General features: G+C 52.2%; 8 protein-coding genes, 1 long non-coding RNA gene and 2 pseudogenes across 30 annotated transcripts in view; 6 read left to right on the top strand and 5 right to left on the bottom strand.

The window, feature by feature from the left end:
• The window catches only part of TM4SF5 (transmembrane 4 L six family member 5), an 11,530-nt gene extending 1,868 nt beyond the window's left edge, over positions 1-9,662 (top strand). Inside the window, exons 2-5 of one of the 2 annotated variants that reach the window (XM_003277874.4) lie at positions 7,251-7,331; positions 8,951-9,087; positions 9,292-9,475; positions 9,552-9,662. In XM_003277874.4, the coding sequence (XP_003277922.1) occupies positions 7,251-7,331; positions 8,951-9,087; positions 9,292-9,475; positions 9,552-9,566 (417 nt within the window). In that variant the 3' untranslated portion in view covers positions 9,567-9,662. Of the gene's footprint in view, positions 1-7,250; positions 7,332-8,950; positions 9,088-9,291 lie in introns of both variants that reach the window. The other variant, XM_030799978.1, reaches the window with a different exon arrangement.
• A 2,098-nt stretch (positions 9,663-11,760) lies between these two features.
• VMO1 (vitelline membrane outer layer 1 homolog) lies at positions 11,761-13,547 on the bottom strand. 3 transcript variants are annotated; one of them, XM_003277870.3, is made up of 3 exons: positions 12,640-13,547; positions 12,419-12,534; positions 11,761-12,140 (listed from the first exon to the last, which is right to left on the bottom strand). In XM_003277870.3, exons 1-3 carry the CDS (start codon positions 12,832-12,834, stop codon positions 11,843-11,845), a joined length of 609 nt encoding a protein of 202 aa, XP_003277918.1. In that variant the 5' UTR covers positions 12,835-13,547; the 3' UTR covers positions 11,761-11,842. The 3 variants fall into 3 exon arrangements, with proteins under 3 accessions (XP_003277918.1, XP_003277919.1, XP_003277921.1); XM_003277871.3 differs by having other exon boundaries at positions 12,439-12,534; positions 12,640-12,880; XM_003277873.2 differs by lacking the exon at positions 12,419-12,534.
• Positions 13,548-14,260: 713 nt separating this feature from the next.
• GLTPD2 (glycolipid transfer protein domain containing 2) lies at positions 14,261-17,678 on the top strand. The gene is made up of 4 exons (XM_003277866.3): positions 14,261-15,584; positions 15,693-15,757; positions 15,979-16,145; positions 16,227-17,678. Exons 1-4 carry the CDS (start codon positions 15,479-15,481, stop codon positions 16,762-16,764), a joined length of 876 nt encoding a protein of 291 aa, XP_003277914.1. The 5' UTR covers positions 14,261-15,478; the 3' UTR covers positions 16,765-17,678.
• Positions 17,679-22,630: 4,952 nt separating this feature from the next.
• PSMB6 (proteasome 20S subunit beta 6) lies at positions 22,631-24,983 on the top strand. Of its 4 annotated transcripts, none has more exons than XM_030799975.1 (6): positions 22,631-22,778; positions 23,210-23,277; positions 23,918-24,049; positions 24,162-24,291; positions 24,489-24,633; positions 24,760-24,983. In XM_030799975.1, exons 1-6 carry the CDS (start codon positions 22,677-22,679, stop codon positions 24,900-24,902), a joined length of 720 nt encoding a protein of 239 aa, XP_030655835.1. In that variant the 5' UTR covers positions 22,631-22,676; the 3' UTR covers positions 24,903-24,983. The 4 variants fall into 4 exon arrangements, with proteins under 4 accessions (XP_030655835.1, XP_004091591.1, XP_030655834.1 ...); XM_004091543.2 differs by having other exon boundaries at positions 24,740-24,804; XM_030799974.1 differs by having other exon boundaries at positions 22,643-22,778; positions 23,918-24,052; positions 24,760-24,977.
• A 2,623-nt stretch (positions 24,984-27,606) lies between these two features.
• Positions 27,607-28,784, bottom strand: LOC115831522. Its single transcript, XR_004027016.1, has 2 exons — positions 28,701-28,784; positions 27,607-27,903 (listed from the first exon to the last, which is right to left on the bottom strand). It is a non-coding gene; the product is annotated as an uncharacterized LOC115831522 (long non-coding RNA).
• Positions 28,785-31,356: 2,572 nt separating this feature from the next.
• LOC115831521 lies at positions 31,357-31,858 on the bottom strand (annotated as a pseudogene). The gene has a single exon (XR_004027015.1). The product of XR_004027015.1 is annotated as a 60S ribosomal protein L27 pseudogene (transcript).
• A 2,574-nt stretch (positions 31,859-34,432) lies between these two features.
• On the top strand, positions 34,433-50,626 carry PLD2 (phospholipase D2). 2 transcript variants are annotated; one of them, XM_003277865.4, is made up of 25 exons: positions 34,433-34,546; positions 35,099-35,208; positions 35,311-35,441; positions 35,601-35,743; positions 36,427-36,532; positions 36,625-36,690; positions 36,822-36,880; positions 37,020-37,112; positions 37,206-37,358; positions 38,131-38,280; positions 42,049-42,132; positions 42,263-42,341; positions 43,088-43,198; positions 43,376-43,546; positions 44,220-44,346; positions 44,534-44,652; positions 44,743-44,856; positions 45,593-45,697; positions 45,901-45,989; positions 46,098-46,211; positions 46,379-46,428; positions 46,703-46,837; positions 47,048-47,201; positions 48,977-49,091; positions 49,830-50,626. In XM_003277865.4, the coding sequence occupies exons 2-25, from the start codon at positions 35,100-35,102 to the stop codon at positions 50,052-50,054; spliced, it is 2,802 nt and encodes a 933-aa protein (XP_003277913.3). In that variant the 5' UTR covers positions 34,433-34,546; position 35,099; the 3' UTR covers positions 50,055-50,626. The 2 variants fall into 2 exon arrangements, with proteins under 2 accessions (XP_003277913.3, XP_030655940.1); XM_030800080.1 differs by lacking the exon at positions 45,593-45,697.
• Positions 50,627-59,795: 9,169 nt separating this feature from the next.
• MINK1 (misshapen like kinase 1) lies at positions 59,796-123,599 on the top strand. Of its 13 annotated transcripts, none has more exons than XM_030799560.1 (34): positions 59,796-60,098; positions 104,129-104,194; positions 106,494-106,550; positions 106,642-106,767; positions 109,890-110,000; positions 110,443-110,533; positions 111,014-111,144; positions 111,441-111,495; positions 111,650-111,728; positions 111,981-112,147; positions 112,642-112,711; positions 113,112-113,322; positions 115,210-115,326; positions 115,789-115,875; positions 116,084-116,302; positions 116,518-116,691; positions 117,017-117,277; positions 117,710-117,795; positions 117,961-118,071; positions 118,215-118,327; positions 118,541-118,629; positions 118,824-118,847; positions 118,972-119,135; positions 119,504-119,609; positions 119,690-119,827; positions 120,041-120,149; positions 120,581-120,748; positions 120,856-120,999; positions 121,212-121,346; positions 121,541-121,641; positions 121,731-121,880; positions 121,967-122,126; positions 122,213-122,352; positions 122,737-123,599. In XM_030799560.1, the coding sequence occupies exons 1-34, from the start codon at positions 60,042-60,044 to the stop codon at positions 122,818-122,820; spliced, it is 4,101 nt and encodes a 1,366-aa protein (XP_030655420.1). In that variant the 5' UTR covers positions 59,796-60,041; the 3' UTR covers positions 122,821-123,599. The 13 variants fall into 13 exon arrangements, with proteins under 13 accessions (XP_030655420.1, XP_030655419.1, XP_030655418.1 ...); XM_030799559.1 differs by having other exon boundaries at positions 111,981-112,156; positions 119,507-119,609; XM_030799558.1 differs by having other exon boundaries at positions 111,981-112,156.
• LOC105738599 lies at positions 83,849-84,495 on the bottom strand (annotated as a pseudogene).
• Positions 123,600-123,839: 240 nt separating the features above from the next.
• On the bottom strand, positions 123,840-128,796 carry CHRNE (cholinergic receptor nicotinic epsilon subunit). The gene is made up of 12 exons (XM_030799800.1): positions 128,746-128,796; positions 128,568-128,678; positions 128,170-128,328; positions 127,999-128,043; positions 127,766-127,875; positions 127,481-127,636; positions 127,082-127,182; positions 126,575-126,775; positions 126,378-126,492; positions 125,028-125,142; positions 124,567-124,944; positions 123,840-124,457 (listed from the first exon to the last, which is right to left on the bottom strand). Exons 1-12 carry the CDS (start codon positions 128,794-128,796, stop codon positions 124,302-124,304), a joined length of 1,698 nt encoding a protein of 565 aa, XP_030655660.1. The 3' UTR covers positions 123,840-124,301.
• Positions 124,978-126,392, top strand: C19H17orf107 (chromosome 19 C17orf107 homolog). 2 transcript variants are annotated; one of them, XM_030799557.1, is made up of 4 exons: positions 124,978-125,392; positions 125,500-125,709; positions 125,799-126,068; positions 126,149-126,392. In XM_030799557.1, the coding sequence occupies exons 1-4, from the start codon at positions 125,327-125,329 to the stop codon at positions 126,245-126,247; spliced, it is 645 nt and encodes a 214-aa protein (XP_030655417.1). In that variant the 5' UTR covers positions 124,978-125,326; the 3' UTR covers positions 126,248-126,392. The 2 variants fall into 2 exon arrangements, with proteins under 2 accessions (XP_030655417.1, XP_003277924.2); XM_003277876.4 differs by having other exon boundaries at positions 125,799-126,392.
• Positions 128,797-136,138: the final 7,342 nt, after the last annotated feature.

The following is a 136,138-nucleotide window of genomic DNA, read 5'->3' as shown; positions in this document are numbered from 1 at the left end:
TCCTCTCAGGCTGACACACTTAGCCATTGTCACGGGGTGCTCCCTCTCCAACCTAAATCACCCCTGTCTCCCCACACTCCTCTGCCCCATCTAACCAGCTCGCTTCAGCGGAGCTCCCTGAGGCTGCCTTCCCCAAATACGCACTCACAGCTGCCTTCCTTCCACCTCTGTGCCCAGAGTCACTCTCAAGAAGCACCACCCGGCTGGGCGTGGTGGCTCATGCCTGTAATCCCAGCACTTTGGGAGTTCGAGGCGGGTCAATCACCTGAGGTCAGGAGTTCAAGACCAGCCTGGCCAACGTGGTGAAACCCCATCTCTACTTAAAGAAATAGACAAAAATTAGCCAGGCATAGTGGCGGGCACCTGTAATCCCAGCTACTCGGGAGACTGAGGCAGGAGAACCCAGGAGGCAGAGGTTGCAGTGAGCCGAGATTGCGCCGTTGCGCTCCAGCCTGGGCGACAGAGCAAGACTCCATCTCATAGATAAATAAATAAATAAGCACTGCTCTATATCACAGGGACACAGACAGGTTCCTGCTCTCCCTGAAGCTTGTGTTCCCTTTGGTAAGGCCACCAGTCTCACAGAAGTAAGGCTGGAAGTCCCACGAGAGCAGGCACTGCCTGCTTTGTTGGCCGCTATGTACCCAGTGCTAGACCAGCACCTTGCACTTAACAGACATCCAATTAACAGTCCCGGAATGGCAGTATGCCTGTAGTCCTAGTGTGGGCCCAGAAATGAAAGACTGCAGTGAGCTATGACCACGCCACTGCACTCCAGCCTGGGCAACAGAGCGAGACCCTGTCTCAAAAAAATAAAAAATAAAAAAGTCATCGAATGAAGTATAGAACTAGGCAAGGCAATTTCAGATAGAAGTAGGTACCATCGGCCGGGCGCGGTGGCTCATGCCTGTAATCCCAGCACTTTGGGAGGCTGAGGCGGGCGGATCACCTGAGGTCAGGAGTTCACGACCAGCCTGACCAACATGCAGAAACCCCGTCTCTACTAAAAATACAAAAATTAGCCAGGCATGATGGCACATGCCTGTAATCCCAGCTACTCAGGAAGCTGAGGCAGGAGAATTGCTTGAACCCGAGAGGCGGAGGTTGCAGTGAACCAAGATTGCACCATTATACTCCAGCCTGGGCAACAAGAGTGAAACTCTGTCTCAAAAGTAAAAAATAAAAATAAAATGAAATGGTGCTGGCATGAAGAGCCCCTAGGCAAAGCAGATGCCACTTTTTATAGGATTTTCAGGGAAGGGCTCTATGAGGTGGTGTCTGAACTGAGACCCAAATGACAAGAAGAAGGTGCGAGTGTTGCAGACACTGGGGGCGGAAGTACGAAGCCTAAGGTGGGAACAAGCTCCACACTTCTGAGGATCAGACAGGTGGCCGGTGAGGTGAGATGTAAAGAGATGGGGTCTGAGGAGGGCAGAGGCTAGGCCCGGAACACCCTGAAAAGCCACAGTGGAGTCATCTGAATTTTATTAACAGAAAACTGTTGAAGGACTTTTTTTAATTTTTTTTTTTGAGATGGAGTCTCGCTCTGTCGCCCAGGTTGGAGTGCAGTGGTGCGATCTCGGCTCACTACAAGCTCCACCTCTTGGGTTCACGCCATTCTCCTGCCTCAGCCTCCCGAGTAGCTGGGACTACAGGCGCCCGCCACCACGCACGGCGAATTTTTTTTTTTTTTTTTTTTTTTTTGTATTTTTAGTAGAGACGGGGTTTCACTGTGTTAGCCAGGATGGTCTCGATCTCCTGACCTCATGATCTGCCTGCTTCGGCCTCCCAAAGTGCTGGGATTACAGGCGTGAGCCACCGCGCCCGGCCCTATTGAAGGACTTTTGGCACTTTTTTTTTGCAGTTTTAAACTTTTTATTAAGTCATACAGGCAACTACCCAGTTCCTTAGTACACAGCTCAATAAACTTTTACAAAGTGAGCCTATCTGAGCCCAGGTCAAGAAACAGATCATCACCAGAAGCCCAGGCATGCCTCTCACCACACACGGAACCCCAGAATCACTCACCAACAAGCGTAACCACTATTCTGTCTTCTAACCCTATAGACGAGTTTGGCTTATTTTGCACTTTACACAAATGGAATCATAGAGTATGTGTCTGGCTTTTTTTTGAGACGGAGTTGTTGCCCAGGCTGGAGTGCAGTGGCGCTATCTCAGCTCACCGCAACCTCCGCCTCCCAGGTTCAAGTGATTCTCATGCCTCAGCCTCCAGAGGGATTACAGGCATGCACCACCATGCTTGGCTAATTTTTGTACTTTTAGTAGAGACGGGGTTTCGCCATATTGGTCGGGCTGGTCTCCAACTCCCGATGTCAGGTGATCCACCAGCCTCGGCCTCCCCAAGTGTTGGGATTACAAGCGTGAGCCACTGCTCCCGGCCTGTGTCCGGCTTCTTTAGCTCCATATTACGTTTGTGAGAGCCACCCATATTATTAGGTGTAGCTGTAGTTTTCTTTTTTTCTTATACATTCTATTATGTGACTATACCTCATTTATACATTCTACTGTTTTGTTTTGTTTTTTTGCTTTTTTGCTTTTTTGTTTTTTTTGAAACAGAGTCTCGCTCTGTCACCCAGGCTGGAGTACAATGGCGCCATCTCGGCTCACTGCAACCTCTGCCTCCCAGGTTCACATGATTCTCCTGCCTCAGCTGGGATTACTCCTGAGTAGCTGGGATTACTGGCATGTGCCACCGTGCCCGGTTAATTTTTGTATTTTTAGTAGAGACGGGGTTTCGCGATGTTGATCAGGCTGGTTTTGAACTCCCAAACTTAGATGATCCGCCTGTCTCGGCCTCCCAGAGTACTGGGATTACAGGCATAAGCCACTGTGCCCGGCCCATTCTACTGTCGAAGGAGATTTGGATCGTTCCCAGTTTGGTTTTTTTGCAAATAATGCTGCTATAAACATTCTTGTAGATGTATTTAGGTACAAAGACGTGTGCATTTCTATTGGATAAAAACCTAGCAGTAAAACTGCTGATTCTTAAGACATGCAAATATTCAGTGCTAATAGATATTGCCAGTTTTCTGTAGTTCTTATGCCAATTTCATTCCCACTGGCAGTGTGAGAGGTCTGGTTGCTCCACACACCCCTGGAATGAGGAAGACTCCTTTGACCACTGTGTGGAGAACGGGTAGTAGAAGTTCTGCAATAGATACAGAAAAAGACCAAACTGAGCTGAGCGTGGGGCCTCACGCCTGTAATCCCAGCACTTTTGGAGGCTGAGGCCGGCGGATCATAAGGTCAGGAGTTCGAGACCAGCCTGACCAACATGGCGAAACCCTTTCTCTACTAAAAATACAAAGTTAGCAGGGCGTAGTGGTGCATGCCTGTAATCCCAGCCACTCGGCAGGCTGAGGCAGGAGAATCGCCTGAACCCGGGAGGCAGAGGTTGCAGTGAGCCGAGATCATGCCACTGCACTCCAGCCTGGGTGACAGAGCGAGACTCCATCTCAAAAAAAAAAAAAGAAAAAGAAAAACAAAAGACCAAACTGAGGTCACGGAAGACATCCAGGAGAGATGAGAGTGGCTTGGACTAGGCCACTGGCTATGGAGATGGAGAAATATGAGCCGATTCAGGCTATAAACACAGTGTTTTCTTCTTCATTTATGATGACACTTTTCTTTTCACTGAGACAAAAAGATGGCGAAGAATGAGACAGAAGCACATACTACAAAGGGAAGCAAACACTTTAATCAAAAGAGTAAAAATCTCAAATAGGGCCAGGTGTGGTGGCCCATGCCTGTAAAATCCCAGCACTTTGGGAGGTGGAGGCAGGAGAATCGCTTGAGTCCTGGCATTCAAGACCAGCCTGGGCAACATAGTGAGACTCTATCTCAAGGAAAATTTAAAAATTAGCTGGGTCTGGCCAGGTGCGGTGGCTCACGCCTGTAATCCCAGCACTTCGGGAGGCCAAAGCAGGCTCATCACCTGAGGTCGGGAGTTTGAGACCAGCCTGACCAACATGGAGAAACCTTGTCTCTACTAAAAATACAAAGTTAGCAGGGCGTGGTGGTGGATGCCTGTAATCCCAGCTACTCGGGAGGCTGAGGCAGGAGAATCACCTGAACACGGGAGGCGGAGGTTACAGCGAGCCAAGATCGCGCCATTGCACTCCAGCCTGAGCAACAAGAGCAAAACTTTGTCTCAAAAAAAAAAAAAATTTAGCTGAGTGTGGTGGTACAAGCCTGTAATCCCAGCTACTATAAGGCTAAAGTGGGAGGATCACTTGAGCCCAGGAGGTCGAGGCTGCAGTGAGCCATGATCATGCCACTGCACTCCAGTCTGGGCAACAATGTGAGACCCTCTCTCAAACAAAAGCAAAAACCTCAGCCAAGTAGATCATTCAAAATTGGTAAATCCAAAAGGCAATTCTAGATGTGTTTGGATCCACAAGCCTCCAGTAAGTGACCTAACCAGGGAGGCTAAGCAAAGGTGTCAGCATGAGTCCTGGCCCTGCCATGAGACAGGAAGAGGAGAGAGCAGGTGTTTCTCTGAGGTTGCTGGGGATGATATAATAGAACTGAAACTCTCAGCCGTTTCCCTGGAGAAGCACAAAATGCTGCCTTGGGTGGTATGTGCCAGATAAGACACATGAGGAGCCAGGCACAGTGGCTCATGCCTGTAATCCCAGCAATTTGGGAGGATGAAGCAGGAGGATTGCTTGAGCCCAGGAGTTCGAGACCAGCTAGGAAACATAGTAAGACATCAACTCTACAAAAAAATTAGCCAGGCAGGTTGTTGCGCACCTGTAGACCCCGCTACTCAGGAAGCCGAGGTGAGAAGATCATTTGAGCCCAGGAGGCTGAGGATGCAGGGAGCCATGACTGCACCACTGTATTCCAGCCTGGGTGACAGAGTAAGATCCTGTCTCAAAAAGCAAACACACACATACATGAAAGCAAAAAGCAAGACAGCTGTGGAATTCCAGAGATAGGAGACAGGCAAAGAACCTGACCTGGTGCAACAAAGATAAAGATAACGGAGCCAGATGAGGAGCCTCGAATGCCTCACAAGAGTTAGACATTCAAGTTACAAGTCTTGGCCGGGCACGGTGGCTTACGCCTGTAATCCCAGCACTTTGGGAGGCCAAGGTGGGCGGATCACGAGGTCAGGAAATCGAGACCATCCTGGCCAACATGGTGAAACCCCGTCTCTACTAAAATACAAAAAATTAGCCCGGCGTGGTGGCATGTGCCTGTAGTCCCAGCTACTCAGGAGGCTGAGGCAGGAGAATCGCTTGAACCTGGGAGGTGGAGGTTGCAGTGAGCCGAGATCACGCCACTGCACTCCAGCCTGGTGACAGAGTGAGACTCCGTCTCAAAAAAAAAAAAAAAAAAAAAGAGTTCAGTCTTGACAGGCTTCTCTGTGAAGAGACCCTAAAGGATTGGAGCAGAGAAAAGACCAGTTGAAAGCTGTGTTTAGGCCAGGTGCAGTGACCTACACCTGTAATCCCAGCAATTTGGGAGGCCAGGGCAGGAGGAGCCCAGGAGTTCAAGACCAGCCTGAGCAAATAGCAAGACCCCATGTCTACAAATTTTTTTTTTAATTAGCTGGGTATGATGGCGCATGCCTGTGATACCAGCTACTCAGGAGGCTGAGGCAGGAAGATCACTTGAGCCCAGGAGGTCAAGGCTAAAGGCAGCCATGATCAAGCCACTGCATTCCAGCCTGGGTGGCAGAGTGAGACCCTGTTTCAAAAAGAAAGAAGGAAGGAAGGAAGGAAGGAAGGAAGGAAGGAAGGAAGGAAGGAAGGAAGGAAGGAAAGAAAGGAAGGGAGAGAGAGAGAGAGAGAAAGAAAGAAAGAAGAAGGAGGAGGAGTAGGAGGAAGGAAGGAAGGAAAGAAAGAAAGAAAGAAAAAAAGAAAGAAAGAAAAGAAAGAAAGAAAGAAGCCATGTTTAATCTGATAGAGGATAGAGTGTAGGGTGGCATGGGGCAAGAGCAATGGGAGTGTAATAGGGAGGCTGAGAACATCCTCATGGGAGGTGATTAGGGATTCAATGTGGGGAAGAACTCACAGATTCAGGAGCCACTTAGGGAAAAGTTGAGAAAATTTGATGTCTTTCTGGATGCAAAATTAAAGATTTCCAGCCTGGGTGACCTAGTAGATGTTATTTTTTCCACTGATGGAGACAAGAAAGTCAAAGGGAGATGAATTTGAGGAATATTGTGAGATGAGCGTGAGGCTGGTTGAATTTGAGCTAAAACCAAGACATTCAAGTGAACATAGGATCTGGAGGCATCAGTTTTGGAGGCAACTTCCGGCAGAGTGAAGAGCTGATTCCCTGAAAGGGGTTGGGCATTGTTAGGAAAGCCACAGGGAGAAAAAAAGAACAAGGGTTGAATCTTGGAAAAATGCTACACTCCATATCAGACCATCCACTAGCCCTCTTCCACACTCTGCCGTAATCCCAATTCACCAGACACTCCAACACCACTATCCCTTCCTGCTGCTGAGGGAACTTATAAATATTGAGTTACTCTGAGCTAGTCTTTTTTTTTTTTTTTTTGAAGTGGAGTTTCACTCTTATTGCCCAGGTTGGAATACAATGGCACGATCTCAGCTCACCACAACCTCCACCTCCCAGGTTCAAGTAATTCTCCTGCCTCAGCCTCCCGAGTAGCTGGGATTATAGGCATGTGCCACCACACCCGGCTAATTTTGTATTTTTAGCAGAGATAGGGTTTCTCCTTGTTGGTCAGGCTGGTCTCGAACTCCCGACCTCTGGTAATCCACCCGCCTCGGCCTCTCAACGTGTTGGGATTTCAGGCTTGAACCACCGCACCCGACCTCTGAGCCAGTCTTAACACCTAGTCAGCTTGTTCTCCCATTAAATCCTGAGGACAGACCTGTGAGGTAGGTCTTCCAGACCCATTTTACACAGGCAAAACTGAGACCCTGAGAGATGAATCAATTCATAGCATGTGAAGTAGTCTCCCTGGTTTCCTTTCAGTAGGGCACCTACTATGTGCCAAGATTGGGGAAAATAATGATATTGGGCCCTACCCTCCAGAGGCCACAATCTGGATAGAGATAAGGTAGGCACGTAAATAAGGCTAAAGTAAGGTGAAGCCCAGCAGCTCCAGGAGAAGTAGAGATAAGGTCTTCTACAGTCCAAAGGGCTGAAGGCATCACAGGCAGCTTCCTGAAGGAGGTAGGCACTGATGCAAGTCAGGCCTAGAGGATCTGGGGGGACATGCTATAACAATGACTCTCGTCCCACAGGTACTGTGTCCAGGAATTGCAGCCGTTCGGGCAGGGGGCAAGGGCTGCTGTGGTGCTGGGTGCTGTGGAAACCGCTGCAGGGTAAGATCCAGATTAAGAAGGAATTCAGGGCTGGGGGTGGTGTCTCATGCCTGTAATCCCAACACTTCAGCAGGCTGAGGTGGGAGTATGGCTTGAGCCAGGAGTTCTAGACCAGCCTAGGAAACATGGTGAGATCCCTATCTCTACTAACAACACAAAAATTAGCCGGGCGTGGTGGCGAGCACCTGCAATCTCGGCTACTCGGGAGGCTGAGGTGGGAGGGCCGCTTGAGCCCAGGAGGTCGAGGCTGCAGTAAGCAGTGATTTAAAAAAAAAAAAGGAGAGAAAAGATACAGAAATTAGCCAGGAGTGGTGGCGGGTGCCTATAATCCCAGCTACTCAGGAGGCTGAGGCAGGAAAATCACTTGAACCCGGGAGGCAGAGGTTGCAGTGGGCCGAGATCACACCATTATACTCCAGCCTGGGCAACAAGAGTGAAACTCTGTCTCAAAAAAAAAAAAAAAAGAAAAGAAAAGATACAGAAATTAGCCAGGTGTGGTGGCAGGCGCCTGTAATCCCAGCTACTCGGGAGGCTGAGGCAGGAGATTGTGGTGAGCCAAGGTCGTGCCATTGCATTCCAGCCTGGGCAACAAGAGCAAAACTCCGCCTCAAAAAAAAATGTATTTTTATTTTATTTTATATTTATTTATTTATTTTAGACAGAGTCTTGGTCTCTCACCCAGGCTGGAGTGCAGTGGCACGATCTTGGCACACTGCAGCTTCTGCCTCCCTAGTTCAAGCCATTCTTGTTCTTCCAGCCTCCCGAGTAGCTGGGATTACAGGCGCCTGCCACCACACCCAGCTAATTTTTATATTTTTAGTAGAGACGGGGTTTCACTGTTGGCCAGACTGGTCTGAAACTCCTGGCCTGAGGCGATCTGCCCCCTTTGGCCTCCCAAAGTGCTGGGATTACAGGTGTGAGACATCGTGCCCAGCCTCGAGTCAGGTTTAAAATAAATTTCCCTTCAAACCCCGGGCTTGCAGTTAGGCTAACCCGAAAGCCAGCGGCCGCCGAGGTTCACTGGGGTTGTAGGTCCCCCCTCTCCCCCTCAGCCGCCTACCCCTCAGGATCATTGAGATCTGAGATTTGTGGGTGCCAGGGAGAGGTGGGGTGGAGCCTGGGAGTCTGCAGAGGAGCTTGTGTAGCTAGGAATTCTATAGAGGGTGCTGTGGTTCTTCGAGGACAGGTGCAGAAACCAAGTCCGAATTTCTATTTTGTTTTTTTTTTTTTGAGACGGAGTCTCGCTCTGTCGCCCAGGCTGGAGTGCAGTGGCGCGATCTCGGCTCACTGCAACCTCCGCCTCCCGTGTTCAAGCTATTCTCCTGCCTCAGCCTCGGGCATGTGCCACCACGCCCGGCTAATTTTTGTATTTTCAGTAAAGACAAGGTTTCTCCATGTTGGCCAGGCTGGTCTTGAACTCTCGACCTCAGGAGATCCGCCTGGCTCAGCCTCCCAAAGTTCTGGGATTACAGGCGTGAGCCACCGCGCCCGGCATTAAAAAAATACATTTTAACAACCCGACTGGAGCAGATTTCGATAATGCGTGGGTGCTGGCGCTGAGCGTCGTCACCCACAGGTGGGGAGATTGGGCCTTACCTCCCCTTCCACACCATAACCAGATGCTGCGCTCGGTCTTCTCCTCGGCGTTCGGGGTGCTTGGTGCCATCTACTGCCTCTCGGTGTCTGGAGCTGGGCTCCGAAATGGACCCAGATGCTTAATGAACGGCAAGTGGGGCTACCACTTCGAAGACACGGCGTAAGGTTTTGCCTGTATTCGTGTCCTCCATTCTCTGCCTCTTCCCTCCCGCCCTTCCCCCGTGGACTGGGACACCTGGGCAGGACTCGACTGCCTCCACGTGGGCTACCTGGGCCTTTGCAAATCCCCTGGGACGTATTCTTGGGGGCGGGGGTGGCGCACATGCAGCCTGCCTTCTCCCACGTGACCTTACCCCTCCCCCAGGGGAGCTTACTTGCTCAACCGCACTCTGTGGTATCGGTGCGAGGCGCCCCCTCGCGTGGTCCCCTGGAATGTGACGCTCTTCTCGCTGCTGGTGGCCGCCTCCTGCCTGGAGATGGTACTGTGTGGCATCCAGCTGGTGAACGCGACCATTGGTGTCTTCTGTGGCGACTGCAGGAAAAAACAGGTGAAATGGCGTGCAGTGGAGTTGTAGAGGGAACCTGCCTGGTCCTGGCTGCGTTCTCACCTTCTCTTTTTTGCAGGACACCCCTCACTGAGGCTCCACTGACCTCCGGGTTACACCTGCTCCTTCCTGGACGCCTGCCTGGCTCGCTCACTCCATTGCTCGCTAGAATAAACTGGTTTGAGCTCTCTTCTCTGTCTCAGATTGTGCCTTCTGTAAGGAGGAGTGTGCGAGAGGCTACAGATACATCTGGCCTTTGGGGCCCCTGCACCCCACTTGTACTTTCTTAACAAATAGATACTGAGCTATTTGGTTGTGCTGGAAATAACGACGGTAAACAAGACAGACAAGTTTTATTCTCTCAAAGAACTTGGCATTCCAAGGGTGGAAGATAGGCAATTTTTAAAATAAGCAAAAAATTATTTCAATAGGTAATAAGCACTTTTTTTGTTTTGTTTTGTTTTGTTTTGTTTTTTGACAGGGTCTCACTGTCACTCAGGCTGGAAGGCAGTGGCACGATCTCAGCTCACTGCATCCTCCACCTCCTGGACTCAAGCAATCCTCCCGTCTCAGCCTCCCAAGTAGCTGGGACCATAGGCATATGCCACCCTGCCTTGCTAATTTTTTTGTATTTTTTGTAGAGACGAGGTTTTGCCATGTTGCCCAGGCTGGTCTCGAACTCCTGAGCAAAAGTAATCCTCCCACTTCAGCCTCCCAAAGTATTGGGATTACAGGCATGAGCCACTGTGTGCGGCCAATAAGCACTTTTTAAAAGCATTGGTAATGGGATTGGTATTGACTTATGGAGAAGACTCTCTTTTATGATAGGGAAAATTTGAGAAAATGAAATTTGAGCTAAGATCAGGAGAGCTTGCTAACCATCTGGATATTTGGGGGATTATAGGCAGAGAGAACAGCAAGGACAAAGATCCTCAACAGGGATCAGTTTTGTAGGAGAAAATAATGAAAACTATAGAAAAGACACTGTAACCTCTTAAGCTCTAGAAAATGGAACTGTGGAACTGTAAAGCCATTGTGGCCTTGTCACCTTCTAATTTGGTAGAATTTTTTTTTGTTTTTTTTGAGACAGGGTCTCACTTTGTCCCTCAGGCTGGAGTGCAGTGGCACGATCTCGGCTCATTGCAGCCTCCACCTCCTGGGCTAAAGCGATCCTCCTGCCTCTGCCTCCTGAGTAGCTGGGACTACAGGCGCACACCACCATACCCCTGCTAATTTTTGTACTTTTTGTAGAGAGGGGATTTCACCATGTTGCCCAGGCTGGTCTCCAACTCCTGAGCTTAAACAATCCACCCACCTCAGCCTCCCAGAGTACTGAGATTACAGCTGTGAGCCACCACATCTGGCCATAATTTGGTAGAATTTTCTTAATCTTAGGTCACTGGTTCAGAAAGGAGACAACCTGGGCACCTAATGGGGGCAGGGTGTCTGCAGACTCTCTCAGAAAGCCAGACTTCCTGGCCCGGCATGACGGTGCAAGCCTGTAATCCCAACACTTTGGAAGGCTGAAGCCAGTGGATGACTTGAGGTCAGGAGTTTGAGACTAGCTTGGCCAACATGGGGAAACCCCATCTCTACTAAAAATACAAAATTTAGCCGGGCATGGTGGTGGGTACCTATAGTCCCAGCTACTCAGGAGGCTGAGGCAGAAGAATCGCTTGAACCCAGGAGGTGGAAGTTGCACAAGGAGCCAAGATCATACCACTGCACTCCAGCCTCAGCACAGAGTGAGACGCCTAAAAAAAAAAAAAAAAAAAAAAAAGCCAGACTTCCATCACTTGTCTGAAAATTACGTGTTTAAGTGCGTTTTTCTCCAGTCCATAACTTTTCAGCAATCTACCACGGATCCCTGAGACCAAATCCAAACGTATGCCTCGCCCAGTGCTAGGTTAGGAGGGGAAAAGGAGACTCAGTTCCCCATCCCTTAAACAGGCGAGACCAGCCGGGCGCGGTGGCTCACGTCTGTAATCCCAGCACTTTGGGAGGCTGAGGTGGGCGGATCATGAGGTCAGGAGATCGAGACCATCCTGGCTAACACGGTGAAACGCCGTCTCTACTAAAAATACAGAAAAAAATTCGCCAGGCGTGGTGGCGGGCGCCTGTAGTCCCAGCTACTCGGGAGGCTGAGGCAGGAGAATGGCGTGAACCCGGGAGGCGGAGCTTGCAGTGAGCCGAGATCGCGCCACTGCACTCCAGCCTGGGGGACAGAGCCAGACTCCGTCTCAAATAAATAAATAAATTAATTAATTAATTAAATAAACAGGCGAGACCAAAGTCAACTCAGAGAAGCTTTAATAGCAAGAGGTGGGACTAGGCTCCTGGCCCGGGAGAGAGCGGCGGCGGCGGCGCCTTTCAACTGCGGCAGCAGAATAAGCGCGCGTCGTTCAGCGCAGTGTCATCGCCGAGGCCTCTAGGTCCCTGGATCTTGGTCTGCAGGCCGCACGCGCCCTTGGGGCAACGGTCACTCCAGTCTCCAAAGTCTCCCCAGCTCAGCCCAGGCCCCTGCAGTTCCTCGCCGTCTGAACAGCGGAAGCGCATGTTGTTCGCTGCTGTGTTGTCACCGGGGGTCGTGGGTGCCTCCACGCGAAGCGAGAAAGCCACTAGGTAGGCGCCGCCGCGACACCACAGCGGCTCACTCCATTCGCCCCAGCTGCAAGGCAAAGGGAGATGCGTTGCCTCTGCCGGCGCCACCATTCACCAAGCCCTTGAGACTTTCCAAGCCAAGTGCTGTGTATATGACCTGATGGGCTGGGTGCTCCCTGACCTCCGCCAAGGAGCGGAGTGGGGGTCTTCCATCCACCCCTCGCCCCCCCGGTCTATACTGCCCCGTAGCTCTGGAGGAGCCAGCCTGCCTGTCGCGACGGAGTATGTAATAGAGGGTAAGGGACATACCATCACCCCAAGGGATCCTCGACCCCTGTGCCCCACCTTCCAGACTGGGACTCTACCACGTGCGTATTGCCTGGGACGTTCCCGCGCGCGCAGTGCAGCCTGATCCCATTCAGTGCAGTGTCGTCGCCAGGAATGCCTTGGGGAGGCTCCACCTGGGTATCGAGGAGAGGAGCAAGGGCGAGCCACGGAATTATCATCCTTGGCTTTATGGTCCCACGCATCTCCGCCCTCTCCAGGACCTACGCCTGAGCCCCAACCTTGAGCGAGAACCCGCTGGCGAAGAACCCGTCAGGACACATCTCGGGCCAGGCCCAGTCGCCCCAGGGACCCCCGTTGGTCACTTCGATGACCGCCGAGTAGCCGTTCCGGCCATCTGCCTGTGCACATGTGAAACGAGTCGCCCGCAGAAGCAGCAGCAGCTGCAGCAGCTTGGCTCCTGCGCCCCGCTCCATCCTGCAGCGTCTGTGAATCAGGCCTCCTAAGCAGATTTATATCAGTTTGGCCCCTGTGAGGGCTCCGATTGCGGAAGGGCCTCCCAGATTAAGTGAAACCCAAAACTAATCCACTCCCAGAACCCTATTTCCTGCTCCCGGAGGCAGAGGCTCCCAGAGCTAGGGGAGGAGGGGCAGTGAGAGAGGGCGAATTAAAATAACCATCACCTACTGAATATTTACTATAGGCTACGAATTATGGTTAGCGCTTTGCAGTATTTTATTTAACCCTCACAACAATTTTTAGGAGGTGAGAATTATCCTTCCTATTTTGTAGATGAGGGAACTGGCTCAAAAATGGCAAGCAACTTGCCTTAGGTTTATAGCCAAGCAAGCTGGGAAACATTCCAGCAGTGAGAGCAGAGACAGAGCGGAGACCAGGGCAAGGGATGGAAGTGACCTCCCGGGAGTCCCACCAGTGACAGGATGGGGCAAGAGCAACCCAGAGACCTCCAGGATGTGAGGGGACATCAGACTGAGGATAGGACAAGAATCCTCGAACTGGAGAAACTGAGAAAACTGTCAGCTCAGAAGTCTCCTCCTCCTCTGAGAGGTCTTCTGAGCGATCAGGGCACTAACACCTTGAGAATCCGGGACACTCCTCCCTACCTTAGAAGAAGATATACACAAACAAAAATAATTCTTTTTTATTTTATTTTATTTTTCAGTCAAAGTCTCCCTCTGTCGCCCAGTGGCAGCATCGCAGTGGCGCGATCTCGGCTCACTGCTACCTCCACCTCCTGGGTTCAAGCGATTCTCCTGCCTCAGCCTCCTGAGTAGCTGGGACTACAGGCACGTGCCAAGACGCCACCCAGCTAATTTTTGTATTTTTAGTAAAGACGGGGTTTCACCATGTTGGCCAGGATGGTCTCTATCTCTTGACCTTGTGATCCGCCTGCCTCGGCCTCCCAAAGTGCTGGGATTACAGGCGTAAGCCACCGCGCCCGGTCCAACAGGAATAATTCTAAGAAGTTTGGGGACAGGAGACTAAGAACCCCTAAGAAAACATCATGCTGTTTCCTCCATTGCTTTCTGTATCCTTATATCCTTTCCTGGAATGCCTTTCCCCCTGTGACCACCAGATGGACTCCTAATTTGCAAAACAAAAAGCGAGAAAACCTGGCTAAGTATGTTTTTTGTTTGTTTGTTTGTTTGTTCGTTTGTTTGTTTTGAGACTAAGTCTCACTCTGTTGCCCAGGTTGGAGTGCAGCGACGCCATCTAGGCTCACTGCAACCTCTGCCTCCGGGGTTCAAGCGATTCTCTTCCCTCAACCTCCCAAGTAGCTGGGATTACAGGCGTTTGCCACCACGCCCCGCTAATTTGTATATTTTTAGTACAGACGGGGTGTTGCCATGTTAGCCAGGCTGACCTCAGGTGATCCGCCCACCTCGGCCTCCCAAAGTGCTGGGATTACAGGCGTGAGCCACCGTGCCTGGCCTAAAAATGCCTGGTTAAATTTGTTAGGGGCCACAACCCCTGATTTACCTGCCCCTCATACACACTCCTTTGTTTATTCAATACCTATGTAGCAATAATATGTTTTGGCTTAAGCAATATTCCACGTGCTGTAAGCAAGAATAACAAGGCCCCTGTCATCAGAGCTCATATTCCAGTGGGGGAGACAGAGGATAAATTATCCCCCAGTGGACCTTGAGCTCTGTGAAGGCACTTTTGTATTCTCGAAGCCTAGTACGTGCGGAAGTACTTAATAAAAGTGGGTGCAATGAATGATTGAAGAGCCAATCTGGAGTTTTGAAAATTAAACCACAAAAATGCAAAAGGATAAAGCCTGACGTATGTATATGATTGCAAGAGGTCATGTATCCAGGTCAAGACAAAGTCCCCTGGGGATAAGATAGAGAATTTAGAAGTGGGTGTTCCCAGCTGGGCGCGGTGGCTTACGCCTGTAATCCCAGCACTTTGGGAGGCCGAGTCGGGCGGATCACAAGGTCAGGAGTTCGAGACCAGCCTGGCCAGTATGGTGAAACCCTGTCTCTACTAAAAATATAAAAATTAGCCGGCACTTTCCAGCCTGGGCGACAGAGCGAGACTTTGTCTCAAAAAAAAAAAAAGAGAGAGAGAAAGAAGCGGGTGTTCCCTGGATCCCAGAGGCGTGCAATGCTTGAACTTAATAAGATTTATAGGGCAATTGTGGTCAGCTTTTCCATTTAGTGTTTTCACATACATTATCGTTTAATCCTCACATGAGGCTTGCAAAGTACCTATTATTATCCTCAATTTATAGTGGAGGGAACCCAAGCCCAGAGTGAATTTAGGGCCCACACCACTGCTCAGCAGGGGAGCTGTTCTGGCCCCTGCCTCTCTTCCCAATACTCAAGAGTGCCTCTTACTACAGCTGGCCCTACAGGGAAAGGAAATGCACTGATCTGTCACGGCTGTCGAATCCCCCAAATTCCCTTCACCCGGTTCCTCGCACCCAGGGTAGCTGCCCTTTGGGGCGAAGAGCACAGGGGAAGGGGCCTTAGTAGGTTAATTATTAACCCTTTGCGCCTCAGGGCACCACGGGCTTCTGTCCCCTCCTGGAGGCGGAGGGACACGGACTGGCTAGGCGCTGGTGAGGGGGCGGCGGTCCCAGCAGCAGGCATGGGAGTGGCGGTGCGGCCCCCAGCCCTGCGGCACTGGTTCAGCCACTCAATTCCTCTCGCTATCTTCGCGCTGCTGCTGCTTTATCTCAGTGCTCGGAGCCTAGGTGAGCTGCCCCTTCCCCTACCTGCTCCGGGAGGAAGCCCGGAGTCCAGGCCCTCACGACTCAAGCCTCTTTCTCGAGCCCTCACCGCTCCGCTTCTCCTCTCCCCAGGCGCCCGCTCGGGCTGCGGACCCAGGGCACAGCCCTGCGTTCCAGGGGGAACTGCGCCCTTCCAGGTACGCTAGGCGCAGGGTTGGGCGCGGGCGCTCCAGGAGGGACCAGAACAGGGGGACGTGGAGCCAGGCTGAGGGTCCGGCAAAGGGCGAGTCCTCCCCCTGGTCTCCCCTATCCCGTCCGAAGCTGAGCGCACAGCAGAAGAGCCATCAGCTAAACCTTCGGAACAATTTCTTCAGGGCGGAATCTGCTTCCACCTCTTCCCATCGTGTCTCCCGACCAGGTCCGGCAGGAGTCGGGACCCCTGGAGGCCCCGGAGAGGAAACAGCCTCCGTGTCTGGGCCCTCGGGGGATGCTGGGCCGCATGATGAGGCCGTTCCACGCCAGTCTGAAACCCGAAGGGGATGTGGGGCTGTCGCCGTACCTGGCGGGATGGAGGGCACTCGTCCAGTGAGTGGCCTCCCGCCCCCCAGCCGGTCCCCGCCTCCTTGGCGGCTCCATCGCCATTCTCTCAAATCGTCTCGCCTGCAGGTTCCTGACTCCCCTCGGCTCCGTCTTCGCCTTCGCCACTAGGGAGGCCTTCACCAAGGTGACAGCCCTGGAGGCTCGGGTGCACGGCCCGGACGCGGAGCACTACTGGTCGCTGGCGGCCATGGCGGCCTGGGAGCAGAGGGCGGGACTGCTGGAGCAGCCGGGGGCGGCTCCCCGGGACCCGGCCCGGAGCTCGGGCTCTCGCACGCTGCTCCTGCTGCACCGCGCGCTGCGCTGGTCCCAGCTCTGCCTCCACCGGGTGGCGACCGGCACGCTGGGAGGCCCGGACGCGGGCGTGCAGTGCAGCGACGCCTACCGTGCGGCCCTGGGCCCGCATCAGCCCTGGCTGGTCCGTCAGACCGCCCGCCTCGCCTTCCTCGCCTTCCCGGGTCGCCGCCGCCTGCTGGAGCTGGCGTGTCCCGGAGCCACCGAGGCGGAGGCGCGGGCCGCGCTGGTCCGGGCCGCCGGCACCCTGGAGGATGTCTACAACCGCACCCAGAGCCTGCTGGCCGAGCGCGGCCTGCTCCAGCTGGCCTAAGACGGCGGCTGCGGGGACCAACGGGAACGGAGCGGACCGCCCGGGGTGGGACCGCGCAGCCCGGGGTCAGTCCTGCAGCCTGCGCCGCGGCCGCCTCCGTATCCCGCCTCTTCCGTGACGTCGCCGCGGCGAGGGCCAGCCCCGTCAGGGAATGGCGTTGAGCTCCCTCTGTCCGCAGTCTCGGAAAGACGGGAGGAGCTGTGAGGAATAAAAAGCAGTATTTGGTAGCGTCGACGTAGGGCGTTTTGTGTGATGACGACAGGCGCTTAAGGGAAATAAAAAACGAATGTGAGAAGATGTGTCATCTGTGTTCTCGGCAGCCGAGAGACTCACGCTCCCCTGGCCTATCGCGGTCACTCCCGTGGCTTCAGTTGCCAACCACACGCTGAGTCTCCAGCCCAGACTTGGCCCTGAGCTTCACCCCTGTGCAGCCAAGTATACAGCAAGCATCCTGCACACTCCACAGACGCTGCAAATGCAACACGTCCAACACAGGTCCCACCACCATCCCCCTAAGAACTGCACCTCCTCCTGCGTTCCCTGTCTCTGTGAATAAATGGCACCCTCACCCTTCAGCTACCCAAGCGCATGTGCGTCATGCCTCACACGAAGCAGGTGCTCAGCTCCATAATGTATGTTTATTAAATGACTCCACGGCCACTCCCACAATGAACATGAAAGACCTTGCCATTTCATACACTGATAACGCCCAAATCACAACTTCAATCCACTTTCTCCTGGACTCCAGAATCCTACATGTACGATTGCCTATTCAGTATCTCCACTTGGATGTCAACTAGGCATAGCAAACCTACCACGGCCAACACTAAGCTCCAATACGCCCTCCCCACGAAAATTCTCCCTTCATAGTCTTTGCTGGCTCGGTGAATGACACTTCCATTCTTCCAGGTCCTCAGACCAAAAACCTCATCATCCAGACCCTTCTGGGTTTTTTTGTTTTGGTTTGGTTGTGTTTTTTTGTTTTTGTTTTTTTGTTTTTTTGTTTTTTTTTTTTGAGACAGAGTTTCGCTCTTGTTACCCAGGCTGGAGTGCAATGGCGCGATCTTGGCTCACCACAACCTCCACCTCCCGGGTTCAAGCAATTCTCCTGCCTCAGTCTCCCAAGTAGCTGGGATTACAGGCATGCGCCACCATGCCAGGCTACTTTTTGTATTTTTAGTAGAGACAGGATGTCTCCGTGTTGGTCAGGCTGGTCTTGAATTCCCGACCTCCGGTTATCCGCCCGCCTCGGCCTCCCAAAGTGCAGGGATGACAGGCGTGAGGCACTGCGCTCAGCCCCAGCCTTTCTGTTTCTCTTTCATCACATCAGCATCTAATCTGTGAAAATCTGAGCAGTGCCCTCTTTCTCCACTCCTAGTACATTTGACTATGAAGGGAGAATATATTCTAGATTACTGCAATAGCCTTCTCATTGTTTCTCTGTCCGTCCTTTCCCTCCCTGTAATGTATTTTATTTTTGTGCCCCCTCTCCCACCCTCCTATAATGTATTTTATTTTATTTTATTTATTCATTTACTTATTTTGAGATGGAGTTTCACTATTGTCACTGAGGCTGGAGTGCAGTGGCACAATCTCGGCTCACTGCAACCTCCACCTCCCAAGTTCAAGGGATTCTCCTGCCTCAGCCTCCTGAGTAGCTGGAATTACAGGCGTCCACCACCACTCCCGGCTACTTTTTGTATTTTTAGTAGAGACAGGGTTTCGCCATGTTGGCCAGGCTGGTCTCGAACTCCTGACCTCAGGTGATCCACCCACCTTGGCCTTCCAAAGGCATGGTGGCTCAAGTCTGTAATCCCTCATCCCAGCACTTTGGGAGGCCTAGGCAGGTGGATCACTCAAAGTCAGGAGTTCATGACCAGCCTGGCCAACATGATTAAACTCTCTCTCTACTAAATATACAAAAATTAGCCTGATATGCCTGTAGTCCCAGCTCCTCGGGAGGCTGAGGCAGGAGAATCACTTGAACTCGGGAGGCAGAAGTTTCAGTAAACCTAGATCGTGCCACCACACTCCAGCCTGGGCAACAGAGCAAGAGTCCTTCTCAAAAAAAAAAAAAGGGCCGGGTGCGGTGGCTCACGCCTCTAATCCCAGCACTTTGGGAGGCCGAGGTGGGCGGATCACGAGGTCAGGAGATCGAGACCATCCTGGCTAACAGGTGAAACCCCGTCTCTACTAAAAATACAGAAAAATTAGCCAGGCGTGGTGGCGGGTGCCTGTAGTCCCAGCTACTTGGGAGGCTGAGGCAGGAGAATGGCGTGAACCTGGGAGGCGGAGCTTGCAGTGAGCCGAGATTGCACCACTGCACTCCAGCCTGGGCGACAGAGCGAGACTCCGTCTCAAAAAAAAAAAAAGGAATACATCATTGCTTCAACATATGAAAATAAATGCAATATACCATATTAATAAAGGAAAAAATGCAAAATTATCTCAATAAACTCAGAAAAGCAGTTTTAAAATCCAACATTCTGTCATAATAAAAAAAAAAATCATTGGCCAGGCGCAGTGGCTCACACCTGTAATCCCAGCACTTTGGGAGGCCGAGGTGGCTGGATCACCTGAGGTCAGAAGTTCAAGACCAGCCTAGCCAACGTGGCAAAACCCCATCTCTACTAAGAATACAAAAATTAGCTGGGTGTGGTGGCCCACACCTGTAATCCCAGCTACTCGGGAAGCTGAGGAAAGAGAATTGCTTGAACCTGGGAGGTGGAGGTTGCAGTGAACCGAGATCACACCACTGCATTCCAGCCTGTGTGATGGGAGTGAGACTCCATCTCAAATAAATAAATAAATAACAATCGACAGTCGGGCGCGGTGGCTTACGCCTGTAATCCCAGCACTTTAGGAGGCCAAGGCGAGTGGATCACCTGAAGTCAAGAGTTCGAGACCAGCCTGACCAACATGGTGAAACCCCATCTCTACTAAAAATACAAAAATTAGCCGGGCATGGTGGCGTGTGCCTGTAATCCCAACACTTTGGGAGGAGAATCACTGGAACCCAGGAGGCAGAGGCTGCAGTGAGCCGAAATTGTGCCACTGCACTCCAGCCTGGGCAACAGAGCAAGACTCTGTCTCAAAAAAAAAAAAAAAAGAAAACCAATCAACAAACTAGGAATAGAAGGGAACTTCCTCTGCCTAGGCATCCGTGAAAAACCCAGGGCTAACAGCACTCTCAGTGATGAAAGACTTTTCCCTAAGCTTTCCTCTAAGCTTTTTGCCTAAAAGGAGAAACAAGACAAAGATGTCTGCTTTTGCCAATCTACTCAAGTACTGAAGTAACTAGCCAGAGCAACTGGGCAAGGTAATGAAATAAAAGTCATCCAGATTGGAAAGGAAGAGATAAAATTATCTCTATTTGCAGATGATATGATGGTTTATATAGAAAAATCCTAAAGAATATAGACACAAACTATTAGAACTAATAAATGGCCAGGCACGGTGGCTCACGCCTGTAATCCCAACACTTTGGGAGGCTGAGGCGGGTGGATCACGAGGTCAGGAGTTCGAGACCAGCCTGACCAATATGGTGAAACTCCATCTCTACTACAAATACAAAAATTAGCCGGGCATGGTGGCATGCACAGGAGAACTGCTTGAACCCGGGAGATGGAGGTTGCAGTGAGCTGAGATCGCGCCACTGCACTCCAGCCTGGGCAACAGAGCAAGACTCCATCTCAAAAAAAAAAAAGAAAGAAAGAAGACCTGAATAAATGAAAAAAAAAAAAAAACACCATGTTATGAAAAGAAGACTTGTTAAGATGGCAATACTCCACAAATTGAAATTGATTAAGTACAATCCCTAACAAAATTCCAACAGACTTTTCTGCAGAAATGGACAAGCTAATCCTAAAATTTATATGGAGATGCAAGGGATCCAAAAAAGCCAAAATAATCTTGAAAAGGAGGAAAAAGTTGGAGGATTCACATTTCCTGGATCTAGAAATTACTACATTCAGAAACTGGATAATGGTTATAGTTGTGCCAGGCGCGGTGGCTCATGCCTGTAATCCCAGCACTTTGGGAGGCTGAGGCAGGTGGATCACGAGGTCAGGAGTTTGAGACCAGCCCGGCCAACATGGCGAAACCTCATCTCTACTAAAAATATAAAAATTACCCGGGCATGGTGGCAGGCTCCTGTAATCCCAGCTACTCGGGAGGCTGAGGCAGGAGAATCGCTTGAACCCAGGAGGCAGAGGCTGCAGTGAGCCGAGATCGCACCACTGCACTCCAGCCTGGACGACAAGAGTAAGACTCCATCTCAAAAAAATAAATACATAGTAAATAAATAAATAAATGGTTATAGTTGTACAACATTGTGAATGTACTAAATGACACTCAATTGTACACTGTAAAATAATTTTGTTATGTGAATTTTACCTCAATTTTGAAAAACGTACTACAGGCCGGGCACAGTGGCTCGCTCCTGTAATCCCAGCACTTTGGGAGGCCGAGGCGGACAGATCACAAGGTCAGGAGTTTGAGACCAGCCTGGCCAACATGGTGAAACCCCATTTCTACTAAAATTACAAAAATTAGCCTGGCATGGTGGCACGTGCCTGTAATCCCAGCTACTCGGGAGGCTGAAGGAAGAGAACTGCTGGAACCCGGGAGGCAGAAGCTGCAGGGAGCTGAGATCACATCAGTATAAAAAGACAAATAGAGCTGGGTTCAGTGGCACATACCTGAAGTCCCAGCTACTTGAGAGGCTGAGGCAGGAGGATCACTGGAGCCCAGGAGTTCAAGGCTGATATAGTGCACCATGATCGCATCTGCACTCCAGCCTGGGAAACACCGCAAGACAAACCCACCCCCCACACACACAGCCCACCCTCCTCTCAAAAAAAAAAAGTAAGCCCCAAAAATATATTAAACAAAAGACATATCCCAATTTTAGAATGTGCAAAGAACTTGAATAAACATTGCATCAAAAAAGACATACAAATGGCCAATTATCTCATGGAAATATGCTCAGCATCACTAATGATTAGAAAAATACCAATGAAAACCACAGGGTACCATTTCACACCCCCTAGAATGGCTATAACTAAAATAATGCACAATAACAAGTGTTGGTGAGGATGTGGAGAAATTGGAACCCTCATACATGGCTTGTAGGGATGTAAAATGGTGCAGTTTCTGTGGAAAACAGTTTGTCAGTTGCTCAAAATGTTAAACATACAGTTATCATAGAACTCATAAATTCCTCTGCCAGCATATACTCCTAAGTATGTAACTAAAAGAAATGAAAACATGGTGTGGTCACTTTAGCCCAAAGACTCTTCGGTTTATTTTGTGGGCCCTTTGGACTGTAACTCTGTAAGATCGGTACGGCGCAAGCCACTAGGACGGTTTTTTGTTTTGTTTTGTTTTTGTTTCTGTTGAGACAGAGTCTTGCCCTGTCGCTCAGGCTGGAGTGCAGTGGCGTGATCTCGGCTCACTGCAACCTCCGCCTCCCGGGCTCAAGCGATTCTCCTGCCTCAGCCTCCCCAGGAGCCGGGATTACAGGCACGCCCCACCACGCCCGGCTAATTTTTGTATTTTTTAGTACAGACGGAGTTTCACCATGTTGGCCAGGCTGGTCTTGAACTGCTAACCTCATGATCCGCCCGCCTCAGCCTCCCAAAGTGCCGAACGGTTTTTTGTTTTGTTTTGTTTTGTTTTTTGTTTTGTTTTGTTTTTTTTTTTTGCAGACTTTCTTTTGTTTGTTCCTTGCCACGCTGCCATCAAGTGCTCACTGTCGCAAAAGAACCGTCCCCATGCAGTACTGTACTTTTCTTTTCCCTTCTGCCGTCAACCTCGCAGTAGCTTCGCTCCCAGAAGGCCTCAAAGCGCGACCAAAGAGCGTGACAGAGCGCTTTACGACAGTTGCTTTGAGTCAGTACCGGAGGAGAAAGATGGCGGCTACCTTACTAGCTGCTCGAGGAGCCGGGCCGGCACCGGCTTGGGGGCCGGAGGCCTTCACTCCAGATTGGGAAAGCCGAGAAGTCTCCACTGGGGTGAGGAAGGAGTCAGGGTTCATAGGATGTGCACAAGGCCTGACAGTATGGGAAGATAAAGGCTGAGTGGTGTTGAGAGATCTGGCAGGGGTGGAGGGGAGGTGGAATGTGTTGTGCTCCAGGAATGGGGAGAGGTACCCCGAGGATGGTGGAGTGGTGCGGTAGCTTCGTAGTGGGAGGTGGAGGGTGGGCTGAAGTTTGAAATTCTGAAATCCTGCGAGGCTAGTGAAGATCTTGGGCTTAAGTACGGGATGAGTCTTTTGAGATTTGAGGGTTGACATTCTGGTATTCTGCCGGGTGCTGAGGCCCCTATAAGATTTGAAAATGGTTCAGCGACGCACAGCTTTTGTATTTTGGGAACTAGGTAGAGAGATCATTGAGGTTTGTGTATGCTGGAGAATGTAGACTTACTCCTTTTTCCCTTTTCCCAGACCACTATCATGGCCGTGCAATTTGACGGGGGCGTGGTTCTGGGGGCGGACTCCAGAACAACCACTGGGTGAGTTCAGGACAGATTTGTGAAAGGTCTTCCTGTCTTCCTTTTCCTTTCCTGCCTGCCAGCCCACCCTGCCTGCCTCCACAGACCACTGTGGGAAGAGAGGTTTCTTCTCTCTCTGGAGATAAAGATTTGTCCCAACTTTTATTACTTTCAGTTCCCCTCACTCGTTAGTGGAATCCTTACAAAAGTCTTTTCTCCAGCCCGCTTCAGTTTGGATGAGAATAAGCAATACTGGAGGCCAGGCACGGTGCCTCACGCCTGTAATCCCAGCACTTTGGGAGGCCGAGGCGGGTGGATCACCTGAGGTCAAGAGTTCGAGACCAGCCTGGCCAACATGGCGAAACCCGTCTCTACTAAAAAATACAAAAACTAGCCGTGCGTGGCGGCGCGCGCCTGCAGTCCCAGCTACTTGGGAGGCTAGGGCTAAAGAATCGCTTGGACCCAGGAGGTGGATGTTGCAGTGAGCACAGATTGCGTCACTGCACTCCAGCCCGGGCAACAGAGCGAGACTGCATCTCAAAGAAAAAGGAAAGAAAGGCAATACTGGACATCGTATCCCTGAGCCCTGAGAGAGTTGGTCGTGATGGGATGGAGGGGAAGACAGGTGGGCTCCTTTCCTCACTGTTCTGCCATCCTGCAGGTCCTACATCGCCAATCGAGTGACTGACAAGCTGACACCTATTCACGACCACATTTTCTGCTGTCGCTCAGGCTCAGCTGCTGATACCCAGGCAGTAGCTGATGCTGTCACTTACCAGCTCGGTTTCCACAGGTGGTTGTGGGCAGGGGAGGGGCAAGTATCTGAAGGGAGTTGGAAGCTGAGGAGCTAAATAGCCTGACTTCTAGGTCTTGAAACTTTCTCTGTGACTTCCCTGACCCTCTAGCATTGAACTGAATGAGCCTCCACTGGTCCACACAGCAGCCAGCCTCTTTAAGGAGATGTGTTACCGATACCGGGAAGACCTGATGGCGGGAATCATCATCGCAGGCTGGGACCCTCAAGAAGGAGGGCAGGTCAGATCCCCACCCGACCAGAGCACACTTGAGCCAGGCCTTTTATCCTCTCCCCAGCCATTTTCTTTTTCTTTCCAGTGTCTGCCTCACTTATTCTTACTATTAACATGCCTCAGACCAATAGCAGAATGGACAGGTGAATGTACATGTGTTGGAGGGAAGATACGACTGGTAACTCTTCTCATTCGATCTGGCAGGTGTACTCAGTGCCTATGGGGGGTATGATGGTAAGGCAGTCCTTTGCCATTGGAGGCTCCGGGAGCTCCTACATCTATGGCTATGTTGATGCTACCTACCGGGAAGGCATGACCAAGGAAGAGTGTCTGCAATTCACTGCCAATGGTGAGAGCTTAGGCTTCTGGGCCTATGAGCTTCAACCCCAACTACCCAAGCCAGGCCAGCATTCCTCATTCCTTGCAGTGATCCCAGCATCTGAATCTGAACCCAGCTTTCTCCTTTTATCCACAGCTCTCGCTTTGGCCATGGAGCGGGATGGCTCCAGTGGGGGAGTGATCCGCCTGGCAGCCATTGCAGAGTCAGGGGTAGAGCGGCAAGTACTTTTGGGAGACCAGATACCCAAATTCGCCATTGCCACTTTACCACCCCCCTGAATCCTGGGATTCTAGTATGCAATAAGGGATACCCCGTACCGATGCAAAATTTAATAAAGTTTGTCACAGAGAATCTTTGTACTTTGGGGTTCTTTTTTTTTTCGACTTCAAGCCTGAATTTGTCTGGCCCATTCCTATTTGTAAAAACCATTGCACTGAACTCAAAGCAAGTTGGAGAGGAGATGAAAGGAGTTCATGAATGCTTTATTCCCCAGTAAGCTTTTACATGGCTGGTTTTCAAACCTGTTCTCCAAACCACCTTCCCCCAAACTTCCTTTCCCCCACCATATCCAGGTCCTTGAACCACCGGATTGTGGTTGGTATTGGGGGTACCAGCAACACCCACACCGTGTTCAAGCCCAAATTCTAACTAAAACTGGAGTCACCTTCCTTCAGCCTGCTTCCTACCAGTCATCATGGGTGACTACTGCCCCTAAGGCCACAAAGATCAGCCTCCTCCTGCCCAGCCTCATGGTCCCCTCTCTCCACACTTAACCTCTGTTACCTCACCTTGTGGTCAGCAGTAGCACTGTGACTTCCTTGGCTTTTGGGAGAAAGGCGGGCCTTGTCTGCAAATGGAATTTAAGATGAATGTTGAGTGGGAGAACACAGCCACCGGGATTGCTTTTGGCCAGCTCTGGAAGCCACCATTCCCATGGTAGGGGGTGTGATCAGCCCCTTGGATGAGAGGCTGAAAATGGACTCTGGCCCCTCCGAAGCTGTCCCCACTCAAGCCAGGGACATAAAGGAGCTCGATAGCTGGGACTACAGGTGTGTGTCACCTCACCTCAGGCTAATTTTATTATTATGTATTTTTTAGAGATAGAGTCTCGCTCTGTCACCCAGGCAGCAGTGTCACTGTCATAGCTCACTGTAACCTCAAACTCCTGGGCTTAAGTGATTCTCCTGCCTCAGCCTACCAGTGTGCTGGGATTACAGGCATGAGCCACTGTGCCCAGCCTTTTTTTATTTTATTTTATTTATTTATTTTTTTGAGATGGAGTCTCACTCTGTTGCCCAGGCTGGAGTGCAGTGGCCTGGTCTTGGCTCACTGCAACCTCTGCCTCCCGGGTTCCAGCGATTCTCCTGTCTTAGCCTCCCAAGTAGGTGGGATTACAGGCGTGCACCACTGTGCCTGGCCAGTTTTTGTATTTTTAGTAGAGGCGGGGTTTTGCCAAGTTGGCAAGGCTGGTCTTGAACTCCTGACCTCAGGTGATCTACCCATCTCAGCCTCCAAAAGTTCTGGAATTACAGGCATGAGCCACCACACCCGGCCTTAAGTATTTTTTAAGACAAGGTCTCCCTATGTTGCTCAAGCTGGTCTTGAAGTGGCCTCAAGCGATCCTCTTGCCTCAGCCTCTTGGGTAGCTGGGATTATAGGCGTGAGCCACTGCACCCAGCTCTTTTTAAATAAATTTTTTTTTTTTGAGACAGAGTTTCACTCTTATTGCCCAGGCTGGAATGCAATGGCGTGATCTTGGCTCACTGCAACCTGCACATCCCGGGTTCAAGCAATTCTCCTGTCTCAGCCTCCCGAGTAGCTGGGATTACAGGCATGCACCACCACCACGCTCAGCTAACTTTGTATTTTTAGTAGAGACAGGGTTCCACCAAATCGGCCAGGCTGGTCTCAAACTCCTGACCTCAGGTGATCCACCTGCCTCGGCCTCTCAATTTTTTTTTTCTTTCAAGCCTGTCCCCCAGGCTGGAGTGCAGTGTTGTGATCTCGGCTCACTGCAACCTCCACCTCCTGGGTTCAAGTGATTCTCCTGCCTCAGCCTCCTGAGTAGCTGGGATTATAGGCGTCCACCACCACGTCTGGCTAATTTTTTTGTGTTTTTAGTAGAGACAGGGTTCCACCAAGTCGGCCAGGCTGGTCTCGAACTCCTGACCTCAGGTGATCCACCTGCCTGGGCCTCCCAAAGTGCTGGGATTACAGGCGTGAGCCACCGCGCCCAGCCTAAAATTCATTTTTTAGAGCAGTTTTAGATTCACAGCAAAATTGAGTAGAAAATACAGCTATTTCCCATGTGCTCCTCTACCCACGTGGGCAGCCTCCCCCACTGTCAACATTCTGCACCAGAGATGGCCATTTGTTGGAACTAGTAAACCTACGCTGACACATCACTCCCAGATTTCCACATGGCTACTCATCATTCAGCTCTCAGCTCAAATGTCACCTCATCAGAAAGGCCTTTTCCGACCACCTGAAACTGAAGAGTCACCACCCTCCAATCCCACTCTCACATGACCCTGTTTCATTTTCTTCACAGCAGCACACATCACTGTCTTGGGTTCTGCTTAGCTGTTTACCTGTGTACAATTGTCTCCCTCCCTCTAGTAGCAAGTCAGCTCACTGAGAAGAGAGAATTATTTCTTCCTGGTTCATTGATATATCCTCCATGCCTGGCAGGGGTGGACACTCGGCATTTACTGAATGAATATGCTTTCTCATCCCATCTGCTATCCTGCCCTGCCCCCAGCCACCCCAGACTGCCTTCACCACACTCAACCCTGAAGCTTGACGTCAGCCAATTCTTACTTTCCTGCTTGTCACACCTGGGCTCTGCGTTAGGTCAGCTGCCTCATATTCATCATTCCTGTGTCTCACTCCCACCATAGACAACACTTCCCATCTCAGCCCCATAACCCAGCCCTGCAGCCTTGGCCCCATCTACTCCCCCTGCACACACACACACAGCACTTAGCAACTATGAACACATTTAATGAGAAGGTTAGAAAGGACTTGGGGAGGTGGACATTAGGATCGCTGAGAAATCTGGGGAAGGAAGCTTGCTAAGCCTTCCTGGAGGTTCAGCTCTTCGTTGTCCCCTTCAAATGGTGGAGTCATTGGCCGATGCTATGTCATGCAGCTGGTGGCGGAAGGAGAGTCGGGCTTTCCTGCTGAAGTAGGCACCAGGCCCTGGCCAGGATACCCCTCCCTCAGCCATGATGGGGGCTATAGCTGGACTGGGATCTGGAGGGGCAGCAGGACTCAGGCCTAAAAGATTGGAGGAGGAAGAAGGAAGTGGTAGGTCAGGGTTCACCTCCTCCCTCACCCCCAACCCAGGGTTGAGGAGGGAGGAAGCAAGGGAAGACACCTGGGGCCTGGGGGCCGGTGAGGAGTGTTGGTGGCAGCAGCAGGGAAAGGGAGAGGGGCTGTTGCAGAGCAAGCAGGGCTGGCTCACACACATGTGACCTGTGCAGTTGCATAGGATCCTCTGACTCAGAAGGGCCACCATGCTTGGCATAGGGCTCTGCTGTCACCATCTTGAAATTCTTAATTTTTTTTTTTTTTTAAGACAGAGTCTCACTCTGTTGCCCAGGCTGGAGTACAGTGGTACTATCTCGGCTCACTGCAACCTCCGCCTCCTGGGTTCAAGTGATTCTCCTGCCTCAGCCTCCTGAGTAGCTGGGACTACAGGTGCCCGCCACCACGCCCAGCTAATTTTTTGTATTTTTAGTAGAGATGGGGTTTCACCATGTTAGCCAGGATGGTCTCCATCCCCTGAACTCATGATCCACCCACCTTGGCCTCCCAAAGTGCTAGGATTACAGGCATGAGCCACAGTACCTGGCCGAAATTCTTAAATTGTTAACAAGGGGCCCCACTTGGTCATTTTGAACTGGGCCCCACAAAGTATTTAGCCTGTCCTGTGAGGACTTTGGTAATCCATCTCCCACCCAGGCAGACAGATGATCCTTTTCCCTTTGCTGGTTTGAGCATTTCTCTCCTCGCCATGCAGTTGTCTGTCTGTCTGCCTGACAGCCCCGCTTTACCCTCAGTCTACTCCATACCTGCTCCTCTTTCAGTCCCCCGCTGTCTCCGGCACCCACACCATGGGAAACACCATGCCCCCTTCAGACCCATCTCAACAGTGGAGGCAATCGGAGCTGGGAATGGCCAGGAGGGCCCCGGGGAGAGGGGTGTGGTTTCCAAGCCCCCCCACCATGGGCAAAACTACCACTTAGCCTCAGACCGCCTGGTGATTACAGGCGCCAGGGATGGAAGGGGGAGAGGAGGGAGGAAGAAAGGGGTGGGGTACACTGCCATTCAGACACCTATTTTTATGCCCCATTAATTTGGGGGTCCTTTTTGATCCCCATGGAGAAGCAGGAGGTGGTTGGGAGAGGTGGCATGGCAGGGACAGACACAGAGGTCCTGTGACAGACAGATGCAGTAACATTTCACTATGGCAATGCCCGACAACTTGGCGCCAGGCTGGACACCGCTGGGGATTCGTTTGTATTTTGGAATGAGAATTGAAGTGCCCAAGATGTAAACTTTCAAAGAATACTCTATTTTTTTAGAATAAGAAACTTTATTATTCAGGGAAATGTTAGATTCTCATTAAATGGTCTGATAGTTCCTGTCCCCCGTTATGAAGATGATTGTAATTGATTAATTATGCTGTGTCAGGTAAATGCTAGGGACTTTTACATGTTATCTCATTTCACTTAATCATGTCAAAGATCTTTTTTTTTTTTTTTTGAGATGGAGTCTCACTCTGTCGCCCAGGGTGGAGTGCAGTGGCACAATCTCGGCTCATTGCAACTCCACCTCCTGGGTTGAAGCAATTCTCCTGCCTCAGCCTCTCGAGTAGCTGGGACAACAGGTGTGCACCACCATGCCCAGCTAATTTTTTTGTGTTTTTAGCAGAGACAGGGTTTCACTACATTAGCCAGGCTAGTCTCGAACTCCTGACCTCAGGCAATCTGCCCGCCTCCTCCTCCCAAAGTGCTGGGATTACAGGCGTGAGCCACCGCACCCCGCCTCAAAGATCTTTTGAGGTAAGTCCCTCGCTGGTTAGGTAAGTCTATCCTGGTTTTACAGATGTGAAAAAGCAGGCACTGAGAGGTAAGGTAATTTGCCCAAGGTCACGCAGGCAGTTATTAGCAGAGTAGGAACCATGCCCAGCTCACAACCCTCACCTTGAGTCAGTCTGACCCCAAGCATCTACTCTATTTTTTTATTTTTATTTTTTTTTGAGATGGAGTCTCGCTTTGTCACCCAGGCTGGAGTGCAGTGGCACGCTCTCGGCTCACTGCAAACTCTGCCTCCCGGGTTCACGCGATTCTTCTGCCTCAGCCTCCTGCGTAGCTGGGACTACAGGCGCCCGCCACCACACCCGGCTGATTTTTTTTGTATTTTTAGTAGAGACAGGGTTTCACCGTGTTAGCCAGGATGGTCTCGATCTCCTGACCTCGTGATCCGGCCGCCTCAGCCTCCCAAAGTGCTGGGATTACAGGCGTGAGCCACAGCACCCAGCCTCTTTTAAATTTTTGAGATGGAGTCTTGCTCTGTTGTCCAGGCTGGATTACAGTGGTGCAATCTCGTCTCACTGCAACTTCTGCCTCCAGGGCTCAAGCGAGTCTCCTGTCCCAGCCTCCCAAGTAGCTGAGATTACAGGCACCCGCCACTATCCCCAGCCACATTTTGTATTTTTAGTAGAGTTGGGCTTTCACCACGTTGGCCAGGCTGTTCTGGAACTCCTGACCTCAAGTGATCTGCCTGCCTCAGCCTCCCAACATGCTGGGATTATAGGCATCAGCCACCACACCCAGCCCAGAATCTACTGTTTTAACCAGTACACTGAGCTTCTGAAGCATGTCCCCAAGCAAGCATCAATGCCCTCAGCCAGTTTGGGGTGGCCAGAGCCAAGGCTGGGAGCCTCTAGTCAAGAGCGTCCTAGCCAAGGACTCTAGGTGCTCTTAAGTAAAGCTGTGCAAGTGCTGTGTTTTTTCTTTTTCTTTTTCTTTTCTCTTTTTTTTTCTTTTTTGAGATGGAGTCTCGCTCTGTCACCCAGGCTGGAGTACAGTGGCGTGATCTTGGCTCACTGCAAGCTCTGCCTCGCAGGTTCACGCCATTCTCCTGCCTCAGCCTCCCAAGTAGCTGGCACTACAGGTGCCTGCCACCACGCCCAGCTAATTTTTTGTATTTTTAGTAGAGATGGGGTTTCACTGTGTTAGCCAGGATGGTCTCGATCTGCTGACCTCGTGATCTGCCCTCCTCGGCCTCCCAAAGTGCTGGGATTCCAAGCGTGAGGCACTGCACCCAGCTGTTTCATCATTCCCTGAGGGTGCCACAACGTGGTGAATGTTAGGTTGCTGATTACATGGTACTGCCTGAGTTACACAGAAATCTGTTTCATTTTTTTTTTTTTTTTTTTGAGACGGAGTCTCACTCTGTCACCAGGCTGGAGTGTAGTGGCACTGTCCTGGCTCACTGCAATCTCTGACTCCCTAGTTCAAATGATTCTCCTGCCTCAGCCTCCCGAGTAGCACGCGTCACCACACTCAGCTAATTTTTTGTATTTTTAGTAGAGATGGGGTTTCACCATGTTAGCCAAGATGGTCTCGATCTCCTGACCTCGTGATCTGCCTGCCTCGGTCTCCCAAAGTGCTGGGATTACAGGTGTGAGCCATCGCACCCAGCCTTCTTTTACTTTCTTTCTTTTCTTTTTAATTTTTAATGATCAAAACAAAGCATCTAAAACCGCAGTTTCTGGAAGAACCACTTGTTCTTGCCTGTCCTGCATCTCTCTTCAAACTTGACCTTGGCCTCCCGTCGGGCCTTGCATTTAAGAGCAGGATCTCTGAAGACATCCTTATTGACGACAGTTTTGTCCAAGGGGATATCCACAGAGTACCTTGTGGGCATTAGGTGATTGTAGTTATAAACTTTCACAAAAGACTTTATCTTTGACCTCTTGGCGATCTTCTTCTTGCCCATGGCAGCTGTCACTTTGCGGGGGTAGCGGTCAATTCCAGCCACCAGAGCATGGCTGTAGGGGCGATCTGAGGTGCCATCATCAATGTTCTTCACGATGACAGCTTTGAGTCCGGAGTAGCGTCCAGCCAGGACAAGCACCACCTTCCCAGGTTTCATGAACTTACCCATTTTGGCAGCAACCACTCGGGCCTACAGCGAAAAGGAAAGAAGGACCCTTCTTTTACTTTCAATGAACTTTATTGAAGCAAAAATGTACGTACAATGTAATGCACACATCTTAATGTACAGTTCCATGAGTATTATCAAGTGTATGCTCCTATGCAATCACCACTTCTATCAAAATACAGGGCATTCTTATCATCCTGGAATGTTCCCTCACGTGTCCCTTTACAGGCAATCTTTTTTTTTTTTTTTTTTTTGAGACGGAGTCTCGCTCTGTCGCCCAGGCTGGAGTGCAGTGGTGCGACCGACCTCGGCTCACTGCAAGCTCCGCCTCCCAGGTTCACGCCATTCTCCTGCCTCAGCCTCCCGAGTAGCTGGGACTACAGGCGCCTGCCACCGCGCCCGGCTAATTTTTTGTATTTTTTTAGTAGAGACGGGGTTTCACCGTGTTAGCCAGGATGGTCTCGATCTCCTGACCTCGTGATCCGCCCGTCTCGGCCTCCCAAAGTGCTAGGATTACAGGCGTGAGCCACTGCGCCCCGCCTACAGGCAATCTTTTCCCTACACCCTGCCACAGGCAACTACTGATCTGATTTCCATCACTACAGATTGTTTTTGCCTGTTTTATAAGTTCATGACTGGGTGCGGTGGGTCACGCCTGTAATGCCAGCACTTTAGGAGGCCAAGGAGGGCGGATCATTTGAGGTCAGGAGTTCGACGCCAGCCTGACCAACATGGAGGAACCCCGTCTCTACTAAAAATACAAAAAATTAGCTAGGCATGGGTGGCGGGTGCCTGTAATCCCAGCTACTCAGGAGGCTGAGGCAGGAGAAAACCCGGGAGGCGGAGGTTGCAGTCAGCCGAGATCGCACCATTGCACTCCAGCCTGGGCAACAAGAGCGAAACTCTGTCTCAAAAAAAAAAAAAAAAAAAAAAAAAAAAAAAAAAAAAAATTAGCAAAAGGCCGGGCACAGTGGCTCACGCCTGTAATCCCAGCACTTTGGGAGGTTGAGGAGGGTGGATCACTTGAAGTCTGGAGTTTGAGACCAGCCTGGCCAACATGGTGAAACCCTGTCTCTACTAAAAATACAAAAATTAGCCGGAAATCCCTTGAACCTGGAAGGGGGAGGTTGCAGTGTGCCGAGATCACGCCACTGCACTCCAGCATGGGCAAGAAGGGCGAGACTCCGGCCGAGCGCGGTGGGTCACGCCTGTAATCCCAGTACTTTGGGAGGCCGAGGCGGGCGGATCACGAGGTCAAGAGATCGAGACCATCCTGGCTAACACGGTGAAACCCCGTTTCTACTAAAAATACAAAAAAAAATTAGCTGGGCGTGGTGGCGGACGCCTGTAGTCCCAGCTACTCAGGAGGCTGAGGCAGAAGAATGGCGTGAACCTGGGAGGCGGAGTTTGCAGTGAGCCGAGATCGCGCCACTGCACTCCAGCCTGGGCAACAGAGCGAGACTCCGTCTCAAAAAAAAAAAAAAAAAAAAAAAAAGAGCGAGACTCCGTCTCAAAAAAATAATAAAATAAAAAATAGTAAAAGACTGAATAGGCACTTTATAAAAGAAGACATACAAATGGCCAATCAGCACATGAAACATGGTCAATATCATTGATCTCCAGAGAAATGCAAATCAAATTGCAATGATGTGCCTATAACACCCATTAAATGGCCAATGCTAAAGATTGACAATATCAAATGTTGTCCATGCCATGGAATAACTGGAACCACCATACACTGATTTTGGAAATCTGGAATGGAAAAACCATTTACAAAAAAATCGTTTGGCAGTTTCTTGTAAGTTAAACATACACTTATATGATCGAACAACTCCACTCCCTAGTTACCCAAGATAAAGGAAAACTATCCACGCAAAGACTTACAGGAATGTTTAGAGGAGCTAAAATAATGGGCAAAACTAGAAACCCACATGTCTATCAAAAGAGAAAAATAAATCTGCTTTTTAAAAGATTGAAATATCTTGTATTTTAATACCCGAAAAAATTTTATTTCCCCCTAGACTGCCAATTCCAGCTGAGCAGGCTCCCTAACCATCGTATTTACTACCATACGCTCAGTGTCTGGCACGGAGTAAGTGCGCAGCAAATGTTTGGTGAATGAATGAAAGAATGCCCGCTTTCATACACTAATGGGTTTGTAGCCACCACCCCTCGGGCCTTTTACGCCCTCGTTCCTTCCAGGTACAAACACTGTCTGGGCTAGGCCAAATGTGGCTCGCAGCGGGTCCGGGAGCGGGGCACCCACCGGCAGCTCCCGCAGAGGAGGCGCGTCCGCCCGGGGACCGAGGCAGCGCCCGCGGCTGGAGGGGCCCGGGGCGGGCACCGAGCCGGAGGGATGCGCGCAGCGCGGGGTGCCCCGGGAGGCGGCGGCCGGGCACGCTGGGACCGACGGCGCGAGACGCCCCGACGCCGGGCAGCACTTGCCCGCCGCACCGAGAGAGCTACGCGGCCCCGCGGCCCTGCATGGCACAGGGCGGCCCCCAGGCTCCCGGTGGCGCGCTGGGCGGCGGGGCGGGCCGAGGGCGGCGGGGCGGGCCGCGGGCGGCAGGGGCGGGACAGGACAGACGAGAATCCCGCGGAGGTGAGGCCGGGGGCCGTCCCGCCCCCGAGGGCAGGCCCTGAGCTCCGGCCCCGCCCCGGCCCGCTGGGGCGTGGGCTCCGGCTGCGGCTCCGCTCTGCTCCCTTGGCTCGGGAACCTGCGCGGGCGCTGGCTCCATCTGCCAGGGTGAGGGGGCCGGGAAGGGGCGTGCGGGGGTCCTGGGTCTCGGAAGTCGGGCGGAGACGGAACGGGCTCGGGCTGCGGGGCCTCCAGACTCAGTCGCACGCTCAGATTTCGGGATTTCTCCCCCCGGCTGGGATCGCGTAACTTCCTCATTCCCGCCTGGACCCCTGCCCCCGGCCCGCCTGGCCTGGCGTCAGCCCCGTAGCCCCGTGCTCTCCCGACCACCTGGGGCCGCTTCCTCGCGCAGCTGCTGCACCGCCCCAGGTCGGAGCCTTCCGGGCCCGGCTGGGTGTTCCCCGGGGCTCTGGTTACGGGACGGGGCGGGGGTCGGGGGGCGGGACTGGGACTGGGATTGTGGATGAAAGACTAAGGTAGGGGATGGGGGCTCGAAGGGGTCGGTGGGGCGTTGCAAACTGGTCAGGCGTCATCAGCGGGCGGTCAGGAGTCCGTGGGGGAAGATGAGGATCTGGAAGAGATGGAGGACCTGCGGGAGTTAGGAGGGGGGGCGGGTTCTGCAGGGCAGCTCGCCTGCCTGAGGCTTCCCAATGTTCCTAGGATGACGGCGACCCCTGAGAGCCTCTTCCCCACTGGGGGCGAACTGGACTCCAGCCAGCTCCAGATGGAGTCCGATGAGGTGGACACCCTGAAGGAGGGAGAGGACCCAGGTACACAGGGAATATGGATGCCCCTCAGGGAGGAGAGGCGTTCGGGAGCCAGGGGGCTGGGGCCTGTTGGGGTCTATACTCCTCGACTTTCTTTCCTCCCAGCCGACCGGATGCACCCGTTTCTGGCCATCTATGAGCTTCAGCCTCTGAAAGTGCGCCCCTTGGTGTTCGCACCTGGGGTCCCTGTCACAGCCCAGGTGGTGGGCACGGAAAGATATACCAGTGGATCCAAGGTGGCCAGACTGGCCCCAGGGAGGGGGAAAGGGAGGGCGGCTCGGAATGGATCCAAGGTGGCTGGGCTGGCCCCAGGGAAGGGGGAAAGGGAGGACTGGCCAGAGTGGGGAGGCGGGGACCCACGCAGGGGACATCCATTCAGTTCCTCATACCCCTAGGTGGGAACCTGCACTCTGTATTCTGTCCGCTTGACTCACGGCGACTTTTCCTGGACAACCAAGAAGAAATTCCGTAATTTTCAGGAGTTGCATCGGGACCTCCTGAGACACAAAGTCTTGATGAGTCTGCTCCCTCTGGCTCGGTGAGGGGGACCAGACTGCTTCTTGTAGAGGGCAGGTGCCCCCCACCCTCCTTTCTGTCTGTCTCACCCCGGGACCACAACCTTCCCTCCCTGCAGCTCTGGCCACTGTGCTGCCTCTCCTGACCCCAGTTACCAGGAAACTTTCCCTGCTCAGCTTTCCCTGTCCATGGTTCTGTGCCAGCATCTCAGCTGGGCGGGATGCCCAAAATGCTCTTGGCAGCCTCACCCTTTTCTAGTCTCCATTCCCAGGGTAGGGGGCCTTCCTTTTGCCAGCCTCTAGGCCTTTTGTTTGTTTTTTGTTTTTGTTTTGTACAAGGTCTCTCTCTGTCACCCAGGCTAGAGTGCACTGGTATGATCTTGGCTCATGGCAACCTCCTGGGCTCAAGCAGTCCTCCCATCTCAGCCTCCAGAGTAGCTAGGACCACAGCCACCACACCCAACTAATTTTTGTATATTTTGTAGAGATGGGGTGCTGCTATGTTGCCCAGGCTGGTCTTAAATTCCTGAGCTCAGGTGATCCACCTGCTGCAGCCTCCCCAAGTGCTGGGATTCCAGGCATGAGCCACCACACCTGGCCACCTCCAGGCCTCTTCTTTTCCTCCAAGCCCCATCTCCAGTGTTTTCAGGAACCAGAGCACCCAGCCTCCCAGCTCTTACCTGACCTTCATCCATCCTTCCCACAGTTTTGCCGTTGCCTATTCTCCAGCCCGAGATGCAGCCAACAGAGAGATGCCCTCTCTACCCCGGGCAGGTCCTGAGGGCTCCACCAGACATGCAGCCAGCAAACAGGTGGGACCAGATGCCAGGTCCTCCAGGAAGACATTGGAGGTGCAAATGGCTCGGTCCCATTTGTCTCTCTCTCTCTCTCATCTCCACTTCAGAAATACCTGGAGAATTACCTCAACCGCCTCTTGACCATGTCTTTCTATCGCAACTACCATGCCATGGTAAGGTCCAGGGGCCAATTTTAGATGTGGAGCAGGATCATCAGACCCTCAGGGGGAGGAGGGCCAGGGGCCCCAGGGTCTGAGGAGCTGAAAGCCAGGTGTCTCCTCTGGGCTTTTGTTTTCCTCTGCAGACAGAGTTCCTGGAAGTCAGTCAGCTGTCCTTTATCCCAGACTTGGGCTGCAAAGGACTGTGAGTGTCTGGCCCTCTTCACCCAGGCATCCGTAGACATCACTCTTAATTTCTCCCTGCCTGAGAATGGGGCAAGCAGCGCAGGGTGGGCTGGGGGTCTGCAGTCCTCATCCAGCCTCTCTTCCTGATTGTCCCACAGGGAGGGGATGATCCGGAAGCGCTCAGGTGGCCATCGCGTTCCTGGCCTCACCTGCTGTGGCCGAGACCAAGTTTGTTATCGCTGGTCCAAGAGGTATGGGCTATGGCTGAGCAGCTGGGCAGTGGGTGGGGGTAAGGAAGAAAATTGCAAGGGCAGAGAGGAACACAGGGAGCCCTTCTGCTCTAGGTGGCTGGTGGTGAAGGACTCCTTCCTGCTGTACATGTGCCTCGAGACGGGTGCCATCTCATTTGTTCAGCTCTTTGACCCTGGCTTTGAGGTGCAGGTGGGGAAAAGGAGCACGGAGGCACGGCACGGCGTGCGGATCGACACCTCCCACAGGTGAGGCCTCCCTGGGGTGAGAGACACCAGCTGAGTGGTGAGCCAGCCCATGGCCTTGCTGGGAGTTGAGAAAGAGAGACCACAGGAGAGAGGAAGGCTTTTCCACCTCCCTGGATCCGGACATAGTTTTGAACCAGGGAACTGGTCTGGCCAGATGCTTGGGACTGCTGTTAGACTGGGCCCGGAGAAAGGGGATTAATAGAAGCCTGGGAAGGGAACCGCTGACATAAACGAAATTCCATTTGTTCATTTGTTCATTCAACAAACCCGAGTGCCTGGTACAATACTGGTTGCTGATACAATACTAGGATCCAACTATGAGTAAGGTGGATACGGCCAGGCACGGTGGCTCACACCTGTAATCCCAGCACGTTGGGAGGCCGAGGCAGGCGGATCACCTGAGGTCAGGAGTTCGAGACCAGCCCAGCCAACATGCTAAAACCCCGTCTCTACTAAAAATACAAAAATTAGCCGAGCATGGTGGTACGTGCCTGTAATCCCAGCTATTTGGGAGGCTGAGGCAGGAGAATCGCTTGAAGCCGGGGTGCGGAGGTCGCAGTGAGCAGAGATCGCACCACTGCACTCCAGCCTGGGGGACAAGAGCTAAACTCTGTCTCAAAAATAATAAATAAGGCAGATACATACATGCCCTGTCCCTGTGGAGTTGTGATTAGGGATTAAGGGAGGAAGTGGGAAAGAAAGGGAAGGTCTCTAGGCAAGATCACAGCTATGGAGGGCGAGGATTTATGGACATCTCATCGTTCCCATCCAGGTCCTTGATTCTCAAGTGCAGCAGCTACCGGCAGGCACGGTGGTGGGCCCAAGAGATCACTGAGCTGGCACAAGGCCCAGGCAGAGACTTCCTACAGCTGCACCAGCATGACAGCTACGCCCCACCCCGGCCTGGGACCTTGGCCCGGTGGTGAGACACTGACATCCCTTCTGAGCTTGTCTGTGGCCTTCTTGACCCCCTGTGTAATCTCTGAGTCTTTCATCCTCTCTTTTATCTCATCTGAACCCTTCTGACCTCAATGACCTGCCCCGTGACTTCTTTAATCTTCCTGAACTTTGACGTTTTTAACAACATTGCTCTCTCTGATTTTGCTCTGACCTTTCTGACCCCCAAATTTGGTCATCTCTTCTGACCCTTGACCTCTCTAACCTCCTATAACCTTTTAAACCCCCCTCTGCCATACTGACCCTCTCTGTTCTCTATGATCTTCTCAAATCTCTCTGATTTAGTCCTTCATTTAATAAACATTTTCTTTTTTTTTTTTTTGAGAGTTTTGCTCTGTTGATCTCGGCTCACTGCAACATCCACCTCCCAGGTTCAATCGATTCTTCTGCCTCAGCCTCCCGAGTAGCTGGGATTACAGGCGTCCACCACCACACCTGGCTAATTTTTGTATTCTTAATAGAGACGGGGTTTCACCATGTTGGCCAGATCTTCTCGAACTCCTGACCTCAGGTGATCCGCCCGCCTCGGCCTCCCAGCGTGCTGGGATTACAGGCGTGAGCCACCACGCCCAGCCTTAATAAACATTTTTCTAAGCACCTAGCAGTGCTGGCAGTAAGACACAGGCCTCTCTGGGTTAGGGAAGTAGGTGATCAAATCGTGAAACAATGTGAACTTGCCATACTGGTGATAGGTAGAAGGTAACAAGCACAGACAGGAGGTACCTGACCCAGCAGGGATATCAGGACAGGTTTCCAGGAGGTGGTGACCCTCAGGTAGTTTTGCTTTAAATCAGAGACTGACACAATATTGATTTTGTTGGTTTTTGTTTGAGACAGTGTCTTGCTCTGTCACCCAGGCTGGAGTGCAGTAGTGTGATCGTGGCTCACTACAACCTCAACCTCCCAGGCTCAAATCATCCTCCTGCCTCAGCCTCCCAAGTAGCTGAGACTACAGGCACATGCCACCACACCCGGCATGTTATTAGCCGGGTGTGGTCTCGAACTCCTGGGCTCAAGGAATCATCCTGCCTCGGCCTCCCCAAAGTGCTGGAATTGCAGGCATGAGCGACAGTGCCTGGCCTATATACTTTTTTTTTTTTAAGGCAGAGTTTCACTCTCGTTGCCCAGGCTGGAGTGCAGTCGCGCAATCTTAGCTCACTGCAACCTCAGCCTCCCAGGTTCAAGCGATTCTCCTGCCTCAGCCTCCCAAGTAGCTGGGATCACAGGTGTGTGCCACCACACCCAGCTAATTTTTGTTTTTTTTTGTTTTTTTTTTTTTTGAGATGGAGTCTGTCTCTGTCACCAGGCTGGAGTGCAGTGGCATGATCCCGGCTCACTGCAACCTCTGACCCCCCGGTTCAAGTGATTCTCCTGCCTCAGCCTCCCGAGTAGCTAGGATTACAGGCATATGCCACCATGTGCAGCTAATTTTTGTATTTTTAGTAGAGCCAGGGTTTCACCATGTTGGCCAGGATGGTCTCGATCTCTTGACCTCGTGATCCGCCTGCCTCGGCCTCCCAAAGTGCTGGGATTACAGGCGTGAGCCACTGCACCTGGTTATAAACTTCTAAAACAGCCAAAACCAATCCACAGTGATGGAAATCAGATCAGCAGTTGCCTGTGGCAGGGTATGGGGAAAAGATTGCCTGTAGTGGGGCACACGAGGGAACATTCCAGGAGGATAAAAATGTCCTATATTTTGGGCCGGGCGCGGTGGCTCAATCCTGTAATCCCAGCACTTTGGGAGGCCGAGGCGGGCGGATCACGAGGTCAGGAGTTCGAGACCACGGTGAAACCCTGTCTCTACTGAAAATACAAAAAAAAAAAATTAGCCGGGCGTGGTGGGGGCGCTGTAGTCCAGCACTCGGAGAGGCGAGGCAGGAGAAGGCGTGAACCGGGGGGGAGCTGCAGTGAGCGAGATAGCGCACTGCACTCCAGCTGGGCAACAGAGCAAGACCGTCTCAAAAAAAAAAAAAAAAAAAAAAAAATGTCCTATATTTTGATAGGACTGGTGATTGCATGGGAACATACACTTGCTGATCCTCATGGAACTATACGAGATAAAGAAAATGCAGAACAGTCCAGGCAGAGAAGACAGAAATATCTCAGGGTGTTTGGGAACCACCAGGACACATTGTTGTCACTGAGTGAGGAGGAGCAGTCAGAGGAGAAGCTGGGAGTCAGTGGCACCTGATCTCACAGGGTCCCATGTGCTAATATCACAGGCACACAGGGCAGTCATGGAAGGAGGTTTTGTCTGTTCATTTGTTTTGTTTTGTTTTGGTTTGGTTTTTGCGATGGAGTCTGGCTCTGTCACCCAGGCTGGAGTGCAGTGGCGCGATACTGGCTCACTGCAGTCTCTGCCCCCCCGGGTTCAAGCGATTCTCCTGCCTCGGCCTCCTGAGTAGCTGGGATTACAGGCATGCACCACCATGCTCAGTTAATTTTTGTGTTTTTAGTAGAGATAGGATTTCACCATGTTGGCCAGGCTGGTCACGAACTCCTGACCTTAAGTGATCCACCCGCTTTGGCCTCCCAAAGTGCTGGGATTACAGGCATGAGCCACCTCTCCCAGCCTTTCTGCATATTTTCACATGTGCATGCACGTGTTACTTTTGTTTCAACATAAATGAGATCATGCACCCTCTTCTGTGACTTATTTTTTCACTTAGTACCTGTGTGAGAGATTAGACACTTAGATTATTTCCCATTTTTCACTCTTACAAGCAATGCGATGAACACAATCTTTGCCTAAGCATTGTATAGGATGTATTCCTAGACATGTGATTACTATGTATATTTAATGGTATTAAAGGATATGTGCATTTAATATTTTGATACTGCTGGCCAGTCGCTTTGGCTCATGCCTGTAATCCCAGCGCTTTGGGAGGCCGAGGCGGGTAGATCACTGGGGTCAGGAGTTCAAGACCAGCCTGGCCAACATGGCAAAAACCCGTCTCTACTAAAAATACAAAAATTAGCCAGGCATGGTGGCGGGCGCCTGTAATTTCAGTTACTTGGGAGGCTGAGACAGGAAAATTGCTTGAACCCAAGAGGCGGAGGTTGCAGTGAGCCAAGATCGTGCCATTGCACACCAGCCTGGGTGACAGAGCGGGACACCATCTCAAAAAAGCTATATATATATTTTTTGATACTGCCAAATTGTCTCCTAAAAGTTATATTCCCATAGTCTATGAGAATACCCACTTCCCCAGCATATTGAATATTCCCCAGTATATTGAATAACATTATTCAATAACATTAACAATATGCTGATATTGAATGTTACAAATGATTTGAATTATTACCAATCTAATGGATTTTTTAAATGTAATTTCATTTTAATTTCTTTGTTTACTAGTGAAACAACATTTGCCACGATTGGCCATTTTAATTTCTCTGTGAACTGTCAGTTCTTACTCTTTGCTCATTTTTCAGTTGGCTCATGTGACTTTTTCTTGTCGATTTATTGGTGTTCTTTACGTATGATGTACTAATCCTCCCATTCTTTAGTTGGTTAGGTTATTGTGTCTTTTTGTAATTTTTATTTGTATTTAGCGCATATGGGCAAACACTATTTTGATGTGTCTCATACCACTTGTGCTCTCTGATCATTTCTGATCTTTGACCTTGCTGTCTGTCACCTCTGACCCACGACTGTCCTCCGGTCTTCACTCTCCAGAGCTTTCTGGCTTCTGACTCCCCTGACCTCCTTGGCTTGGCCTCCCCCCAGGTTTGTGAATGGGGCAGGTTACTTTGCTGCTGTGGCAGATGCCATCCTTCGAGCCCAAGAGGAGATTTTCATCACAGACTGGTGGTGAGTGGGAAAAGGCCCCAACACCACGGGGCAAGATAGAGCCTGGGGCAGATCAGCGTTAGGCGGAGAAGGGGGTGCAGCTGGTGGTCTGGGGCTGCGTTTGCCCCTAATCCACTGCCCTGAATCCCAGGTTGAGTCCTGAGGTTTACCTGAAGCGTCCGGCCCATTCAGATGACTGGAGACTGGACATGATGCTCAAGAGGAAGGCGGTGAGGAGAGCGGTCAGGCCACAGTGGGAGGGGGTTGCCTGTGGGTGGAGGTTGATTAGCAGGGCTGCAGCGTGGGAGAAGTAGGGAGTCTGAGGCTTCAGAGGAGGGAAATGTGCCCATCCTGGCCCAGCGCCTGTCAGACATCACCTCCGCCCTCTCCCTCTTCCCTAAGGAGAACTGACACCTTCCCCTTCATGCTCCCTCCACCTGGCAGAGACTTCCCTCCCAGTATATGTAATACTTTATTGTGTTATCTGGGGGTGTACATGTCTATCTCTCTCACTGGACTAGTTAATATCATTGTTCCACTACAAGGCACAGTACCTGCCATGAAGGGGGCATGTGTGGTGTTGATGGACAGGAAGAAGGATGCATGGATGATACAGGGTGGCTGGGCAGGTGGATGGACAGAGGATAGAAAGGGTGATGGATGGAAGGATGTGAGTTGGAAAGGTGGAGGGCTAGGAAGGTAGGCGGGCAGATGGATGAATGATAGACGGTACGTGAAGGGATAAGTAAATGCTTGGGAAGATGGATGGGCGGATAGATGTGTGGATGGGTGAGTGGGTGAGCACACAGATGACATTTAGTCTAAGTCTGTGGCAAGCAGCAAAGCAGGGCATATGTGGCAGAGCCTCTAGGATCTCCAGACAGGCTGGAGGGACACACGTGGAAAAGGTTTGGGAGTGTGGGAAGGGGCTGCTCTGGGAGAGGCACGAGGATCTGATTCCCCCACTCACCACCAGGAGGACGGTGTCCGCGTGTCCATTCTGCTGTTTAAGGAAGTGGAATTGGCCTTGGGCATCAACAGTGGCTATAGCAAGAGGGCGCTGATGCTGCTGCACCCCAACATAAAGGTGACTCTGGGCCTCAGAGACCCTCCCACATGACAGCCCTCCTCCCCACACTGTCCCAGCCCCCAGTGCTCCCGCTCCCTGACGGTCTCATCTTTCCATCTTTCCTCTCTCCCTCCCAGTACCTCCTGTTTTCCTTCACCCAAACCCACCCTCATGAACCCTCCATGCCTGCTCCAGGTGATGCGTCACCCAGACCAAGTGACGTTGTGGGCCCATCATGAGAAACTCCTCGTGGTGGACCAAGTGGTAGCATTCCTGGGGGGACTGGACCTTGCCTATGGCCGCTGGGATGACCTGCACTACCGACTGACTGACCTTGGAGACTCCTCTGAATCAGCTGCCTGCCAGGTAATCCCCCTGAGGCCTTCCTGAGCACCCCCAAACTCAGATAAGCTCAATCCATGCCCTTTCCCAGCTCCAGCCTTACCCCCTCAGTCATTCCAGGCCCTGCCCACCTCAGGGTTCCTCAGACTTTCTGGGACTCCAAGAACCCACTTTGAAAGTGCTGTAACTGGCCGGGAGCCGTAGCTTGTGCCTGTAATCCCAGCACTTTGGGAGGCCAAGGCTGGTGGATCACCTGAGGTCTGGAGTTCGAGACCAGCCTGACCAGCATGGTGAAACCCTGTCTCCACTGAAAATACAAAAAATTAGCCAGGCATGGTGGCGGGTGCTTGTCATCCAAGCTACTCCGAAGGCTGAGGCAGGAGAATCGCTTGAACCCAGGAGGCGGAGGTTGCAGTGAGCCGAGATCATGCCATTGCACTCCACCCTGGGTGACAGAGCGAGACTCTGTCTCAAAAAAAAGGGCTGTAACCCAGTCCTTACCCCATTTTCACTGACCATCACCCCATTCCTCTAAAAGTATCAAAGGCGGCTGGAGGGGAGGGCTGGGGAATCAGACCCTCTGTTTCATTCTTCCTCTCGATCTCTCTCACTCTTTCAGTGCTCCTCTCTTTGGCCCTGGCTCTGTACAGCCCCATGACTTCCCCTTGCCCCTGGCTTGGGTGTGTTCCCCCTACAGCCTCCCACCCCGTGCCCAGACTCGCCAGCCACCCCAGACCTCTCTCACAACCAATTCTTCTGGCTGGGCAAGGACTACAGCAATCTTATCACCAAGGACTGGGTGCAGCTGGACCGGCCTTTCGAAGGTGAAGCCTCCCCGCCAAAGCCCCAGAGAGCTGAGAGCAGGGTCAAAAGCTGGGGCTGGTACTGAGAATGGGATGGGAGGGGTCAAGGGTGGTACAGCCCTCCCTCTGGCAGGCTCCTTCTCCCTGCCCCAAGTGTCCCCAGGAGTCCAGCCCTGACATCTCCCCTGACTCTCCCGGGACCCCCCAGATTTCATTGACAGGGAGACGACCCCTCGGATGCCATGGCGGGACGTTGGGGTGGTCGTCCATGGCCTACCTGCCCGGGACCTCGCCCGACACTTCATCCAGCGCTGGAACTTCACCAAGGTGTTCATTCCCTCCGGTAGGGGCTGGAGGTAGGGAGGGAGCCAGGGCAGATTGGCACCTCCTGCTGACTCTGCCATCCCTCCACTTCAGACCACCAAGGCCAAGTACAAGACTCCCACATACCCCTACCTGCTTCCCAAGTCTACCAGCACGGCCAATCAGCTCCCCTTCACACTCCCAGGAGGACAGTGCACCACTGTGCAGGTGAGGCGCCCCACTTCAGCCAGCCCTCCCCTTTGTCTCCTTCAGCCTAACACCCTAACCCACTCTCCCTGGTGTGAGAGCCCCCCACACTCTTCTTTCCTGGGGTTAAGAAGCACATCACGGCCGGGCGCGGTGGCTCACGCCTGTAATCCCAGCACTTTGGGAGGCCAAGGCAGGCGGATCACAAGGTCCGGAGATCGAGACCATCCTGGCTAACATGGTGAAACCCCATCTCTACTAAAAATACAAAAAATTAGCCAGGCGTGGTGGTGTGCACCTGTAGTCCCAGCTACTAGGGATGCTGAGGCAGGAGAATCGCTTGAACCCAGGAGGAGGATGTTGTAGTGAGCTGAGATCACGCAACTGCACTCCAGCCTGGGCAACAGAGCGAGACTCCATCTCAAAAAAAAAGGCCGGGCACAGTGGCTCACACCTGTAATCCCAGCACTTTGGGAGGCCGAGGCGGGTGGATCACGAGGTCCGGAGATCAAGACCATCCTGGCTAACACCATGAAACCCTGTCTCTACTAAAAATACAAAAAATTAACTGGGCGTGGTGGAGGGCGCCTGTAGTCCCAGCTACTTGGGAGGCTGAGGCAGGAGAATGGTGTGAACCCAGGAGGCGGAGCTTGCAGTGAGCCGAGATTGCGCCACTGCACTCCAGCCTGGGCGACAGAGCGAGACTCTGTCTTAGAAAAAAAATGAAAAGAAGCACATCGCATTCACCATTCCCTAGGTCTTGCGGTCAGTGGACCGCTGGTCAGCAGGGACTCTGGAGAACTCCATCCTCAATGCCTACCTGCACACCATCAGGGAGAGCCGGCACTTCCTCTACATTGAGGTCTGACTGGGAGGAGGTGAGGGAGAGCTTGGAAGGGGTGTCCCAGGAGAGAGGCCTGGGGAATGAGTGGAGTCAGTCATCGAGGGCTAGTGGAGCTGGGCCTGGAGCCGAAGTAGATGCCTGGAGCCCGGGGACCAGGGCTGGAGGCCGAGAACAGGGCCAGGGGCCAGGCTGCTGATGTCTGTCTCTGGTTCTTGCCCCAGAATCAGTTCTTCATTAGTTGCTCAGATGGGCGGACGGTTCTGAACAAGGTGGGCGATGAGATTGTGGACAGAATCCTGAAGGCCCACAAGTAAGGTGGACTGTCAGGAGGGTGGGGACTGTGGGTGTGGTTTGAGCCCAGTTGAAGGGGGTGGGGTTTGAGGGACTAGTCGCACCTCTGACTCCACCCTCTCCCCAGACAGGGGCAGTGTTATCGAGTCTACGTGCTTTTGCCCTTACTCCCTGGCTTCGAAGGTGACATCTCCACGGGCGGTGGCAACTCCATCCAGGCCATTCTGCACTTTACTTACAGGTAACCCCCCCAGGCCGACTCCAGCTCTCAGTGGCCCCATCCCACCTGTGTCCCCCTCCTGATTCTGTCCTGATCCCTTCCTGCTGGGCCTTAAAGGAGGGCCCCCTCTCCTGACCTCCCCTCCCCTCTGCCAGCCTCCACTTCTCTCCCTCTTTCTTTTCTCTCAGGACCCTGTGTCGTGGGGAGTATTCAATCCTGCATCGCCTCAAAGCAGCCAGTGAGTGCTGGGGGCTGGGGGCTTAAGCCCTGGGCCCCTGGGAGAGGGAGATTGGGGCGCTGGAGGCCTGGGGGTGGGGGAAGGAGGCTGTCATTCCTGTGAGCCTCTGACGCTATGCAGACCATAGCTGGCCTTTCACTGCAAGGAGAAGGAGAGAGACCAGACGCTATGTAGGAAGAGCTTCTGGAGTGAGGAGGTGGGACAGGGCCCTCTCTGCACACAGAGCCACCTCTCTCGTCACTTCCCCTCCTGTCACCCTGTCTCTTGTATGCAGTGGGGACAGCATGGCGGGACTATATTTCCATCTGCGGGCTTCGTACACACGGAGAGCTGGGTGGGCACCCTGTCTCGGAGCTCATCTACATCCACAGCAAGATGCTCATCGCAGATGACCGGACAGTCATCATCGGTCAGTGCCGGATCTGGGCCCCTGGCAGGGAGAGGGTGTGGGGACAGGCAAAGAGATGAGAGGCGGGATGACAGAGACTGCAGCTGAGGCTCATGTAAGGGTGGAGGGTCCAAGAAGGAATATTGCAGTCCAGTGCTTTGGTAGAGGGGATGGGGTACTGTGGGGAGTGCCCTGGGCCCAAGCAGACAGTGTGCCCTGCATCCACCCCAGGTTCTGCAAACATCAATGACCGGAGCTTGCTGGGGAAGCGGGACAGTGAGCTGGCCGTGCTGATCGAGGACACAGAGACGGAACCATCCCTCATGAATGGGGCAGAGTATCAGGCGGGCAGGTTTGCCTTGAGTCTGCGGAAGCACTGCTTCAGGTAGAGCTGGGGCGGGATGCCACAGGGTGGGAGGGAGATGGGGGCGTCTGCCTTTTGAGCAGGACAAGAGGTAGCTCCGCGTAGGTACTCCCAGAGCCAGAGGTAGAGGCAGTACTAGATTCTCAATAGGCAAGGCTGGGCGCCGCAGCTCACGCCTCTAATCCCAGCACTTCCCAGCAATTTGGGAGGCCAAGGCGAGTGGATCACCTGAGGTCAGGAGTTCGAGACCAGCCTGGCCAACATAGTGAAACCCGTCTCTCCTAAAAATACAAAAAATCAGCTGGGTGTGGTGGCGGGCGCCTGTGATCCCAGCTACTCGGGAGGCTGAGGCAGGAGAATCACTTGAACCCAGGAAGCGGAGGTTGCAGTGAGCCGAGATCACGCCACTGTACTCCAGCCTGGGCGACGGAGCGAGACTGCCCCCCAAAAAAAAAAAAAAATCAATAGGCAGACTAATCAGTTTAGACTATCAGTAAAGCAGGCACACCAAAAAAAAAAAAAGAGAAAAAAAATCTTTTTTTTTTTTTTTTGAGACAGACTTTTGCTCTTGTTGCCCAGGCTAGAGTGCAATGGTGAGATCTCAGCTCACTGCAAACTCTGCCTCCCGGGTTCAAGCGATTCTCCTGCCTCAGCCTCCCGAGTAGCTGGGATTACAGGCGCCCGCCACCACACCCGGCTAATTTTGTATTTTTAGTAGAGATGGGGTTTCGCCGTGTTGGTCAGGCTGGTCTCAAACTCCCGACCTCAGGTGATCCACCCACTTCAGCCTCCCAAAGTGCTGGGATTACAGGCGTGAGCCACTGCGCCCGGCCACGAAAAAAAATCTTTGTTGTTGTTGTTGTTGTTAAGACACGGTTTTACTCTTATCGCCCAGGCTGGAGTGCAGGGGCGTGATCTTGGCTCACTGCAACCTCCGCCTCCTGGGTTCAAGCAATTCTTCTGCCTCAGCCTCCGGAGTAGCTGGGAATACAGGCGCCCGCCACCACGCCCAGCTAATTTTTGTATTTTTAGTAGAGACAGGGTTTCGCTGTGTTGGCCAGGCTGATCTTGAACTCTTGACCTCAGGCTTCGGCCTCCCAAAGTGCTGGGATTACAGGCATGAGCCACCTCCCCTGGCCAAAAAAAAAAAAAAATCTTTTGTGTTTTTTTGTTTGTTTGTTTGTTTTGTTTTTGAGACAGAGTCTCTCTCTGTCACCCAGGCTAGAGTGCAGTGGTGCAATCTCGGCTCACTGCAAGCTCTGCCTCCCGGATTCACGCCATTCTCCTGCCTCAGCCTCCCGAGTAGCTGGGACTACAGGCGCCCGCCACCACGCCTGGCTAATTTTTTTGTATTTTTTTAGTATAGATGGGGTTTCACTGTGTTTTTTTTGTTTTTGTTTGTGTGTTTGTTTTGAGATAGGGTCTTGCTCTGTCACCCAGCTGGAGTTCAGTGACGTTACCACAGCTCACTGCAACCTTGACTTCCCCAGCTCAAGTGATCCTTCCACTTCAGCCTCCCAAGTAGCTGGGACTACAGGCACATGCCACCAAGCCTGGCTAATTTTTGTATTTTTTTTTGGTAGAGATGGGGTTTTGCCATATTGCCCAGGCTGGACTTGAATTCCTGAGCTCAAGCAATCCACCGGCCTCGTCCTCCCAAAGTGCTGGGAATACAGGCGTGAGCCGCCGCGCCCAGCCAATTTTGAATTACCTGAGTAGGGACAATGTAACTTTTCTGGCGCTCGGATTCTCCAAGGATCTTAATCTGGCCCTGCTGGGACCCCTTTCTCCTGTAGTGTGATTCTTGGAGCAAATACCCGGCTGGACTTGGATCTCCGAGATCCCGTCTGTGATGGCTTCTTCCAGTGGTGGCAAGACACGGCTGAGAGCAACGCCAATATCTACGAGCAGGTGGGAACTTGGGAGGGGAGGGGGAGAGTGGCCTTGGGAAATTTGTGGATTATCCTCTCGGGGTAGGATGGAGAGAAGCTCCACCACACAGTCATTCTCGGAAGGGGGATGAGGGCCTGGGGACATTTGCTATCAAGAGATTTAGTGGCCCAGGTCGGGTGCGGTGGCTCATGCCTGTAAACCCGGCACTTTGGGAGGCCGAGGCAGGTGGATCACCTGAGGTCAGGAGTTTGAGATCAGCCTCCCAACATGGCGAAACCCCGTCTCTACTAAAAAATACAAAAAAATTAGCTAGGTGTGGCTGGGAGGCTGAGGCAGGAGAATCTCTTGAACTCGGGAGGCAGAGGTTTCAGTGAGCCGAGATCACACCATTGCACTCCAGCCGCCTAGGCAACAAGAACAAAACTCTGTCTCAAAAAAAAAAAAAAAAAGTACAAAAGTTAGCCGGGCATGGTGGTGGGCGCCTGTAATCCCAGCTACTCGGGAGGCTGAGGCAGGAGAATCACTTGAACCTGAGAGGTGGAGATTGTAGTGAGCCGAGATCGCACCATTGCACTCCAGCCTGGGCGATGAGAGTGAAACTTCATCTCAAAAAAAAAAAAAAAGAGAGAGAGTTAGTGGCCCAAGGTCAATGGGGGTATGGAGAGATGGTATGGGGGAAGGGGTCTAGCCTAGTTGGACTTAGATTATTGGGATACTCTCCCCAAGCCTTATTGGCGTCCATGCCCCTGCCCACAGATCTTCCGCTGCCTGCCGTCCAATGCCACGCGTTCCCTGCGGACACTCCGGGAGTACGTGGCCGTGGAGCCCTTGGCCACAGTCAGTCCCCCCTTGGCTCGGTCTGAGCTCACCCAGGTCCAGGGCCACCTGGTCCACTTCCCCCTCAAGTTCCTAGAGGATGAGTCTTTGCTGCCCCCGCTGGGTAGCAAGGAGGGCATGATCCCCCTAGAAGTGTGGACATAGTTGAGGCCCCCATCAGGGAGAGGTCACCAGCTGCTGTGCCCCACCAGGTCTGGCTCCCTGCCCCTTAACCCCAAGGACTGAGGGCAGTGCCTTTGAGATCTGGGGGAGGCAGGCATCCCTGAAGGGAACTAGAGGTGTTACAGAGGACCTTTACGTGAGAAATAGCCGAAGAGGGCACTCCCAACCTTGGGCTGGGGAGGAGGAGAGAGTCCCAGAGAAGCTCATCCCCCCCTGCTGCCCAGTGCAAACCACTTCTCCATGCTGCAGAGGAGAAGCACAGCTCCTGCCAGGGTGAGCAGGGTCAAGCCTCTTATTCCAGGAGAAGGGGGCTCTGCCCCAGGCCCTACTACCCATTGTTCCCTTCCTCCTCCTGCCCTTGAACCCCCTCCCTGTCCCAGGGCCCTCCCAGCCCATTGCTGCCAAGGTGGAGGGAAGCAGAAAGCCACTTCTGGCTTCAGCCCCCACCAGGGGAAGGAAGGAGCGCACATTAACTCCCTCCCACCGGCCTGCTGACGGACACTAACTTTGTATCCATTCAATAAGCATTTCATAAATAAAGGTGTAGAAAAGGTACATGTGTCTTCCTTGGAGGAACTAAGTGCTCGTTCGAGCCTCCCGTTCCTGCCCACACAGGGCACCAGTCCCCTTCACCTTATCTCCACCCTCCTCCTTTCTTCTTTCTCCTCTCTCCACCTCTGTTCTACCTATCTGTGGCTTCGGGAGCTCGGTCACCTGGCTCTTGAGAGGAGAAGGTGTTGACACAGTGCTGCCTGGGTAGAAGGATGGGCGGGGCCCAACCAGGGCACCTGGAGAACTGTGGAAGCTGCTATCACAACCGCAGGTGAGGGAGATGCTCTGAGAAGGACCTGGAGAGGCTGCCTCTTGTTCAAGCAACAGCCCTGGTAGAGGCTGAATGAAGCCCCTGTGGGAGTGGTTAAGGGTATAGGCTTAAGGTCAGGAAGACCTGGACCCAAATCCTGGACTCCTCAATGAGAAGCTAGGTGAACTTGTCAAGTCATATCAGTTCTCTGGGCCTCAGTGGTCCCAGCTGGGAAATGGGGATAATACTTACATGACTAGCTTGCTGTCAAGACTCAGCCATTGACTTAAATATTTATTGATTCCCTGCTATTTGCCAGCTCTGTTCTAGACTCATAGAAGTGAGTGCAACAAAGTCCTCACCCTTATGGCACTTCTTTTCTGGAGCCTCACTGTCCAGTATAGTAGCCACTAGCCACGTTTGGCTGTTTCTTTTTCTATTTATTATTATTATTATTTGAGACAGAGTCTTGCTCTGTCACCCGGGCTGGAGTGCAGTGGCATGATCTCAGCTCACTGCAACCTCCACTTCCCGGGTTCAAGCGATTCTCCTGCCTCAGCCTCCCGAGTAGCTGGGACTACAGGTGTGTGCCACCACGCCTGGCTAATTTTTTTTTTTTTTTTTTGAGACAGAATCTTGCTCCGTCGTCCAGGCTGGAGTGTAGTGGCGTGATCTCAGCTCACTGCAACCTCCACCTCCTGGGCTCAGGCGATTCTCCTGCCTCAGTCTCCTGAACAGCTGGGATTACAGGCGCCCGCCACCACGCCTGGCTAATTTGTAAATTTTTAGTTGGCCAGGCTGGTCTCGAACTCCTGACCTCGTGATCCGCCCACCTCAGCCTCCCAAAGTGCTGGGACTACAGGCGTGAGCCACTGCACCCGGCCTAATTTTTGTATTTTTAGTAGAAACAGGGTTTCGCTATGTTGGCCAAGCTGGTCTCAAACTCCTGACCTCAGATGATTCACCCGCCTTGGCCTCCCAAAGTGCTGGGATTACAGGTGTGAGCCACCGTGCTGGGCCTGGCCATTTCAATTTAAGTGAATTAAAATTAGAATTAAAAATTTAGGGGCTGGGCGCAGTGGCTCACGCCTGTAATCCCAGCACTTTGGGAGGCCAAGGTGGGTGGATCACTTGAGGTCAGGAGTTCGAGACCGGCCTGGCCAACATGGTGAAACCCTGTCTCTACAAAAATAAAAAAATTAGCCGGGGACGATGGCGGGTGCCTGTAATCCCAGCTACTCAGGAGGCTGAGGCATAAGAATCACTTGAATCCAGGAGGTGGAACTTGCAGTGAGCCGAGATTGCACCACTGCATTCCAGGCTGGGCGACAGAGCAAGACTTTGTCTCAAAAAAAAAAATTTAGTCCTTTACACTAGCTGCATTTCAAGTGGTCAGTAGCCACTTGTTGCCAGTAACTAACATATTGGACAGTGCAAGTATAGACCATTTCCATCACTGCACAGAGTTCTGCTGAACAGCCCTCTTCCCAGAGGGAAGAGGCGGAAAATAGGGCAAGGTCTATGGAAGCATATTGCATATACCAAACTGGGAATGGTTACCTTCCAGGAGAGGTATACAGAGAGAATGTCACTGGTAACAATGGTAACTTTTTTTTTGATGGGGAGGGGCAGACAGAGTCTTGTTCTGTACCCCAGGCTGGAGTGCAATGGCACAATCATAGCTCATTGAACTCCTGGACTCAAGAGATCCTCCTGCCTCAGCCTCCTGAATAGATGGGACTATAAGCACGTGCCACCACACCTGGCTAATGTTTTTATTTTTTGTAGAGATGAGGTCTTGCTATGTTGCTCAAGCTGGTCTTGAGCTCCTGGGCTTAAGTCATCTTCCCACCTCAGCCTCCTAAAGTGCTGAGATTACAGGCATAAATAGCACCTGGCCCTTTTTATTTCTTTTTTTTCTTTTTCTTTTTTTTTTGAGATGGAGTCTTGCCCTGTTGCCCAGGCTGGAGTGCAGTGGCACGATCTCAGCTCACTGCACCCTCCGCCTCCCAGGTTCAAGCAATTCTCCTGTCTCAGCCTCCTGAGTAGCTGGGATTACAGGCAGGCGCCACCATGCCTGGCTAATTTTTGTATTTTTTAGTAGAGACAGGGTTTCACCATGTTGGCCAGGCTGGTCTCAAACTCCTGACCTCATGATCCACCCTCCTCGGCCTCCCAAAGCGCTGGGATTAGAGGCATGAGCCACTGTGCCTGGCCCAAAATATTTTCTTTTCTTTTTTTTTTTTTTTGAGACAGAGTTTCAGTCGTTGCCCAGGCTAGAGTGCAATGGTGCGATCTTGGCTCACCGCAACCTCTGCCTCCCGGGTTCAAGTGATTCTCCTGCCTCAGCCTCCCGAGTAGCTGGGATTAGAGGCATGTACCACCACGCCCGGCTAATTTTATATTTTTTAGTAGAGACGGGGTTTCTCCATGTTGGTCAGGCTGGTCTCGAACTCCTGACCTCAAGTGATCCGCCTGCCTCAGCCTCCCAAAGTACTGGGATTACAGGCGTGAGCCACCGCGCCCGGCCCCAAAATAATTTCAATTAGAAAAAAATGTAGGTCGGGCATGGTGGCTCATGCCTGTAATCCCAGCACTTTGGGAGGCTGAGGTGGGGGGATCACAAGGTCAGGAGATAGAGACCATCCTGGCTAACACGGTGAAACCGCGTCTCTACTAAAAATACAAAAACAGCCGGGCGTGGTGGCACACGCCTGTAGTCCCAGCTACTGGGGAAGCTGAGGCAGGAGAATCGCTTGAACCTGGGAGGCGAAGGTTGCAGTGAGCTGAGATAGCGCCACTGCACTCCAGCCTGGGCGACAGAACGAGACTCCGTCTCAAAAAAAAGAAAGAAAAAAATGTAGCACAAGTCCTGGCTCTTGCCCTTCATTCCCACAGCCTCACGCCCCAGTCTCAGAACTGACCGCAGATGCAGGAGGAAACCGAGGGGAGTGAAGTATGGAGATTAGGAAGCCTTCCTGGAAGAGAGATGTGCTGGGTGGGTGAGGCATGAAGAGAGGATGATATTGCTCTGCCGCATCCTCTCCTTCGAGTTCAGCCCTCAGTCCTCACAAGAAGCTGAAGAAGCTACTTCTGTGCCAGAAGTCCCCCCTCCTACATATAGCGGTCTCCTGGTACTAATTGGTATCCTGTTAATTAGCCTCATTGTCAGCACTAACCGCCTCTTTCCCGAGGGGGACCATTACCTCATTCACTGTGGAGTGAGATAGAGGCAGCGGTTGCCCCAGGCTGGGCCAGGGGTGCCCAGGGCTTCTGCTTCAAACTCTCTGCCTTCCCCCCCCAGGTCCTGGAGGTTTTTGTTTGTTTGTTTTGGGTTTTTTTGAGACAGAGTCTTGCTCTGTCACCCAGGCTGGAGTGCAGTGGCACAATCTTGGTTCACTGCAACCTCCACCTCCCGGGTTCAAGCAATTTTCCTGCCTCAGCCTCCCGAGTAGCTGGGATTACAGGTCCCCCGCACCATGCCCGGCTAATTTTTGTATTTTTAGTAGGCACGGGGTTTCACCATGTTGGCCAGGCTGGTCTGGAACTCCTGACCTCGTGATCCACCCGCCTCAGCCTCCCACAGTGCTGAGATTGCAGGCATGAGCCACTGTGCCCGGCCTAGTCCTGGAATTTTTTAAATGGAGACCAACCAGTGAGGGGGGGTGGGCGGTGGAAGCAGAGGGCTTAGAATCAGAAGAGTTGGCTCTAAACCCAGAATGGAAAGAGTAGGCTCTATGACTGAGGCATTAGTAAATGTATTGAGGACCTAGTATATGCTAAGTGCTTTACATATATTACTTTATCCTAACCTCCCTATTATTATCATCTCCATTTTACAGATGACAGAGTTGAGCCTCAGAGAGGTTAGTGATTTGCCTAAAGCACTACCTCCAAATTGTGTGCTTTTTCCTACTATCGCACGGTCTTGACTTTGAACTGCTACAGTGCCCACCCAGACAACAGATGCCTTCGTAACTTTTTTTTTTTTTTTTTGGGGACGGAGTTGGCCGGGCGCGGTGGCTCACGCTTGTAATCCCAGCACTTTGGGAGGCCGAGGCGGGCAGATCACGAGGTCAGGAGATCGAGACCATGGTGAAACCCCATCTCTACTAAAAATACAAAAAAATTAGCCTGGCGTGGTGGTGGGCGCCTGTAGTCCCAGCTACTCGGAGAGGCTGAGGCAGGAGAATGGCGTGAACCCCGGAGGCAGAGCTTGCAGTGAGCCGAGATCACGCCACTGCACTCCAGCCTGGGCGACAGAGCGGCACTCCGTCTCAAAAAAAAAAAAAAAAGAGACAGAGTCTCGCTCTGTCGCCCAGGCTGGAGTGCAGTGGCGCGATCACAGCTCACTGCAACCTCCGCCACCCCGGTTCAAGCGATTCCCCTGCCTCAGCCTCCCGTGTACCTGGGATTACAGGTGTGCACCACCACGCCTGACTAATTTTTGTAATTTTCGTAGAGACAGGTTTTCACCATATTGGTCAGGCTGGTCTCGAACCCCTGACCTCAGGTGATCCACCCGCCTCAGCCTCCCAAAGTGCTGGGATTATAGGCATGGGCCACGGCGCCTGGCCACCTTCATTGCTTAAGTGTTAGTGATTTTCTTTCTTTTGCTTTTTTTTTTTTAAGTGTTAACTGATTTTCTAGTGGGTGCCAGGCCATGTGCTGAACAAGACTAATATTATTCCTGCTTTTAAGGAGATTCAAAAGACATTTACAATTCAAATCATTAAATGTTACCATGGACTAAAGCCAGGCAGCTAAAACAGAAGAACCAAACTTAGTCTTGGTGAGTCAAGGAATGCTTCATGGAGGAGGTGATTTAGACACGTAGGACAAAGCAAAGCATGGTGAGAGTGGGCATGGTCAAGGGGCTAGGGAATATTCCAAGGAGAAAACAGAGTACATGCAAAGGTTAGGGGAGAGAAAGTTGAGTTCTAGGAAGTGAGTAGAGTATTTCAGTATGGCTGGAAAATGTGAGGTCTAATAGTTGAGTATTGAAAAATAAGGCAGGCACTGAGCAGGGTGGTTCATGCCTATAATCCCAGCCACTCAAGAGCCTGAGGCAGGATTATCACTTGAGCCCAGGAGTTGGAGGCTGCCATAAACCATGATCATGCCACTGCACTCTAGCCTGGGTGATACAGCAAGACCCCAACTCCTAAAGAAACAAACCGTTAGAAAAGAAAAAGAAGGCAAGAAAAGCCAGCAGAATCTTGAAGGGTCTTTGATGCTACACTTTATCTGCCTTTTTTTTTTTTTTTGAGACAGAGTCTCACGCTGTCACCCAGGCTGGAGTACAGTGGTGCAATCTCAGCTCACTGCAACCTCTGCCTCCTGGGTTCAAGCAATCCTCTTGTCTCAGCCTCCCGAGTAGCTGGGATTACAGGCACACACCACCACACCCGGCTAATTTTTTGTATTTTTAGTAGAGACGGCATTTCACCATGTTGGCCAGGCTGATCTCAAAATCCCGATCTCAGGTGATCCACCTGCCTCGGCCTCCCAAAGTGCGGAGATTACAGGTATGAGCCACCGTGCCCAGCCAATCTGGTTTTTGTTTTGTTTTGTTTTGAGACGGAGTTTTGCTCTTGTTGCCCAAGCTGGAGTTCAATGGCATGATCTCAGCTCACCACAACTTCCGCCTCCCAGGCTCAAGAGATTCTCCTGCCCCGGCCTCCTAAGTAGCTGGGATTACAGGCATGTGCCACTACACATGGCCAATTTTGTATTTTTAGTAGAGATGGGATTTCTCCATGTTTGTCAGGATGGTCTCGATCTCTTGACCTCGTGATCCGCCCGCCTTAGCCTCCCAAAGTGCTGGGATTACAGGTATGAGCCACCGTGCCTGACCTTTTTTTTTTTTTTTGAGATGGAGTCTCGCGCTGTTGCCCAGGCTGGAGTGCAGTCGCCCGCCTTGGCCTCCCCAAGTGCTGGGATTGCAGGCATGAGCCACCACCCACGGCCAATTTTTTTTTTTTTTTTTTTGAGATGGAGTCTCGCTCTGTTGCCCAGGCTGGAGTGTGGTGGCACGATCTTGGCTCACTGCAAGCTCCGCCTCCGGGGTTCACGCCATTCTCCTGCCTCAGCCTCTGGAGTAGCTGGGACTACAGGCGCCCGCCACCACGCCCGGCTAATTTTTTTTTTGTATTTTTGGTAGGGATGGGGTTTCACCGTGTTAGCCAGGATGGTCTTGATCTCCTGACCTCGTGATCCTCCTGCCTCGGCCTCCCAAAGTGCTGGGATTGCAGGCATGAGCCACTGCGCCCGGCTTTATTTATTTATTTATTTATTTATTTATTTATTTATTTTGAGACGTTGTCTTACTCTGTCACCCAGGCTAGAGTGCAGTGGCACGTTCCTGGCTCACTGCAACCTCTGCCTCCCGTGTTCAAGCGATTCTTCTGCGCCGGCATCCCGAATAGCCGGGATTACTGGCGCCTGCCACCATGCCTGGCTAATTTTTGTATTTTTAGTAGAGACATGGTTTCACCATGTTGTCCAGGCTGGTCTCAAACTCCTGACCTCAGGTGATCCACTCGTCTTGGCCTCCCAAAAAGTGCTGGGATTACAGGCGCGAGCCACCGTGCCCGGCCAATTTTTTGTATTTTTAATAGAGACGGAGTTTCACCATGTCTGCCAGGCTTGGCCGGGTGTGGTGGTTCACGCCTGTAATCCCTGCACTTTGGGAGGCCAAGGCAGGTGGATCACCTGAGGTCAGGAGTTCGAGACCAGCCTGGCCAACATGATGAAACTCCGTCTCAACTGAAAATACAAAAAATTAGCTGGGTGTGGTGGCATGCACCTGTAATTCCAGCTACTCAGGAGGCTGAGATAGGAGAATTGCTTGAACCCGGGAGGCGGAGGTTGCAGTGAGCCAAGATCGTGCCACTGCACTCCAGCCTGGGCAAGGAGAGCAAAACTCTGTCTCCACCAAGGTGACATTTTCCACCCTGTGTCCTGTTCCCCAATAAAAACAAATTCACAAATTCACAAAAAAACTAAACTAAACTAAAACTGTCTCAAAAAAAAAAAAAAAAAAAAACCGCCATGTTGGCCAGGCTGGCCTCCAACTCCTGGCCTCAAGGGATCCTGTAATCTCTGCACTTTGGGAGGCTGAGGCGGGCAGATCACTTGAGGCCAGGAGTTTGAGACCAGACTGGGAGACATGGCAAAGCCCCATCTCTACAAAACATATAAAAATTAGCCACGCATAGTGGCACGCACTGCCTGTAGTCCTGGCTACTTGGGAGGCTGAGGCTGGAGGATAGCTTGAGCCCAGAAGCTTGAGGTTGCAGTGAGCAGAGATCATGCCATTGTACTCCAGCCTGGGTGACACAGCGAGACTTTGTCTTTAAAAAAAAAAAAAATAGAGGCCGGGCGCGGTGGCTCATGCCTGTAATCCCAGCACTTTGGGAGGCCGAGGCGGGCGGATCACAAGGTCAGGAGATCGAGACCATCCTGGCTAACACGGTGAAACCCCGTCTCCACTAAAAATACAAAAAATTGGCTGGGCGAGGTGGCGGGCGCCTGTAGTCCCAGCTACTCGGGAGGCTGAGGCAGGAGAATGGCGTGAACCCGGAAGGCGGAGCTTGCAGTGAGCTAAGATTGCGCCACTGCACTCCAGCCTGGGTGACAGAGCGAGACTCTGTCTCAAAAAAGAAAAAAAAAAGAAAAAATAGAATTGACCTGAAGGAGTCAGGCCGGAAGGCCAAATAGGAGATGAATGGGGATAGCTGGTTGAATAAGGGCAGTGGCAAGGAAAATGGGCTAGGGGTTAGGGAAGGGGGCCGACTGGCTGTGCATCCAAATGCTAAGAAGGGTCCAGAAAGGAATGTGTTCAGCTATTTTCCAAGGACTTCTAAATTAAACTCTCTTAAATGATGTTTATATTAAGGCTGGTGGTGGAGTCTTTCAGAGGCAGTGTTGGTGCTAGATGAGCTCTTGAGGATCATACAGCCTCCCCCCTCAATTTCACAGTGAAAGAAAACCTCAGAGAAGCAAAGCAACTTGCTCAAGGTCACACAGCATGTCAGTGGTAGAACATGACTCGTGGTTCTTAGATAGCATTACCCAGCCTCCACTGAGGCTAATGGCTGTAGGCGCTGTGCCAACATGACTAGATCTAAGGTGACCCAAGCAGTATTTTAAGGGATTGAACGCAGATTCCCTCTCTTCCTCTTCGCCACCCCTTCCTCCACGCGCGACTCCAGTGATCAATGAATAACTGTCGAAACAGTTCCTTTGTGCAGAACACTTTGTTAAAAGAGGTGCAAAGATACACGTCTGCGGTAGGATTCCTTATCCTGAGATCTGAGAGCTCCTCGATGCTTCCCCAACCTGCTAGGTGAGGGTGGAAAGGCATTCCTGAGGCAGCCGGTGCCCCTCCTCTGCCCCCCAACTCCCACGTGGTTTCTCCAGCCAAGTTCTCACGGAGTGGCCCCTCCCTCAGCGGCTCCACTGTTGCCATAGCAATTGGGTGGGTGGACAGCCCGTCCTATCTAGAGGCCACCCAGCCCTCGCGTGGGGAGTTACCATAACAACCCCCTAGTAATAGAGGGGGTTGGGTACCGCCCCCTTCCCCCGCAAATGGAAAGGTGGGTGGCTTGATTGGCAGCTGGGCACACGAAAGAAGGAGGGAAAGGGAAGGAAAGGCGTCAAAGGAGATCTGAGAAGGAAATAAGGGAAAGGGCAAAAAATTAGGGAAAGAAAAGGAAACGCGTGTGCGCACGCGCGCCAGCTGGTGGGCACGCTCCGCGGCCGCCTCGGCCGCCGCCCACTTCTTTCACGCCAGGCTCGCGCGGTCGCTCCGTCCTCGCGCGCGCCTTTCGCCTGCTCGCCTGCGCCTGCGCGCAGGTGTCGGCGCCTTGGGGGAGGGGGCCCCGGCGCGCTCGCGTCACGCTCGCGCTTCCACCCTCCCAGTGCGCGGCCGCTCCGCGCCTGCGCAGGAGAGGCGGTAGGCTCGGGTGGCTGGCTCCGGGGAGATAGCGCCTGTCAGTCGGTGGGTCGGTCCTCGCGCCGGCCCTCCCTCTCCCTGGTCTCCTGGGGAGGCGCGGTGGAGTCCGCCCCCGGGGTTCTCCGATGGGGGAGAAGCGGCGACGGCGGCAGTGGAGTAACCGAGCTGGAGCGTGAGCGGCCCCGGTGCCCCGTTCCCCGCGGAGGCCATGGGCGACCCAGCCCCCGCCCGCAGCCTGGACGACATCGACCTGTCCGCCCTGCGGGTGAGCGCGCCGTCCCCCAGCCTCGCCCTGGTTCCTGTCCCCGCCGCAGGGGAGGGAGCGGGGTGGCTGCACGCCTCACGTGCTCCCGGGCGCCCCCTCCACCAGCCTGGGTCCCCTTGGCGACCCGTGCCCCTTTCCCGGACTCCCGCCGCGGCTGGGCCCCCGCCCTCTGCTCCCTTGTCTCTCCACTGGCTGCAGATGCTGGAAGCCAGTTCGGTCCCCACCCTGTGGTGCCCCGCCCCCACACTTCCGTGCCACCCTACCTTTACTCTGGGGTTCGGGACCCACTGGTTCCCCTAAACTTAGCCTCCCCCATCACCTGGAGAATCTTTACTGTGGCTCCTTACCTCCTCTCGGCCCTTTTCCACCTTTGCCCTTACTTCTATCTTCTTCCTTCCCCTCCTCTTCCTCAGCTCCTCGAATTTTGACTTTGCAACTGTCTCGACAGCCTCTCTCTCATCCCTCTTTCTCTGCCTCGCCCACCCTTGAATTGCATCCTTTCCCTGGTCGGAATTTCAGCTACCCCACCCCTCGTACCGTCACCTTCAATCCCACGTTCAGTTTTCCCTGTCCCTTCTCTCCTGTTTCAAGTGCAGCAGTTCAGAACCAGGCATTTCCGGTCTCAGGGTCCCTGAATATTACATGACCAACTCTGCAGCAGCGTGGGGCTGGGAGCCCTCGGGGAGGAGGGGAGGCATTTCTTCTTTTTGGAAACTGTAGCACGGGCTGGGAAGAGGATGTTTACACACACACACGCGCGCACACACGACACATGCTACATGTGGTCAGGCGGAAGGTTTGGAAAGGCAGTGGGTATTTATGTTAGCTGAAGGCTGGAAGCAATGGAGACCTCTCAAGGTAGGGGCTAATAAGGAAAGGGGTTGAGAGGAAGCAAATGCTGCAGGAATTTCTTGGAAATACCCGTTCATTGTCCCTTGTGGGGCACTTACACACTCTGGTGGAAGAGCTTTCTGTAGCATTTATGTTTTTCTTCGGCAGGGAGCTTTGGCTTAAGGGGCAATTTAGTGATTTCAAGGTGAACACTCCAGACTATCAGCCAGGTGGTGTTCTGATCCTGTGCCCTTCCAGCGCTCTCACCAGGCCAAGGTGTGGGGAGAGCAGGACTTCCCATCTCTAGGTTCGCTTCTCTGGAGGCCCCTGCTCAGACTGTCTTCTGGCTTTTGAGTCAGCCAAGGAACATGGCCAGTAGTGGGAAAAGGCGGACAGCCACACAGGTGCCCCGGATATGGCTGGAGGGGAGAGGGGAATTGAAGAGAGCAGAGTCATGTTGTTAATTGGGTTTCTCTAGGTGACACAGTTTTTTTTCTTCCCATTTTCAGGTCATAATTTGTTTGGTGCAATGTTGGGCTACGAGACCTGACTTGCTAGAGTTAACGTGATAAATTTCTGGGGAGAGGAGCTGCTCATTGAATTTCTCTGTGTGCCCAGGCACATGTGTGGTGTGTTGATGGGGAGAGGGTCTGAAGGCTTTAGGAGGGAGATTCTTAAGGTCAGCTTAGCCAGGGTTTAAACTGGGATGCCCAAGTCAGTTGGGATATAAGATGGAAATCCAAATTCTGAGTAAAAGTCCCTTAATGTGCTCCATTCTGGGATGAACTTCCACCTTTCCTTCCTACCTTGGTTATTGATTAACCGGCTACAGGTTCCTGTGGCTGGGGTGACTAAAATACAATAAAAAATGGGTAGGTCAGGCCGGGCGAGTGCTCACACCTGTAATCCCAGCACTTTGGGAGGCCGAGGCAGGGGCATCACCTGAGGTCAGGAGTTCGGGACCAGCCTGGCCAACACTGTGAAACCCCATCCCTACTAAAAATATAAAAATTAGCCGCGCGTGGTGGCACACGCCTGTGATGCCAGCTACTCAGGAGGCTGAGGCAGGAGAATCGCTTGAACTGGGGAGGTGGAGATTGCAGTGAGCCAAGATTGCACCACTGCACTCCAGCTTGGGCGACAAAGTGAGACCTTGTCTTAAAAAAAACAAACAAACAAACAGAAAAAAAAACGGGGCAGGTCCAAACCACAACCTTTGCTTTGAACCTTGTGGGACTCTGCTTGGGTTTCTTTTTCAGCCTCTTCTGGTAGTTTGGCTTGGACTCTCAACCTGGGATTTCCAGCAATTCCACAAATACCCTCTGACCTTAGATGTGGTATTTCCCTTCTGGACTTCTCGGCTTGAAGCAATGTTAGCCTTCCTCAGTTGCCTCCAGCCTTACTCTCCTCTCCCTCCCCTCAGGAGACCTGGTGACCTTCTCCCAGTGCTTCTGTCTGGCCTGCCTTATGCTGCTTAAGAAAGCATTCTGCTTCCCCCTTTCCACCCTAAAATGCAAGGGCTTGAGGGAGAGCTGTACCTCCTTTGACATGGGGCTAGCCAGGGCCTACCTTCTCCCTGCTGCTGACCTTTTCTCAGTGCCTGTCCCCCCGACTCCACCCCAGAGAGCTGTGGCACTGTGGAGCAGCTAGTGTGGTCATCTCTTGTGCTATTCCTGTCTGTTTTCCAGTGAGAAATGGTGTCTCCCTTTACTACACCATCTTGTGTTGGGGGCTGGGGAGAGGGATGGGAGAGGAACATATTCAGTATTTATTTGCTGGCCTTAAAGAGCCCAAGGTGTATTTCTCCTCTTGTTTCAAGATAAGACTTGGTTTTCAGCCGGTGATGAGAGTAATCGCCTGATATTAGGGAAGATTGAATTGCGTTAATCTCTTAGCCATGTGTGGGGAAGCCAGATGGACCTGCTACTTTGTAGCCACAGCCACACTTGACCTCTTTGAGATTCCTTTTCTCCACCAGCCTGGCTGCAGTGTGGTGAGGAAAAGCATGGGGTTTGGAGTTGCAGCCCTGAGTTCAAGTCCTAGCTTCTTCCCTTACAGTGTAACCCTGGCCCTGCTCCCCTTACTGCAGATTCTGCCAAGAGCCTTACCCTCTCTAAGCTTCATTCAGTTCTGTATCGTGGGCATGGTAATAGTACTGAATGCAGAGTTGCTGAGGATTAAATGCACATTAAGTACTTAGTACAGTTCCCAGCACATAGTGATCATATATGTGATAGCCCTTTTTGTAGTTATTTTTATCAAATGGCAATCAGAGAAGCCTTCCAGGACAACTTTATCTAAAATAGCACTCCCTCCGCTGCTTTATTTTTATACAGAATTTTATATAGCATTCCCTTAGTTTGCTTTATCCTTCCTCATAGTATTTATCACCAGCTGACATATATATTTCTGTCAGCCCCACTAAAATGTCAGTTCAGTGGCCGGGTGTGGTGGCTCACGACTGTAATCCCAGCACTTTGGGAGGCTGAGGCAGATGGATCACCTGAGAGGTCAGAAGTTTGAGACTAGCCTGGCCAACATGGTAAAACCCCATCTCTAAAAAAAAAAATACAAAAAAATTAGCCAGGCATGGTGGCACATGCCTGTAATCCCAGTTACTCAGGAGGCTGAGGCAGGAGAATCACTTGAACCTGGGAGGTGGAGGTTGCAGTAAGCCAAGATTGCACCACTGCACTCCAGCTTGGGCGACAAAGCCAGACTCTGTCTCAAACAACAGCAACAACAACCAACAGTTCAGTGAAAGCTAAGATTTTGACTATTTTGTTCATTTTTGTATCCCCAGTGCCTGTAACCGTGTTTTGCACATAATGGGGGCTCAAATGTTTGTTGAAGAAGTGCCTGTTACAACACGTGAAAGCTCAGTGCAGTGCTTGCTTAGAGAAAGTATTCAATAAACCCCAGGCTTCTTAGGCTTCATTTTGCCCCTCTTTTATTTATGCACAATTAAGAATATATTTTTTTCTGGGATGTTTTTAGAATCAGACCTTGTCTGGGGTAAACAGTTCTGGAAGCCTCCAGCTGAGCGGTGCCCTTGAAATAAAGTTAGGATCATCCAAGAGAAAATGTGGGCCTCTGTGTCTAAGCTTGGTTGTATTCCAGGAGAACCTTCTGACTTGGAACTCTTGGCTTCTCACAAAGGATAAATATCAGCGGAAGTGGATGGGACAAGGAGGGGGCAGGCCCCGGCCTGACCTCTTTCCTTTTGCATTGCTCCTTTTGGTTGACCCACTTCGTAAATCAAACAGCTTCTTTTTACCGTCCAGCTCGAAGTTTTTGACTGCAGTGTCCTTGAAACTATGGAGCTATGCTTAGCGTCACTGGATTGAAATCATAGCATGGAGCACATTCAAGAAGGACTTGTTGCTCTGTGGTAGCTGCTGACAGAGATGTTCTTTTTCAAATGATTTTGTGTTGTTGTGTCTGTTCTTTGGAGAAGTGTCTTCGCCTTCCTCCTCTCTTCATGCGGCTGTGGAGCCAGCACCACTCGGAAAGCTGGCAGTTCTGGGCATGTATTTCTAGGCTGCTGAGCAACGTGGGACTGCCACTGTGTTCTGATGTGCTAGCTGTCCAAATGTTGATGACAGATGCCTTAGGCAGGAGAATGGGAAGAGTGACCTCCTGCTGCAGAAGTAAGGACATTCAGTAGTGACTTTTTTTCCCTAGAAAATTGCAAAAGGGGGATGGGGCTGTTTGGAGAGCTCGAGGCATTTAGAGTGTAGTGAAATGCTGCTTTGGCAAAATGACAGAAGGAAGATTACTGAGAACTTGGCCGAAACTAGGTGATCAGTCATTCCCCAAACAGAGGGAGAGACATCACCACCCTTTATGCTATGGGATAGGACAGACTGCCATAGTCCTTAGGGATATACACAGCAGGGAGGTTTTGACAGGTAAGATAACAGTAAGGTCAGCAAGGGAGCCAGCTGGCCCACCCCCTCTCTCTTGCCCCAGGAGCTCAATTAAAACTGTGCCGTGTAGAATCCTGATTTCAAATCTGGCCTCCATTCCTTTCCGCATTGAACTGTGTGCCTAAGACAGGGTAACACATACAACTTGCACATGTAAACCATCTTTGTTTGTTATTTAGGGAACACGATGGCAGGAAGTGTGCAACGGCTCTTGATAAGCTTGTGTTCTGGCGTAGGTCTGTAGATAAGGCATGCAGTAACCTCTCATCCCAGAAACATAAAGCAATTCTGGACTGGAGAACATCTCCAGAAGCCTGTGAGAGTCTGCCTGTCTAATATTTCTGTCTCTAGACAAAGTTGAATCACAGAAAGTTATCAATAATCCCCTGTCCTGCACCAGTCAGTTGCCAAGCATTGGCGGTCTACTGTATTGAGAATCAGGTTCCAGATTCTATGGAAAGGATGTAATACAGTACTCAGTCCTCTACTAAGCTATTTAACCAGATCTCTGGGGACATCCACCCAAGCAATGCCTTTCCAAGCCTAGACTCTTTTTTTTTTTTTTTTTGAGATGGAGTCTCGCACTGTCGCCCAGGCTGGAGTGCAGTGGCGCAATCTCGGCTCACTGCAAGCTCTGCCTCCCGGGTTCACGCCATTCTCCTGCCTCAGCCTCCCGAGTAGCTGGGACTACAGGCGCCCACCACCATGCCTGGCTAATTTTTTGTATTTTTAGTAGAGACGGGGTTTCACCATGTTAGCCAGGATGGTCTCGATCTCCTGACCTCGTAATCTGCCTGCCTCGGCCTCCCAATGTGCTGGGATTACAGGCGCGAGCCACCGCGCCCGGCCTAGACTCTTTTTCTTAACTGTTACTGTTTTCCTCGATATCCTACAACCTTCAAGGTTGGGACATTTTTGTTAAACCTGATTTCCTTGAATTACACTCATTTTCTGTGGTCAGTGGGCAGTCATCTTGAAACCTGGTCTTCAGCCCCCCTCCCTTCAACACCTACTTTTTACTACTATCTGTCTCAGTCTTCTCTTTCCTGGATTGAAGACAGAACAAAAGCGATCAGGTTAATAAGTCAACTCTCAGCATTTCTTGAATGCACACATAGTAAGATACAAAACCATGACTTGGTAGAAGACACAGCTCACGGCCATTCTCTGCTCTCTCCAGTTCTTTTGCCATTCTCCTCCCAACCAACCAGTCCTTGACTTGAGACTGGGCTTCTCTTACCTATAGGAAGCTCTTCTAGGGGGTAATGGAAACAAGGTTTTGAGGCTCTTTGTTCTTACTAAGGGCGGGAATAGTAAAGGGAGGAGAGAAAAGAGGGATGGAATTGTAGTGACCCAAGAGAGCCCCTGGAGATTTTGTCCAGTAGCTAGACAGCCTGAGGTTGTATGTGCTGCGTGTGGGTAGGATTTCGTGTTCCGTTTGAGGAAAGATCTAGAACTAGGCACAGAGGACACAGTGGTGATACAGCCTAGTAGTAGGGAGAGACATTAATCAAGTAATTATTTATTAATGTGTGTGTGTGTGTGTGATTGCCAGCCATGATAAGGACTGTAGCGAAAACTTTAACATGCCGTGGGCACATATAACAAGAGTTGTTTTGAGCATATGTTCTCAGGATCTCCTGAGGGCTGTGTCATGGAAAAAAATTGCTTTTACGAGACAAAACTTTTTTTTTTTTGTTTTTTTTTTTTTTGAGACGGAGTCTGGCTCTGTCACCCAGGCTGGAGTGCAGTGGCGCGATCTCAGCTCACCGCAAGCTCCGCCTCCCGGGCTCATGCCATTCTTCCGCCTCAGCCTCTCCGAGTAGCTGGGACTACAGGCGCCCGCCACCACGCCCGGCCAACTTTTTGCATTTTTAGTAGAGACAGGGTTTCACCGTGGTCTCGATCTCCTGACCTCGTGATCCGCCCGCCTCGGCCTCCCAAAGTGCTGGGATTACAAGCGTGAGCCACCGCGCCCCGCCGAGACAAAACTTTTATAAGACAAAAATGTCTAGTTGATTGAGAGAGACGTAAATCATGTCAGAAAGCTAAACTGGCATTGCTGCAGAAAGATTAGATACAGTTGAACCAGCAGGTAGAGTTTGGTGATGGCGAGAATTGGGAGACTCTGGAATGGGGCCATTCTTATGGTGAAGCATTTGGTCAACAATTGAGGGCAAGAAGCCTGAGGATGGGGTGGAAACTCCAGGCTTAATTCCAAAAGGATTTCTTCTGAATCTTCCTGTGGGAGGGGAAAAATGGTTTATTTGTTTGTCTCGAAAGTTAAGAGCATGTATATGGGAAGAGCTTATGACTCATATAATCCTCATTTTTACTTACTGGGGGAGGGACTCTGGGTCCTGGGTCTGTGGACTTAGATGTGGCTCCTCAAAATGGGGTGTATGAGAGAGGAGGGGGTATCCCTAGATGTTATTAGCCTAAGGGGTGCCTGGGGTTTGGAAGGTAGGTAAGTCTCACGGAAATAAGAACAAGTAGGCCCAGCCCTCAGCTTAGCTGCCGTGGTCTGTGGGAAGTGGGATTCTTTCTAACATTGGATAGATAGTGTATATAAATAGACAAGACTCTCCATTTACATTGTATACAAGTAAAGGATGAGTGGGGTGTGGAGGGGGAGTGTTACTGATTTTGTGTGTTTGAAAGGAAACAGGGTTGGGGAAGCCACAAGTCTTGGGCTTCCTGGAGGAGCCAGACTCTGGGACCAGCTTGAATGTCAGGAGGATGGCAGCGTAGAAGACGGTGGGGTGGGCTGTGAGGAGAGTTTGGTGGCACAGCTGTGGGAGGAGCCTGGGTGGCTGGAGAGAGATGAATGGAGGAAATGGGGACGAGCTGCCTAAGAAAAATGGTGATGGTTGGCGAGGGAGGAGATAAGAAGACCTTTGACAGAGGAGATAGCTGAGACCTCAGGTTCATCCACAGCAGGAGAATTCCAGGGCCACAGGGGACAGGCGATGTGGGGAGTGTCTGTGGTCACAACTGGTAGCCCCAGCACTTAGAGCCTGTGACTCAGTATGTACACGTAGCACCAAATGCTTTTTGGTTCTGTCTTGGGCATCTCTGCCATTGGCACTTCCGCCAGTGGTTTCTTCCATTGCCTTTGGGATGAGCAGGCCTCCTGAAAGCAGGCCTGATATTCGCTGGTCTTCTGACAAAGAATGGGACATTTCTCACACCGGCTTGCTCCAGGAGCCACCTGGGGATGGGATTTGAAGGGCTTAGGTTGCCGAATTGCTCCTAGAACCACAGGCTTAGAGGAGTTTTCCATGAACAGCGGTCCTGGCAGGGACAGGCTGAGGACCGGTAGGGCTGAATGAAGACAATCCCACCTCCTTCAAGAGCCACCTTAACTTACGTTTTTTTCCCACAAAGCCTCCCCTGATTTTGCCAGCCTTTACCGATCACGTCATCCACTTTCTCACAGACCTTACAATTTAGCATTGGCTTATATATTGCCTTATATTGAATAATGTTTTCTAGTCTTGTTTTTCCTACCACTTCCTTATGTACAGAGACTGTGATCCATATTTCCTCTTGATTGATCCCTATAAAGATGCTGAGCACAGTAGGGGTTCAGAAATTACTTGGTAAGAGACATGGATCTAAGTATGTCTGTGACTGGTCGTTTCCTACTAGATTCAATCCACAAGCAGTACAGGGTGCCCAGTATATGCTGGGCACTGTGGGATACAAAGCAATACAGGTGCTGACTCAGTGGTTCTCAGCCAGGGCACCGCTGGCCTCCAGGGGGTGTTCGGAAATGTTGAAGAGAGAGGATTAACTGTCTTGGGAGCGCCAGGTGTGGGCCTGTAATCCCAGCACTTTGGGAGGCCGAGGCGGGAGATCAAGACCATCCTGGCTAACACAGTGAAACCCCGTCTCTACTAAAAATACAAAAAAAATTACCCGGGCATGGTGGCGGGCGCCTGTAGTCCCAGCTACTCGGGAGGCTGAGGCAGGAGAATGGCGTGAACCCGGGAGGCGGAGCTTGCAGTGAGCCGAGATCGTGCCACTGTACTCCAGCCTGGGCGACAGAGCGAGACTCCGTCTCAAAAAAAAAAAAACTGTCTTGGGAGCACTAACGGCATTTAGCACATGGGGATCGGGGATGTTAACCATCTGGCAGAGTCTGGGACAGTGCATCGAAGAGCTGTTTTTCTTTTTTTTTTTTTTTTGAGACAGAGTCTTGCTGTCGCCCAGGCTGGAGTGCAGGGGTGCGATCTCGGCTCACTGCAGGCTCCGCCCTCCAGGGTTCACGCCATTCTCCTGCCTCAGCCTCCCGAGTAGCTGGGACTACAGGCACCCGCCACCTCGCCTGGCTAATTTTTTTTTGTATTTTTAGTAGCAACGGGGTTTCACTGTGTTAGCCAGGATGGTGTCCATCTCCTGACCTCGTGATCCGCCCGCCTCGGCCTCCCAAAGTGCTGAGATTACAGGCATGAGCCACCGCGCCCGGCCTGAAGAGCTGTTTTTCCACCCAGATTGCTACTGGTACCTCTCATGAACTTGTTATGGACATGGGAGAGACCCGGGGAAGGACTGGACAGGTTTCTTCCACGAAGTAGGAAGTAGTTCCTAAGTCCCCTGTGTACTTCTTTCCAGGTAGAGAGAGGAATGTGGGCTCTAAATTACCCTTGTGCATGGCACATATCTAGCAGCTTTTGTCTGCTAGCATACCTCTGGAGGTAAAATAGGTAGGCTCCCAGCCAGACTGTAAGGAAGATTTTCATGTTCTCTTTTCACCACCCACCCACTCTTTCTTTCAAGGCACATTTTTAAGAAAGTGGCTGAAGCTTGCAATACTTAGTCTTTAGTTCTAAGTGACTCAGGAAAGAGTCTTCAAGAAAACAGCTGGACAGAGTGCCCCAAAGCCTGAGCAGCGTGAGGCAAAGATAGGCAGGTGCATGCGGCGTCTGAGAGAGGGGCCAGCGCATCGTCTCTTCTCTGGGGTCTTTTCATCCTACACTTGTCTTTTTGAAGACAGAGGTGTGGTGAATGAATGTCATTAGTCCCATCTCGGGGAGTGACCAGAGAGAGTAGAAGACACCTTGCCCTAGTGTATCCTTTCAGGGTGGACGAGTGGCTGGGAAGCAGCACATCTGAGCGGGACGAGCTGGAGCTGTGCAGCCGAGCTGCCTTCCACGGCTCGCTGTTTCCCAGTCCCAGTCAAGACAGCAGAACTTGGTAGGCTCCTGGCCTTGGGTAGCTAAGGTTTGGAGGAGGTGGAGAGAGTCCGCCTAACCTTAAGAGTCATTCCTCACAGTGGAAACTACCTGAGCCCCACGTGTCGAAGCAGGGTAGGGGGAACAGGCAGGATGTGGATCAGAAGTTGATTGGGGCTGGGCGCAGTGGCTCATGCCTGTAATCCCAGCACTTTGGGAGGCCAAGGCAGGCAGATCACTTGAGGTCAGGAGTTCGAGACCCGCCTGGCCAACATAGTGGAACCCCGTCTCTACTAAAAATACAAAAAATCAGCCAGGCACGGTGGCAGGCAACTGTAATCCCAGCTACTGGGGAGGCTGAGGCAGGAGAATCACTTGGACTGAGTAGGCGAAGGTTGCAGTGAGCCGAGATTGCGTCACTGCACTCCAGCCTGGGCGACAGAACGAGATTCCATCACAAAAAAAAAAAAAGAAGTTGGTTGGTTCTAGTAAGTCCTTTTTCTGTCTGTCTTCTGTTTGGAACAAAGATTGCTCTGATTGAAGTCATTTATATTATGATGCAGATTCATTTCAGAAGGGGGTGTTTGGGGTTGGAATAAGAACAGTAATGAACACTTACCGTGCAGTAGGTTCTTTCCTTCTGTAATCTTGTCCCTCACAATAACCCTTTGAGGTGGACGATATTATCCTCATTTGCAAGATGAAGAAACCAAAGCTTACAGAAACTAACTTGGAAGTTAAGTAACTTGCCTGAGGTTGGACAGCCAGTAAGCAGCAGAGCCCACATTCAGACTCAAGTCTGACTCCAAAACCTAGGCTGCCATGCTATTGAAGGGAGGCCTGCTCCCACATGGCGGGGTGTATTTGGGGGTGGGCACTGAGGGGAGGACAGGAGGGCAGTGTGTAGCTGGCACTCCAGACTGCATGCAACTAGTATTATTTTCTGCCTGTTTTTTGGTTTGTTTTTGCTTTTTTTGAGATGAAGTCTTGCTCTGTTGCCCAGGCTGGAGTACAGTGGCACGATTTAGGCTCACTGCAACCTCCATCTCCCAGATTCAAGTGATCCTCCTGTCTCAGCCTCCCGAATAGCTGGGATTACATGTGCGCACCACCACACCTGGCTAATTTTTGTATTTTTAGTAGAGACAGGGTTTCACCATATTGGTCAGGCTGGTCTCGAACTCCTGACCTCAGGTGATCCACCCACCTCGGCCTCCCAAAGTGCTGGGATTACAAGTGTGAGCCACCGTGCCCGGCCTGCCTGTTTTAATTGTAAATGTGTGATATTTCTGTGACATATGGTAAACAGGCTTTGTGGGCTTACTGAGGACTATAACGTTATCCATAATGTTTCTTGGTAAAGTTTTTGGAGACTTTTGGAATATGGCCTGTTTCATGGCCTGGAGACAGCCTGTATGAGAGATAGTTACTGCCCTCCAGGAGCACATGGCCTCTAGATCTGTGTCTTAATAGAGGACACCTTTTATTTATATACCTGGGTCTTTTTGAGGTGGGAAGAGTAAGTGACCTGAGCCTGAGCTGAACAGGTGGTGGGTTGGCACTGGGGAGCACATGCTGGGAATACAGAGCTCCATGGGGCTCGTACCCAGAACTAATAGAGATTTCTAAATGTAGGGCCGCTGGGCAGATCACTGTGATGACGAGAAGGACATGCAGAAGACTTCAGAATATTTGGTCTGCAGGAAAGATAGTCGAATAATTCAAAAGAAAGCCTCTTCAGAGGGAGGAGAGGAAGGCTGTCTCATTTCCCCCCACCCTTTAAAAATGTGTTGTTGTTGTTTTTTAATGTCATTAAGTATATGTAAGACTTACCATTATAACCATTTTTCAGCGTACAGTTCTGTGGCATTAAGTACATTCACATTGTTGTGCAACTGTAACCACTATCCATCTCCAGAACTTCTTCATCCTCCCCAAATGAAACTCTGTACTCATGGAACACTGACTCTCTGAACCCGCCACCTTCCAGCCCCTGGCAACCACCATTCTGCATCTCATCGTCTTTTGTGTGTGCAGAGTTGAGCAGAGGGTCTGACCAAGCAGATGGTTAATATTTGTTGAGTCAGCCTAGGTGCATGTCTCAGAAGTCCATGTATCATCAGCCAACCCAGAACACAACCCCCTCCTAGCTCTAATGCAAGATGACAGGCTTCTGAAAGGGATTTTAAATGAAATGGCTTCCTGGAATCACAAGAGGATTGGGCAGTAGCAAGAGAAGTTAAGGGTTTCTGTTCCGTATTCAGTTCCTTTTGCCACCCCCCAGCCGTAACTTGCATGCTGGTTCTGCTATGGTCATGTTTGTCATCTTGCTTGTTTTCAGCCTCTTACTTCATCTCATCCTGGGGGTCTGATGGGTAAGTGCTAGAGGAAGTTGGAAATAAGATCGTTTAGGGGATGAAGATCATAGAATATAACAGCATTTCTGTATTAGTATTTGAGGGGTACATGTGTTAAAGGGGGGTCAACCCTCCTGGACCTCCAGGCCTGGACAGTTGAGAGCCAGGTCAGGCTCTGTATTCCTCTAGTGTTCATACCCCTGGACAGACCCAAAGCATGATCTGGAATTGAGTTGGATTTTTTTTTTTTTTTTTTTTTTTTTGAGACAGAGTCTTGCTCTGTCACCCAGGCTGGAGTGCGGTGGCACCATCTCGGCTCACTGTAGCCTCCACCCCCGGGTTCAAGCGATTCTCCTGCCTCAGCCTCCCAAGCATAATAGCTGGGACTACAGGCATGCGTCACCAAGCCCAGCTAATTTTTATATTTTTAGTAGAGACGGAGGTTTTACTGTGGTGGCTGGGCTGGTCTCAAACTCCTGACCTCAAGTGATCCGCCTGCCTCGGACTCCCAAAGTGCTGGGATTGCAGGCGTGAGCCACCGCACATGGCTGAGTTGGATATTTTAGAGCAGAGATGAATGCAATGGCCTCCCTGGCCTCCTCACTTTCCCTCATCTTTGCTATTTACAGTTTCTCATTGACCTTCATGGGGAAGGAGGAAAAAGGGAGGGAGTGACACACTTATTCTCCAGGTGACCCAGGAAGAGAGGAGGGCAGGAGAGCCCCCTGTCTTAGAGGTCAAAATACAGGCCTCTAGCTGGTAGGCTGGGGTGGTATCTTAGGGTACACTGTTGTGGGCTGTGCCCTCACATTACCAGGCAGAAGCCTGCAGCACAAAAGACCTCTGCGTTTCCTCACAATAGTGTCAGATTGCAAGGATCAAGGGAAGACTCAAGGACTCGTGAGGTCTTTTTTTCTCTGTCTCTGTGTACAACCTTAGAGGAGGCGACATGTATTTGATGACACCTTCCAGGAACTGCCCAATACCGAATGGCCCTTCTCACCACAATTCCTCTTACTGCAGTCTAAAGCCTACTTTTTTCTTAGGCTGAGCCAGGTCTGAATGGCAGTCAGTTGTTTTCCTTGGACTGAGTCTCAGTCTACCCCACCCTAATGTTCAAAGTTTGAATGAAGGAATGTTCCAATTGATGACTCCTAGAGACACTAACATCCTTAGGTGTTATCCTACAGTCTGCCTGGATGTTGTTCCCATCACCATCGCCAATACAAGTAATGAGTGATTGAAGTGTCTGTGTTTATAGCAGAGCCTCTATGGGCCATCTTATTATTACTTTTTTTGAGGCAGGGTCATGCTCTGTTGACCAGGCTGGAATGCAGTGGCATGATCATAACTCGCTGTAGCCTTGAACTCCTGGCCTCAAGTGATCCTCCCACCTCTGCCCCCCAGAGTGCCAGGATGACAAGTGTGAGCCACATGCTTGGCCCCATCTTACATTTCAGAAGGTGCCAGCAGTCGGCCAAAGCCTCAGAGCTAGTGAGAGCTGACTTCCCATACTCATGTCTCATGACTCTGCTGCATTGCCCAGTCCCCACCAGAAACAAAGATCTCATGTGAGCTTGGTCAGTGTGGAGTCCAAAGTGTAGTCTTTGCAGATTAGGTGTGTTTCACAAGTTAACAATGAACATACCTGCTACTGCCCAGATCTCCAGTCCTGGCCTCATAACCTCCTCAGGTGGCCCAAATTGCCCATCTCTGAAGAGCTGTCAGTGGGAGGCCTGCTAACACAACGGGTTGTTTGACTTTGCCTTTGAGGCAATGTGATCCATGGAGTGAACATGGCATGAGGAGCTGGGCGACCTAGTTCTCGTTTTGGTTCCAGTTCATTCATTCATTCATTCATTCAGATGGAGTCTCTCTCAGGCTGGAGTGCAGTGGCGCAGTCTCGGCTCGCTGCATCCTCTGCCTCCTCGGTTCAAGCAATTCTCCTGCCTCAGCCTCTAGCGTAGCTGAGATTACAGGCTCCCACCACCACGCCTGACTAGGTGAGCTGATGCTGGTTTGAATCCAAGTCTGTCTCCAAAGTCTATGCCGTTGCAGGGAGTGTTTCCCAAGGACTGTAGGATGATGGGATTCCTAAGATCCCTTCAGGCCCAGGAGTCCTTCTTTCTTCCTGAAAATTTTTGAGTGCCTACTATGAGACAGAGCCAGCCCCCTGTCTTAGAGGTCAAAATATGCTGTATTTGTTCTCACACTGACTTAAACATATGAATATATTAAATGTGTAATTTGCAGCGTTCTATATATAAGGAAAAGTGCATGTGTGAGGTGGTGACTGTGTGTTAAGCTGGGAGGAGCTGACAGAAACGGGGGGTGCCAGTGGCCAGGGCGGGTGGTGTCTCAGAGCTGGTCTCGGAAACATCAGTTCCTACTGTGTAGAGAGATCTCAGGTTGGGCGCGGTGTTGGAGTGTGGGCATGGAGCCCAGCCCATGTCCATGGGAAGGACATAAAAAATAAAGGGAAGTTTCAGAAAAAGGTCTGGTCCCAGTGCAGTGGGTCAGGCCTCTATTCCCAGCACTCTGGGAGGCAGAGGTGGGTGGAGTGCTTGAGCTCAGTAGCTTGAGACCAGCCTGGGCAACATAGAGACCTCGTCTCTGTTTAAAAGGAGAGAGAGGGGGGAGAGAGAAAGGAAGAAGGAGGGAGGGAGAGCGGGAGGGAGTCGGAAGGACTATTTGATTTGAAATATGACCCTCAGAATACGTACACTCCAGAGACGGTTTCCTGAGTCTGTTAGTGCTGAGGAGGAAGAGCAGTCAGAACCAAGTGGGGATTGACTTGTGAAGACAGGGAATTGTTCCTTAGGGACAGAGAGGGACCTGGAATGGGGGACCTTCCCCATCACTCCCTGCAACTGCACAGACCTTGGAGACAGACTTGATTCAAACCCCAGTTCTGTCACTTACTATGTGTTCTTTGGCAAGTAACTCATACCCCTATGCCTCAGTGTTTGGGGGTATTTATTTGAGACGGAGTCTCAGTCTGTCACCCAGGCTGGAGTGCAGTGGCACAATCTCGGCTCACTGCAAACTCCGCCTGCCAGGTTCACGCCATTCTCCTGCCTCAGCCTCCCGAGTAGCTGGGACTACAGGCACCTGCCACCACGCCTGGCTAATTTTTTGTATTTTTGTAGACACGGAGTTTCACTGTGTTAGCCAGGATGGTCTCGATCTCCTGACCTTGCGATCCACCTGCCTCGGCCTCCCAAAGTGCTGGGATTACAGGTGTGAGCCACCGCGCCTGGCCTCATTTTTGTATTTTTTAGTAGAGACGGGGTTTTGCCATGTTGGCTAGGCTTGTCTTGAACTCCTGACCTCAGGTGATCCATCCGCCTCAGCCTCCCAAAGTGCTGGGATTACAGGCCTGAGCCACCGCGCGTCTGGCCCCTGTGCCTCAGTTTTGTCCTTTGTAAAATGAAGATAACAAGACTCACCTAACAGGGATGTTGAGAGGATTAAATACAAGGGATGTAAAGTGCTTCGTCTGGTAAATGCTCATTAGACAGGTGGTAGCTGCCCAACGTCTCTTATTGCACAAAGTTCCCAGAAAGCGTGTCTCCTGGGGTTCTTTAACATTCCTCTCCCCCTGACTTAGTATTTTGTTTAAGAAAGAGAAAACCACCCAGTCTATTGATTTTCATGTAAATGGCTGAGAGTGAGTCAGTGAGCCCCAGGTGTAGACCTGGAATTCTGTGGGCTTGGCTCCCCTTTCCCAGTCCTAGAGCCTCCTACCATCTCCTGAAAGTCTTCCAGCGTCACTGCAAGGAAGAGTAACTTCAAAATCTTATATCTGAACACGAAACTCCTGTTTGTCCTGACTCAGGAATTCCGGCAATCACTGGGCAGTCACCCTGGCCCTGCGTGCTGTTTTCTGTAAAAGCTCTGGACCCACCCAGAGAAAGCATTCAGCCTGAAGGGAAAACCTGTGCCTCACCCTTGGGGACACACAGCTTTGTTGGGATGTGAGAGACAAGACATTCGCACAAAAATTATAAAGAGCTTTATTGAAAGGCACAGATTCAAGGCTGGGAGGCTCAGGATGCTGGGCTCCTTACTCTGCCTTGCTGGAGATTCAAGATTCCTTCCTTGAACCTTTGTGCGCTCCCCACCCCTGCTCCTCCCTTGGTTAACTCTTGCTTGTCCCTGTGGTCTCAGCGTTTGTTTGTTTGTTTGTTTGTTTGAGAAGGAATTTTGCTCTTGTTGCCCAGGCTGGAGTGCAATGGCATGATCTTGGCTCATCGCAACCTCCATCTCCTGGTTTAAGCAATTCCTCTGCCTCAGCCTTTTGAGTAGCTGGGATTACAGGCATCCGCCACCATACCCGGCTAATTTTTTGTATTTTTAGTGGAGATGGGGTTTCTCCATGTTGGTCAGGCTAGTCTCGAACTCCCAGCCTCAGGTGATCTGCCCGCCTCGGCCTCTCAAAGCGTTGGGATTACAGGCGTGAGCCACCGCGCCCGGCTTGTCTCGGCTTAAATATCACTTCCATAGCAGGCCTTTCCCGGCTCCCTTCCCCATCATGACCTCCTTTAATCTTTCTTTTCTTCTTTTTTTTGAGACAATGTCTCCCTCTGTCATCCAGGCTGTAGTGCAGTGGCGCGAGCGTGGCTCACTGCAGCCTCCTTGAATCTTTCTGATAGCACTCTGTACTTTGTCATCAGAGTCTTTGACAGGTGTTACGTAATTATGTCTTTAATGTCTGCTTCCTTGACTAGACTGTAAGCTCCAAGAAGGAAGAAGGGACCATTTCTGTTTTGTTCAATGCCACGTTACAGTATCTAGCAATGCCTTTACATAGCTGACACTCAGTGTTTGTTGAATGAATGCATGAGCCGGCTCATCAGTCCATAGAGTTGGCATGAAAGGTGTCTGGGAAGGTTTCTTAGGATAAACAGGAGAGACAGGCCTGGTGAAAAGTTGAGTGAACATGTTTGCTCCATCCTGCTGGTCAGGAAGTTCCCCTTCTGTCTCACCTGCGTCCCTTCAGCTGTAATTTATCCTGGGTTGGTCCTTGGTGGGGCCAGAGAATATCTGGTCTCCACCCTTTGGAGAGTAACCCTGTTCTTTCTCAGAGTGTGATTCAGACAGTCCTTCCTCCCCTTCCTGCTGCCCCCCCCCCACCCCGCCCTCTACCTGTTCTTCCTCCAGCTGACTCAGCTTCACACCCTCTCCCTCTCCTTCCAGGATCTCTTTTCCCGTCCCCTTGTCCTTCAGAGCTTTCCTTCCTAAGTTTTCTCTCATGGCCTCTCATTGGTCTTCTGGAATTCGAAATCATATGGGTACAGGTCACAAGTTTTCTTGGTCATGAAGCTTCCCTAGTCTCTTCCCTTGGGTTTGTGGACACCTGACTCCCACAGAAGGAGGCTGGCAATAAGATATAACGATCTGTTTGTGCTGCAATTGAAAACCAGCAGCAAGAAGCCTTATTATTATCCAACCCCTGATTACTAGTGTTGTCCTCCTCCGTTAGCTTGGTATCTGCCAGCCTGAACGGGCCTGGCATCTCCTTTCTGCCCCCTCCCACTGCCATGCTGTGCCCTTCCTTGCTCTCTCTGGTGTCCGCTTCCCAGGGACTGCCCCTCCTCCCTGCCCGTCAGCCTGCCTCCGAGGCCACAGATCTGTTTTTCCTCCCTTCTGTCTCACCTGCCCTCCTCTCAGTTCTACTTTTTATCTTGTTTCTTCTCTCCTGAACTGCCACACTTCACCCTAAATCCCAGTAACGCCAACAGTTTTAGTAAATCACTTTTTGCCACAGTTTTGCCTTGCTCTGTGGGAGCCAGTTTCTTCATAATGACTCTATGCAAATTTGTAGCACTTTATGGATTTTAAAATGTTTTTACATCAGTGAATTCTTGTGAAATGGGCCTGGGTAGATAAAGAAAAGAACCTCCAAGAGGTTAAGTGATTTGCGGATTTGCCTAAATTATACAGAAGTGTCAGAACCAGTGCCCAGGCCTTCCGATTCTTAGTGCAGTAAACACTAAGCACTATCATTCCATTTCCCCACGCTCCTGTCCTGCTGTTGTCCTCAGCTAAGAAAGCCTACCCGAGTTACCCTCTTCCATCTTACAGCCTTCCTGCTCGCCGTCTGCCCCCCTGCGATGGGGACTTCTTTGGCCCTTCTCACCCAGCCCAGCCTCTGCCCGTTTCCTTCTCCTTTCCACTGCGCTGAGCTCTTTTCTCCTCCGGGAAGCCTTCCCTTCATCTCTCCTGGCCCTGTTGTCTCCCGACCTCTTTGGGCCATTATTAGTGTTCCCGTTTGGTTTTTGCCAACCATATAGGAATTCCCTGCCTTAAGAAAGTCCAGGCCGGGCGCGGTGGCTCACGCTTGTAATCCCAGCACTTTGGGAGGCCGAGGCGGGCGGATCACGAAGTCAGGAGATCCAGACCACGGTGAAACCCCGTCTCTACTAAAAATACAAAAAATTAGCCGGGCGTGGTGGCGGGCGCCTGTAGTCCCAACTACTCGGAGAGGCTGAGGCAGGAGAATGGCGTGAACCCGGGAGGCGGAGCTTGCAGTGAGCCGTGATTGCGCCACTGCACTCCAGCCTGGGCGACAGAGTGAGACTCCGTCTCAAAAAAAAAAAAAAAAAAAGTCCACTCGCGGGCGGGACGCAGTAGCTCACGCCTGTAATCCCAGCACTTTAGGAGGCCAAGGTGGGTGGATCACCTGAGGTCAGGAGTTCAAGACCAGCCTGACCAACAAGGTAAAACCCTGTCTCTACTAAAAATACAAAAATTAGCCGGGCGTGGTGGCTTGTGCCTGTAATCCCAACTACTTGGGAGGCTGAGGCAGGAAAATCACTTGAATCGGCGAGGCGGAGGTTGCAGTGAGCCGAGATTGCACCATTGCACTCCGGCCTGGGCAACAAGAGTGAGACTCTGTCTCAAAAAAAAAAGAACTAAGAAAGTCCACTCTGGTAAAACATTTACCAGGCATATAAATTATGAGGTGCTGATTCATATGACAAAAAGAAGATTCACTTTTAGTAGCTGCTCTAATGCATTTCACTTAAGTGAATATTCAAGGATTATTTTGGAAGGATGGAGATAATCCAAAACTAGTGTTAGAAACTGCTGCATTAAGGAAGGAGGGAGGTTTTTCTAGATAACTGCTGCATTAATGAAGGAGGGAGGTTTTTCTTTTATTTCTGTATTCATTCATTCCACAGACAGGTATTGAGGGCAGCCCTGACCTCTAAGAACTTAGTCTAGCAGAGGAGATAGATAAAGAATAAATCACAAAAATGTAATTGGTGTCATGAAAGTGTCAGTACAGGGTATTGTGGGAGGAGAGGATCGTCAGGGGCACTTCCTGGAGGTGACATTGTCTCAGTGGAGGTTGGGAGGCACAGGCACGAGGCATCCAGGTAAAGAGGAGGAGAGGGATGAACTTGCAAGAGTGAACAGCATGTGGAGACCCAGGAGTGAGAAGGAACAGAGAGAAAGCCACTAGTTAGTGCAGTGTTCCTGCCCCTCTGCTTCATCCCCACACCGGCAAGAACCAAAAGGCACCAGCATGAGAATTGGCAAGGCTCCAGGTAAACCATAGCTGGGATATTCAGCTGTACAGCAGTCATATGTGAGCCTGAGGAAGAACCTGTTTGGCCCACAGAGGGAGATGGAATCTACTGGGTGGGGACAGTGTGATTTGTGGGGGCAGTGTGGTTGATGGGGGGAGTGTGGTTGGTGGGGGGAGTGTGGTTGGTGGGAGTGTGGTTGGGGGGAGTGTGGTTGATGGGGGAGTGTGGTTGGTGGGGGCAATGTGATTGGTGGGGGCAGTCTGGTTGGTGGGGGGAGTGTGGTTGGTGGGGGGAGTGTGGTTGGGGGGAGTGTGGTTGGTGGGGGAGTGTGGTTGGTGGGGGAGTGGTTGGTGGGGGAGTGTGGTTGGTGGGGGGAGTGTGGTTGGTGGGGGGAGTGTGGTTGGTGGGAGTGTGGTTGGTGGGGGAGTGTGGTTGGTGGGAGTGTGGTTGGTGGGGGAGTGTGGTTGGTTGGAGGAGTGTGGTTGGTCGGGGAGTGTGGTTGGTGGGGGAGTGGTTGGTGGGGGGAGTGTGGTTGGTGGGGGGAGTGTGGTTGGTGGGGGAGTGTGGTTGATGGAGGCAGTGTGGTTGGTGGGAGTGTGGTTGGTCGGGGAGTGTGGTTGGTGGGGGAGTGTGGTTGGTGGGGGAGTGTGGTTGGTGGGGGGAGTGTGGTTGGTGGGGGAGTGTGGTTGGTGGCGGCAGTGTGGTTGCTGTGTGCCATTGGAAGGCTATGCAAGTTTGAGCTCTTGCTTCACCTTGATAAACATTTCACTTGTTAGAGCCCTGGCTTTCTCATCTGTGCTCTGGGCTGGTCATTCCTGCCCAGCTTCCCTGCAGGTTTAAGTGCAGATGCAGTCATGACTGTGAAAGCGCCCTGTGAACTGTAAAGTCTGGGTAGCTGGGTGGTGGCAGGAGGGGCAGCAACTGTGAGAGGATGAACTTGATTCTGCCGATCTCGGACGGAAACTGACTCTTGGGAAGGAGACAGAATCAAACGGCTCTGACATTTGAAAAGCCATGGCCTTGCTTACCTACGGTGAGACTTGAGAAGAAGTGCTGGGGAGGTAAAGGCCGAGATACCACCTCCGCTGCCCGAAAGACTTTGCAAGATACTCCAGCTGGGGACAGGGGATGGCTAGAATGACCTCCAACCATCTTCACACCCAAGGCTGGGGCTGCCCTTCCAGGCCTGCAGTTCTCTATTTTCCCTTAGAAGGTTCTGGAGGCAGACGGAACCTCAGTAGCAAGCTGTTTATTTTTTAGGTTTTTCAGTTTATTTTTAAATTTCTGACTGTGATGGTGTTTATTTTTTCCTTTTCCCTTTCCCCACTTCCCCGGCTCAGCATCAGAAAGGGACCATCTGTCCGTTGCCTTGCTGTGGCCATTTTAGAACCAGCGCAAGGCTGCTTGAATCTGGTCCCCTCTTCTCCCTCACTCCCTCCCCCACTGCCTGGCTTTCTCTACTCTGCACTGCCTGCTTTCATCCAGCTCCCTCCAGGTGTCAGCTGCCACCTCCTATAGGCCGCCATCTGTGAAGACCTCCAGGCTGGGGCCAGCCACCAGGCCAGGGCCCCTGTCTGAGGCAGCCAGATGTGTGGGGAACCTAGACATGGAGGCAGCAAAACTACCCTGTGAGAGGAGGAGGGGAATAAATTCCAGTCTCCTTGCTCCAGACAGGGCCCCTCTGCTCTGACTGGTTTCTGATGAGAATGGTATCTGTGTTCATGTATGTGTCATGTCCTGACTTGTTTCTGCCTCTGCATGTACCTGCAAGTCAGTGTGTGTGTGCACGCGTGTGTCTCACACATCCTTCTGGCATAGAGATCCATGAGTGATTTATAAACTGCCCTTCCTCCCATCACATAAATATTGTTCCTGGTTTCTTTGCCTTCCTTCTACTTCTAGAACTGGCCTGATTTCCTCCCCTCCTGTGCTTCATTCCCATAAAAACACTTCAAAACACGGGTAGCCATCGATAAACAGAGGACAAGTACTTCACATTGTGGATTCAGAATAAAAAGATCTGGTTGAGTTCCACAGCGTGAGAGGTAGGGTTAGCAGAGTGGAGAGTCTGTTTCAGAGAGTAAGAAAAGCTGAGAAAAGGAGTTTTTTTTTAAGGCTTCATTAAAAAGGGTCCAAGCTGGGCACAGTGGCTCCCGCCTATAGTCCCAGCACTTTGGGAGGCCCAGGCGGGCAGATCACTTGAGGTCAGCAATTCGAGACCAGCCTGGCCAACATGGTGAAACCCCGTCTCTACTAAAAATACAAAAAATTAGCCAGGCGTGGTGGCGGGCGCCTATGGTCCCAGCTATTATTATACTTAGGAAGCTGAGGCAGGAGAATCACTTGAACCTAGAAGGGGAGGTTGCAGTGAGCTGAGATTGTGCCACCACACTCCTGTCTTAAAAAAAAAGGCCAGGCACAGTGGCTCACACCTGTAATCCTAGCACTTTGGGAGGCTGAGGCGGGTGGATCATGAAGTCAGGAGATCGAGACCATCCTGGCTAACACGGTGAAACCGTCTCTACTAAAAATACAATTAGCCGGGTGTGGTGGTGGGTGCCCGTAGTCCCAGCTACTCAGGAGGCTGAGGCAGGAGAATGGCGTGAACCTTGGAGGCGGAGCTTGCAGTGAGCTGAGATTGTGTGTGGCACTGCACTCCAGCCTGGGTGACAGAGCGAGACTCCGTCTCAAAAAAAAAAAAAAAAGGCCGGGCACAGTGGCTCATGCCTGTAATCCCAGCACTTTGGGAGGCCGAGGCGGGCAGATCATGAGGTCAGAAGATCCAGACAGCAGTAAAACCCCGTATCTACTAAAAATACAAAAAATTAGCCAGGTGTGGTGGCGGGTGCCTGTAGTCCCAGCTACTCGAGAGGCTGAGGCAGGAGAATGGCGTGAACCCGGGAGGCGGAGTTTGCAGTGAGCCGAGATCGTACTACTGTACTCCAGCCTGGGTGACAGAGCAAGACTCTGTCTCAAAAAAAAAAAAAAAAGAAACCCCGTCTTTACTAAAAATACAAAAAAATCAGCTGGATGTGGTAGCAGGCACCTGTAATCCCAGCTACTCAGGAGGCCGAGGCAGGAGAATCACTTGAACCTGGGAGATGGAAGTTGCAGTGAGCTGAGATCGCGCCACTGCACTCCAGCCTGGGTGACAAAAGCGAAACTCTACCTCAAAAAAAAAAAAAAAGGTCCAGTTGATGATGGTATGTCATGGACAGTAGGAAATTGATGAGGGTATCAGCCTGCCTTCTCTCTTCCTTTCATTTGCTCAGTGAAGAGATGCTGGTGACCCCTTCTCCTTCTCGCCATAGGAACATTTAATCTGTCTCATGCTTTGGCTTTGGGCCTGCCGTTCACCCCAAGCATCTTGGGGTATAAGTGGGGATGATGCTGCCTACCTGCTTCCTAGTTGGCTCTGGGGTAAATGGAGACTTCTTCAGGCCTGGGAGGCCACCTCCCGTTGAGAAAGGCAAGCATCTAGCTCTCTACCTACCCTCTGGGTCCTTGGGGGGCTGTGTCCAGTATCTCTGCTTGGGTAGGAAGGAGGTGATCTTATCAGACTTTTCCTGCCACTTCCCTGTCTCCAGCTCACACACCCGCTCCCGTTTTCTCTCTCTTACATACTCACACTCTCTCTCTCTTTTTTTTTCCCTCCCCCGACATCTGAGAACTTTATCAGACACAGCTGCCACACAGGGCCTGGCAGCCCAGGCTGGAGAGGGTGGTTCCATCCAAGGAGGCTCCGCAATGGGAACCTCCATGACATGACAGATAGGTGGGAGACGAGGGCTGCTTCACAGGGGTATGGACAGGCCAAATCTTTATAAATATCCAATGAAGAGAAAATGACAACTCTAATTCATCCTTGTACATAGAGCACTCAAGGGAGGTGGGTGGGGCATCCAGGGGCCTGAGTCCTCACTGGTTGAGGACCTGGATGGGTGATGAATAGGTTCAGATGTCCACAGCATGGGGCGGGAGGGGGCAAGGCCTGGCCAACAGACGATGAACACGAGGACACTGTATGCTTAGAAGACCAACTACTGAGAGCCAGCTGCCCGGCACATGCGTGTCAGGCTGTTTGTTCCAGAATGAGGAGGGGTGGTCTTTACATCGTATTCTGTGACTGGTGGGTTTTGATAGGGGCTGCTTTGTGGAGAGGATGAGCACCTTGGCAAAGATGAGAATCAGTATCATGTCTACAAATAGGGCTGCTGGGCAGTGCCACACTTGCCAGTGTCCCCCACAATAACGATGGCAAAGCCGGCTGCCAGGCCACTCAGGCCAGCGCCCAGCTGGAGGAAACTGCTATAGAGACTGTTGTCATCATTCAGGGAGCTGGCAGGGGGGACAGCCGCCACTAGGCCATAGATGGTGATGATACCAGCCATGACCACTGGGATGATGGGCTTCATGATCGGCTCCGGCCACATGACAGACATGGCCACAATGCCGGTGCCATTCTTGGCCATGCCATAGGCAGCACCCAGGCCACTGGAGACTGTGGTGGCCACAGCAGCCGAGATGGTGAAAACCAAAGCATACTCGGGGCTGTTGTTGGACATGTCTGTGAGTGGGGAGGGGGACAAGGATGGGCATGGCAGAGGGTGAGTGCAAAGACAGTGGACTAGTGGCAGCAAAGATGCTTTTTTTTTTTTTTTTTTTGAGACGGAGTGTCACTCTGTAGCCCAAGCTGGAGTGCAATGGTGCGATCTCGGCTCACTTCAACCTCTGCCTCTGGGGCTCAAGCCATTCTCATGCCTCAGACTCCCGAGTAGCTGGAACTACAGGCATGCACCACCATGCCCAGCTCATTTTTTGTATTTTTAGTAGAGATGGGGTTTCACCATGTTGCCCAGTGTGGTCTCGAACTCCTGAGCTCAGGCAGTCCACCGGCTTTGGCATCCCAAAGTGCTGGGATTACAGGCGTGAGCCACTGCGCCCAGCCAAGATGCTCTTTCTTACACACACATACCTTCCTGTTTCTTTTCTTATGCACACACACAGACACACACACACACAGCCTTTAGCTACTCCTATCTAATTGAAGGATGCCTAAGACACCACCCTTCTGTCAGAATACTTGCCCCTCCTTCCATATCTCTGCCAGTACTGTATCCTTGTGGAACTTAAATTGTTGGGGAAACCCCATCTGTCCCTTGTCTCTCAGGCCCTTATCCCTTCCCCTGTGGTGGCTTCAGAATATCTCCTACAGATGGGGTTTAGGGTTAGTAATCTGGTGGTACTGGGGCTAAGGGATAGGTTTTAAAGCTCCATTTGCATAGCAGCCACTATTTTAACACTTAGATTGTTGGTGTTTTGGGGCGTCTTTAAGGGAGCTAATGAATTTATGGGAGGCTACATACCCCCTCCCCCACTGGGTATAGCCACTGCCTTTGCCCCCTCTTCCTCTCTGTGTGGGCCTTCTGGATTACAGGAAGAGCTTAGGAAAACAGGCCTATTGTTTTCATCTGGGAGTGGGGAGGGCCTCCCAGGCCAGCTCAGGCTCACTGTCCTTTGAACTGGTACCCGATAAACAGAGGCTCCAAGACCCTGGCAGCCTTGCTTTTGCAAGGCAAGGGTGTTATTTGGCTTGAGACTTTATTCTGTTCTGCCAGCTCTTGTTGGTTCCCTCTTTTTTTCTTTTTTTAATTTAAATTTAAAAAAACAATTTTTTTTGAGACAAGGTCTTGCTCTGTCGCCCAGGCTGGAGTGCAATGGCACAGTCTCGGCTCACTGCAACCTCCGCCTCCCAGTCTCAAGTGATTCTCATGCCTCACCCTCCTGAGCAGCTGGGATTACAGGCGTGCACTACCATGCCTGGCTAATTTTCGTATTTGTAATAGAGACGGGGTTTCACTGTGTTGGCCAGACTTGGTTCCCTCTTTAGACCACAAGTTCCCATTCTCTTTGCCTAGTGTCCTCTGAAATTCTCTTCTCCCCCTTCCCCCATCTGTTTTTCTCTATCACAGGTTTCTGTGAGTCTTTCTGACCCCTGTATAGTCAGTCCTGTTATGGTTAGTAACAGGAGGAAGCCTGCTGTTGGAAGTACAGGCAGCTAGGAAAGGAGGGGCCTCTCCCAGACTAGAGAGGCCTTCTCCCCTAGCCTCACAGCTAGCTGACTCTGCCTTGTCCTCCCAACACCCGGGATTCCCCCCGGCCCCTCCCGACACCAGGCACCCAGGGCAGCCCCACCTCCTGCCCTGTTTCCTGTCAGGGGTAGGATGGCACCTTGCCTGGGTCTGGGAACGGCATTGGCTCTAGCAGCAGGACCTGCCGGGGCATATCTGAGTGAATAATCATTGCTGGGCTTGAAGCACAGGAGAGACCAGTCCTTCCTTGTCTCCACTGGGCTGCTTAGTGCTTCTTTCCCAAGGACTTCCATCCCTTCCCCAGGCTTTATGGTTCCAGTTCTACCATTCTGGAAGCTCCCTAGAATCTCCTGGAATGTTTAATGGACCTTTCCAGCAGCGAAATTCAAGAATTATAAGACTCATCGGTCAGCAGAAAAGTGAGGATACCTTTTCCTAACCTACCTGTTTCCCCTGCAGTTTCCTCACAGTCTTACTCTTTATATTTTAGCATATGTGACTCTTCAGGATGTTAATTCTCTTCTCTCTGTGTTGGTGTCTGAGCACCGAGAAGGTAGAGCCAGGGGCACTTACAAATCAGGAGCATTATTTGACAGGCACTTAAGAAAGACACTGGCTATGTAATCCCAACACTTTGGGAGGCTGAGGCGGGTGGATCATGTGAGGTCAGGAGTTCCAGACCAGCCTGGCCAACATGGCAAAACCCTGTCTGTACTAAACATACAAAAATTAGCCGGGTGTGGTTGCACACGCCTGTAATCCCAGCTACCTGGGAGGCTGAGGCAGGAGAATCACTTGAACCTGGGAAGCAGAGGTTGCAGTGAGCCGAGATTTTGCCTTTGCACTCCAGCCTGGGTGACAAGAGCGAAACTCTATCTCAAAAAAAAAAAAAGATGCTGGCTAATATTGATAATAACAGTTTGCATTTGCTAAAGTACTTAAAAAAACCTTTACCCCTCAAAGGGTTTCATCTACATGCAAAGCTAACACCGCAGGAATTACTTTCCCCATTTGGAGCGGGCTACAAAGGGAAGGGGCATGTCGTTAGAGGAGCTATTGTTAGTGGAATGAGGACTGGCAGCCAGAGTTCTCATCTGCCAGCTCCAGGCCACTTCCAAGAAATGTGACCCCAAGCCTCTGGTGCTTGCCTCCTTTTGCTCATTCAGCCATCCACCCCTTTCATCCTGGATTCCACCATGACTCCAGGCCTCTCCTGCATTTCTAGATTTCCACATGCTGATTGTGAGGGACTGACGGGGCTTTCTCCTTCTCTCCTTTTCCTTGCCCCACAGCCTTGGCTCACGCTTCCTAGGCTCTGAGCTTCAGTTCGTGTCTCAGCCTCCCAACCGGACAGCGTTCTGGAAACAGTTGATGCATAAACTCTTGCATTTTCTCTTGGGAAATAATCAAACCCTTTGTTTCTAATCTAATCTCAGTCTGTCCTACTACTACACTAAAATGACTTTGGTTTTGGGGAAAGGAAAGGAAAATGTCTGTTGATGCTGGGCCCCAGGTAGCACCTTGAGAGCAGGAGCGGGTTCACATTTGCCCCTAGTTTTTCCTCCAGGTAGGAGCTGTGGGAGGAATCCAGGGAGCCCCTTGAGGGTCAGCAGAGCAAAGAAGCAAGGGCTCAAGGCTGGTGTGTGCCTGGTTCTCCCCTGGTAAGTTCTAGGGAGCAGAGTCCGTGGTGCAGGTGGAAGGACCATGGCACTGTGTCCCATAACTGTACAGCGCCAGTGCATGCCATGTGCTGGGGAGATGCCGAAGCCTTAGGCAGCACCTTCGGGAAGCTTTTGAAGCTGGGGAAACCAATACACTTGAAATAGTTAAAGGGGGATTTAAGGCAGAGGAGCAGAGTCTGAGGGGACAGCTCGTGCCCTCCCCTTGCCTGCCTCAGGCCACCAGCTTTGTGCCTCTTCTCTCCCTCCAACCTTTGTTCCTCAGCTTCTTCTGAAAAGCTTTCCTTGAGCAAACCCAGCTGTGCCTTGCTCTGTCTGGCGTTGAATCATTAAATCAGCGAGGATTTAGTGACCTCGTATATACTCAGAAACATACCTGGAGCTGTGAGGGGAACAGGAGCAAACAACAGGCAGCTCCCTAGTGAGGCGAGTGCAGTGTCACGAGGATGTGCTGCTTGGGGCCAGCCTGATGTGACCAGTGCCTTGCATTATATGCAGAGCTACGAGAAAAGAGACATCTACCAAGAGTTTCTGCGTTAACATCACTGTTGGCTCTTCATAGCTGAACAAAGCAATATGTATAATTATACATCGTAAACAACTCAGGGCACAGTGCCAGACGACATCTATTTCGACGCACATGAGGGGCTCTGTCTGTTATCCCAGAGCCCCACCCTTCAATAATTGAGTCCAACACTTGTATCTTCCCGAGCCTCTCCATCAACCAAAGATTTTTATTTATTTATTTTTTTAGTTGGAGTCTCACTCTGTTGCCCAAGCTGGAGTGCAGTGGCACGATCTCAGCTCACTGTAACCTCCACCTCCTGGGTTCAAGCAATTCTCCTGCCTCAGCCTCCCTAGTAGCTGGGATTACAGGCGTGCACCACCACACCCAGATACTTTCTGTATTTTTAGTAGAGACAGAGTTTCACCATGTTGGACAGGCTGGTCTTGAACTCCTGACCTCAGGTAATCCACTCACCTCAGCCTCCCAAAGTGCTGGGATTACAGCCACCGTGCCTGGCCCAACCAAAGATTTTACACAATTTTAGTATACGTAAAATGTGAGGAGATAAGACATGCTTAGTAATAGAAGCTCTAGTGAATGAGAGAAAGCAGCCACAGACTGTTATCCCACATGCTTGCTATGCGACAATAGTCGTTTTGTGTATGTTATAGATTCAGAGCTGCACAGATAAAATACTGCTGTTTTCATTCAGGCACCCATCTCAGTGTGAGGCCGCCTAATTCTCATTCTATGTATACCCAAGTACCACCTAGAAATGGCTCCTGCCCTTAATGAGCTTCTGTTCTACTTGTGGAGATGAGGCTTAGTCCTGTGAAAGGTTTAATAGAGATGTTGTGGTCTGGCTTGTTGGGTTGGAAGGAATCTACTCTAGCTAAGTCAAATAAAGGGATAGATGCAGCAGAGACTCGAGCTGGCTACATGCATTCAAACCCTGGCTCTGCCACTGAAATAGCTGTTTGACCTTGGCAAGTTATTTACCTTCCCTGAGCCTGTTTCCTCCTCTGTAAAGTGAGAATAATAATAATATCTACCTCATGGAGTTAGGTGAGGATTAAATTAGTTGGTATGTGGGCCAGGCGCAGTGGCTCACGCCTGTAATCCCAGCACTTTGGGAGGCCGCGACGGGTGGATCACTTGAGGTCAGGAGTTCAAGACCAGCCAGGCCAACATGGCGAAACCCCGTCTCTACTAAAAATACAAAAATTAGCCTGGTGTGGTGGCAGGCACCTGTAATCCTAGCTACTGGGAGGCTGAGGCAGGAGAACTGCTTGAATCCAGGAGGTGGAGGTTGCAGTGAGCCAAGATCGCACCACTGCACTCCAGCCTGGGTGACAGAGTGAGAATCTGTCTCAAAAAAAAAAAAAATTAGTTGGTATGTGTAAAACACTTAGCATAGTGCCAGGCTCTCAAGACTATTTTTTATTTAAAGTCAAGACCCTTCTTGGAAGGGCGTGGTGTCTCATGCCTATAATTCTAGCACTTTGGGTGTCTGAGGCAGCAGGATTGCTTGAGCCCAGGAGTTCAATACCAGCCTGGGCAACATAGTGAGAGACCCCATCTCTACAAAAAAGGTTTTAAAAAGTAGCTGGGCATGATGGTGCATGCCCATGGTTCCAGCTACTCAGGAAGCTGAGGTGGGAGGACTGCTTGAACCCAAGAGGTTGAAGCTGCAGTGAGCTGTGATTGCACCACTGCACTCCAGCCTGGGCAACATTGCAAGACCCTGCCTCACAAAACAAAAACTAAAAAAAATCCTTCTCACTTCACATGCCAAGGGAAAAGAAAAGAGAAAAGAAAAAGAATCTTGTTCGAACCTAGGCACCTGAATGGCAGCATAGACAATTCCTTGGAACTGGAACCGTAGGATGCTTCTGGGTTAATGGTAACAGCGGAGGATAGCTAGAGTCAGTTGGTCACTCTCCCACTTCTGTCTCCACCTGCAGCTCCCTCTCCTTCCATGTCTGCTGTGCTCTCTCTGTACAGTCTGGCCGCTCTGCCCACTCATGGCCTCTGCTTTCCTTTACCTGAGGTAACAGTGGGCTCTCCAGCCTTGACTCTCCATGCACTCTCCGGCATCTTCCCTTTTATTGGAAATGGCTGAAGGGGAAGTTTGCCTTAGGTTACTGTTTTTCCTTCAATCTTGGACTGGCTCCCTGGGGTCAGGAACTCATTTCTTAAACTTTTGCTGGGGCTAGAAAGGGGAGGAAATGGTTGAAAACCCGGTCCTTTAGGCAACAGGAGCTATGAGCCAGGCAAAGCACACTGCAGGCCTTGAGGTCAAATTTTTAGGTCAAATCTTGGCTCCACCACTTCCTAGCTCTGTGTAATCCTGGGCAAGTCATTTAATTGTTGTAAACTTTTTCACCTGTCAAATGAGTATAACAATAGTACCCACTTCAAAGTTTGTCATGTGAGATTATACTTGTAAAGTGCTCGGCAGTACCAGGAACAAATAAAATGCTCAAAAATTGCTAGCTGTCTCATTATTATTATTATTTTTGAGACGGAGTCTCGCTCTGTCGCCCAGGCTGGAGTGCGGTGGCGCAATCTCGGCTCACTGCAACCTCCACCTCCCGGGTTCAAGAGATTCTTCTGCCTCAGCCTCCCAAGTAGCTGGATTACACGTGTGTGCCACCATGCCCAGCTAATTTTTGTATTTTTAGTAGAGACAGGGTCTCACCATGTTGGTCAGGCTGCTCTCAAACTCCTGACCTCAAATGATCTGCCTGCCTCAGCCTCCCAAAGTGCTGGGATTATAGGAGTGAGCCACCTTGCCCGGCCTAGCTGTGTCATTATTAAAGGGCCATGGGGGCCAGGCGCAGTTGCTCATGCCTGTAATCCCAGCACTTTGGGAGGCTGAGGTGGGTGGATCACCTGAGGTCGGGTGTTCAAGACCAGCCTGACCAACATGGAGAAACCCTGTCTCTACTAAAAATACAAAATTAGCCAGGCATGGTGGCGCATGCCTGTAATTCCAGCTACTCGGGAGGCTGAGGCAGGAGAATCGTTTGAACCTGGGAGGCAGAGGTTGCAGTGAGCCGAAATCACATCCTTGCCCTCCAGCCTGGGCAACGAGCAAAAATCCGTCTCAAAAAAAAAAAAAAAAAAATTAAATAAAGGGCTATGGGGGCTGGGCCTGGTGGCTTATGCCTGTAATCCCAGTGCTTTGGGAGGCCGAGGGGGGGTGGATCACCTGAGGTCAGGAGTTCAAGACCAGCCTGGCCAAGATGGTGAAACCCCATCTCTACTAAAAATACAAAAATTAGCCGGGCATGGTGATGGGTGCCTGTAATCCCAGCTACTCGGGAGGCTGAGGCAGGAGAATCACTTGAACCCGGAAGACAGAGGTTGCACTGAGCCGAGATTGCACCATTGAACTCCAGCCTAGGCGACGAATGAGACTCCATCTCACAAAAAAAAAAAAAGACCTATGGGGAGAGTGGACAATGACAGTGATCTCTGAGATGGCCGATATGGGCAAGCTCCTAAAGTGGTAAAGATCAGGGCCGGAAGGATGGGGCAGATTACAGCACTCATTGTTCAAAGGAGGGTACTGGAAAGGTGGTTAGACCACTGCAGCTTGAATATGTCTTCTTCAAAAGAACCTTTTCCTGGCTCCCCAGCCTCGGTCAGGTGTGCTCTCTTGGCACCCCGCACTTCACAGCACATAAGACAGACCAGAGCTCTTTCCACGACCGAAACCTTCCTTCCTCCTTTTCGGTCCAAGAGACACACTTGGCAGCAGCAGGAGGAGTGTCACTCCATACGTTTTTATTTTTATCTTTACTTTTTTATCTTTTCTGTTTTACATGAGATGTGCATTTAAATAACCAGACGCTGGACTAGAGGGGGAAAGTTTCAAGGATTTTTTTCTTCCCCTTTACTCATAAGGACAAATTTGCCTATGTGGAACAGCTACATAGAATAAAATGATGAAATTGTGATCTATGAAAAAAACATTAAAATAGCCTAGGCATGGTGGCTCACACCTGTAATCTCAGCCTTTGGAAGACTGAGGCAGGGGGATAGCTTGAGCCCAGAAGTTCGAGACCAGCCTGATGAACGCAGGGAGACACGTCTCTACCAAAAAAAAAAAAAAAAATAGCCAGTAACCAGGCAGAGTGGTGTGTGTGCTTGTAGTCCCAGTTACCTGGTAGGCTGGGGCAGGAGGATCGCTTGAGTCCAGGAGTTCGAGGCTACAGTGAGCTATGATTGTGCCACTGCAGTCCAGCCTAGGTGACAGAGTGAGACCCTGTCTCCAAAAAGAAACAATATATGAGTTTGTGTCGTCTGAGATGCAATGAAAGAAAGAAAACAAAGACATACCGTGGCTATAATTACACAATTAATTGTAGAGGTTATTAATGTGTGCCTCTCTCCTCAGAACATAAACACCAGTAAGGTAGGGACTGCTTCAGTTACTCACTGTTGTATTCCCCAGCCTAACACAGTTTCTGGCACACAATAGGAAGGAATAAATAGTCGTTAGGTTGGCAGCCTCATGGAGTGTGGACCTGAGCATTTGGAATCATAGAGTTAGAAAGTTTTCGGGCCGGGCGCAGTGGCTCACGCCTATAATCCCAGCACTTTGGGAGGCCAAGGTGGGTGGATCACGAGGTCAGGAGATCAAGACCATCCTGGCCAACATGGTGAAACCCTATCTCTACTAAAAATACAAAAAATTAGCTGGGCGTGGTGGGGTGTGCCTGTAGTCCCAGCTACTCAGGAGGCTGAGGCAGGAGAATTGTTTGAACCAGGAAGTTGGAGGTTGCAGGGAGCCGAGATCGCGCCACTGAACTCCAGCCTGGGTGACAGAGCGAGACTCCATCTCAAATAATAATAATAATAATAATAATAAACTGAACACTATAGTAGGTGCTCTTAGGACTTTTTATTTTTTTTTCAGCCAGGGTTTTGCTCTGTCATCCAGGCTGGAGTGCAGTGGCATGACCACAGCTCACTGTACGCTCATCCTCCTGGGCTGAAGTGATCCTCCTATCTCAGTCTCCTCAGTCTCCGTTCCCTGCCTCTTAGGATTTTTAAAAATGCATTAAAAAATAGGTACATGGTCAGGTACAATGGCTTACAATTGTAATCCTAACACTTTGAGAGGCTGAGGCAGGAGGATCACTTGAGCCCAGGAGTTTGAGACCAGCCTGGGCAACATAGTGAGACCCAGCTCTAAAAAAGAATAATAATTAAAATTTTTAAAAATTGGGCCCGGTACAGTGGCTCACGCCTATAATCCCAGCACTTTGGGGGGCTAAGGTGGGCGGATCACCTGAGGTTAGGAGTTTGAGGCCAGCCTGGCCAACATGGCAAAACCCCATCTCTACGAAAATTACAAAAATTAGCCAGGTATGGTGGTCACAGCTACTCGTGAGGCTGAGGCAGGAGAATTGCTTGAACCTGGAAGGCGGAGGTGGCAGTGAGCCAAGATGGCACCATTGCACTCCAGCCTGGGTGACAGAGCGAGACTGTCTCCAAAAAAGAAAAAAAAGTAATTGATACATAATTATACATATTGATGGAATACATGTGATCTTTTGATACATGCATACTATGTATAATGATTAAATCAGCATAATTTGGATATCCATTACCTCAAACACTTATTTTGTTGAGAACATTCCATATCTTCTCTTCTAGCTCTTTTTTTTTTTTTTTTTTTTTTAATATCTTTAGACAGAGTCTTGCTCTGTTGCTCAGGCTGGAGTGCAATGGCATGATCTCGGCTCACTGCAACCTCCACCTTCCAGGTTCTAGTGATTCTCCTGCCTCAGGCTCCCAAGTAGCTGGGACTACAGGCATGCACCACCACATCCAGCTAATTTTTGTATTTTTAGTAGAGATGAGGTTTCACCCAATTGGCCAGGCTGGTCTCAAACTCCTGACCTCAGGTGATCCACCCTCCTCGACCTCCCAAAGTGCTGGGATTACAGGCGTGAGCCACTGCGCCCAACCCTCTTCTAGCTCTTTTTAAATTTACCATAAAGTATTGATAACTGTGGTTACCCTACTGTGCTGTCAAACACTAGAACCTTCTAGTGTTTCTTCTATCCACCTGTATTTCTGAATCCATTAACCAGTCTCTCTTCATCCCCCTGCCCTTCACAACTTCTGGTACCCCCCTCTTCTACTCTCCACCTCCTTGAGACCAGCTCTTTCTCGTCCCCACATATGAGAGAGTCCATGTAATGTTTGTCTTTCTGTGCCTGGTGTATTTCACTTAACATAATATCCTCAGGGCTCATCCATGTTGCTGCAAGTGGACAGATTTCATTACTTTTTATGGCTGAATAATATTTGTATAGATATGCAATATTTTATGTATGCATTTATTTAGGTTAATGCTGTATCTTGGCTATTATAACTAGTGCTACAATAAATACAGGAGGGTAGATGTCTCTTCCATGTACTGATTTCTTCTCTCATTTTTTTTCTTTTTTTTTGAGGCACTCTGTTGCCCAGGTTGGAGTGCAGTGGCATGATCATGGCTTACTGCATACAGCCTCAACCTCCCAGGCTCAAGCAGTCCTCCCACCTTAGCCTCCTAAGTAGCTGGAAGCACAGCTGCACACTGCCACACCTGGCTAATTTTTTTTTTTTTTTTTTTTTTTTGAGACAGAGTCTCGCTCTCTCACCCAGGCTGGAGTGCAGTGGCGTGATCTTGGCTCGCTGCAAGCTCCGCCTCCCAGGTTCACACCATTCTCCTGCCTCAGCCTCTCCGAGTAGCTGGGACTACAGGCGCCCGCCACCACGCCCGGCTAATTTTTTTTTGTACTTTTAGTAGAGACGGGGTTTCACCGTGGTCTCGATCTCCTGACCTCATGATCCGCCCACCTCGGCCTCCCAAAGTGCTGGGATTACAAGCGTGAGCCACCGTGCCTGGCCTATTTATTTATTTTTTGAGACGGAGTCTCGCTCTGTCGCCCAGGCTGGTGTGCAGTGGCGCAATCTCTGCTCACTGCAAGCTCTGCCTCCCGTGTTCATGCCATTCTCCTGCCTCAGCCTCCCGAGTAGCTAGGACTACAGGCGCCCACCACCACGCCTGGCTAATTTTTTTGTATTTTTAGTAGAGACGGAGTTTCATCATGTTAGCCAGGATGGTCTTGCTCTCCTAACCTCATGATCCGCCTGCCTCGGCCTCCCAAAGTGCTGGGATTACAGACATGAGCCATCGTGCCCGGCCTAATTTTTTAATTTTTAAATTATTTATTTATTTATTTATTTATTTATTTATTTATTTTTGAGACAGGCTTTCACTCCTATCGCCCAGGCTGCAGTGCAATGGCACGATCTCGGCTCACTGTAACTTCCACCTCCCAGGGTCAAGCAATTCTGCCTCAGCCTCCCCAGTAATTGGGACTACAGGTGCCTACCACCACATCCAGCTAATTTTTTGTACTTTTTGTAGAGACAGGGTCTCGCCATGTTGCTCAGGATGGTCTCTAACTCCTGGGCTCAAGTGATCCTCCTGCCTCGGCCTCCCAAAATGCTCACATTACAGGCGTGGGCCACTGTACCTGATGATTTTTTCTCTTTTGGATATATACCCAGCGGTGGTATTGCCTGATCTTACGATAGTTCTGTTTTCAGTCTTTTGAGGAACCTGCTTACTGTTGTCCATAGAGGCTGTACTAATTTAGATTCCCACCAAAAGTGTATAAGAGTTCCCCTTTCTCCATAATCTTGGCAGCATCTCTTTTTTGTGTGTCTTTTTAAAATTATTTTATTTTTATTTATTCATTTTTATTTTATTTATTATTTTATTTGTTTATTTATTTATTTATTTTTGAGACAGAGTCTCAGTTTGTTGCCCAGGCTGGAGTGCAGTGGCGCAATTTTTTTTCTTTTTTTTTTTGAGACGGAGTCTTGCTATGTCGCCCAGGCTGGAGTGCAGTGGCGCAAACTCAGCTCACCACAGGCTCCACCTCCAGGGTTCACGCCATTCTCCTGCCTGAGCCTCCCGAGTAGCTGGGACTACAGGCGCCCGCCATCATGCCCAGCTAACTTTTTTTTTTTTATTTTGTAGTAGAGACGGGGTTTCACCATGTTAGCCAGAATGGTCTCGATCTCCTGACCTCATGATCCGCCTGCCTCGGCCTCCCAAAGTGCTGGGATTACAGGCGTGAGCCACTGCGCCCGGCCAATTTTTTTTTTTTTTTTTTTTGAGACTATTTTATTTTTTGTGGAGGAGTGGCTTCACTATGTTGCCCAGGCATGTCTTGAACTCCTGGGCTCAAGTGATCCTCCCACCTCAGCCTCCCAAAGTGTTGGGATTACAGTTACAGGTGTGAGCCACTATGCCCAGCCTTTTTGTCTTTTGATAATAACCCTTTAACTGGGGTGAGATGCTATCTCATTGGGTTTTGATTTGCATTCCTCCTATTATTAGTGATATTGAAGGATTATTATTTTTAATAACAGCTTAATTGAAATATAATTTACATACCATAAAATTTATCCTTTTAAAATATTTTAGGCCAGGTGTGGTGGCTCATGCCTGTAATGCCAGCACTTTGGGAGGCCAAGGCAGGCAGATCACTTGAACTCAGGAGTTCAAGACCAGCTTGGGCAACATAGTGAAACCCCATCTCTACAAAAAAATAGAAAAATTAGCCAGGTTTGGTGGTGTGCACCTGTAGTCCCAGCTACTTAGGAGTTTGAGGCAGGAGAATTGCTTGAGCTCAGGAGGCAGAGGTTGCAGTGAGCTGAGATCACACCACTGCACTCCAGCCTCAGCAACAAAGTGAGACCCTGTCTCAAAAAACAAATTAACAAAAATTAAAATAAAATATTTTAAAGTGGTTTTTGGTATACTCACAGACTTATGCAACCATCTTCACTATCTAATTTCAGAACCTTTTTATTCCCAAATGAAACCCAGTATGCATTAGCAGTCATTACCCATTTTCTCTTCCTCCCAGCCCCTGGCAACCACTAATCTACTTTTCATCTCTTTAGATTTGCCTATTCTGGACATTACACATAAATGTAGCCACATAATATGTGGCCTTTTGTGGACTAGCTTCTTTCATTAAGCATATCTTCAAGGTTCATCCATGTTGCAACATCTAGCAGTAGTTTATTCCCTTTTTTTGTTTGTTTGTTTTAATTTTTTTTTTTTTTTTTTTTTTAGAGGCAGGGTCTCACTCACTCTGTCACCCAGGCTGGGGTGCAGTGGTGCTATCATAGGTCACTACTGCCTTCAGCTCCTGGGCTCAAGGGATCCTTCCACCTCAGCCTCCCATGTAGCTGGGACTACAGGTACATGCCACCATGCCTCACTAATTTTTTAAATTTTTTGTAGAGATATGGTCTTATTATCTTGCCAAGGTTGGTCTCAAACCTGCCAAGCAGTCTCAAACCACTTGACCTCAAGTGATCCTCCCACCTCTGCCTCCCAAAGCGCTGGGGTTATAGGCATGAGCCACCATACCTGGTCTTCATTTCTTTTTATTGCCAATATCATTGTGTTATATAGATATACCACATTTATCTGTTCGTCAGTTGATGGATATTTGGTGGTTTCTACTTTTTGGTTATTAATAATCCTCCTGTGGGCATCTATCTACATATTTTTTGTGTGGATATATGTTTTCAATTTTCTTGAGTATCTACCTAGAAGTGGAATGGCTGGGTGATATGAAAACTCATTGTTTAACATTTGAGGAACTGCCAAACTGTTTTCCAAAGTGGCTGGACCATTTTACATTCCCAGCAGCAGTGTATGACAATTTCAGTTTCTCCATGCCCTCATCAACACTTTTGACTGTCCATCCTTTTCTAGATGAGGTAGGGAGGTGATCTTACTCCGTTGCCCAGGCTGAAGTACAGTGGCATGAACATAGCTCACTGCAGCCTCAAACTCCTGGACTTACAGGATCCTCCTGCCTCAGCCTCCTGAGGGAAATACAAATCAAAACCACAATGAGATACCACTTCACACCTACTAGGATGGCTCCAATCAAAAGGATGGACAGGCCAGGTACAGTGGCTCACTCCTGTAATCCCGCACTTTGGGAGGCCGAGGTGGGCCGATCACTTGAGGTCAGGAGTTTGAGACCGGCCTGGACAACATGGTGAAATCCTGTCTCTACTAAAATACAAAAAATTAGCCAAGGGTGGTGGCGGGCACCTGTAATCCCAGCTATTCAGGAGACTGAGGCAAGAGAATCACTTGAACCCAGGAGGTGGAGGTTGCAGTGAGCTGAGATCGTGCCACTGCACTCCAGCCTGGGTGACAGAGACTCTGTCTCAGAAACAAAAGAAAAATCAACTCCTCAAACATCCACCCTTTTAGGGTTCTTCCCCTCCATAATGATGAATGATCTTCCCTATTTTGAAAACCCTATTGTCTGACTTTGCTGCCAGCTCTAGCTGTCATCTGATTTTCCCCCTTCCTCTCAAGGTTAGACTTCTCCAGAAAGGGTGCTGCCCTCATTTCCTCAGCACAGCCCTGTCTCCTTCAGCCCCTGCTGTCTGCCCTCTGCTCACACAGCGGCAGTTCCCAGTGGTTCCGAGCTGCTGAGGTCAGTGGGATTTTTTTCAGTGCCCTCTGGCTGCTCTGCCGCATTCGAGGCCATCACTCCCCTTATCCCTGTGCAGCCTCCGTGACCATCTCGTCTTCTGGCGACTTTTCTGCTGCTCTCACGTGTTGCCCGTGGCCATCCACCCTCTCCCTGAATATCTTGTTTGTATCTCCAACTCTCATACTCAATGTCTGTAAATTGTATTTACAGATCCTTGTTTCTAACTGCCCAATAGAATGTACCTGTGTATCCTTTAACATCCCCAATTCAACATTCAAACCCAGACTGCTCTCCCACAACACAGCATGGTCTTCGCCACTCTTTTTTCTTTTCTTTTTTTTTTTTGAGAAGGAGTCTCACTCTTTCACTCAGGCTGGAGTGCAGTGGTGCGATCTCGGCTCACTGCAACCTCCGCCTCCTGAGTTCAAGCAATTCTCCTGCCTCAGCCTGCCGAGTAGCTGGGTTTACAGGTGCCCATCACCATACCCAGCTGATTTTTATATTTTTTAGTAGAGATGGGGCTTCACAATGTTGGCCAGGCTGATCTCGAACTCCTGACCTCAGGTGATCTTGCCTCCTCATCTTCCCAAAGTGCTGGGATTACAGGCGTGAGCCATCACGCCCAACCCTAAAGTGGACTTCTTACACAGTCCAACCCCCTCTTAGCTTGTGGGAGGGGAATGAGGCCTCAAACAGTTAAATACTTGCATAGAGACACACGACTAGTGCCAGAGTTGAAAACCCCCTCCCGTGCTCTTTCTGCCACAGCAAGCAGCATTTCAGCGGCTTTCGTGCTTTCGGCTGGTGTTATAATATATAATGGTAGACTGCCACATTTTCATATTTGAGTACTTGGCCAATCTATTAAATTATAAGGTTTTATATTTCTCATATATCGGTGAGCTCCCTTTTGTGTCTAATTCGGGAGCTATTACATAGTTTGTGCTCTGGAAATATGTAATGGATGAATGAAATGAGATACGATTGCCTTACAGGTTTTCCCTGCTTAGGGCTTAGCCCAGTGCAGGGCACATGGAGGCGCTCACTCAGAAGATATTTAGCGGTTGGATAATAACGGGGCATTGTTAAATATCAGGCTGAGGTGTTGGGGCTCTCTAAGCATTGGGGAGCTCCGCTACCAGTTCTGGGCAGAAGAGTAAAATCAGGAAAGCGCCATTTTGGAAGAGTTAAATCAGTGGCACTAAATCAGTGGCAGCAGAAGGAAGACATGGGGGAGGCTAAAGTTCCAGGAGGGAGGACGTGAGGGATTGGTCTGAGGTGGCGGACAAGCCAAGCACATGTTGAAGGGAGAAAGGACAGGGTGGCTGTGATGCAGGAAAGGGAGGAGGAGGATTAGGCAGAGGCTGGACTGTGGTGGGAAAGCGGTGCTGCTATTGAAACATGAAGCATCTGGGTGGAGAGAGGGTGAGAGACAACAACCAGAGTGCCACCTGCAGGACCCCGACTTGCTTCTCTGAATCACCCTTTCCAGTAGGAGTTTTCAGGAAACCGACTTGAAACCCATTAAATGTTGATATCTGAATCCAGGGTGTCTGACCTCAAATATTCCTTCATCCCTCAGTGCCACCCAAACACAGAGGAAGGAGACAGATTGGGAGTCAAGGTTACAAAATTAAAATGTACTTGTAGTGATTTGAGTTGATGGTGACAGATCATTATGGCTCTAACAGGCCCACAGTATTTTCCCTCTTAGATTAGGAGTGTTCAGAAAATTATGACCATAGGTCCTATTTCCTATCTCCCTCCATCTCAGAAAGAGCTACAGTTTGATTCAAGAAAGGACTTTGCAGCAGTCAGTTCAGAGGCCCCGGAATGGATGAGTTCTTCTATTGGGCAGCTCTGTAGGGAACTTTATGGTCTTTGAGCCTCTAATCTAGAACTGAAGACGGATGAGATGACTTTTTTCAGGTTCCTTCCAGCTCTCGGTCAGAAAGACCTCTCGTTAGCCCCCTGCACTGCAGTGACAACACCTCTCTTTCCTGTGGATCCGACCATGTTTTACACCTATTAGATATTGTTTTAGCTGTGCATGCTGGGTCATGCCTATAATATTAATGTGTTGGGAGGCTGAGGTGGAAAGATTGCTTGAGCCCAGGAGTTCAAGGCTACAGTGAGCTGTGATCATGCCACTGCACTCCCGCCTGGGCAACACAGCGAGATCCGACTCTAAAAAAACAAAAATTAGGCTGGGCTCGGTGGTTCACACCTGTAATACCAACACCCTGGGAGGCTGAGGCAGGTGGATCACCTGAGGTCAAGAGTTTGAGACCAGTCTGACCAACAGGGTGAAACCACGTCTCTACTAAAAATACAAAATTAGCCGGGCATGGTGGCACATGCCTGTAGTCCCAGCTACTTGGGAGGCTGAGGCAGGAGAATCATTTGAACCCAGGAGGTGGAGGTTGCGGTGAGCCAAGATCATGCCATTGCACACTCCAGCCTGGGCAACAAGAGCAAAATTCCATTTCAAAGAAAATGAATAAATTTGTTAAGTTTTTTTTTTTTTTTTTTTTTTCCTGAGACAGAGTCTTGCTCTGTCGCTTAGGCTAGAGTGCAGTGGTGCAATCTCGGCTCACTGCAAGCTCTGCCTTCTGAGTTCAAGCAATTCTCCTGCCTCAGCCTCCCAAGTAGCTGTGACTATAGGTGCCTGCCACCACACCCAGCTAATTTTTTGTATTTTTAGTAGAGACGGGGTTTCACCGTGTTAGCCAGGATGGTCTCTATCCCTTGACCTCGTGATCCACCCACCTCAGCCTCCCAAAGTGTTGGGATTACAGGTGTGAGCCACCACGCCCAGCCAAGATTTTTTTTTTTTCCCTTAACTTTAGCTGAAGCCAAATAATTGAATGTAGACCCACAAAGTTCTTGATCTGGTCAACCCAGTCCCCTTCAGAGCACAGAGAAGGAACCCCCTTCAGCTCTGTCATTTCTTCCTCCCGAGCAGGCTGGTGTGTTTTCTCAGGCTGCTGCGTGCCAGGCCTCAGCGAGGTGCTAGACGTTATCTGGTGAGCAAGGAGGGCTCAGTCCCTTTCTCCAGTGAATTTGACAAGTAAATGTAGAGTCACAATGCCTCGTGGTACATGCTCTGATAGGGCACGCACAGGGTGCCAGGGGCACATCTCTGCTCTCCAGCTCCTCTTTGAGAAAATAGAAAAAGTGCACAGTGAGGACATTTTTTAAAAGCCTTGGGCTGGGCCGGGTGCGGTGGCTCATGCCTGTAATCCCAGCACTTTGGGAGGCCGAGGCAGGTGGATCACAAAGTCAGGAGATCGAGACCATCCTGGCTAACACGGTGAAACACCGTCTCTACTAAAAAATACAAAAAATTAGCCGGGCGTGGTGGCGGGCGCCTGTAGTCCCAGCTACTTGGGAGGCTGAGGCAGGAGAATGGCATGAACTCGGGAGGTGGAGCTTGCAGTGAGCCGAGATCGCGCCACTGCACTCCAGCCTGGGCAACAGAGCAAGACTCCGTCTCAAAAAAAGAAAAGCCTTGGGCTGGTGTCTCTCTGGTCTTCAGCAGGCACAGGTCATCTTCCTTGGGCTTATTACTTCAGTGGATGAAGTGCTTTTATTGGCATGATGTGGGGTTTTTGGTTGTGGGATTTTTGTTTTCTTCTAGAAACCCTATATTAGCTTTCAAAATCAAGGAGAAAGGAGTTTTAGATTATATGCTTTCAGGATTCTCAGCACAGAGGCCACGTGTTGCCTAAGTTCCATCCTCACTTTCTGCCTCCGCTCGGTCCCCACAGCGGTGGGGAGGGGCCTGCCCCGTGAAACACCAGAACTGTCAGAACTGTCGGCTCTGAGGCAGGCGTGGTGGCTCACACCTGTAATCCCAGTACTTTGGGAGGCCAAGGCAGGAGGACTGCTTGAACTCAGAAGTTTGAGAACAGCCTGGGCAACATAGTGACACCCCGTCTCTACTAAAAACTAAAAAGAATTAGCCAGGAGTGGTGGTGCATGCCTGTGGTCCCAGCTGTTCAGGAGGCTGAGGTGGGAGGATTGCTTGAGCCCAGGAGACTGAGGCTGCAGTGAGCTATGATTGTACCACTGCATCTAGCCTGGGTGACAGCGTGAGACCCAGTCTCAAAAGGAAAAGAAAAAAAAAAAAGCCATCATTCTGCAGGAGGTGCAGGAGTGTGGACAGTACTGGGCTGTATCTCTCTTCAGCTCGCAGCTCCACCTCCCAACTTCTTTCTCTCAAAAAAAAAAAAAAAAAAAAAAAAAAAGTTCTGCCAGGAGGGTGTGGGTGGCCGGCCTCCCGACAGCAGCTGTGTTGCTGAGGCCAGGCCTGCCTGCTCTTGGCCCAGGGGGAGGACGAGCCTCTTTAGAGGCTTTGTTCGAGCCCTTCGGGCCCTCTCCTCCTGGCACTGCTTGGCTCAGAAAAGTAGGAACAGAAAGTTCTCCCTTCTTAGAGGCCCTTTCTCACCATCACCTGCTGACTCCCTCCCTCCAGGTCCCTTTGCCCCCAGTTGCCTCAAACCTTGGCCTGGAAGCCCTCAGTCTTAGGGGGACTGGGAAGAGGGAAGGACAAAAGGATGGTGGCCCTGAAATTCCTGCTACCTGCTAGCTTTCCTCATCCCCGCTTTTAAGAAGTAAGATAATAATAATGGTCATTAACTTTTATTGGGCACATGCTCTGGTGCCAGGAACCATCTGAAGCATTTGATGGGCATTTCTTCACTTAAAATGTGAGTACCAACCCCAGAGGAAGGTACTCGTGCACCCTCATTTTGCAGATGAGGGTACAGATACAGTTTCTCAGTGGATTTGAAATCGGGAACATGTCTTTGAAAAGCCATCTGGGCTCTGACTTCCACATTCTCTCACTTCTATTTTTTTTTTTTTTTTTTTGAGATGGAGTCTCGCTCTGTCGCCCAGGCTGGAGTGCAGTGGCGCAATCTCGGCTCACTGCAAGCTCCGCCTCCCAGGTTCACGCCATTCTCCTGCCTCAGCCTCCTAAGTAGCTGGGACTACAGGCGCCCACCACCATGCCCAGCTAATTTTTTGTATTTTTAGTAGAGACGGGGTTTCACCGTGTTAGCCAGGATGGTCTTGATCTCCTGACCTCGTGATCCACCTGCCTCAGCCTCCCAAAGTGCTGGGATTACAGGCGTGAGCCATTGCGCCCAGACACTCACTTCTTCCAACTTTTCCCATAGAACATTCACTCTGAACCAATCCAGGAAAAGTGCAGCCAGCCACCGGGGTTCCTGCCACGTGCCCTCCTGATGTGCTGGTCTTCACTCCCATATCTTGACTGGATACCACTTTACCCCCCTCTAGCTCTGTAATTCTTTTCTAAAGTCCTGACACAGTGTTCTTCTGTCTCCTTCCCCTAGGACCCTGCTGGGATCTTTGAGCTTGTGGAGGTGGTCGGCAATGGAACCTATGGACAGGTGTACAAGGTGAGACGAATGGTGTGGAAGTATGACCTCCACATCTGCAGGGCACTCTTGGGAGGAGAGGAAGGAAGTAGGTTCCTGGTCTGCAGGTCTGAGGGGGGCTATGGGAGATGCCAGAGGCTGGGGCCCTGGAAAGGTAGAGTGGGGGAGAGGAAAGAGCACCCAGAAGGAGGTACTGTTGATGCCTCTCTCTCCCTGAGTGCAGAGCCAGTCCCGGACATGGTGGGAACAGGCCAGCAGCCAGGCAGGGTGGCCTGCAGCAATGAGAGCAGGTGGAAGGGCATATGGCCTTGTGTGTCAGAACTCTCCGGGGATTCAGAGAGCTAAGGCCAGAGGTGTGGGTTTGGCCTCTCCCCGGACCACAAAGAGACCCAGGACTTTGAGGTAGTGGGATCTAATGGGTGGCTTTCTGCAGAGGGGAAGTGGCCTCTGCTCCCACAGCTGGCCTGCTGGAGCCAGAGCTCAGGCTTTCTGCTTTTGAGCTGCCTCTGTCCCTGACAGAAGTGGCATGTTCTCAGCCACCGATGGTAGCTTTTAGGTTGGCCAGCCCAGCCCTCTCGTGTGGCCTGACCACTGCTCACACTTGGATGGGGGGAGCCGCTGCAGCAGGGAGTGAGGATGCTCAGGGTGAATGCTGCCTCTGACTGGAGTCCCCAGGGCCCATGGCCTTTTCGTCTCCAGACAGAGTGCGTGATACTGTCGCAAGTCTCTTCTGCATCTCTAGCCCCGTGTTTCCGGTGTCACTGAGACCACCTGCCTTTCTCTTACACTCCTTCTCTTGCAAACTTTGGGGAAACAGGCACCCCACCCGCAATCTCTTGCCTTGTTGTTGCCATGGGAATAGTAGTGCCGTGTGCCCCTGCGTCTCTGGGCTTGGGGTCTTGAATGGCTGAGGATAAAAATTACCCATGGGCTGGCAAAGCCAGTCCATCCCCATGAGGGGCTACCTTCCTCCATCCTGCTCCTCCCCAGGAAGCCTTTGGGCTTTCCTCTCCAAGCCTCAGATGCTCCCACTAGGAATTTCAGAAGGATGTTGCGGGAGGAGGGCAATGGCTGGGACACGCTCAAGAAGAGGAAGTTTCTTCCCACTAGGACTGGTGACAGGAACATTAGCACATGTCGGCTGGCCCTTCTGTGTTTCTCTGAGTTCCCTAAAATCTCAGCTCTGTCTCTGTTCTTTCTCTTTCGATAAGAATAAAAAGCTTTGTGGGTGAAGTTGATTATGGGACAGGCCTCCTGTCCAGAGTTGGTGAGTCAGGAAAGCAGCATTTTGTCTTGCTTAGGAGAAGAGGGTGAGGCAAAGCCCCTCCCTCCCTAGCCTCCCTCTCCTACTCCTTCCATCCTCCGTTAGGATGGAGAAGTATCTTTCACGCCCTGCTCTAACTTTCAGACTGTAGAAAGTCCAAGCCAGAGAGGCTGGAACAGAACATAAATGTTTCTCTCTCATCTGTCTTGAGTTTTTATGGGAGGAGACCCTTTGCCTTTGTTGAGCCTGTAACTTGGAAGTCCACTGTAGGTGGTTTTTCTGTGGCCATGATGGCTCAGGAGCGCTCTCCCTTTGTCCACTCCCATGAGCAGCACATTCACTGAGGTGTGTAGCCACAATGAGGGGTACTTTCTTTTTTTCTTTTCTTTTTCCTTTCTTTCTTTCTTTCTTTTTTTTTTGAGACGGAGTCTCACTTTGTTTCAGCTTGCCTCCCAGGTTCAAGCAATTCTCATGCCTCAGCCTCCTGAGTAGCTGGGATTATAGGCGCCCACCACGACACCTGGCTAATTTTTTGTATTTTTAGTAGAGACGGGGTTTCTCCATGTTGGCCAGGCTGGTCTCGAACTCCTGGTCTCAAGTGATCCGCCCGGCTCAGCCTCCCAAAGTGTCGGGATTACAGGCATGAGCCACGGCGCCCGGCTGAGGGGCACTTTGTAAAATAGAAAACAGTTGGGCTGGGCGCGGTGGCTCACGCCTGTAATCCCAGCACTTTGGGAGGCCGAGGCGGGTGGATCACGAGGTCAGGAGATCGAGACTCCTGACTAACACGGTAAAACCCCGTCTCTACTAAAAATACAAAAAATTAGCACGGCGTGGTGGCGGGCGCCTGTACTCCCAGCTATCCGGGAGGCTGAGGCAGGAGAATGGCGTGAACCCGGGAGGTGGAGCTGGCAGGGAGCCGAGATCGCGCCACTGCACTCTAGTCTGGGTGACAGAGCGAGACTCTCTCTCAAAAAAAAAAGCTGTGTCTCCTAGAGTCAAGCCTTCTCTACGTTCCGCTCTCTGAGCATAGATTCAGATCCCGCTGTCCTGCAGGGTCGGCATGTCAAGACTGGGCAGCTGGCTGCCATCAAGGTCATGGATGTCACAGAGGTAGGGAGTGGAGCTGGACAGTGGGAGGGTTGGACCAGCGAGAAGGGAGTGTGGGGGGAGTCTCAGGGCTCAGCTCCTCCCATTTGCATAGGACGAGGAGGAGGAGATCAAACAGGAGATCAACATGCTGAAAAAGTACTCTCACCACCGCAATATTGCCACCTACTATGGAGCCTTCATCAAGAAGAGCCCCCCGGGAAACGATGACCAGCTCTGGGTGAGAAACGCCCCCCTGCCTGCCCTCCCCCCAATCCCTGTCTCCAGGCTGTTCACTAGGACTCAGTATCAGTGCCCAACATCTCTCTTTGCCAGCTACCTTCCCTCCGGTCTACCCAGCCTCCCCCGTCCCTGGACCCAGAGGGGCCTCCTGCCTCATGAATGGCCCCGCACTCCAGCCCCCATGAATTGCAGCATCTCATCCTTTGAGTGTTTTGTGGGGAGGGGTCCTGGCGTTTGCCCCAACCCTTCCCCTAACCAGTATCTCACACTGTGCGATCGGCTCTTAATAAATAAATATAATCCTGGCAAAGGCGAGAGAGACCGTGGGGAGGCCGTCCATCAGTTTCTCTGCCTTTGAGCACAGCTCCTGGGAAAGCAACGGAACCAAAATATTTGTGGGAGATAACAGGGCCCAGACCCCTCCCAGCACCCCAGATGCTGCAGTGCACCCAGCCCTTCTGAGTCATCATTCAAACCAGAGCCTGCTGCAGAGCTTGGGGCCTCCCCCAAATTCCTCCTGCCTGGCCCAGAACATTCCTAAGAGTCATTCCCCTCCCTAGCCTGGGCACTGGTGCTGACATGTTCCCCTAGCCTCACCCTTTGTGGTACTGAGCCCAGTCCCTGAGGATGGAGCAGCAGGGAGTGCGGCAATGGCTGTCGGGAGTTTCAGCGCTGACGCCAGGTCTCCCCTCCCAGCAGCCATTCAGACAACAAGCACTTACTAAGCACTTCTGTATACTCTGTATAGATGAGCATGAGCCATGGTTCTGGCCTCCAAGGCCCTTTGGCTTTTTGGGAACACACACACTCATGCACACAAAGAAAGGGAGAAAGGTGACAGGGAGGTCTACCTGCCAGGTGTGTGTGGTGGAGATCGTGGCGGGCTAGAGGCATTAGTGGCCGGGCGCCCCCTTCTGGACCTGTTGGGCACAGGTCCTCCCCGCCTCTCACTGTGCTCTGCTCTCCAAGGAGTAGGCACATGCAAATTACTTTTATTGCATATGCAAATATATGTGTCCACCCAGCCTTTTCCTGCATTGGATGTGGCTTTTAGTGAAAACTTGGACAAGCATGCTGATTCCCAGGAAGACTGGTTGGAGCCATCTTCTCTGCCTCCGGGTCTCAGCTGCTCTCCCTGGGAGGTGCAGACCCAGAGCCCTCCTCATCTCCTGGCCTTGTTACTCTCTGTGCTGGAGGAGTTTCTCTCAGGGTCTTCCCAGGTTCCCTGTTGTAGCTGTTGAGGTAGACCCTATGCACTCTGTTTCTAGCAGACCTGGAGAATCACTGATTCTTAGCCCCTTTTCTGCTTCTAAGTCAGGGACTGGCAAACTTTTTCTGTGAAGGACCAGATAGTAAATATTTCAGGCTTTGCGGGTCATATTTGCTGTCCCAGCTGCACAATTCTGTTGTTGTACCACGAAAGCAGCAATAGTCAGTACGTAAACAAATGAGCGTGGCTATACCCCCAGCACCTTCACTGAGGTCACTCACATTTCAATGTTTTTTCACTTTCACATGTCATAAAATAGGATTCCTTTTTTTGTTTTTTCCCGCAACCATTTAAAAATGTAAAAACCAGTCCAGACGCAATGGCTCGAGCCTGTAATCCCAGCACTTTGGGAGGCTGAAGTGGGTGGATCACCTGAGGTCAGGAGTTCAAGACCAGCCTGGCCAACACGGTGACACCCCCTCTCTACTGAAAATACCAAAATTAGCTGGGTGTGGTGGCACACGCCTGTAATCCCAGCTACTTGGGAGGCTGAGGCAGGAGAATCGCTTGAACCTGGGAGGCAGAGGTTCCAGTGAGCTGAGATCGCACCACTGCACTCCACCACTCCACTCTGGATGACAGAGTAAGACCCTGTCTCAAAAAAAAAAAAAAAAAAAGTAAAAACCATTCTTGACTTGCTGACCATATAGAAGCCAGCCTTGGGCCAGTCCTGATCCAAAGCAGAAGTTCTTTTTTTTTTTTTTTTGAGACAGAGTCTCGCTCTGTCTCTCAGGATGGAGTGCAGTGACGCGATCTCGGCTCACTGCAACCTCTGCCTCCCGGGTTCAAGTGAGTCTCCTGCCTCAGCGTCCTGAGTAGCTGGGATTACAGGTGCCCACCACCACGCCCGGCTAATTTTTTGTATTTTTAGTAGAGATGCGGTTTCACCGTGTTAGCCAGGATGGTCTCGAACTCCTGACCTTGTGATCCGCCCGCCTTAGCCTCCCAAAGTGCTGGGATTACAGGCTTGAGCCACTGAGCCTGGCCCAAAGCAGTAGTGTTTTGTTGTTGTTGTTGTTGTTGTTGTTGTTTTTTTTTTGAGACAGAGTCTCACTCTGTCACCCAGGCTGGAGTTCAGTGGCGCAATCTCGGCTGACTGCAAGCTCCACCTCCCGGGTTCAGGCCATTCTCCTGCCTCAGCCTCCCAAGTAGCTGGGACTACAGGAGCCCGCCACCACACCCGGCTACTTTTTTTTTTTTTTTTGTAGAGACGGGGTTTCACCATGTTATCCAGGATGGTCTTGAACTCCTGACCTCATGATCCACCCGCCTCAGCCTCCCAAAGTGTTGAGATTACAGGCGTGAGCCACCGCGCCCAGCCTGTAAAGCAGGCTAAAGTTCTTAACTGCTTTAGGGTTTGGAATCCCAATGAGAATCTGATGAAAGTACTAGACCCTTCCTCAAGGAAAATGCATATACCTGCATCATTTTGTCTACAGTTTCAGGGATTCCTTGGACTCCTACCCTAAACCCAGCCCCACCCTCCCAGTTCTTTTCCATCTGTATTCCTTCTCCTGTCTCTCTCTTTTTTTTTTTTTTTTGAGATGGAGTTTTGCTCACCATGTTGGCCAGGCTGGTCTTGAACTCCAGGTGATCCGCCTGCCTCAGCCTCCCAAAGTGCTGGGATTATAGGCATGAGCCACCGCACCCAGCCTTTTTCCCTCTCTCTCTTGACTTCAGGAAGTCCTGTGGCCTTTGTGAGGCTTCTGTGGTCCTTGCTCTCTAGCTCATACCAGTTCTAACCCCAAGGTCTCTTATCCTCCTCCAGGAGTCTAGCAGCGGATTGGGGCAGGGGTGGGAGGGCTTGTCTGACTGATACTTTTCCTTTCGGTACCTTCCCGGGATCCTAGCTGGTGATGGAGTTCTGTGGTGCTGGTTCAGTGACTGACCTGGTAAAGAACACGAAAGGCAACGCCCTGAAGGAGGACTGTATCGCCTATATCTGCAGGGAGATCCTCAGGGTGAGCTCAAGGCCCCTCCCCTTGTCTTCTCCTCCTCTGCTACCCTGGCTTGAGCTTCTCCATGAGCAAAGATCCTCCCTGCGCTGGGAGGAGACATAAGTGCCCTCTTTAGGGAGCAGCAGGCCTGATGCAGGTGGGATGTGGAAGCAGGGTCCCCACCTTGGGAAGTCTCAGGCTGTTGGAGGAGACAAGCTCCTGCTTCCAAGCTCTGCCGTTTCTCCACCTGTAACCCTGCAACTGCTGCGAATTCACCTGGAGCCACCACTCTGAGGAGGCTCTCCAGGACAGCTCAGCTTGCTTGGGCTCCTGGTGGAGAGGGTCTGCTCCTTCAGCCCAACCCTGTCCAGACTGATTGCTCCTTGTCCCCTCAACTCAACTCCCCACTTACTCTTTCCCACCCCATCCAACACCATGGCTGATTTTCCCTGCTCTCATGTCCCAGGGTCTGGCCCATCTCCATGCCCACAAGGTGATCCATCGAGACATCAAGGGGCAGAATGTGCTGCTGACAGAGAATGCTGAGGTCAAGCTAGGTGCGCCGGCTCCTTCTGAGGCTGACGAGGCCGTTTCACCTCCAGAACAGAGAATGATGGGCCCCTTTTTCCCTCTGGTGGCTCAGGCCCAACTCCCTCCCTATTGGGGAGGCTCACTCCCTCCCATTTCCCCTCTCCCCCTGGAATACCCTGCCTCCTGCTGAAAATCCCTCAGGAAGCTCTTCACCTGTCACCTGTTATGGGCCAGGTGCTCTGCAGGTTGCTCTGGGGAAATGGGATCTGATGACCCTCCTGCCTGGGATGCTGTCCGTGATCCTTTTACCTGGATTTTTCTCTAAGATGTAGGAAGATGGAATCGGGTTCTTCAGGATGTTGGTGGGGTAAAGAAGGGTGCTGGGGTGTCTGGGTCGGGCCAGGACCACAGCTGGCTCAGGCAAGTCCTGTGTGTGCACGCAGGGATGTGAGGCAAGGGAGCAGAGGTGACTCCCCATGCTGACCCCTCCCTCTGTGTCTTCACAGTGGATTTTGGGGTGAGTGCTCAGCTGGACCGCACCGTGGGCAGACGGAACACTTTCATTGGGACTCCCTACTGGATGGCTCCAGAGGTCATCGCCTGTGATGAGAACCCCGATGCCACCTACGATTACAGGGTATGGAGTGGAAAGTTGGGAGCATGGGGGCTGCCAAGGGCAGGAAGCAATATGGGGACCATGGGGCCTGAACAGGCTGAGAACAGAGGAAGGTCGGATGATGTTAGCAGTGAGGGGTTGGGGAGCATCTTATGACAAGGCAAGTGTGGGTGGGAAGATGCGATGGGTTGGAGGGCACTGCTGCAGGAAGGGATGTGGCCCAGGAAGGCTCCTGAGAGACCAGGATGGTGGGTGAAGAGAGGTTGCAGGGCAGAGTTGTCAGGAATATTCACTTGTTCCTTCTCTCCCGTCTACAGAGTGACATTTGGTCTCTAGGAATCACAGCCATCGAGATGGCAGAGGGAGCGCCCCGTAAGTTCTGAGTCTGCCGGGAGTAAGAGGGGAGGGAAAGGAAGGGCCCAGAGAGTGGCTGTAGGGAGGAGGTGGGTCCTGGGACCCTGCCAAGGAAGGGTCCTATAGCTCCCAGTGCAGTGGAAGGGACTGAGGGTGTCTCTTCTGTGTCCAGCTCTGTGTGACATGCACCCCATGCGAGCCCTCTTCCTCATTCCTCGGAACCCTCCGCCCAGGCTCAAGTCCAAGAAGTGGTAGGTCTCTGAGAGTGTGGGCTCTGGGAAGGAAGGTCCCTGGACAAGGCCATCCCCACCTTCGTGCCCTCTGTGCTCAGGCTTGGATCTCACCAGAGAAGAGATTTTGGGGGGCAGAGGGCAGTGACTGGTGTTGGGATATGAAGACAGGAGGGATGTCAAGGTGGCTTGTAGATGAATGATCCACCGTCTTCCTCCTGCACCCATCCCTTCTGAGGGGACCCTCCCAGTGTGAGCCACCACTGTTTCCAGGTCTAAGAAGTTCATTGACTTCATTGACACATGTCTCATCAAGACTTACCTGAGCCGCCCACCCACGGAGCAGCTACTGAAGTTTCCCTTCATCCGGGACCAGCCCACGGAGCGGCAGGTCCGCATCCAGCTTAAGGACCACATTGACCGATCCCGGAAGAAGCGGGGTGAGAAAGGTCAGTGGGCAGGCTGGAGGGGGCAGGTACCAGGGGACACTCCAACCTGGCTCCTCTCTGCCAGCCCTGCTCGCTCCTGGCTCCCCTTCCTGCTCCCCTCCTTGGCCCCAGCTCTCCCTGTCCAAGGAGATTGTTCTCAAACTTGCAACCGCCGAGGGATTTTCTCTCCTTTCCCTCCCAATCTGAGTCAGCCTTCCAAAAGAGGACCGGCCTTTCACATCCTTACAAAAACTCCATGCTAAGCACATGCGTGTGTGAGCACACGCACAGGCTCTGCCACACCTCAGCTGCCCTGGGACCAGTCCTGGTCCCTGTCCAGGCCCACACCTGAGACCCACTGTCCTCCCATTGCCCCCAGAAAGTGGGTGGGGCCCCTCATGCTTGCCCACCCAGAGAGACCTTCTGGATATCCCCATCCGAGGTTTCCCTGGCCCATGGCGGGTCTGGGGCACTGGGTGAGATAACTGCAGTGGCCTCCCCTGCAGAGGAGACAGAATATGAGTACAGCGGCAGCGAGGAGGAAGACGACAGCCATGGAGAGGAGGGAGAGCCAAGGTAGGCCTGGCAGGCGGAGTGGGGGTTGGGGGGGTCATTGCTGAGTGGGGGGACTACGGTGGTGCTTGGCTTTGGGGACTCTCGGTCTGAGGGTGGTGGGCACAGAGAGGTAGAGACTCCTAGAAACCAAATTCCTGAGTGCTAAGAAGTGGAACGAATGACTGAGCAAGAGCTGGGGAGAGAGCAGTTCCGGGGTGAATGTGGGGCACAGCAGTAATAGGAAAGGAGAACAGGAGTGAAGACCGGGCAGAAGGGGACGGTAAGTCTCCTGGCCACCTGGGAGTGTCCAGAGGCAGAGGCTTTGATCCGTTAAAGCACCCACTCAGGCGGGCCCACGGGGTTGAGAGTGGGATCCAACAGGGTTCTGACCCCAACGCTTCTTTGTGCCACCCCTGCCCAGCTCCATCATGAACGTGCCTGGAGAGTCGACTCTACGCCGGGAGTTTCTCCGGCTCCAGCAGGAAAATAAGAGCAACTCAGAGGCTTTAAAACAGCAGCAGCAGCTGCAGCAGCAGCAGCAGCGAGACCCCGAGGCACACATCAAACACCTGCTGCACCAGCGGCAGCGGCGCATAGAGGAGCAGAAGGAGGAGCGGCGCCGCGTGGAGGAGGTGGGCTGTCTCCGAAGGGCCCAGGCCTGGTGCGGCCTCCTGCTGACCTGCCCCTGGGTCCATTAGGGTCTCAGAGAACAGGTTTTAAAATGCCTTAAATGAATGGCATTTCTGTTGAAACAATTACATGATTTCAAATTTCATGATGAGCTGGACTTAACAAAAAATGTAATCCCCTCACTTTGGGAGGCTGAGGTGGGTGGATCACCTGAGGTCAGGAGTTTGAGACCAGCCTGGCCAACATGGTGAAACCCCATCTCTACTAATAATACAAAAATTAGCCAGGCGTGGTGGCGCATGCCTGTAACCCCAGCTACTCCGGAGGCTGAGGCAGGAGAATTGCTTGAACCTGGGAGGCGGAGGTTGCAGTGAGCAGACATCACACCACTGCACTCCAGCCTGGGTGACAGAGTCAGACTCCGTCTCTAATAATAATAATAATAAGCAATAACCCGCAGCACCCACACTGTCCACCTGCTACCCCCAAAGCAGGCCCTCTCATAATTTGCAAGGAAACCTGCTACAGAAGAGCCTTGTGCAGTTTTGAAAATATAGGCCAGGCGCTGTGGCTCACGCCTGTAATCCCAGCACTTTGAGAGGCTGAGGCAGGCGGATCATGAAGTCAGGAGTTCGAGACCAGCCTGTCTAATATGGTGAAACCCCATCTCTACTAAAAATACAAAAAATTAGCCGGGCATGGTGGTGCACGCGCCTGTAGTTCCAGCTACTCAGGAGGCTGAGGCAGGAGAATCACTTGAACCTGGGAGGTGGAGGTTGTAGTGAGCCGAGATCACGCCACTGCACTCCAGCCTGGGGAAGAGAGCAAGACTCCATCTCAAAAAAATAAAAAAATAAAATAAATATAGCGTTCAGATAGCATAGTAACAAAGTCCTATCTTTTTTTTTTTTTTTTTTTTTGAGATGGGGTTTTGCTCTTGTTGCCCAGGCTGGCGAGTGCAATGGTGCACTCTAGGCTCACCGCAAAATCTCCGTCTCCCAGGTTCAAGCGATTCTCCTGCCTCAGCCTCCCGAGGAGCTGGGATTACAGGAATGGGCCACCACGCCCGGCTAATTTTGTATTTTTTCAGTAGAGACAGGGTTTCTGCATGTTGGTCAGGCTGGTCTCGAACTCCGACCTCAGGTGATCCACCTGCCTCGGCCTCCCAAAGTGCTGGGATTACAGGCGTGAGCTACCATGCCCGGCCACAAAGTCCTATCTAACAAGGGGTTACCCGGAGAAGGTGTGCCGGCAACTTCATTGCAGAAGTAGGCACAAGTTCCCTCAAGTGCAAGGGTCCCTTAGGGCTTGTGCTTTTGTTGTTGTTGGTGGTGGTGGTGGTGGTGGTGGTGGTGGTGGTGGTGGTGGCAGACTTTGTGGAAGCCACCACAGAAATACCGTGAAAGTAAAGTACCACTTGGGCATCGGCGCTTGTCAAGGAGTGGGCCAGGTCCCTCTTTTCTGTGCTTTCTGTGCACGGGCACGTGGTGCCTGCCCTCTTGTGGCCAAAGGCTATCACTACGACCCGCTCTATATGGACTTCAGGCGAAGGTCGATTTTAGGCTAGGAGTGCTGGGGAGGCTTGTTTTGAGTTCGGGTTTTGTTTGTTGTTTGGTGCGGTGTGGGGAGTGGAAGGTGTTGTCTAGCTAAGCCCACCACACAGGCAGCAGTCAGTCTCACAGCCTCTCTCATCACAGCTACCGGCTGTTTACCCGAGCCCAGCCCTGCGGGCCCTTGGGTGGGGATGGGTATAGTTGCAGAAACAAGCGGAAGCCGGTCTCTCACCACCCTCCATGGTGAGCAAGGAGAGCTCCCCTCCCTGTCCATGGAGGGACAGTGCTGATGCGATGTCCGATGTGGTTCTTAAGACCACCTGGCCCTCCTCACAGCAACAGCGGCGGGAGCGGGAGCAGCGGAAGCTGCAGGAGAAGGAGCAGCAGCGGCGGCTGGAGGACATGCAGGCTCTGCGGCGGGAGGAGGAGCGGCGGCAGGCGGAGCGCGAGCAGGTAGAGCGCCGCACCCACATCCCTGCCCTCCCGCCCTCCTGCTCCTGCTGCCTGCCGCCCCTGCTCCCCGTGCCCTTCCCCCTTCTCTCCCCCACCCCCAGATTCCTCCTATCTTTTCTAGCTTCACTCTTTCTCTCTGTTTTCTCCCACCCTTCAACCCCAACCCCGGCCCCCTCCCTCCTCCTTCCCTGCCTCATTCCCATCTCTTTACCCCATCCCTGACTCTCCCCGGCCCCGTCCTCATCCCCCCTCATTCCCTGTGCCCTCTTCTTCCCCATCTGTGCCACATGGCCCCCCTGGGGCTCATGCCATCCCCTCCCCTGCCTCTCTCTTACTCTTCCCCTGCACCCCTCCTCCTCCTCCTGCGGATCCCTTCCTCCTTCTCCAACTCGCTGCTGCTGCCCTCCTCTGCCTCTTCCTCCTTCCGTCCCTCTGCCCCCCACCCCACACCCCGTCCCCCAGGAATATATTCGTCACAGGCTAGAGGAGGAGCAGCGACAGCTCGAGATCCTTCAGCAACAGCTGCTCCAGGAACAGGCCCTGCTGCTGGTAACGGGTCCCTCAGCGTCCTCTGGGAAGATGCTCTTCAGAGCTTCTTTGCTGGAACGGGATGGGAACACTTCAAGGGAAGGGATTCACCCAGGACATCAAGGGAATACATCTCCTCTCTAGGCAGTTGGAGAAAAGAGAGGGCATGCCTGCTCTAACTCCCAGGGCCACACCCTGCTGAGCCCTCTCTCCCTACCCTTGGGCCCAGGAATACAAGCGGAAGCAGCTGGAGGAGCAGCGGCAGTCAGAGCGTCTCCAGAGGCAGCTGCAGCAGGAGCATGCCTACCTCAAGTCCCTGCAGCAGCAGCAACAGCAGCAGCAGCTTCAGAAACAGCAGCAGCAGCAGCTCCTGCCCGGGGACAGGAAGCCCCTGTACCATTATGGTCGGGGCATGAATCCTGCTGACAAACCAGCCTGGGCCCGAGAGGTACTCACTGCCTCCTTTGCTCCCTGAGACTCCAGTCCCACTGCCTGAGGCCTGGAGAGCCACAAGAAGTAGTTGTTCATAGTAGCAGGCACCGAGCAGGGGAAAGGAGCACACAGCACAGAGCATAGGGTGGGAGTGGTTACGGCAGGTGGGACCCTCAGTTTTGAGAACAGGGAGGCAAGAGCTGGCCTGCTTGACATCCCTTCACATCACAGGTAGAAGAGAGAACAAGGATGAACAAGCAGCAGAACTCTCCCTTGGCCAAGAGCAAGCCAGGCAGCACGGGGCCTGAGCCCCCCATCCCCCAGGCCTCCCCCGGGCCCCCAGGACCCCTCTCCCAGACTCCTCCTATGCAGAGGCCGGTGGAGCCCCAGGAGGGACCGCACAAGGTGAGTCTCTCCCCACTTCTGTCTTAATGAAGACACAGGGAGCTTTGCTCAGAGCACAGGTACACACACACGCGTGCACACACACACACACACACCTGCTCAGCCCTGAGCCAGGATTACAGAGCACAGGCATTGTGGACAGAGACACTCACCTGCTTCTTGCTGCCTGTGTCTGTCCTGACTTAGCTGTCCTCAGGCTCAAGGAACCCCTTGTCCTTCAATGGAGAAAGGGGCAACTAAAGTCCCTTCCCACCCCAGGCCCTGATTCGCAGGTGGGGATGTGCCATGGAGCAGGCAGCCCACCCTCCCTGGTCTCTCCCTGCAGAGCCTGGTGGCACACCGGGTCCCACTGAAGCCATATGCAGCACCTGTACCCCGATCCCAGTCCCTGCAGGACCAGCCCACCCGAAACCTGGCTGCCTTCCCAGCCTCCCATGACCCCGACCCTGCCATCCCCGCACCCACTGCCACGCCCAGTGCCCGAGGAGCTGTCATCCGCCAGAATTCAGACCCCACCTCTGAAGGACCTGGCCCCAGCCCGAACCCCCCAGCCTGGGTCCGCCCAGATAACGAGGCCCCACCCAAGGTAAGGACAGCCCTGCGGGCCCAGGGAAAAGCAGAGAGCTAGTCGTGAGGAGAAGGAGGGCAGTGAAGGGGCGGGCCACATGGAGGAAGAGTGCAGGGCGGGAAGCGAGAGAAAGCTAGGGCGCTGCCCTGCCGGGTTCAGCTGTCCAGCGGAGGAGGCAACGTGGAGGGGTGGCATCGATCCCCGTGGGGAGCTTGGGAACGGAGAAACGCCCAGGGTGTTTTGGGGACGCTGAGGGGCAGACTTTGTGAGTTAGAACCACAGCTCCACCATCTCCCAGCTTCATAACCCTGGACGTATTCACTAACTTCCCTGAACCTCAGTTTTCTCATCCATCAAAGTGGGGGAACTCACCTCTCAGAGGTGAGGCTTAAACGTCTGAGAAGTGCCTGTCGCAGCGCCAGCTCGCAGCACGTGGACTTCTCTCCACAGGTGCCTCAGAGGACCTCATCTATTGCCACTGCCCTTAACACCAGTGGGGCCGGAGGGTCCCGGCCAGCCCAGGCAATCCGTGCCAGGTAATGCCTGGGTGTAGGGCAACGCCTGGGTGAGGTCTGAGGGCAGCCTAGGGAGTAGGGGGGCACAGGGACTTTACCAGCCTACCCACCTAGGGGTGGGCAAGCCCCAGCCCCATCACCTCAGCGCCCCCCCGCCCCCTCGGCACCCCTGTGCTCCCTTCACAGACCTCGCAGCAACTCCGCCTGGCAAATCTATCTGCAAAGGCGGGCAGAGCGGGGCACCCCAAAGCCTCCAGGGCCCCCTGCTCAGCCCCCTGGCCCGCCCAACGCCTCTAGGTAATAGAGTTGTCCCCCGACTCACTCCCACCTCTCACTTCTGCCACCTGCTTCCCTGGTGATGGCTCCCTCTGCAGTGCAGCTCAGCACCCCAGAGAGGGGAGCACCCTGCCTCCCTGACCCTGACTCTGCACCCCCAACAGTAACCCCGACCTCAGGAGGAGCGACCCTGGCTGGGAACGCTTGGACAGCGTCCTTCCAGCCTCTCACGGGCACCTCCCCCAGGCTGGCTCACTGGAGCGGAATCGCGTGGGAGGTATGTGAGACAGGGCTGGGCAGCCTGCTCTGGGCCTGGAGTCTTATCACGATGGACCCTGCCTTTGGTGGCTTTGGACTGGGACACCCACAGGGACAGGGAGGACCTGCGTGGGTATGGAACTTGGGGCTGAGTTCTGGGGCTCAGGGTGTGGGCTTGAGGCCATCCCTTGTCCAGGCATCAGTGACCTTCTTCTTCCACCCTGCTGTCCAGCCTCCTCCAAACTGGACAGCTCCCCAGTGCTCTCCCCTGGGAATAAAGCCAAGCCCGATGACCACCGCTCACGGCCAGGCCGGCCCGCAGTGAGTCGCCTGGTGGCAGGCATGGCCTGCCTCATCCTGGTTTGGGCCTTAGCCCCAGGGAGCTGGGTGTCAGGGGTGGGGTCTCTGCTGATCTACTGAGAAGGGCTGTGAGGATGGAGGGACTGGTGCTTCTCATGGTACTAACCTTTTCTAACCTCTCTCCTGGCTCTTTCTTCCCCTGCGGCCCCTCCCAGAGCTATAAGCGAGCAATTGGTGAGGTTAGTGAGATGGGCTTGCTTGTGGGAGCCCCTCCTGTCGCCCTGCTGGGGTGTCCCGGCACAGTTTGTCTACCTCCACCCAGGCCCAGCTTCTCCCTGCCCCTCACGTGGCTCCTCCCTGCAGGACTTCGTGTTGCTGAAAGAGCGGACCCTGGACGAGGCCCCTCGGCCTCCCAAGAAGGCCATGGACTACTCATCGTCCAGCGAGGAGGTGGAAAGCAGTGAGGAGGACGAGGAGGAAGGCGAAGGCGGGCCATCAGAGGGGAGCAGAGACACCCCTGGGGGCCGGTACGACATTGGGAGTGGGGCTCTCCCACTCCAAGGCACAGGGAGGGAGGGGAAGTGGCAGTGGGGGAGAGGTGGGGCTTTGGGGCAAGTCTGAGGGAGAGCGGCTCCCTTCGCTAGAGAGTGGGGTGAGGGTGCAGGTTCCTGTCTCTCTCCCGCTGCCCTGTGTGTTGTGGGGTGGCCTCTTCAAGTGCCTGTCTGCCCCTTGCCAGCCTGCCCTCTGGGCCATGCAGGGAAGCACCTCACGGTGGAGCAGGTTGTGTTTTGAATAGAGACAAAAGCCTGGGCTCTGGCAGCCATCTGCTGCCTTTGGCACTTCTGTGACCACGGGCAGGACCTGGAGGGGGCCCCACCTTCCTCCTCTCTCACAGCAGCGATGGGGATACAGACAGCGTCAGCACCATGGTGGTCCATGACGTCGAGGAGATCACCGGGACACAGCCCCCATACGGGGGCGGCACCATGGTGGTCCAGCGCGTGAGTGAGCCTCTGCTCCCTCCCCTGTACCTGTGTGTGCCCTTCCCAGCCCCACGCCAACCCTGCCCTCTGTCCTGTAGACCCCTGAAGAGGAGCGGAACCTGCTACATGCTGACAGCAATGGGTATACAAACCTGCCTGACGTGGTCCAGCCCAGCCACTCACCCACCGAGAACAGCAAAGGCCAAAGCCCGCCCTCGAAGGATGGGAGCAGTGACGTAAGTGGGTCAGAGGCAGGTCCGCTGGGAGAGAAGAGCCCTGGCGATGGGCAGGAGGTCCGGGTGCTGGGTCATGGCGGAGGATGGGGCGGAGCGCTGGGAGCTGGACAGCGGGGGTGCCCGTTGGGGAGCTGGAGCCTGGGGAACAGCAGCAGGGGCAGGGCCGCAGCTGGACTTGCACTTGTTTGCCTGACTGCTGCCCCCCACCCACAGTACCAGTCTCGTGGGCTGGTAAAGGCCCCTGGCAAGAGCTCGTTCACGATGTTTGTGGATCTGGGGATCTACCAGCCTGGAGGCAGTGGGGACAGCATCCCCATCACAGGTGAGGACAGGAGGACAGACCTGCTGTGAGGCTGGGGTCCAGGGGCAGCCTGGAGGGGAGCACGGTGGTCTTGAGATGCAGCCTCACAAAGCATAGCCACAGGACCTCTCCCTTGGGCCCTAGCACCTGTCTGGGCACAGAGGCAAGGAAGGGCCTCTGCGACCCCTCCACAGGACAGGAAATGCTCAGAGTTGCCAGGGGACCTGGGCAAAGACTCAAAGCTAACAAGTGACAGAAATGGGACTTGAGCCAGGCCTTTTGACTCCAAGTCCAGCACTCTATCCCCCTCTCCCGTGCACCTCCTCTCCTCCTGTCTTTCTCCTCCTTTCTGCGTATTATGAGGTGCCAAGACCTGATATAGGGGATGGAGGTAAAAAGAGATGGGGTGAGAAGCTGCAGCCCCTCCTCCCGCCTCCTCCTCCTTCTGGCAGCCCTGGTGGGTGGAGAGGGCACTCGGCTCGACCAGCTGCAGTACGACGTGAGGAAGGGCTCTGTGGTCAACGTGAACCCCACCAACACCCGAGCCCACAGTGAGACCCCTGAGATCCGGAAGTACAAGAAGCGATTCAACTCCGAGATCCTCTGTGCAGCCCTTTGGGGTAAGCCGGGGCAGGAACAGCTGAGGAGGCTCTGGCGTGGCTCTCACGCTCCTGGTTAGGTGAGGGCCTGGCTGAGCCTCTGACCTGCCCAAGGGCTCCTGTTGCAGGGGTCAACCTGCTGGTGGGCACGGAGAACGGGCTGATGTTGCTGGACCGAAGTGGGCAGGGCAAGGTGTATGGACTCATTGGGCGGCGACGCTTCCAGCAGATGGATGTGCTGGAGGGGCTCAACCTGCTCATCACCATCTCAGGTACAGGTGTGGTGAGTGGGGGAGGGAGGAGGGGCTCGGCTCCTTGGCGCTGTCACCGTCTTCTGCCTGGGAGGAGGGCAGCCTTGGTCCAGGCACTGGAAGGTGGGGCCACACTTTCTCACCCCTTGTGGTATGCTGACAGAGGAGGCCAGGGTGGTGGCAGTCGGGCCTCAGATGAGCATGTGGGGTGTGTATGTCTGTCCATCCCTCAGGGAAAAGGAACAAGCTGCGGGTGTATTACCTGTCCTGGCTCCGCAACAAGATTCTGCACAATGACCCGGAAGTGGAGAAGAAGCAGGGCTGGACCACCGTGGGGGACATGGAGGGCTGCGGGCACTACCGTGTCGGTGAGGATGTCACAACAGAGTGGCCAGCGCATACTTGTTCATGAAGAGAGAGCAATAGATCTGGGTCTAATGGCTGAGAAAGCCTGGGAGCCAGGGACTTGGGGCCTGGGTGGGGCAGTATAGTGACAGACCACAGGGAGGCGCCGTGGCCCAAGAAGGGAAGTCTCAGCATCCCTCTTCCCTCCCGCCCCCAGTGAAATACGAGCGGATTAAGTTCCTGGTCATTGCCCTCAAGAGCTCCGTGGAGGTGTATGCCTGGGCCCCCAAACCCTACCACAAATTCATGGCCTTCAAGGTAATCCCAGCCTCGGTCCCTAACACCATCTGGAGTCCCAGCGCCTCTCCCCGTGCCCCTGAGCCCTCCTCTCCTCCGGTTCTCCGCAGTCCTTTGCCGACCTCCCTCACCGCCCTCTGCTGGTCGACCTGACAGTAGAGGAGGGGCAGCGGCTTAAGGTCATCTATGGCTCCAGTGCTGGCTTCCATGCTGTGGATGTCGACTCGGGGAACAGCTATGACATCTACATCCCTGTGCACGTGAGCTTGGCGGGGCTGCTGGGGGAGTGGGATGGCCCCGTCTGGGCACCAGACGCGGAGACTCTAGCCCACCTCCTTCTCCCCAGATCCAGAGCCAGATCACGCCCCATGCCATCATCTTCCTCCCCAACACCGACGGCATGGAGATGCTGCTGTGCTACGAGGACGAGGGTGTCTACGTCAACACGTACGGGCGGATCATTAAGGATGTGGTGCTGCAGTGGGGAGAGATGCCTACTTCTGTGGGTAAGTGAGCTGCCGCCCTCCCGGCCACATGCCCCTGAGGTGGCCCCGGGGTGCAGCCTGCTCAGCCCTTCACCTGTTCCCCACAGCCTACATCTGCTCCAACCAGATAATGGGCTGGGGTGAGAAAGCCATTGAGATCCGCTCTGTGGAGACGGGCCACCTCGATGGGGTCTTCATGCACAAACGAGCTCAGAGGCTCAAGTTCCTGTGTGAGCGGAATGACAAGGTGGGAGGCTCCTTCCCTCTGAAAGCCCTGCCGTCCCGGCTGCCATGACCCTAGGCCCCTGGGCAGAGTTCTGGGGAGAGGATGGTGGTGGCGGCTTCCTGAAAGCGGGCCCCTCTGGGAGCTGGGAGGGCAGTCAGCCACTACCACTGCCCTGCGCTCCCTTCAGCTTCTGAGGACTTTCCAGCTGGCACCCAGGGGGCTGGTGGTGCACCCTCTCCCCTAACATCCCAGCCTTAGAGTCTCCTCCTGTAGTCTCTCTCCCTCACCTCTTCTGCCACCCCTTTTTCCCTTCTCCCCACTTCTTCCCCAATCCCAGTTAATTGAGACCCCCCGCCAGCCCAGCCCAGCCCAGCCCTTGGTGACTTCTTCTCCTGCCCCACCCAGGTATTTTTTGCCTCAGTCCGCTCTGGGGGCAGCAGCCAAGTTTACTTCATGACTCTGAACCGTAACTGCATCATGAACTGGTGACGGGGCCCTGGGCTGGGGCTGTCCCACACTGGACCCAGCTCTCCCCCTGCAGCCAGGCTTCCCGGGCCGCCCCTCTTTCCCCTCCCTGGGCTTTTGCTTTTAAGGGTTTGATTCACTGGAGCCTGCTGGGAACGTGACCTCTGACCCCTGATGCTTTCGTGATCACGTGACCATCCTCTTCCCCAACATGTCCTCTTCCCAAAACTGTGCCTGTCCCCAGCTTCTGGGGAGGGACACAGCTTCCCCTTCCCAGGAATTGAGTGGGCCTAGCCCCTCCCCCCTTTTCTCCATTTAAGAGGAGAGTGCTTGGGGCTTGAACCCCTTACCCCACTGCTGCTGACTGGGCAGGGCCCTGGACCCCTTTATTTGCACGTCAGGGGAGCCGGCTCCCCCCTTGAATGTACCAGACCCTGGGGGGGGTCACTGGGCCCTAGATTTTTGGGGGGTCACCAGCCACTCCAGGGGCAGGGACCATTTCTTCATTTTCTGAAAGCACTTTAATGATTCCCCTTCCCCCAAACTCCAGGGAATGGAGGGGGGGACCCTGCCAGCCAAAATATTCCCCCCATTCCCAACCCCCATCTCCTCTTCTAGCCCGTGCCCTTCCCTGGTGGAGGGAGGGAGCAGGGAGCCCTCACTCTCCACGCCCCTTGCTTGCATCTGTATATAGTGTGAGCAGCAAGTAACCCTCCTCCTTCCTCTCCCCCCCCACCCCTCCTCAATGTAGTGGCCTTGGATATCCTGTTTGTTAATAAAGACAATTCAACCAGCTCCCACCATGCAGGCCGCATTTTCTTGCTTTCTGTCAGTCCTGTATACTAGGCGGAGAGAGCCTCCAGGGGTGGGGAAGAAAGGGGGAGAGAGCCTCCAGGGGTGGGGAAGAAAGGGGCAGGGTGGGCTGGGATCTGCAATGAGCGAGCCTCATGGGGTGGGATGGGCAGTGCTGGGCCAAGAAAACCTAGAAGAAATGACTGTGGGAGGGCCAGGGCAGCCTCAGCCCTAAACCTGTGGGCCTGAGGGCCACCAGCACTGAAGGTGTTTGGTTCCCACCCGCTCCAGCAGAGCCAGACCAGGGAAGAAGGGGGTTTCCTGGCTCCAGCCTCCCCCTGTGCAAGTCCTGCAAAGGGGTCTCCTGTTTGGCTATGAGAGGAATATATATAGCTCACAAGCTGGCAGCCACCAGAATCCCGTGGGGCTGGGCCTGAGAAAGGCTGGGAGGTCAGCAAGGCTGAAGGGCAGTCCTTGCTTTCTGGAGGACTGGCACCTGAGAGCCTGTGTGAACCGTTTCCTCCTGCTGACCCCTGGACTGCGGCCAGGCCTACACACGCCAAGGAGTGGGCACACACCATTCTTCTTGCGAAGTTCACAAAATGCAGATTGATCAGCAGTGGGAAGGGATCATAATGCCGTGGTGGCGGCAGCCTACTTTTTCAAAATCAATTTCCCACTGGAGATGGGTGGGAAATTGAAGTCGGTACGCGCTAAGGCTGGATACACGGTGGGTAGGGGAGATCAGGCACTCGGTTGAAGTAGGCCCCGAGGAAGATGAGGCTGGAGCCCACGCTGAAAAGCACCAGAGCGGCCCAGAAGCAGATGTTGTCAAGGGCATTCCCCATGCGCACCCAGTCGGACACTTCCTGGGGAAGGGTCAGCACAGTCAGTAAAGACGCAGCTGCAGGAGCCAGCGGCATGGGAGACAGTGGGGGGCCTCTGCCGCACTCCACCCGCCTCTGGCTCCTGTCCCACCTCGCCGGTGGCCTCCTGATCTCTCGTGCTCTCGGCCACGAAGTTCACGGCATCCACACAGCAGCGGACCTCGGGGGCGGCGGCACCCAGGCTCTGGCAGAAGGCAGCTGGCAGGGAAAACACCGGGGTGGGCCTTAGGAGCCTCCCCCGTGGCAGGCACGCCCCGCGGCCGGCCGGGCCACTGTGCTCACCCGTCCAGGCCCCGTGCCGGTGCCTCTGCCCCTCAAACACGAGCTCGCTCCGTGGCTTTTTCAGTATCAGCTCCTCCGCGCGGAGCAGTAAGCCCACCGACGACGCCCGCCTTGGGGGCGAGGCGGCCCGGGAGGCCTCGGGGGGCGTCGGGGAGCCCAGGAGGCGCGGCAGCAGCTCCAGAAGAACCTGGGGCAGGGGCGGGGCTTAGAGGGCGGGGTTAGTACGAAGCCCCACCCCCACCCGGGCCGCACCGCCCTCTCCGCGCTTACGTGGCGCAGCCGCGGGGACACGGCGTGGGTGGTGGGCGTCCGCAGGGACACGTTGAGCACGATGACGCAATTCATGACAATGAGCGTGGCGACCACCATGACGAAAATAAGGAACCTGAGGAGCCCGGAATGCGTGACATCACTGCTCCTCCTCCCAGCTACCGAAGGCGCCGTGCGCTCTCTGACCTCACAAACACGGCTTCTCCTGGCACGGGCTGGTTACGCCCTCCAGCTGCGCCCCCTACACGACGACAGACGCGTCCCCCAGCCCTTCTCCCGTCCTACCACTTGTGGCGGCCATGAAGGGGACCCCCAGCTCCCTGGACACCCTGATGTGGATCTACCACTTCCACAGCTCCACCGAGGTGAGGCTACGCCCGCCGAGGGCTGCACCTCGAGACCTTCTGGGTAGGTCTCCTGTGCGCCCCTGTGACCCCTGCCCTGCTACTCTACTGCTCTGCTCCTTCTCCAGGTGGCCCTCCAGCCCCCGCTTCTGTCTTCCCTGGAACTCTCCGTGGCCGCAGCCCATGAATATCTGGAGCAGAGATTCAGAGAGCTGAAGTCCCTGGAGCCACCGGAGCCAAAGATGCAGGGCATGCTGCCGGCCCCGAAGCCAACCCTGGGGCTGGTGTTAAGAGAAGCCGCAGCCAGCCTCGTGAGCTTCGGCGCCACCTTGTTAGAGGTGGGGTACTGGGGGGCTCAGGATACGCGGCGATCGAGCAGCGGGAACAAGGACCTCTACCTCCCCGCTAACCCGTGCCCCCAATGCAGATCTCAGCCCTGTGGCTGCAGCAGGAGGCGCGGCGACTAGACGGCAGTGCGGGCCCAGCCCCAGACGGCAGGAATCCGGGTGCAGCGCTGAGCCAGGTAGCCCAGGCCGCAGGGCAGGGGGCTCGGCAAGCTGGGGCTGTGATGGGCGCCGGCGCCCGGCTCCTAGTCCAGGGAGCGTGGCTATGCCTGTGTGGACGGGGTCTGCAGGAGTCTGCCTCATTCCTGCAACAGTGGCAACAGCAGCTAGGCCTCGGAACCCCCGGAGAACCGGTGAGCTCGGGACGCGGGGTGAGTTAGGGGCCAGAGGCGGCGGGGCTAGGGAGGCACTGAGCCGGACCGTCCCCCAACAGAGGTACTCAGGAGACCTCCAGGTGACGTCCAGCAGCAGTGAGGAGGACGGCGGACCAGGGAATCCATCCCCGTACCACCCCTACCCAGCGTCCGAATAAAGCCCAGGGCGGGGCGAGACAGCCAGAGCTTTTCCCGAGGTCTCTGGGTTTTGGCCACGCCCCCACCTGACAACCTCCCCGGCCCCGCCCTTCACACTGGCCACGCCCCCGCGGGGGGCTCCACTGTCACCTGCCCAGGAGCGGCACGCTCAGAGACGTCTCTGGGATTTTCTGGGCTATGAGGAACAAGAAGACAGTCTGGGCGAGCAGGACGTTGATGGAGACCGTGCATTTCTGGCCGCCGGCTGGAGGGAGAGCCGGTGAGAGCGGGCCCCGCCTCCCGGGAGCGAGCCCGGGTTTGGGGGTAGGTTCGGGGCCACTGCTTACCCTGCGCTGGCAGGAAGTAGGCGAGCAGCACCAGGCCCGAGATGAGCACACAGGGCACGATGATGTTAATGACGTAGAAGAGCGGCTTCCGGCGGATTATGAGCGAGTAGATGACGTCAGTCTCCCCTGGGCCGTCGGTGGCGCCACCGTGGTGGCGGCGGATCACCCCCGGGCAGAAGTCGATGGCCCACTCACCGTTCTCTGCAGGACGGGGGCACGGTCAGCTGGCTGTCGGAGCGGGGCGCCCGCCAAGCTGACAGCGGGCTGAAGAGGAGGCTGCGGCTGTCTGCACCAGGGTCATGGGCCGTCAGAACGGGGGCAATTCGGGCAGAAGAGGGCATTCTCGTTGAGGGTATGGAAAGCCAGAAGGCAGAACTAGAGTAACAATCGCGAATGATTTCAGGACAGGGGTAGGCTAAACCCAGTTGTGGAAGTCACCCTCCAGTGTCGTTGGTCCAGGGCAAGCCCACCCTGGAAGTCCCCTCTCTGAGCAGGCAGGGGCTTCACCAGTATAGGCCTCTGTGTCGATGTCGATCTTGTTAATGGTCTCGCCGTAGTCGTCTACGGCAAAGGTGAACTCCACCTCTTCGGCATTGTACGTCTGAGAGCTGCGGAGCCAGGGCCGGGAGTCCACCACACAAGCTCTGACCTGGGCCCCGGCCTCAGGCCCAGCCCTGGAAGCTGGGATCTGGCGGGGCCGCAAGGCTTCACCCCTTCACCCAAGCCCAAGCCCGCGCTCCTCTGTTCCCACCTGTACCTCCGGCCGCGCTGGAGCGTCCCACCCCGTGCCTACGCCTGGCTCCGCCTCCAGCGCACAGCCCCGCCCCGAGGGCGGTGCTTCCCGGGTGGCCCCGCCCCCTAAGGCCCCTCCCATAATCGTTCGGGCCTCGGAGTAACTCTTCCCACCGGAAAATAAGCGAACAGTTCTGCCAATCGAAGGGGAAGTAGGTGACCTCCACCGCGCAGACGCTGCGGTAGATGGCTGGAGGCAACCACGTCACGGAGCCGCCCTCGTAGACCAGCACGTTGGCGTCGTAGGCCACTCCGAACTGGCCATCAATACTGTGGACTCGGGGAAACCGAGGTTTTTGCACAGATCTGCACCCTCTCGGAGTACCCCCTCCCCCAACCAAGTCCAGCCCGCACCCCAGGCCGGCTTCCCTCCAGCCTAGCGTCTGGCCCAGTTCTCACTTGTTTTCCAGCACAATCTCTGGCAGCCACACGAGTTCTGAAGGGACTCGCAGGGTTTCTATACCCCCAAAGTCGTCCTTGCTGTAGTTGAGTCGGTAATCCTGCCAGTCCTAAGGGGTGGGAGACAGAAGGCCGCGTGCCCTGCATCTCCCACCTGGCGCTGCCTGGGAGGGGTTTGGGGGAAAAGGGGTCCCCTGGACAAGACCTCACACCGTTCCCCAGATTTGACTCACGATTCCAATCCAGACGCTAGTGGTGAGAGTCTCCTCTTTTTCATTCTGCAGATGGGAGATGGGGGTGATTGAAGTGAGATTTCAGGGCCAGAAGTGAGCTTTAGGACAGAGCTCAGCGGTTGGGGCCAGAAGTGGGATTTTTGGCTTAAGATGAGGGTGGGGGTAACTTACCAGTGAGATGAGATTCGTCAGGGTGACCTTGAGGCTGATGGTGACAGTATCCTCAGGCTCCCGCACTGGCCGGCTTCCTGGATCATAGTTGTCGAAGAGATGGTGATAAAGACGCAGTTCCTCGTTCTTCCCCACACCCCTGCCTGCGATGGGGTCAAGAAGGAAGGGTCATTGGCAATGAAAAGGCTGGAGCACCTCTCCTCCCCTCTGCCTCCCCTGGGTCCTCACAGGCCTCTGAGGCTGTGTATTATCAGTATCTGTCTCCTAAACCAATTATACTGTGCCTGGGAACCAAACACTGTGTCTCAGTCTCCATCTTGCTCTCTGTCTTTGCCTTCCCAGTCCCTTTACGTCAGTATCTGTGTGTGTCCAATTGCCCCTCCAGCCCCTATCCATACCGAGAAGCCCCAAGAGGAGCAGGACCCCAAGCAGAGCCCCTGCCATCCTGCTGCCTGGTTCTCAGGGTTATTCTGAGCTCTGCCAGGCTTGGAGGGGGCAGGCCAGGGTGCCTGTGTGAGGGGGAGGAGGGTGTTAGTTCCGGGCTGTTAGGGGACTGTCACCTAATCCTCTACTCACCCCTGCTGCAGCTGGGGACATTTTGGCTGCTTCCAGAGGCAGCTGCCCCATCCTGTGTTTCCTGCCCCTGCCCCACCCCAGCCCAGCGTCCTTTGCCTGGTCTTTGGCCAGCTCCCCAGCCCCAGATGTGAGCCTCTCCTGAGAGGCATCTGCAACCACAATCCTAGTAGCAGGGGGTGGGTGACAGTGCTTTCAGCAGGCACTGTTGTCCTTTGAGTAAGCTGCCCTGTGTAGGTGACCCTGCCTGATGAACACATCTGGGGATGTGACACACCCCTTGCCTCCCATTCTCACCCATGTGGGACACACACTATCACCACCCAAGTTCACAATGCCTTTCCTGCCGGCAGAGTGGCAAAAAACAGTCTCCATAAAGACCTGATAAAGAGACAGGTGGTCACAGGGGATTAGCCCTGCGGTACAGAGATTCCATCTAGCAAAGGAGATCATGTAAAGGGCCCACCTCCTTCCACAGCCTGATCTCCAGGTTTGCCCATGCCCAGGCCCTCTGGGTGTGAGCACCAGCGGGAGACTTGTTTCTCTTTGTCTATCCCTGCTGCCACCTTGTGGTCACAGATGATAGTACCGTCTTCCCCATCCTACTCTCCTAAAAACACACATACACACACACCTGATGACACCTTAATAGATCCTTTTGATGTTCCTTTTAATTTTTTTTTTTTTTGAGACCGAGTCTTGCTCTGGCGCCCAAGCTAGAGTGCAGTGGCGTGATCTCAGCTCACTGCAACCTCCGCCTCCTGGGTTCAAGCGATTCTCCTGCCTCAGCCTCCGGAGTAGCTGGGACCACAGGTGCATGCCACCACGCCTGGCTAATTTTTGTATTTTTTAGTAGAGATGGGGTTTCACCATGTTGGCCAGGATGGTCTCGATCTTCTGACCTCGTGATTCACCTGCCTCGGCCTCCCAAAGTGCTGGGATTATATGGGATTATAGGTGTGAGCCACTGCGCCCAGCCTCGATGTTCCTTTTTTTTTTTTTTTTTTTTTTTGCAGGGGGTGGGAGGACAGGATCTCACTCTGTCACCCAGACAGGAGTGCAGTGGCACCATCATAGTTCATTGCAGGCTCTCAAACTCCTGGGCTAAAGCGATCCTCCTGCCTCAGCTTCCCAAAGGGTTAGGATTACAGGTGTGAGCCACCACGCCCGGCCCCAGTGTTTCTTAAAGCCTTCTTGAACCATTCTAATCACCTGGAGGGGTACTTATTTTAAATTCAGATTCCTAGGCTCCATTCCCAGGGAATTATGATTTTGGGACTAGGGTGCCAGGAATCTGTATTTTTAGGAAACTGTCCAGGTGTTCCTCGTGAGGTAAGAGGGGCTGGCCTAAGCATATTTTCTGCTTACATCTCATTTCCTCACAGCAGTCCAGCAAAGCAACGATCACTGTCCTGAATACACGAAAGGGGATGCTAAGGTCGGGATCCAGGGTCACACAAGCAGATTGGCAATAATGCATGAGACTTATCAATCAACTCTATTGATCTCATACACCTGTGTTTATTTTACCCTTCACAAAACACTTTCAGGTCCATCACTTTTGGGTCTCCTCCCCCCACCTATGAGGTAGGTCATAATCGCCTCCATGTTACAAGCGAGGACACACCAAAGAACAGGGTGTCCATGGGGCTCCTTGTCCATTTCCCACACATGCGTAAAGCCTGTTTCCACTGCTGCCTTATCACCCCCACGATTTCCATTTCAGACTCCCTTTCTGGGTCTCTCTGACCCAGCTCACCTCCTTGCATGTGGCTGGTACATGGACTAACTCTCAAATCTGTGCTGCTGCTTATTCCAGAGCTTCCGGGTCAAGGCTTGGGACAAGAATTGTGATAAATGCAAATATTTATTCAAACATCAATGGACACCTACAAAGTTCCCCCTTACAGGGCCGGGTGCTGTGGTTATTGAGATGGATAAAACAAGCCTCAAGGAATTATCATCTAATGACAGAGACCTATCAACAGCCAGTGATGCCAGACTGTGAGAAGCATAAAAATAAACAGGTGCTATGGAATCTGTAGCTAGGGTGAATCAGATCTGCCAGAAAAGCAAGGTTTCGACCAGGCACAGTGGCTCATGCCTGTAATCCTAACTATTTGGGAGGCTGAGGCTGGAGGATCACTTGAGCCCAGGAGGTCAAGACCAGCCTGGGCAACATAGTGAGACCCCCATCTCTACAAAAATAAATTAACAACAACAAAAAAATAGCCAGGCGTCGTGGTGCATGCCTGTAGTCCCAGCTACTTAAGAGGCTGAGGTGGGAGGATTGCTTGACCCTAAGAGATCAAGGACGCAGTGAGCTACGATCGCACTACACTCCAGCCTGGGTGACAAGCGAGACCCTATCTCAAAAAAATGAAGTTTCCGGCCGGATGCAGTGGCTCACGCCTGTAATCCCAGCACTTCAGGAGGCCAAGGCAGATGGACCACCTGAGGTCAAGAGTTCGAGACCAGTCTGGCCAACATGGTGAAACCCCGTCTCTACCAAAAACACAAAAATTAGCTGGGCATGTTGGCCGGCGCCTGTAATCCCAGCTACTCGGGAGGCTGAGGCAGGAGAATCACTTGAACCTGGGAGACGGAGGTTGCAGTGAGCCGAGATCGTGCCACTGCACTCCAGCCTGGGTGACAGAGCGAGACTCCATCTCAAAAAAACAAAAAAACGAAGTTTCTCCTAGGTTTCCTATAGTCTTGCACATGGACTGGAACTTACTAGACCAGTGTCAGAGGCCAAGGCAGCTCCAGAGCCTGTCCCCCGATCTGTCTCCGCTGCTGTGTCCGCTCTCTGCTCCTCTCATTTCGTCAGCACTGCCCATTCCCCCTACTTTGCATGTCCCCTTTCTACTGTGTAGTTTCTGCTTTCTCGTCCCTGTGCGTCATTTCACCATGGTCTCAGCCCCAGACCAACTTCTTGGCTTCTCTCTGCAGAGGCAGCACTTTTGTTCCCGTTGCTACTGCCTGATGCTCTGAGGGCTTGGGGTGCCAACACTGAAGAAGGGTCATGGGGTTGGCCTAAGGCTGCCTCGTTTAGGATGGATAGGGGGTGTGGCAGGCCCTGACACCACGTCTGGTGCCTTTTACCCTCTACCAACCCAGCCCGTTTCTTCTATATGTTTAGCTCCCAAAACGGCCTGCCATGATGCCATTCTCACTGCTAGAGCTGAAATATATACAAATATATGAAATATAGATAAATTAATACAGTTAATATAAATTCACTCCATCCTCCCCAGCAGGATTGAAACTTGAAATCTTGCTTCCAAAAGTGATTATGAGGAAAAAAAAATCTAATAATCTGATCAAAAAGAGGGCAGAAGATTTGAATAGACACTTCTTAAAATAAGACACACAAATGCCAAACAGGTATAAGAAAAGGTGCTCAGCATCATTGGTCATCAGAGACATGCAAATCAAAACTACAATGAGACAGATACCATCTCATCCCAGTTAAAATGGCTTATATCCAAAAGACAGGCAAGAAATGCTGGTGAGGGTATGGAGAAAAGGGAAGCCTCGTACACTGCTGGTGGGAATGTAAATTAGTACAAGCACTATGGAGAACGGGTTGGAGGTTCCTCAAAAAAAACTAAAAATTGAGCTACCATGTGATCCAGCAATCCTACTGCTGAGTATATGCCCCCAAAAAAGGGAAATCAGGCCGGGTGCGATGGCTCATGCCTGTAATCCCAGCACTTTGGGAGGCTGAGGTAGGTGGATCACCTGAGGTCAGGAGTTCAAGACTGGCCTGGCTGGAGAACTCCTGTCTCTACTAAAAGTACAAAATTAGCTGGGCGTGGTGGCACATGCCTGTAATCCCAGCTACTTGGGAGGCTGAAGCAGGAGAATCGCTTGAACCTGGGAGGAGGTTGCAGTGAGCCGAGATCTCTCCATTGCACTCCAGCCTGGCAGCAAGAATGAAACTCCATCTCAAAAAAAAAAAAAAAAAAAAAGAAGAAGGGCAGTCACTATATCGAAGAGGTATCTGTACTCCTCTGTTGCAGCACTAGAACTAGCTGAGAACCAGCAGCACTACAATAGCTAAGATTTGGAAGCAACCTCAGTGTTCATCAACAGATGAGTGGATAGGCCGGGTGCGGTGGCTCAGGCCCATAATACCAGCACTTTGGGAGGCCGAGGTACGAGGATTGCTTGAGCCTGGGAGTTCAAGACCAGCCTGGGCAATATAGTGAGCCCTCATCTGTAAATATACAAATAAAATTTTCAAAAACAGATGAATGGGGAGCCAAGATCATGCCACTGCATCCTAGCCCGGGAAACAAGAGCGAAAACTCTGTTAAAAGAAAAAAGAAAAACACAGATGAATGGATAAAGAAAATGTGGTGCATATACACAATGGAGCACTATTCAGCCATAAAAAAGGATGAGATCCTGTCATTTGCAACATGAATGGAACTGGAGATCACTATGTTAGGTGCAATAAGCCAGGCACAGAAAGACAATCATCGCATGTTCTCACTTATTTGTGGGAGTTAAAAATCAAAACAATTAACCTCACAGACACAGAGAATAGAAGGATGGTTACCAGAGGCTGGGAAGGGTAGTGGATGGGTAGGCAGATGGTGGGGATGGTTAATGGGTACAAAAAAAATAGACTAAGACCTACTATTTGATAGCATAGTAGAGTGACTATAGTCAATAGTAACTTCATTGTACATGTTAAAATAACTTAGAGTGTAATTGCATTGTTTGTAACTTAAAGGATAAATGATTGGGGGAATTAAAAAAAAAAGTGATTATGGCAAGGGTCCTTCAAAAAAACACTCTCGGCTGGGCATGGTGGCTCACGCCTGTAATCCCAGCACTTTAGGAGGCCGAGGCAGGCGGATCATGAGGTCAGGAGATCGAGGCCATCCTGGCTAACGCGGTGAAACCCCATCTCTACTAAAAATACAAAAATTAGTTGGGCTGGTGGCAGGTGCCTGTAATCCCAGTTACTTAGGAGGCTGAGGCAGGAGAATCACTTGAATCTGGGAGACGGAGGTTGCAGTGAGCTGAGACTGTGCCACTGCACTGCAGCCTGGCGACAGAGCGAGACTCCATTTCAAAAAAAAAAAAAGGCTGGGTGTGGTGGCTCACGCCTGTGGTCCCAGCACTTTGGGAGGCCAAGGTGGGCAGATCACAAGGTCAGGAGATCGAGACCATCCTGGCTAGCATGGTGAAACCCCGTGTCTACTAAAAATTAAAAAAAAAAATTAGCTGGGCGTGGTTGCAGGCACCTGTAGTCCCAGCTACTTGGAAGGCTGAGGTAGGAGAATGGCGTGAACCCAGGAGGCGGAGCTTGCAGTGAGCCAAGATCGCGCCACTGCACTCCAGCCTGGCGACAGAGCGAGACTCAGTCTCAAAAAAAAAAAAAAAACACCACTCAGCCCAGAGTCCAGTGTTCCCTGCTCTAAGCAGTTTCACTCAGGTCTGATTTCTACCCATTCTCCAAATGATGGGCTAAATCCTCAACTTAAGCACCACAACTACAGCATGTATAAACAATACATCACACACACACACCCCACAACATAGAAAATGCAATAGTGGGCCGGGCAAGGTGGCTCATGCCTGTAATCCCAGCACTTTGGGCGGCCAAGGCAGGTAGATCACTTGAGATCAGGAGTTCAAGACCAGCCTGACCCACATGGTGAAACCCTGTCTCTACTAAAAATAGAAAACTTAGGCGGGCACGGTGGCTTGCGCCAGTAATCCCAGCACTTTGGGAGGCCGAGGCGGGTGGATCACGAGGTCAGTAGTTCGGGACCAGCCTGATCAACATGGTGAAACCCCATCTCTACTAAAGACACAAAAAATTAGCCGGGGGATTACACCTGTAATCCCAGCTACTCGGGAGGCCAAGGCAGGAGAATCACTTGAACCCGGGAGGCGGAGGTTGCAGTGAGCCAAGATTGTGCCATTGCACTCCAGCCTGGGCAACAAGAGCAAAACTCCATCTCTAAAAAAAAAAGAAAAGAAAAGAAAAAGAAAATTTAGCTGGGCATGGTGGTGCGTGCCTGCAGTCCCAGCTACTTGGGAGGCTGAGGCAGGAGAATTGCTTGAACCCAGGAGACGGAGGTTGCAGTGAGCCGAGATAGCGACACTGCATTCCAGCCTGGGCCACAAAGCAAGACTCCATCTCAAAATAATAATAATTAAAAACAATAAGCTGAACCAGTGGCTCAGACCTATAATCCCAGCACGTTGGGAGGCTGAGGTGGGAGGAACACGAGGTCAGGAGATCGAGACCATCCTGGCCAACATGGTGAAACCCCGTCTCTACTAAAAATACAAAAATTAGCTGGGCGTGGTGGCGCGTACCTGTAATCCCAGCTACTCGGGAGGCTGAGGCAGGAGAGTCCCCTTGAACCAGGCAGTCAGAGGTTGCGGTGAGCCTAGATCACACCATTGCACTCCAGCCTGGTGACAGAGTGAGACTCTGTCTCAAAATAATAATAATAAAATGCAATAGTTAACAAAACTACATTTGAGCCAACAACCTGCATAAAAGAGGTGCTCATGGGTGGTGGGTTGGAGTGAGTAGAAATCCTCATTCCTGGATGGCTGCAGTGGCCATGGGCCTCACGCATGGACCGCATTCACTCGAGAGCCAGGGGCTGGAGCTGCAAATTGGGAGTGACTAGTGCAGCCCAGGGGCTTGCACCTGCTGCCTTGCTCCTCATGCTGGACGAGTTTCCGGAAGGGGCTCTTGCCACTTCCCACATCACAACAGTGCGTTCCTGCCAGTGCTGGGAGCAACGCTCAGGCTCAGCCACTGTCTTTGTCTAGGTTTGGTTTGCTCACAGTGAGGACTGCCTCGGGGGCTGAGACTTCCTGCCGAGTTAGTGGAGTCAGGCACAGGCCTGCTAGCCAGGGCTGATGGTTCGTATTTTCATAATGAAAATTCCCCAGAACCTGAATGGGCTGCCTGACAATTCCCCTACACACACAGACACACACCCATACATACACACAGACACACACACACAGACACACACACACACAGACCCAGACACACACATACACACAGACACACACACACCCCGGGATGCTTTGACTTCCAAGTTAGACCCAAAGAACTCAGCTCAACAGGAAGCCACTCCCGTCACCCGCCGGCTTCTGGCTAGCAGCGAGGAACAGCTGCAGCTGCCCCCAGCAGCCAGGCTGCCAGGCCGCGGCCTCCTCTGCCTTCAGTGCCCTCGCAGCACAAATATCCCCAGGCTGGCCAGAGGAGGGCCCCCTCTCCACTCCACACAAAGACCCGCCCTTGATTTGTGAACAGAAGTAGGTTCAGCTGAACCAGAGCAGGGAGGTGTAGTAGACGCGGATTTCTTTTTTCTTTTTTTTTTTTTTTTTTTTTTGAGACGGAGTC

Source organism: Nomascus leucogenys, chromosome 19, assembly GCF_006542625.1.
Source record: "Nomascus leucogenys isolate Asia chromosome 19, Asia_NLE_v1, whole genome shotgun sequence".
Classification (NCBI taxonomy): Eukaryota; Metazoa; Chordata; class Mammalia; order Primates; family Hylobatidae; genus Nomascus; species Nomascus leucogenys.
Note: the sequence above shows the minus strand (reverse complement) of the source record. Positions and strands in the feature narration are given on the sequence as shown.

Coding starts and splice junctions, on each gene's coding strand:
- VMO1 (XM_003277870.3), bottom strand. CDS start 12,834: ATGGAGCGGGGCGCAGGAGCCAAGCTGCTGCAGCTGCTGCTGCTTCTG. Junction 12,535..12,639: donor CCAGCGGGTTCTCGCTCAAG/GTTGGGGCTCAG, acceptor CTCGATACCCAG/GTGGAGCCTCCCCAAGGCAT. Junction 12,141..12,418: donor GTAGAGTCCCAGTCTGGAAG/GTGGGGCACAGG, acceptor TTTGCCTTGCAG/CTGGGGCGAATGGAGTGAGC.
- GLTPD2 (XM_003277866.3), top strand. CDS start 15,479: ATGGGAGTGGCGGTGCGGCCCCCAGCCCTGCGGCACTGGTTCAGCCAC. Junction 15,758..15,978: donor GGGGAACTGCGCCCTTCCAG/GTACGCTAGGCG, acceptor TCTCCCGACCAG/GTCCGGCAGGAGTCGGGACC. Junction 16,146..16,226: donor GGATGGAGGGCACTCGTCCA/GTGAGTGGCCTC, acceptor TCTCGCCTGCAG/GTTCCTGACTCCCCTCGGCT.
- PSMB6 (XM_030799974.1), top strand. CDS start 22,677: ATGGCGGCTACCTTACTAGCTGCTCGAGGAGCCGGGCCGGCACCGGCT. Junction 23,278..23,917: donor GACTCCAGAACAACCACTGG/GTGAGTTCAGGA, acceptor GCCATCCTGCAG/GTCCTACATCGCCAATCGAG. Junction 24,634..24,759: donor TCTGCAATTCACTGCCAATG/GTGAGAGCTTAG, acceptor TTTTATCCACAG/CTCTCGCTTTGGCCATGGAG.
- PLD2 (XM_003277865.4), top strand. CDS start 35,100: ATGACGGCGACCCCTGAGAGCCTCTTCCCCACTGGGGGCGAACTGGAC. Junction 46,429..46,702: donor GCATCGCCTCAAAGCAGCCA/GTGAGTGCTGGG, acceptor TCTTGTATGCAG/TGGGGACAGCATGGCGGGAC. Junction 49,092..49,829: donor ACGCCAATATCTACGAGCAG/GTGGGAACTTGG, acceptor CCCTGCCCACAG/ATCTTCCGCTGCCTGCCGTC.
- MINK1 (XM_030799558.1), top strand. CDS start 60,042: ATGGGCGACCCAGCCCCCGCCCGCAGCCTGGACGACATCGACCTGTCC. Junction 111,145..111,440: donor ATGCCACCTACGATTACAGG/GTATGGAGTGGA, acceptor TCCCGTCTACAG/AGTGACATTTGGTCTCTAGG. Junction 122,353..122,736: donor TGTGTGAGCGGAATGACAAG/GTGGGAGGCTCC, acceptor TGCCCCACCCAG/GTATTTTTTGCCTCAGTCCG.
- C19H17orf107 (XM_030799557.1), top strand. CDS start 125,327: ATGAAGGGGACCCCCAGCTCCCTGGACACCCTGATGTGGATCTACCAC. Junction 125,710..125,798: donor TCGGCGCCACCTTGTTAGAG/GTGGGGTACTGG, acceptor CCCCCAATGCAG/ATCTCAGCCCTGTGGCTGCA. Junction 126,069..126,148: donor TCGGAACCCCCGGAGAACCG/GTGAGCTCGGGA, acceptor GTCCCCCAACAG/AGGTACTCAGGAGACCTCCA.
- CHRNE (XM_030799800.1), bottom strand. CDS start 128,796: ATGGGGCAGCTGCCTCTGGAAGCAGCCAAAATGTCCCCAGCTGCAGCA. Junction 127,876..127,998: donor CTAGCGTCTGGATTGGAATC/GTGAGTCAAATC, acceptor CCCACCCCTTAG/GACTGGCAGGATTACCGACT. Junction 126,776..127,081: donor CGACACAGAGGCCTATACTG/GTGAAGCCCCTG, acceptor CCCGTCCTGCAG/AGAACGGTGAGTGGGCCATC.